Source organism: Equus asinus, chromosome 21, assembly GCF_041296235.1.
Source record: "Equus asinus isolate D_3611 breed Donkey chromosome 21, EquAss-T2T_v2, whole genome shotgun sequence".
NCBI lineage: Eukaryota > Metazoa > Chordata > Mammalia > Perissodactyla > Equidae > Equus > Equus asinus.
In genome coordinates this window covers 62,849,710-62,993,888 of record NC_091810.1, presented here as the reverse complement: position 1 = coordinate 62,993,888, position 144,179 = coordinate 62,849,710, and the positions used below count along the sequence as shown (strand labels likewise).

Here is a 144,179-nt window from a genome sequence, read left to right as displayed (position 1 = left end):
TCTTGGAACTGCTAACAGTATGTATGTGTCTCATAAAGTAAAATGAGCCCAGTTAAAAATGGTATGAAGGAGCAGGACTTTTATGATCAAGACATACTGTTGCACCATGGATACATTTTATCACATGAGCTTATTATTACATCAGGTCATTGTGTAGGTTGTGAGTGTTGCTCATGTAATGTTTTTGCGCCTAAAAGTGTATGTATACAGGCACACATGCACACTCACACACATTCTTGTTTGATAACATCTTCACAGTATCATTTTCTGTTGTTTTAGTACATAAAGTTTAAATATTTTTGGAAAAGAGTAAAAGTCAGTTTTTTCTACATGACATTTTTAAGTACCATTGATAATGATGAAAATTGTTTTTTGATTATAAATACATTTTATTGGGGCTTGCCTGGTGGCTTAGTGGTTGGGTTTGGTGCCTGCCTCTTTGGCGGCTTGTATTCATGAGCAATGCTGTGGCAGCAACCCATGTACAAAACAGAGAAAGACTGGCATAGATGTTAATTCAGGACGAATCTTCCTCATCAAAAAAACCCACCAAAAACTGTTTTCTTTTATATTAGGTATCACTTCTTATCTTGACATGTTCTCAAATATCATGGCACAGGAGAACCAGGGTGGCAATGTGGATATAAGGTAAATGCTCAGTCCTTCCTATTTCATCTCCCTCTCCACATTGACTTCTGGTACTTAGGGAGGCCATTTTGTTGTTGTTGTTGAAAGCCCTAGGTATTGCAGTTCAAGGCCCCATTATTTGGCTCATCATGGCACCATTGTTTTCTGACTGGTTTTTCTCCTCTTTTTACTCTAGATCAAAAAAAGATGGCAGCAACAGAGCATGGTGCACCTCTGCAGGCTGTCTTCCAGTCTTCACAGCCACATCCTGCTTCCCGCAGGTCCCACCCAAAGATTCTCAGAGCTGCAGGAATAAGATTTTTTTCCAACTTCCTTCCTCATGGTGACTCCTCATGTCACTATCTTGAGGGCTGTGGTAACTATTTCTCTGTGGTAAAAGTGCCTGTGATACTCTTTTCCCTAGTGCCTCTCTCACATATAAGATGGCAGTATTAAAATAGCTTGTACTGAGTCTACTGTCATATTTCCAAAACTACGTACATGGTAAAATAAAAATATGCAAATATGTATTGTATATTTTGTGTCTCCAATTGTGTTTAACAGGGAAGAGATAGGACCTTGGGTTACGGAGGGAGGAAGAACCTCAGTCAGGGCTGACTTAAAGGTAGAAAGAATTGGAAGGAATTAGGTACTCCAGAGACAGGATTTGGTGGATTGTATGTGTGTTGGGTGGTAGTTACTGGGGAGGAAGAGGGCAGTGTGCAGGGTACATGCTCTGAAGAACCATAACCTTTGGGTGATAAACATGTTGGTATCTAGCAGTATGGAAGGGGCTATTCGTCTTTGGACTCTAGGCACCATTCCATGGAGACTCTGCTGCCCATCAACAGTCTCCCATTGTTTTTGTTTTTGTTTTTTACTGGTTCCCAAGGTCGAACAACTGCAATTTCACCAATGGGGCTATAGTCTGGGGAGTAGGACAATATTTTCGGGGCTTCCTAATAATGTAAGTCTATCTCTAGAACAAAGTCATTGAAATTGGCCTCCTTAATTGAAGATTGATTCTATAAATAAACTCATAAATCGAACGGTTACATATATGTTTCTATTGATTGAGTACAGCAAAGATTAAAAGGCAGGAGTGTTTCCCAGTCCTGCTCTAGTCTTTGGCATCCTTTATGGCGGGAATTTGAGGAAACGGATGGGTGATGTTCTTAGATCAACCACATACCCTCATCTAGACTCTCCCAAGCAAAAGCAAGGGCAGCGGGACGAGGAGCTCTACTGCTGAAGCGGCCACTGGGAACAGCGGTGGGCATTTTGCATCTTCTCCTGGTCGCAGCGTGGAACCGGTAAGGAGGCAGGCAGCCGTGATTGGCTGCGTTGCCCGCTCCGCCAGTCGACCCGGAGACACGCCCTCATGGGGCTCTCTTGGCTCTGATAGGCTGCGAGGCTCGGGGGGGGGGGGGGGGGCCCTCCACGTGCCATTCACACACGCCCCTCGTGAGCCGAGACTGGAGCGGAGCCTCTCAGCCCTCATCTGCTGGCCACCACATTTTCTCTTACTTTCTCCTTGCTGGGTTTTGTGCAGGGGTGAGAGTGGTGGAAGCTGGGGTTCGGAGGCTGAGGGGACCGTGGGAGGGCCGGCCGGACCCCACTCGCCTCAGAGCACCAGGGTGCGTGCTGGGAATGGGCTGTGGGGTGCCCAAGCCTTACACCCCAAAATATCCACCTCAGGGGATAGAAATCTCCTGTGGCCGACAACCCTGGGCAGTGTCTTGCCCTGAGTCTCTTACAGCAACATGAGGACAGACTGGGTGGGTATGAGGCCATCGGGGTCTGGGTCCTTGCTGGCGTCAGATGGTCATGCACGGGAAGACTGTGATGTTTTATCAACCATCAATCCCTTTGAGGTGATTGGATTTGCTCTTTGATGAACACTGGCCTCCTTGTGACTTCATACTGATACATTTGTTCCTAATAAGAAAATAATGCATATTTTATTCTTCAGAGTTTGAAAAAAAAGGTACCTGTGTTATATATAGTTCCTTGGATGCAAAGAGGAAATTAGCGTGTGTCTCCTAGCCTCACCTGATTGGAAGAAAGAGTTGTCAGGGTTAAATCCAAAGAAGGGGTGCTGCCCACGGGCTAAGCTGGCCCACGTGTGCTTGGAGGAAACGGGAGACCGGCCTTTGGGGCAGAAGAAAACCACCAGGAGCTCAAAAGAAGACAAGGACATGGAAATTGACTGTCCCGTGGGGTATTCCTAAGGGCCACCTACTAGATGAAGCCTTAGACACATCTGCATTACTGTGTGCATGGGTGGAGCTAACATTGAATTTGAAGGAAGAGGATTGATGAGGTTACGGTTTTTCTTATTTCAAAGAGTGCTGATGCCGGTGATGACTTCAGCCCTGATTTCAATTACTGTTAGCCCCTAACCCTGATCTACTACAGTGTACCTTACCATCTGTAGTACCGTCTGCAAACAGATTGCCTGCCCTTTCTCTGTTCCTTACCTCTGACCCCACTGTTTCCTTTGCCTGGCCAGTTAGTCCTTACCTCAGGCCTTCTTCATCTGGCAAATATGGTTGGCAACTATCAACTCTTCTCAGGAGCCTTTCTTTATTACAACAAACAGGGCCAGGTGTGATTTCTGTTCTGTTATAGAATTGTGCTCAAATCTCATTCAGTATTACGCTTTGTAAAATTGTCTCTTTATTTTACTACATAAGTCTGTTCAAATCTTATTTTACATGTTACACTCTGTTGTAACTATCTCCTCACATCTTTGTCTTCTCCGCTAGACAGTGAACTGGGGCCGTGAAACACAGACACTTCATCTTGAGATCTCCATTGTCCAGTGTGTAGGAGATGTGCAAGAAATCTTGTTGAATCATTGAATGATTTTTTCACATAGGAGAATTGGTCATAGCTTAAATTCCCAGGAAAAAAATCTCTTGATCAAAGGATATGAACAGTTTAAATTTGAAACATTTCAAATTGTCAAATTGTCCTGCTAAAAGATTGTTCCAATTTATATTCCAAAATAGAATATAAATTGGCTTCCATGGCTAGATAATGTTGAACAAGCTGCTTTAGCTGAATCTACACTGTCGTGGCCATCAAGTTAGGTCATGCTTTGTTACATTTGATATGTAACTGTTTTCATTTATCACTAGTAGTCTTCATAAACAATTTTCATGCCTATGTAAATGTTTCATGCAGTGTTTGTTCCTCAATTTATTTAGCTGTTCCCACATTGTCAGTTGCATTTGTTATCATTCTTTCAGTATTACCCACTAACCAATGATCACCTTTACACATAAAGGTTTTTGTGTGGTTTTCTTAGGAAAAACAAACTAAATGTGGAATTGCTAGATCATATTACAACTCTTGATACATATCATCAGTGTGATTTTTTTTTATCACCTCTTGAAATATTTGTGACTATGATGGGGTAAAATGGTATCTCAGATTAATTTGTACATTTTTTTTTGGTTACTAGGAATATTGAGCATTAAACCATTATCATTTATTATTAATTGCATTTTCTATTTGGTGAACTGTAATTTTTTTATCTTTTAACCATTACTGAAGTCTTAAATGTCTTTGTTAATTCATATAAAGTAATTTGTATAAGATTATCGTTCAGCAAATAATTTTGAGCATTTCCCGTGTGTGTGACATTGGTTTAGGTGCTAGAGATGTAATAGTTAACAAAGAAACAAAAATCCTTGCACTTATGGAATTTAAATTCTGTGTGAGAGAAAAGAAATAAAACAGAATATTCAGTCTTTTAGTAGTGATAACTACTTTTGAATTGAAACACTTTTATTCTTTATGTGATTTTTTCTTCTATTTAAAAAATTATATTCTACCCTTTTAGAGTTTTCCCTTAAATTTTAAACTACAAAATTAACTAATAAAGTCTTAATATAAGACTTTAATGTGGAACACATTAGTTCTGATCATTCTGCTGTTTGTTTTATATTTTATTATTGAACGATATTTTAATTCTATCTCGTATTTATTTACTTCCAAATTATTCAATTTACTCTTGTTTTACTTGGTTAATTTTAGTTCAGAAATACATGTTTACTAATTTTGCTCCATTGTTGCATATCATATCTTCTAGGATCATTCATGATCTTCATGAAACCTTAATGTTTTATAAAGAAAATTCAAATCCCTTTCTCTGTGAAGTAGGGAAAAAATGCATTAACTGAGAAGCCTTAATACAACATACGGATGCTAAGGTCCAATAGATGTGAATTTTCTCTTTGTGAGCTCTTCCTTAGTGCTCTGATAGATTTAATAAAGAAAAAGGGAAAAGAAAGATTGGCTTTTAGCCTTTGAAAGAAAAATATGAGCTTCATGAAACTCTAGAAGTGATTCTTTACCTGAACTCTTCATTTTATAGTAATTCCAGTTGGTAGAACATTTAAATGTTATTTGGTTTAATAAAATGACAGAATTACTATTACCAAAGCTACTTACTGTTCTTAATACTTTGGGTGACAAAATGAGAAGTAGGCCTAGATCACTCTGCACATTAGAATATGATGGTTGTCTCAAGAACGATTCTTGTATAATTGTTTGAGTTGCGAACTTAAGTAGCACTTGTTTCATAGAATTCTATTGTAAATTTTAAAATATTTTCTGCAAAGAAATGTTATCTTTGAGCTTTAAAGGCAAAAATTTAAATTTATCATGAAATAACCATTTCCTATCTCATGGCCAAAGTAAGTTAGAAAATGTTTCTGTACCTGCTGCCACCTGCTGGCAGGTTTCATTTCCTAAAATAGCAATTTTCAGAGGGTCGTCCTTGGACTCCTGGCAGTGAGAGAGAAAGTCCCTGTGACTCTTTCGAGGGGATCCATGGTGTTAAAACTACATTCATAATAATACTGTAACTTTATCTTTTTTACTCTGATGATATTTGCACTGATGGTATAGAAACAATGGTGAATGAAACCACTGGGACAAAGGACAAACCAAGGCAGCACCAGGAAACTGTACCAAAAGACACTTCGCTGCCGTGCGCTCTCAGGGCCTGTTTTATTTAAGCAGTCTTTGGTGAAGCAGGAAAAACTGATTTTATTATATGTAGCCTTGAATTCACATGGAATTCCATTTTACTTGAAAGAGTGACTTACAATTTATTTTGTAGACACTTTGTTGAAAATTAATGAAAGGAGCCTGTCATTTCCAGTAAAACACTTGACGGTATTTGTTACCAATGATAAAACTTGAGCTTTCAAGTGAAAATTATAATCTTAGAAAACTTTGATCTGTTACTATGAGTGTGACAGCTTCTCAATACTCAGAGTTTTCTGATGAGATCAGTGGTGATATTACTGAATGTGATGTGGTAGACAGAATAATGGCCCCTGAAGATGTTTATGTCCTAATCCCGAGGACCTATGAATGTGTTACCCCAGAAAAAGGAATTTTGTACATTTGATTTGAGATAGGGAGATTATGCTGGATTATCTGGGTGGGCTCAATGTAATCACAAGGGTCATTATAAAAGGGTCAGAGAGGAGAGAAGATGCTACACTGCTGGCTTTGGAGATGGAAGAAGAGACCATGAGATGAGCCAGCAAATGTAGGTGGCCTCTAGATGCTGGAAAAAGCAAGGAAACAGGTTCTTCTCTAGAAGGAACTAGCCCTGCTAATACCCAGTGGACATGATTTCTAATTTCTGACTGCCAGAATTGTAAGATAGTAAATTCATGTTGTTTAAGCCACTTAGTTTGTGGTAATTTGTTATAGCAGCAACAGAAAACTAAGACAGTGATATTTTGATATTGTGCAATGAAATGTGGACAATTTCACAGATTCTTTTTTTCTTTTTTTAAGATTTTATTTTTTCCTTTTTCTCCCCAAAGCCCACCTGTAATAGTTGTGTACTTTTTAGTTGTGGGTCTTTCCAGTTTTGGCATGTGGGATGCCGCCTCAGCATGGCTTGATGAGCAGTGCCATGTCCACATCCAGGATTTGAACTGGCGAAACCCTGGGCCGCCAAAGCAGAGCGTGTCAACTTAACCACTCAGCCACAGGGCCAGCCCCAACCCTCACATATTCTTAATTTTCATAATTCAGTTAGACTGAGCCTGGACCAAATTGGTCCCGCTTCTCAATTATGTGCAGGAGTGGTCATTCACCAGCATCCCGTAAGTAATAATATCTCTCCTTATTTTCCCCATTTAGTAAGCCAAGAGACTCAAAGAAATTCATCTTGGAATTGTTAACAGTGCGTGCATGACTCATGAAGGGAAAAGAGCCTGATTCCTAAAAAGATAGGGGGTGAGGGGTTTTATGCTTGGGCATACTGTTGTACCATGGATACATTTTATTACTTGAGCTTATTGCATCAGCTTATTGTGTAGGTGTAAATATTCCTCACATAAGTAATTTTTGCACTCAAAAGTATGTTTACGTATAGGTGCACATACAAATGCACACACATACAAACACTTGTTTGATAAAATGTTCTTGCTATCATTTTGTGATATTTTATTGTATAAAGTTTCATTCTAAATTACCGTTTTTTCAGTATCATTAATATTACATGAAAAAGGTTTTGTGACTAAAATAAATTTAATTTTACATTAGGTATCATTTATCTTGGAAAGCTCCCAAATGTCATGGAGTATTTCTCTGTTTTACTCTCTTTCACTTATGATACCCTCATATATAAAATGGCACGTTCAAGTGGTTTATACTTTTAAAGTAGACAACCCTGTATTTATATATTTTGTGTCTCCAATAGCATTAAACAGGGAAGGGATAGAGCCTTGGGTTCAGGAGGAAGAACGTCAGCCAGGGCTGGCTGAAAGGTAGACAGAGGGCGTTGGTTATTCCAGAGACAGGATTTGGTGGTTTGTGTGTGTGTTGGGTGGGTGGGTGTGGGAGGTGGCGCAGAGATTAAGCCCTGAAGAATTGCAGCCTTGGGTGATGGAACGTCTCAGTATTCAGGGGTGTGCAGGTGCTAGCTCTCCTCTGGGTTTCAACCCATTAGCAGTCTCCCTAGTTATATTTTTATGTTAGGTTCGGGAGGCGGGGGGCTGATGTCACACATGGGGCTTCAGTCTGGGGAGAAGGACATTATTTAGGGATTTTTAAAAATAATAAGAAACGTATTCAGTCTGTCTCTGGAACAGTCACTGACGTTCACTTTTAGATACTTTATTCTGTTCCTATTTTTCTCTCCCTGCACCTGTACCACCAATAGCCAATCAGATTGTGTTGTTGTTGAGTTGTGGGAGTTCTTTATATATTTTGGATATTAACTTCTTATCAGATGTGTGATTTGCAAACATTTTCTCCCATTCTGAGATTGCCTTTTTACCCTGTTAGTTGTGTCTTTTGGTGCACAGAAGTTTTAAATTTTCATGTAGTCCAATTAATCTATTTTTACTTTTGTTGCCTGTGCTTTTGGCGTCATATTCAAAAACCACTGCTAAACCCATTGTCATGAAGCCTTTCCACTGTGTTTTCTTATGAGTTTTATATTTTTAGCTCTTATATTTAGGTCTATGATCCATTTTGTCTTAATTATTGTATATGCTGTAAGCTAGGGGTCCACATTCTTTTGCATGTGGATATCCAGTTTTCCCAGCACCATTTGTTGAAAAGACTGTCCTTTTCCTATTGAATGGTCTTGGCATCCTTTTTGAAAATAATTTGACCGTATATGTGAGGGTTCATTTCTGGGCTGTCTATTATATTCCGTTGGTCTATATGTCTGTCTTTCTGCCAGTACCACACTGTTTTGATTACAGTAGCTTTGTAATAAGTTTTATTTTTATTTATTATTTAAAAAATTTTTTTTTTCCTTTTTTTTCTCCCGGAAGCCCCCTGGTACATAGTTTCTTCGTTGTGGGTCCTTCTAGTTGTGGCATGTGGGATGCTGCCTCAGCGTGGTTTGATGAGCAGTGCCATGTCCGCGCCCAGGATTCGAACCAGCAGAGCGTGCGAACTTAGCCACTTGGCCACGGGGCCAGCCCCATCTTCTCTAATTTCATTTAGCAATGTTTTGTAGTTTTCAGTGTGCAAGTCTTTCGCCTCCTTGATTAAGTTTATTCCTAACTATTTTATTCTTTTTTTATTCTATTGTAAATGGAATTGTTTTCTTAATTTTTTTCAAATTGTTCATTGTTAGTATATAGAAATGCAACTGGTTTTGTATCTTGCAACTTTGCTGGATTCATTATATCTTTTATTTTAAATTCTTGTCTTTTTCTACCAGTTCTAGTAGAACTGGTGCTGGTGGGCATTTTAGTCCTAATTTTAAAAGGAATGACTTTTGCTATTTACAGTTAAAGAGTATGTTTGTTGGAGATTTCTCTGTAGATAGCTTTATCAATTTAAAGAAATTCCTTTCTGTTCTCAATGTCCTAAGGTGGTTGTTGTTTTTTTCAAATCAAGTATATTATTTTTCTCATTCAGTGCTCTTTCTGTGTCAGATGGATTTTTCTCTTTTATTCTGTTAAATGTGGTGATTTGCATTTATAGATTCTCTAATATTAAACCAACTTTGCATTTCTGAAATGAACTAACTTGGCCATTATGTATTTTTTTGACTTTAGTGAATTTGGTTTGTTACTTTTTTATTCATTTATTTTTTTGGTGAGGAAGATTGGTTCTGAGCTAACATCTGTTGCCAATCTTCCTCTTTTTGCTTGAGGAAGATTGTCCTTGAGCTAACATCTGCGCCAGTCTTCCTCTATTTTGTATGTGGGATGCTGCCAACAGCATGGCTTGATGGGCAATGTGTAGGTCTGTACCTGGGATGCAAACCTGTGAACCCTGGGCCACTGAAGTGGAATGCACAAACTTAACCACTATGCACTGGGCTGGCCCTGGGTTTGTTAATATTTTATATAGGATATTTGCATCAATATAGTCATGAGTGACATTGAGTAATTTTATTTTTTCATACTGTCTGTCTGGTTTATTATCAAGGTTATACTAACTTCATAAAATGAATTCAGAAGTATTCATTTTTTTGCTGAGGAGGATTTGCTCTGAGCTAACATCCGTGCCAATCTTCCTCTATTTTTCAGTATGTGGGCCACCAGCACAGCGTGGCTGCTAACAGAGCGGTGTAGCTCCACACCCGTGAACGAGCCTGGGTCTGCTGAAGCAGGGAGTGCTGAACTTAACCACTAGGCCACCAGGGCTGGCCCCCAGGAATATTCATTTTTTATGTGATTCTAGGGGAATAAAAGATGCATGAATTAGAATTACCTTGAATGTTTGGTAGAATTTGCCTGTAAAACCATCTGTTCTGAGGTTTGTTTTTACTTTGTTTTTGTGCAAAGCATTTAAACAACTGATTCCGTTTTTTAAAAGAGTATAAGTCAGGTTTTATACTCTTTTTGAGACAATTTTGGTAAGATATATTTTCTAGGAATTTATTCATTTCATCTAAGTTTTTTAATTCATTGTGAAATCATTTTTAATATTTAGCTTTTAAATCTCTGCTCCATATTTATATCTCCCTTTGCATTCCCAAGATTGTTTCCTTTTATTTCTTTACCTATGTTCCTAGAGATTTGTCAGCTTTGTTAGTGTTTTCAAATACTTTAATGGGCCTATTTTACTTTCAATTTCTGTTTAATTTCTGCTCTGATATTTATTATTTTCTTCTTTGTATTCTTTTTGAGTTTATTCTACTATTCCTTTTTCTACTGTTTCTTTTTCTGGTTAAACACTTCTCATTAATTTTGAGCCTTTTTCTTTTCTGGCATAAACATTTAAGGTGTAGATTATCCTCTCAGGACCACTTTAGCTGCCTACTACAATTCTGAATAAGTGATATTTGATTATCATTCAGTTATAAGTGTTTTATATTTTCCATTATGATATTTTCTTTGACATTCAGGCTACGTGAAAATGTGTTTTCTCATTTTCAAAAGAGCAGAGATTTTTAGATGTAGTCTACACAGAATTCGAAATATATTATGATGTACATCCGAAAATAAATAAATAAATAAAATAAAAAAACAAAAACAAACAAAGGGCAGAGATTTTTAATTATTTTTGATTGATTGATTGATGAGGAAGATTGGCCCTGAGCTAACATCTGTTGCCAATCTTCCTCTTTTTGCTTGAGGAAGACTGTTGCTGAGCTAACATCCGTGCCAGTCTTCCTCTATTTTGTATGTGGGATGTTGCCACAGTGTGGCTTGATGAGAGGTGTATAGGTCTGCACCCAGGATCCAAACCTGTGACTCCCGGGTCGCCAAAGCACAGTGCATGAACTTCACCACCACGCCATCGGGCCGGCCCCTTTCATTGCTTAAAAAAAAATCAATTTGCAATTTAACTGTTTGCATTCTTTTATTTCCTTACCAAAGTTTTGTCTGTTTATTCAGACCTCCCCTGTAATATCGTTCGTTTGCTTAAATGCTGTCTTGACTGAGTTTTGAGGCCCTGGCTAGAGGCCAGTCACTTCCCCTTCCTAAGCAGTTAGGTCCACACTCCAATCATTCCCTTGTCAGCCTCTCATACTCTGGGGCCACCATACACCAGGTCACCCTGGAACAGGTACCAGATAACTAGGGACAGCTCCTGGGCCCCAAGCCCACAAAACTATTTAAATCCTGTCTGCCTTGCCCCGACCCCCACTTGCCATACATAAGCTGTCCCCTGTAGCTCCAGTTTGCTGTTACTCTGTCCCTGGGTACAGCCCCATGTGCGGCTTTGTCTGGCAGCCTTCTCTCATTTTAAGGGGTAAGTAACAGGTCTGACACTAAATCTTGGATGCTTTACCACCACTGCTTTGCAGCTCAGGCCCATGGACCTCCTCCAGAAGGCCTTGAGAGTTTATGGCTCCCAATGTCAGATATGCTGGTCCCTGTGGGTTGGTATGGTATATGCTGCCTGGGGAATGTACTTTGTCTTTGGTGTTGAAATAAGGCTTAGTACACCAGGGGGCGTTGTACTCTCATGTGATTGCTTTCCTTCTCGGAAGCCTGTGGGGTGTCTCATACTACTTTATTTTGGGGGAGGGTTTGTCCCTGGACATTTTTTGTTGGTCTGCTCTTCCCCCCGGCAGCTTTCAGAAACTCACTCAATGGAAGATGGTGTCCACAAAAATGTCAGGAGTGTAGATGTTAACCCTGACTGTGTTTCTGGCTATGTTGCCTTGAGTGCTCCACCTCCCCTCTCTGGGTTCTTATTTCTCCATCTATGAAATCCACATTACTAAAAATTTTGATCCTTTCTTTTAGGTGGGGGTATTGTTTAGTTCTGAAACCTTATGTGAGGGAAAACCTATTTAGTGTTTCTCCAGGATAGTAATGTTATTACTTTGCAAACGTGACAACTGACTTTCTCCAGTAATCTTTGCAACTTGGAAACCTGAAACCTGCTTTTAACCTGAACACTGACTCAGAAATTGAATGTGGCCCACTGAATCTAAATCCAAATATTTCCAGGATGCCTGGTTATAGGTAAGAGCAACATGCCAGGCTCAGTTGTTTTAAGAGAGGAAGCTATTCCTGTGCATGTTATCCTACTAATTTTCACTGCTACTGCCACTGTTGAGCATCTGTCTGTACCAGGCACCATGCCAAGTGCTTTACAAACATTAGCTCATTAATCCTTCCACAATCCACCCCTTTTTACAGATGAGAAAATCGAGGTTCACTTAGCTAGTAGGCGGTGGTACTGAGATCCAAACCCAGACTGAGCAGGCCTCAAAGCAAGAGCTCTCAACCAACACGGACCCTGGGGCTGCTGCGTTCCTTCACTCAGGGACTGGGAGGCCTATCGTGAGGCCAGGTTCAGGCGAGGGAGCACCAACTGGCTTGCAAGGGATCATCTCCAGGCCCAATGGCCGCTTACGATGATTTAGACCTCTAGATATCACATGTTCTAGAACCTTAACACTCCTCCCCCCAGGCCAGGGTCCAGGGAGACTCAGGCAACGTGCTCAGAAGGGCTTGCCCAGAGCCCTGCTGGGGTGTGTGCTTTCACACCTTTCACACTGTACCCCTCAGCCCTCTAACTCAAGGTCTACAATTCCATAGTAGAATCTTCCTCAGGCTCTGCATTTCTAAAAATACGTTCACTTTGTAAATAACTTTGTGTAATGGGCATAGGTTCACTGGTCAAAATGTTTGGGACTTTTTATTCTGCATCTGGTTCCAGAGTTCACACGATATTATCATTGGAAAGCCCCCCAGAAGCACTACAATAGGAACTCTGTTTAACCTGAACCCAAGCCCAGCTTTCACCAAACTTGTTGGACCATAGATCTCCATTTGTTTTCGCAGGCTATCTATGAATCTGGTGCCACAGTTTAGGCACTGGGGAACATGAGCTCCAGGTTTCTCAATCTCAGCCCTATTGACATTCTGGGCTGGATAACTTTTTATGGTGGAAGGCTGTCCTGTGCCTTGTAGTATTTTAGCAACATTCCTGGCCGCTTCCCATTAAAAGCCAGAAGCAACTCCCCCCACCTCAAAAGAAAATATCTCCAGATATTGCTGCACGTGCCCTGGGGGGTCAAAGAACCCAGCTGAGAACCACTAATCTAACTCACGCATTCTCACCAGAGGCAATATAGCCCCAAAGAAGCAACATTTATTCTTAAGGGTGAAAAAATCTTACTTTTTAATGTAAAAGCACAGACTACATCTACTATAAATAGTTCTACAGTTTATCTGTGGTATTAAAATTTCATGGGGAGGTATTTAGGAAAACAAAATCTGGAAAGACTCCTCAGGAGGGGTGATAATAAAAAAAAAGGTTGGTCAACACTGCTCTAGCTCAATTTCTTAGTTCGTATTCATTCAAATTGCTTAGGAAAAATGACATGTGTGGCTCTTTGAAGCTGAACCAAAGAGCTAAGCAACTGTAGACACACAGGAAGAACATTGGGAAGCTGGCAGAAGCTGAGGATATGATATTCAAAAGATTTAGGACTAATGTCAGCCCTTTGGCTATGACTGCTACGCAGCCCCAACGAAGCTCTCAGCCAAGATGACTCTCACTGGAAGCTCCTCAGTTTCTAAGTAGAAGGGGCCGGGGAAGGGGTCTTCCTGCTGCACAAGGGCCTTAAGCTACGTTGTCACTTTACACAAGATTGAGGACACGTCAGTTATTGAATGCGGTTGACTAAAGCCCTCCAAGTCGCTCCCAGACACACATTTAGATACATTTTTCTCTTCTCTACTCTGAACGTCCTTTTTCTTCAGTCCATCTGGCCTCTTCCTCTGACCTCCCCAGATCCCACTTGTTTGGAGGACATCAAACATCTCGATTGCTTGCCACTACACATCCACGAGACGGAAATAACCCACAGTCCACCGATCCGGAATATGAAGAGGATTTCTGCTGCAGATAGCCAGCTAAAAGGACATTTTTTTAAATTAAAAATTCAACAAGTAAATTTTAAAGAATTAAAAGTTTCCCTTTTTAAAACTTAGTTCATTTTCCTCCTTAATCTAGCAGAGAGCAGACCTTCCTAGCTTTCAGTTTTGGGAAATGAGTGACTGAGTCACTCATTTTCTGCTTCTTACTTCTATCAAAAAAACCCACATGAACTCAGCATAGATGGGTGAAGGATAGACTTTCTTCTCACAGGAAGCCGCGCGCTCTTCAAAGGCACTTGTCTTTCTTAGCGCTGCACTTCTTGAGCAAGCTTGGCACTGCCTCACGGACCTTCTTCAGAGCCATTTTCAGAAACCCAAGGTAAGTGGGGATGGGGCCATTCTCAGAGCCTCGGGCCGTGCGCTGCTTTCTTGCCATGTGTGTGGACTTTGGAAGTGCTGAAAGTTGGCCAGCCACTCACCAGTCTCCACGCTCAGCCCTCTTGGGCACTCTCGTGCTCACGGTTGGCTCCTACCTTGGAGACCACACATGGCCTACCTGTACCCACACTCCCTGAGCCCTCATCTGACCGGCATTCATCTCTGAGCGCTCTCCCTGCACACATCTGGCCTAAGTCCACGTGCTCAGAATACACAGATAATTTTCATTAAACATATAAACTTTTCTGCTTCTTGTCTCTCTCAAGACTCCCAGGTCAAGAAAGACCACACAAATCAGGCCTACAGAATAATTCCAAACATTTACCAGCTGTGTTTACTTTTGTTTGTTCTCCTGATAATTTCCTAACTCTTCAGCCTCTTTTATTCCTTTAATTTTCACTGCTAAGATGGTGGAGAAAGACTAGAATTGTTATTCATTTAACTAGAATTGACACTCACTTAACAAATTCTTTTGGAGACCCTGAGATTCACCAGGTCTTCAGCATCTGTTTGCAGGAGTAAACCAAAATCTCTCTCTTGAAAAACAACCTGGTTTCGGTGTGTGGTGGTGAGGGTGGGAAGTAGGGAGTAGATGTGAATTACCAAACAACGTGAAAAGGGTTTTAATAAGGAATATCCAGGTGCTATTAAGAAGGAAGCAAGAAGCCTTGAGTCAGAAAGCCAGAAAGCTCTCATCCCTGAATTTCTCTGATTCACATGTGAATACATGTGTGACTTTAAGAAGGTTTTAACCTCAGCTACCAATTTAGATGTGAAATGAGGTTGGGGAGGTGGAGATGTTAGTTCTGCCTGTGATGTATCTTTTATAGATCTGTATACTAATTCTCACTCTGATAGGATTCAGTGCATAGGGTTAATTTTTGTATGTGGTTTTGATGAAAAGACCAAAAATTTCCCTCAGTTTACTCAACTGAGTACTGCAACCTTCCAAACGGCCTTGAGAACACATTCGCTGCATTAATGTACAATTGGCAGCCAGCCACCCAGGTCTGGAAGGCCAGGCGTCTTCCCCTCTAAGATGGTGCTCTAGAGCAACCGTGGGACTCGGCAGTGGAGTGCGGGAGCCCCGTGCATCAACTCTCAAGAGCCAATTGTTACATATTCAAGGATGTTGTGAGGCAGTTGGTAGCTTGACCTCAGTCTTGGTGGAAGTATTTCTACCACGGAAACCAGCAAAAGCCATAAATCAGAGCCTCCTCACCCCACCCACCAACCCAGATCTGGTTTACCAGCACATCTCTGGGATTTGGGGCCTAGAGAGCAAGTTCTATACATAGCCGTGTGGTCTTCAGAAGTCATTTAAGCTCTCTGAATCTTTCATGAGCCATCTACACCATGGCTCAGTATGCTTGCTTGGCTTAGAGTACCAGATTTTCATTGGAGGGCAGGGCTGGGGACAGGAGCACAGGCGTGGGATTAAATGCACAATACCCATACCTGTGCTTTGAAATCTATAAAGTGCAAAGCATGCAGGAGGAATCAGAATTTCTATATAAAGGCAAGTGACCAACCTGGTTTCCTTCTAGCCTGATGAAAGCAATTACCAAATTTTTGAAGTTACAATCTGAAGGGGAAAGATGCATGGATTTTTCATCTTTTTTTTTTTTTTTTTTTTGGCTTTCATGTCAGAAAGGGCCTGGGTGCAGTACTGTTGGGGATATCAACTTGGCTTGTCATTCCTGCAAGTGATTTCAGTAACCCTAGACTATCTTTTAGAAATACGTTCTTGAAAAACACCTCCTTGAAAAGGAGGTTTTACTATCCCCACTTACAAATGAAAGAAGTGAAGCTCCCCGCAGAGGGGTAAGAAAAGTGGCAGAGCTGGAGTTTTGTCTGACTCCAAAGGGCAGAATATTTCATTTGGCTGCCCTGCCCTGTGAGGAACTGAGCCCTTCAACTTGGGAAGGTTGGGAAGAGGTGTATAATGATCCGGGGCAAAATAGTAAGCAGCTGTGCTCTGCGCTCAGCACCATTTCGATCTGTTACTGTTCTCACTGAAATTTCGCTCGTTCTTTCCCTCACTAGCTTCTTCTGATTGGGTTCAGATCTGCCTTGAGGAGCCTGTAGATTTGAAAATGAACCCCACGGATATAGTAGACACCACCGTGGATGAAAGCATCTATAACAATTACTATCTCTATGAAAATATCCCCAAACCTTGCACCAAAGAAGGCATCAAGGCATTCGGGGAGCTCTTCCTGCCCCCACTGTACTCCTTGGTCTTTCTGTTTGGTCTGCTTGGGAATTCCGTGGTGGTTCTGGTCCTGTGTAAGTACAAGCGGCTCAAGTCCATGACTGACGTGTACCTGCTCAACCTTGCCATCTCGGACCTGCTCTTCGTGTTCTCCCTCCCTTTCTGGGGCTACTATGCTGCAGACCAGTGGGTTTTTGGACTCGGTCTCTGCAAGATTATTTCCTGGATGTACTTGGTGGGTTTTTACAGTGGCATATTCTTCATCATGCTCATGAGCATCGATAGATACCTGGCGATTGTACATGCGGTGTTTTCCTTGAGAGCGAGGACCTTGACTTATGGGGTTATCACCAGCTTGGCCACATGGTCGTTGGCTGTATTCGCCTCCCTTCCAGGCCTTTTATTCAGCACTTGTTACACTGAGCACAACCATACCTACTGCAAAACCAAGTACTCTTCCAACTCCACGAGGTGGAGGGTTTTGAGCTCCCTGGAGATCAACGTTCTAGGACTGGTGATCCCCTTGGGGATCATGCTGTTTTGCTACTCCATGATCATCAAGACCTTGCAGCACTGTAAAAACGAGAAGAAGAACAAGGCAGTGAAGATGATCTTTGCGGTCGTGGTCCTCTTCCTGGGGTTCTGGACACCCTACAATGTGGTGCTCTTCCTGGAGACCCTGGTGGAGCTAGAGGTCCTTCAGGACTGCACCTTTGAAAGACACTTGGACTATGCCATTCAGGCCACAGAGACCCTGGCTTTTGTTCACTGCTGCCTTAATCCAGTCATCTACTTTTTCCTGGGAGAAAAATTTCGCAAGTACATCGTAAAGCTCTTCAAAACCTGCAGGGGCCCTTTTGTGCTCTGCCAATACTGTAGTTTCCTCCAAATTTACTCCTCTGACACCCCCAGCTCGTCTTACACGCAGTCCACAGTGGATCATGATCGCCATGATGCTCTGTAAAAAATGAAAATGCAAAAAGCAGAGTTAATAGTCTTCCCAAATTAAGAGCTTACTTAGAATTGTATTATAATAAGAGTTCCCTGAGTAAGAGTCAGGAAGAAGACTTACATCCATCGCGGACAGTGGGCTTCTCACCCTGCAGTCAGCTTTCCTCTAGCCACATACAGGTTCAGTGCGGCAAGAGTTCAGCGGACGGAGGCGTCCTTCCTCACGCCAGGCTTTCCTGCAGGGATAAGTGACCTTGAGAAGACTTCTGAGCAGCATTTCAGTGAGGTTATAGATAATATTGGAGGGGAAGACCACTCCCTTCTAATTTGAACTAGTGGGGTTCTCCAGAGGGAATCGCAGAGAATTGACCGGTGGAGTAAATCGTTACTTCCTGCTGTGAAAAATGTGCCCTTTAATGAATTTCTCACTTTTGTGGAACCATATAGAAAACTTTGACATGCTGTCCTAGTGTTTTTCTAATAATATATCTGAAGCATGGTATATTTCATGAAGACAGGTGTATGCAGATGAGAATAGTGAAGCAATGAACTTAGATCTTGGTTCTTTTATTGTAAAGGATTATTTGTTAATGGAAGCCAAACTTTTTATGCTGATTACAAGTATAAGGCTATGAAGGCATTAGCATGGTCTGATTTCCAAACATGTAACACAAGGCATTAAAAAAATCCAAACATACTTGTGGAAATTCAAACGCAGTTTCATAAGGTTGTGAACATGTTTTAATTATAACAGATGAATATTCAAAATTTAAAAATAATATATAGGCCCAGATACTTTTATTTGGGGTCTTTTACTTGTTTACCAACAGTGCCTTCAGAAGTAAAAAGAACGAGGACTAATTAAGTGTGACTTCCTTAATCATTTTGAAGTGCCTGCCCTGCTGATGTGGCATAAAAATGACAGTCAAAAACTTATGAAATTGTGAAAAGTATCATCCTCTCTTTTAAAGTTTTGGTCCTGGTTTTTAGCTTTTGGATGACTCCATAGTTCAGTCAGTCATTTCTTACAAGTCATTTTAATCATGTAATTAATCATTTTATATCATTAAGATAAATCTCTGTTCTCACCCACAGCCTTAATTAATCAGAATTAAGTAAAGAATTTAACAAAGTCTGAGGAGACCTGTAATCCCTCCAAAATAAGAAACCCATCTTGCATACTATTAACTGAATTAACCAGTTTAAAATGCTTTCATATGGTACTGTCCCAGTGGCGCAGTGTTTAGGTTCCTGCACTCTGCTTCAGCAGCCCGGGGTTCGCAGGTTCGGATCTGGGGCACGGACCTGGGCACTGCTTATCGAGCCTTGCTGTGGCAGGGGTCCCACATATAAAAATAGAGGAAGATGGGCATGGATGTTAGCTCAGGGCCAATCATCCTCAGGAAAAAGAGGAGGACTGGCAACGGATGTTAGCTCAGGGCTAATCTTCCTCACTGGAAAAAAACAATGCTTCTGTAAGTTTACACATTATTGCATGCTCTACATTTATAAAGAATGCATTTCCAGAAAATTTATTTTCAGGAAAGTGATTTTAGAAGGGTAAGTTGATGTTGCCTTTATAGAAAAAAAATAGAATAAACTTGTATATAGTCCCACTGAGCCTTTTTCCCTCATCATGTTTGTGTTTGATCTCCTGATGGGGATGAGAATCTGAGCTGCCTCATTTAATCATCTTCGCTACAACATCTATATGTTGCAGATATGGATGCGCCCAAGGAGAGGATTTAAAGCTCTCCACTCGGGGTGAGGAAAGGAATCGCCATCGTGTTGCAGTGTACTTGGAGATTAGAGTGGATAAGCAGTGAGGGGCAGGCCGGGCTCCTAGGCAGTGTTTCCTTAGAAAACCTCTGCATGGTGCGTTCGGGTCTGACAAATCCTAGCTCTGCATTCCCTGTGAGCCTGGGTAGGTTACTTTCCTCTCTTAGTCTCACTTTCCTCTCATCTATAAAGCAGAATATATTTCAGAATGATTGAAAGAAAGAAATAAGATGATTAATGCAAAGCACCTGTGTTCCTGGGTCATCGATAAAGGGCAGTTTTGGATCTGCCCAGCCAGTGGCTGCCTCCACTTTCCTGATAGAGCTTGTAATTTTATTCATTTAATCACAATGAGACAGAAATTTTAGGACACCCAAAGACAAAGACTGGCCAAAGGAATTTTACTGACCCTTCATTCCCCATTACATATAACGCTAGGCAAGGGTGAGGTGGAGGCCACGCAGCTTCCAACCTTCCACCGGAGCGTGGGGTCACCCATCGCCGCAAGGTACTCACGGCTTCCCGTGTTCCAGAGTTGGGGGCTATTTCCTCAGGATGGGAGTTCAGAAGCTCTAGTGACACTCAAACATGACCCTCTCATTACACGGAAAAGAAAGCTTCTTTCCATTCAGTAACAGAAACATAGAAAGCAAGCCAGCATGATTTCTACAAAAAGATGGGTTTAACTATAAACTTTCAGACACGGGACCCATCCACCCCTTGTTGCAACATGCATATTTGCTGGGGAACAGAGACTAGGTGCAATTTGTCTACAAACAATAGAAACGGGTTTGCTTTTGGGGCGATGTAAATGGTTTGGAGCTAGATAAAGAAGATGGGTGGACAACAACGGGAATGGACTAAATGCCACTGAATTGTACATTTTTAAATGATTAGTTTTGCATTATATGAATTTTACCTCAACAACAACAGCAAAAAGAATAAGAGGAAATAGTCCTGTCAGTATGTCCCACAGTAGGTGCTCAAATTCTATTGAACAAATAAATTTCAGCTGCTTTCCACGAGTAGGAAAAATACAAGGTGATACCAAAAGGTCTTCAGACCTTTAGGGAAATTTTTCCTAAGAAACTCTCATAACAGTTTGGAACATTTGATGCAACTAATTCCTATTTGTTGAATGTCTGCCTGTGCCAAGCAGAATGCTAGGTCATGGAGGGAATAATAGGATAAAGGAGTAAGTTCTGCGCTCATGGAATTTAAAATCTGACAAGAGAAAACACAGACACGATCAGTTATAATGCAAGCAGGACAGATGTGATAACAGTTACAAATGAAATGCTTTGGGACCTCAGAGGAAGAAGAAACTGATTCAATTTCACATTTTCATAGTACAATCAGCTTTTGAAGTAAAAGGAGCGTGATCTTGATGAACGGAAGGGAGAAAGGACATTCTAGGTGGATGACATAGCACATGAAAAGGCACGGTGGTGTTAAGAGCCTACTGTGTGTTCCCAGAGTGGTGAGTCGGTTTTTGTAGTTAACGAGAATATGTGGTGAGTAGGGAAGAGGAGCAATGTAGGGAAAGATAAGACCAAAGAGAACTTACAGACCCATGAGTCACCAGTTTTGAGCTACCGAGTCATCCTGCGTTGGGCTTGAAAAGACCGATAATGGATGCTGCGGTGTGCTGTCCATACATCCCCTGTTCAGGACTGAAGCACACATTCCACCAGCTTCCAGGGAGCAATAACAGCTGACAGGTCTCAGCTAGTCTCCCTTCAGAGTTCTCCTCCTTCGGGGCGGCTCATAGCCAGTGACTCGAGATGAGGGGAAATACTTACCTTCTTGCCTTAATTTGGGCCAACTCTGAAGCGCCGTTCCAACTCCAGAGCTCCCCATAAGATTAGCTGAGGCCTCTGTTACAATTACAGGGCAGTTCAACTTTTCCTACTGCCTAGTCCTGCTTCCTTCCTGCCCTCACAGGTGTTTTTCCCAAGAGGACTCCCCATTAAATCTCTTGTATGCTAATCTCAGAGTCTCAGAGTGCATCTCCAGGAACCCCAATCTGAAACAGGGACTTTTGGATCACACAGGGGACAAGTGAGCACCTAAGATAAATGAAAATTGACCCCAGGTGTAGGACAATGAGGAGGCATAATCTGTGCACCAGGGATGTTCTTTCTTCATTGCTCTCTGCCCATCCACCCCACTTGACTCTTGGTTCCTATGCTTCCATTAGTCAGCCTCCCTGTTGCTCCCATACTTTGTCTGCCTCAAGCCTGAAGCATCTTCCCTTATGCCACTCTCTTTCTGTAATGGGTCCTAGTCCATCTCTACCCTTGGTCATGCCACAGCGACCTGACATCCTCTATCCTGTACCTGTCAGTGACTTTCTCAGCTCAAATGAGCCAGACACACCTCCACTCATTTTTGGGGTCACAATACTTTACTCCTAAAATGTTTACAGTGGCTGAAAATTCCCCTTTCATAAAATCAGAAATCCACCAAGTGCTTTCATATATTGAAACTCATTTCAGCCTCTTAAAGTTGATAAGGTTGGTTTTAGTACCCCAAGAAATTGAAGTTCAGGGGAAACAATACTCTAATCATGATTTAGACTAACTCCACCAACAATAACCACTGCCTAGCAAAATGCCTAGCACAAAGCAGTTGTTCAATTATTTTCTACTAAATGAGTGAATTTCCTTATCTCTTAATTAATTACTCTACACTGACAATTCAAGTTTCAATCTCACTACACAAAGTTCACCAGTCCTCTCTCCAAAATCCCCATTATGATTCTAATAAAACTTTATATGACAGAGTTCAAAGATTGATTGAATTGCCCTCTAGTTCCAGAAATTAGTGGGCGGTCTTCGGGTCAAAATTACTTCATTAAGACTTTTGGTATGAACATCGCTGCAGAAGTCTGCATTTTCACCTTCTCTGGGAGATTGTAAAATGACAGCCAGAAGAATGAATTTTACAGCCCACAAACTCCATTTTTAATCAAACTTGGAGAGAGAGATAATTTTCAGGCTGTAAAATATATGTAAGGTCTACTGAAAGCAGCCGATATCAGGCAAAAACTGTATGGGAAAAGGTAAAGAGAAGGGTGGTGGGAGGCTGCAGCATTGAGAGACCTCAGACAGCACCGCACAAACGCACTTCCTGAAGCAGGGAGATGCCATGAGGTGCAGGAGTGGGATGAACGGGACTTGTCTGAGAAGCCCCGACCCCAGTCCCACTTTGGTTCGGAGAAGCAGGAGGCAGATTTGCCAAATGTTAAATTTGCAGTCGGCAGTCTTCCCGGGGGCAGTAGAAAAGAAGAGAGCCGTTCGGTTGTGAAAACAACTAGCCTGGAAAACTCCTGGATCCTTTTCTCCACCACACACACACACACACACACACACACACACACAAATACAAACTTAAGCATACTTAACATTTCAAAGATAGACACTAAGAAAAAATAACGTTGACTATAATCAAGATAAGAATAGAGAAGTATAGGAATATAATATTTTATTACTATGATCAAATATGTCTATCTCAGCTCAAAACACTTAATGGAGCACTCCAGAGGCATCCTAGCTAAAGACAAAGAGCGCCTTCCATCACCACTTCTATACGACATCGCACTGGAGCGACCAGCTTCATGCTGTAAGAGGAATAAGTTAGAGGTGTAAATATTGTCATAGAGGGACCTTCTACAAAATCCCTGGCCAGTATCCATCAACACCGTGAACACCATCAAAAACAAGGGCAGTTTGGGAAATAGTCACAGCCAAGAGGAGCCTCAGGAGACACGACAACTAAACGTAATTAGTTCTGGAAGAGAAGAAAGATATTAGCTAAAAACTAAGGAAATCTGAATAAAGAATGGATGTTGGTCAACAATAATGTATCAATATTGGTTCATTAAGTATAACAAATGCACCATACTGATATAAGACGTTAGTAATAAAGGAAATTGAATGTGGGGCGTGTGGGAACTCTCTGTACTTTAATCACAATTTTCTGTAAAACTAAAACTATTACAAAATATAAAATTTGTTTAAAAAATTGAAAAGGAAAACATAAAGTCTCTCCAGTTGCAATGATAGTATTGAATAACTGGAAAACTCAAGAGAATCACCTGAAAAAACTATCTAAACAATAATACAATTAAACAAGGTAATAGGGGAAAATATTAATACATCAAATTCAGTTACATTTACATACACAAATAACATTCTGTTAGAAGATGTGACAGAGGGGCCGGCCCGGTGGCGCAGCAGTTAAGTTTGCACGTTCTACTTCTCGGCGGCCCAGGGTTCGCCAGTTCGGATCCTGGGTGCGGAAAAGGCACCACTTGGCAAAAGCCGTGCTGTGGTAGGCGTCCCACGTATAAAGTAGAGGAATATGGGCATAGATGTTAGCTTGGGCCAGTCTTCCTCAGCAAAAAGAGGAGGATTGGCAGCGGTTAGCTCAGGACTAATCTTCCTAAAAAAAAAAAAAAAAAGAAGATATGATGGAAAAACAGATCCATATTTTGAAAGAGAATGTAAAAAAAATCCTAATTAAAATACATATTATAGGGGCTGGCCCCGTGGCCAAGTGGTTAAGTTCGTGCGCTCTGCTGCAGGCGGCCCAGTGTTTCACTGGTTCGAATCCTGGGCGCGGACATGGCACTGCTCATCAAACCACGCTGAGGCAGCGTCCCACATGCCACAACTAAAAGGATCCACAACGAAGAATATACAACTATGTACCGGGAGGCTTTGGGGAGAAAAAGGGAAAAATAAAATCCTTAAAAAAAATACATATTATATATCTGAAATAGATATGAAATAGATATAAAATGTATGAAAGAAAAGCCACTTTAAATTTCTATTGCTGGACAACAAAACGATCTAGAAGAAAAGGCCTAAATATTCTCATACAGGAAGACTCAACTTTATAAAAACATCAGTTCTTCTTAAGTTAAATTATTAAATTCAGTGTTATTCTTCAAGACACACCAGTGGTTCTTTTTTTTGTTTTTGAGGAAGATTAGCCCTGAACTAACATCTGCTGACAATCTTCTTTTTGCTGAGGAAGATTGGCCCTGAGCTAACATCCGTGCTCATCTGCCTTTACTTTATATGTGGGACACCTGCCTCAGTATGGTGTGATAAGCAGTGCATAGGTCCCTGGCCCGGATCTGGAACTGCGAACCCTGGGCCGCTGAAGGAGAGTGCATGAACTTAACCACTATACCACGAGGCCGGCCCCCATCAATGGTTCTTTTTAAACTATATACACTGATTTAAAAGTTCATGTAAAAATGAACAAAAATAGAACAGCTAGGACCACCCTGAAAAGAAGAGCAATGAAGATATATGCATTATAAATTAATATGTATATTAAATTAATCAGTTAATTAAAATAGTATGGCAATGGACCAGAAAGTTGAGTGGAACAGAATGGGAAATCTAGTACGAGATTAAAATATACATGGAAATTTAGCATATATTAAAGATGGCATCTTAAATCAAAGGCAGGATATAACAAATTATTTATTTAAGGAGTGGGCCAAATGGACTGTCATCTGGGAAGAAAAATTAAGCTTGATTCATACAGCATACCATACGTGGTTAAATTGCAAATAGATAAAATATCCAAATGTAAAAATTGGCACAAGGAAAGTTCTAATAGGAAAGATGGGAGAATTTCTTCATAATTTTGGCATGGGCAAGGCCTTTCTCAAAATTCAGAAGTCATAAAAGAAAAGATTAATAGGGGCTGGCCCGGTGGCGCACACGTTCTGCTTCGGCGGCCTGGGTCCACCGGTTCAGATCCCAGGTGCGGACATGGCACCACTCATCAAGCCATGCTGTGGGAGGCATCCCACATATTAAAAAAAAAAAAAAGTAGAAGAAGATGGGCACGGATGTTAGCTCAGAGCCAGTCTTCCTCAGCAAAAAGAGGAGGACTGGCAGCAGATGTTAGCTCAGGGCCAATCTTCCGCAAAAAAGAAAAGAAAAGATTAATAAATTCAACTAGGGGAATATAAAAATACATATGACAGAAACATCACCAAAAGAAAAGACAAATGACAAACTGGGGAAAATATTTATATGCAATTGAATTTTTTTTTCTAATAATTAAGTGGCACATGGATGCTTGTTACATTATTCTCAGGACTTTTCTATATGTTTGAAATAATTAATAATAAAAAATTAATGTCTATCCATAGTATGGAATATGATGCCATTAGAAAGAATGACTTCCAGCTATATACCTACTACCATGCAGAAATATCCATGATATATTAAGTGCATTTAAAAAGCCTGGAAGGATAAACCTCAAACTGAAACCATAAAACCCTGTTCGACATTTAAAAAATTTTTTTCTCCAGCTTCATTGAGATATTATTGATGTTATCCATTTTATAAGGGAAGAATTACGCTTTATACTTTCTAGGCTTCTTTTTCTCTTTGAACAAACATGGATTACTTTCATAATCTGCCAAAACAATAGAGATATTTTCCTTTTAGGGAAAAAAAGTTGGGGACCTTCGGATTATGGAGAGCTGACTGATGAATCACAGAGAGATATTCTAAAAAGTAGGACTCACAGGTGAGGTAAGCAGCTAGATGCTCATCCTGATATGATACCTGTCTGCAGCAATGTGTGCTGCTTTGAAGAAGATGCTGACGTCAATCCTGGAGATGGCTACAAGATAGCATGTAGGAACCTGCAGAATGTTCGCATTCTTTCAAAACCACATTAGATAAACCGAGACCATAACCGGAGCCCAGCTATGCAGGAAAAGGTTCTGCAGCAAGACTGGACTACATAACTACCTCTCCATGGTTGCCTGGGGTAGAGGCATTCCTTCTAGTTTTAATGACATTACCTAATTTTAATGACACTCCTAATTACCTAATTTCAATGACAGTCGCGTGGCACATTTTGTGGTCTAGTTGGGCTCCTCTTGAGAAATGACTGAGGAGGAGTTTGAGAGGGTTTGAGCAGTGGACAAAGAGTGAGCTTATGAGGGAATGGATTTAAGTTGTAAATAAAAGAATCAACCCTTAAAAACTTTTTTAATAATTTTTTTTTTTTTTTTAAAGATTTTATTTTTTCCTTTTTCTCCCCAAAGCCCCCCGGTACATAGTTGTGTGTTCTTCGTTGTGGGTTCTTCTAGTTGTGGCATGTGGGACGCTGCCTCAGCGTGGTCTGATGAGCAGTGCCATGTCCGCGCCCAGGATTCGAACTAATGAAACACTGGGCCGCCTGCAGCGGAGTGCGCGAACTTAACCACTCGGCCACGGGGCCAGCCCCAATAATTTTTTTTTTTGAGGAAGACTAGCCTGAGGTAACTGCTGCCAATCCTCCTCTTTTTGCTGAGGAAGATTGGCCCTGAGCTAACATCCATGCCCATGTTCCTCTACTTTATACGTGGGACACCTACCACAGCATGACATGCCAAGCGGTGCCACGTCTGCACCTGGGATCCAATCCGGCGAATCCCAGGCCACCAAGAAGTGGAACGTTCGAACCTAACCGCTGTGCCACCAGGCTGGTCCCCTTGAAAACTTCTTGAGGGAGGCTGGCCCCATGTCACAGTAGTTAAGTTTGGTGCACTCCACTTCAGTGGCCTGGATTCATGGGTTTGCATCCCGGGCGTGGACCTACACCTCTCATCAGCCATGCTGTGTCAGTGACCCACATATAAAGTGGAGGAAGATTGGCACAGATATTAGCTCAGGGCTAATCTTCCTCAAAAAAAAAATTAATAAATAGATAAAGGAAAACTTCTTGAGGGTGACAGACTCATTGAGTGTACCACTAGGAAGCCTGCCAGTTAAGATGCAGCAAGAAGTTCACAGTTAGGGGTCTTCCTGTTTTCCAAAACTCATTGAGATGATGGATAACATGTAACAAGAGAAATGTAAAAGATGGTTGGGTACAAAAGCCGCTTTGGAAAACAGTTTGATAATTTTTTGTAAAGTTGAACATATACCTACTCTGTGACCCAGGAGTTCTGCACTGAGGTGTTTACTCAAGAGAAATGAAGACCTCAGTCCGTAGAAGGACGTGTTCAAGAATGTTCACAACATCATACTTACTGGCGAAAGGCTGAATGCTTTCCCCTTTAGATCAGGAACAAGACAAGGATGTCTGGTCTTGCCACTTCTATTCATATTGTACTGGAGGTTCTTGTCAGGAAAAAAAAGGCAAGAAAAAGAACACACATCCAGATTGGAAAGGAAGAAGTAAAACTGTGTCTATTTGCAGATGACATGATCTTTTACACAGAAAATCTTAAGGAATCCATTAAAAAACTATTAGAGCTAAAAAATGAGATCAGCAGCTTTCAGGATACAAGATCAATATACAAAAATCAATTACATTTCTATATTCCAGCAATGAATAATCCAAACATTAAGAGAATAATTCCATTTATAATAACATCAAAAAATAAAATACTTAGGAATAAATTTGACAAAAGCAGTCCGAGACATGTATACTGAAAGCTAGAAAACATCATGAAAATAAATTAAACGAGACCTAAATAAATGGAAGGACATTCTGGATTCATTGACTGGGAGAGTTGAGTTTTGTTTTTTTGTTTTTGCTGAGGAAGATCAGCCCTGAGCTAACATCCACGCCAATCCTCCTCTATTTTTTAGTATGTGGGCCACCAGCACAGCATGGCTGCTAACAGTGGTGTCTGGGAACTGAACCCAGGGTGTGGACACCGAGCACACTGAACTCGACTATAGTGGCCACCAGGGCTGCCCAAGGTCTGAGATTTTAAAGACATTTTAAAGACGGCAACAGTCTCCAAACTGATCTCTAAATTCAATAAAATCTCTATCACAATCCCAGCTGGCTTAAAAAAACGTTCTTGCAGGCAGGCTCCTGGGCCGCCCCCGCCGCTCGCTGGCCTTTTCTCCAGCTCTTGGGCGGCTGCTGGCTGTGAGCCTGCGGAGGAGGAGGCGCGGGGCTGCCGCCGCCACCGCCTCCGGGAAAAACCCTGTTGGAGACCATGTTTCCATGAATCAAAGGAGCGGGGACAGTGGTGAGAATGGCAGCCCTCAACCGGAAGCCCTTTGTGTACGGAGGGCTGGCCTCCATCCCGGCAGAATGCGGTACATTCCCAATTGATTTAACCAAGATGTGGCTCCAGATTCAATGGCAGACGAACGACGCCAACTTGAAAGAAATCCGGTACAGAGGCGTGTTGCATGCTTTCGTGACGATAGGCCGAGAGGAAGGGCTGAAAGCGCTGTAGGTCGGGATTGCCCCGGCGATTCCTATGGCACCGTCAAGATAGGCACTTAGCAGAGCTTGAAGCGATTATTTGTCGAACGCCCAGAAGGTGAGACTCTACTGATAAATGTGGTCTGTGGAATTCTCTCTGGAGTCCTATCCTCAGCCATTGCTAATCCAACTGATGTTTTGAAAATACGGATGCAAGCACAAAGCAGCAGCATTCAGGGAGGAATGATAGGCAGCTTCATTAACAATTACCAGCAAGAGGGACCGAGAGGACTGTGGAAGGGCATGTCCCTTACCGCTCAGAGGGCTCCTATTGTTGTTGGCTTGGAGCTGCGGGTCTGCGACCTCGCCAAGAAGCATCTGATCCTCTGGGGCCTGATGGGAGACCCTGTGTATACCCACTTCCTCTCAGGCTTCACCTGTGGTCTGGCCGGGGCCCTGGCCTCAAACCCTGTCGAAGTTGTGAGAACACCTGTGATGAATCAGAGAGTCCTTCGAGATGGCACATGCTGTGGCTACACGGGTACCCTGGATTGCTTGTTACAGACATGGAAGAATGAAGGGCTTTTTGCTCTATATAAAGGGTTTTGGCCAAATTGGTTGAGACTTGGACCTTGGAACATCATTTTCTTTGTGACATGTGAGTGGCTGAAGAAACTGGATTTGTGACAAGTCCAGGCTCCATGAGACAGCACTCTGAAAATGCTCACTTCGGAAACAGTAAAGCTTCCTGTGTTTCACACTGCTTCTCACCGCTTGGCACGTCAGATCCTGAGGTGTGAGCAACAGATGAAGACTGAGTTAGTTCAGATTGCTGTGTGTTGGCGTCAGATGCTCTGCATCAGACATTTAATGGCATCAACTGTAACACCCAAACCCTAGACTTTACCATTAAAGTGCCCTTCAATAGCAAAGATAACATATGAAATGCATGTTTCTTGCTAAAGAAAACTTGCAAGATCAGGAACCGTGTACTGTTTTCTTCAGGGGAGAGGAGCGCCTGATGCCTGGCAGCTCCGAGCCGGGAAGACCGGGCTGCTTTGAACAAGCTCGTCGGAAGCAGAGAATAGAGCCTCCAAGAGGGGGTTACTGTCCCTGAACTCCTGGGGGCTTTTGCGTCTTGTCGGCTGAAGAACTTTCACACATGGAGACCTGGACTTTTCAACCCCAGGTGTAAACAGTGCAGGAACTAGATCCCTGGAACATTGCACTGCTTTGTAATTTCCTATTTTGGCAGGATCTTTCACTTATAATAAGTGATTTTAAGCCTTTGAAGACTTGGAATTGTTACAAAATATTGACATCTAAACCCACCATGGTGTGATGTGTTGGTTTTGAGGGTGACAGGGTCTGTGTTAATGGGAGGTGTTTCAAGCAGTTCAGGTTCTCTCTTAGGTAATGTTAGTAGTTTGCTCTTTGATTTTTAGCGAAGTTTTGTTTCCCAATCTGTAAAATGGGAATAATAACATCTATTGATGTTAAGGGTCAAATGAAGAAACCAGTAGCTGCTACTACGTGACTTGTAGAGTGAGTGTGTTTACATCATGCTGTCATGCAGCTGTCATCCCGGAATAAACAGCCTGTGTGTATAGAAGAGTCAATTTCTCAGGGGCTGCTCATTGTAATCCCGGGTGAAGCCCTTTGTCACAGGCCTTGTGAAAGAAAGAGCACTGTATAAGCTAAGGTTTTATTCTCTTTTCTCTAGCAAAATGTTACAAGTGAATCGAAGAGTTGATTTTTCCAGATTTCCCAGTTTTTGCTTTAGTTCAGGTCATGTTTGTTAAAATATTTCCTGTCTTGGACTTCTGAATTACTTTGGATGGAAAATACTTGTTTGAAATTCTAAAAACTATTTCTTCAGTGCTGCACCAATTTATCTAGTTTCTGATAAGAGGTGTATAATAGCTCCCTTTCTTCTTTTCTTCTAAAGACAAGATAAATCATTCTCCCTCTTCTCTCTCATCTTCATCTTTGCTTTTCGAAATAAAAAGTGACTCTGAGAGCCCCAGGAACTTTGCACTTCTAGAAGACAGCCCAGGAGAGGGAACATATTTGCTTGGGTACCTTCCGTTCTCCTCTTGGAGGACAACATTCAATACGTACTAACTGGGGCTCCAGGGCATAAACATATGCATATATGCCGGGCACCTCCCGGCTCCTCTAGCCCCTGGGCTGCTTCCTCCCTTGAAGCAGAATAGAAAGATGGGATGCAGGTTTTCCTTGGCAGATTGGACAATTTTCCTCCCAGTCACTTTCAGCTTGCCTTCTTTATTAATGTTGACTTTGACAAAGGTTTTGTGAAGCACAATTTTATTTTCAAAAGAAAGAGCCGAGGGGCTGGCCCCGTGGCCGAGTGGTTAAGTTCGCGCGCTCCGCTGCAGGCGGCCCAGTGTTTCGTTGGTTCGAATCCTGGGCGCGGACATGGCACTGCTCATCAAACCACGCTGAGGCAGCGTCCCATATGCCACAACTAGAAGGACCCACAACGAAGAATATACAACTATGTACCGGGGGGCTTTGGGGAGAAAAAAGAAAAAAATAAAATCTTTAAAAAAAATTAAAAAATAAAAAAAAAAAAAGAAAGAGCCGAGACAAAGTCATTAGAGAAAGGAAGAAAGAAGGGGAAGTGGAGTGGTGTGGAGGTGTTAGTTGCTTAAAGACTGAGGTGAAAGTTCAGATCTCCCTGGCCAGCTCTAGACGTGACTCTGGGATGCTAGGCTCCTTCAGGCTTCTCTCCTGGTACCAAACCATGTCTTTAGGGAGAGGAGAGTTCTTTCCTCTTACCAAAACATTCCATTAACATGGTAAGGGCTTTCTATAGAAAGGCGTTCACTTTTGAGTTCCTTGAGTTTAAAGGATTACTTTGTATCAACCACTTTTTTTAATGTAGAAAATTTGTTTTTTAAGTGTACATATAATTTCTAAAACAGTAGAAGCAAGTTCATTTTGAAGACCATGCAATATTCATTATATCAATTTATTAAAATTAGGTACATGTTCATACCAGGATGAAAAGAAATTCAAACCTTGCTGTGAAACTTAAGCACATTTTTGAGACAAAAATTTAGTATTTCCTCAGTGTAGATTTATGAAACACCTTGTAGAACAGGATCTTACCCTGCTTTGGTTTTTCTGCTTCCTGAAGGGTTAATGCCATTGTTGAAGCTTCTGACCAAGAAAGAAGTTAAAGGCTTGGGAGACTTGATCCCCTTGTTTTCCGCGGTGTGGCTACAAGTTCCCCTGCCCCATTGGATATTGCTTAAATGTAGCAAAAGGATTTTTAGCTTTTATAACCAAAAAGAAGAAAATGGAATTTTTCGTTTGCTTGTCGAATTCTGTAATTATTGATAGTAAATGTTGCTGATCTATGATATAACAAATGGCTTCTGTTCTTCATATTTATTTATGTGCTCGAAATAGTATATATTATGCAAAGACTATAAATTTTTCATAGGGGCCGGCCCGGTGGTGCAGCAGTTAGGTTCGCACGTTCCGCTTCTCGGTGGCCTGGGGTTCACCGGTTCAGATCCCGGGTGTGGACATGGCACCGCTTGGCAAAAGCTATGCTGTGGTAGATGTCTCACGTATAAAGTAGAGGAAGATGGGCATAGATGTTAGCTCAGGGCCAGTCTTCCTCAGCAAAAAGAGGAGGATTAGCAGTAGTTAGCTCAGGGCTAATCTTCCTCAAAAATACATAAATTTTTCATATGCCTTTATATTTTGAGCTCTTTATTTAAACATCATTGCAATATGTGGCATAAACCTTGTCTCATTATTTAATAAACTGAAGTACTATATAATTAAAAAAATTTTTTGCAGAAGTTGACAAGCTGATCCTATATGGAAACAAAAGGTACCTAGAAGAGCTAAGACAATCTTGAAAGAGCAGAACAAAGTTGGAGGACTCACACTTCCAAATTCAAAAACTTACTACGAAGCTACTGGAATCAAGACAATGTGGTATGGCATGAGGATAGACATATAGATCAAGGGAGTATAACGGAGAGTCCAGAAATAAACCCTCATGTTCATGGTCAATTGATTTTTGACAACAGTGGCAAGATAATTCAATGGGGGAGAAGAATGGTTTTTTCAACAACTGGTGTTGGAACAACTGGATATCCACATGCAAAAGAATGAAGTTGGACCCTACGTCAGAATTACTGAGGACTACTATAAAAAATTAAAGTGGCTCACACAGATCTAAATGTAAGAACTAAAACTGTAAAGTTCTTAGAAGAAAACAAAGTTATAAATCTTCATGACCTTGGATTAGGCAAATTTATTGAGACAAAAAGTAGATTAGTGGTTGCCTAGGGCTGTGAGAAAAGGGAGATGGGGAGTGACTGCTGATGGGTGTGGGGTTTCTTTTTGGGGTGATGAAAAGTTTCTAAACTTAGATTGTGGTGATGATAGCACAATTCTGTGAATATACTTAAAATCATTGAATCGTGCATTTTCAGTGAGTAAATTTCATGTTATGTGAATTATATCTCAATAAAAATGTTTGATAAAAGAATGTTTATAACAGTTTTATTCATAATAGCCCCAAACTGGAAACAATTCAATTGTCCATTAGCAGGAGAATGGATAAACAAACTTGGAGTATGCACACGATGTCAGCAATGTAAATGAAGGAATCGTCCATGTATGCAACAACATTGATACACCTCAGAAACATTATGTTGAGCCAAAGAAGCCAGACACAAAAGGGCACTTATGGTATGGTTCTATTTATACAAAGTTCTAGAATAGGCAAAAACTAATCTATGGAGAAAAAATTATAACAGTGTTTGCCTCTGGTGTGTGGTAGAGTGTCAATTGCAAAGGAGTACAGAGGAATAATTTGGGTGTTGGAAATTTCCTATATCTTATTGAATGTGGGTGACTCAGCTAGATATATTTGTCAAAATTTATTGTACTATACACATAAAAGCCTACATGTTTTATGGCATGCAAATTATATGTAAATAAAAAAATATTGCAGAAAAATGCTAGGATTAAGCATCTGTTAATCCAGAGGACCAGATCTGCGAAATGAAACAAAAGTGGTGAGCAAAGCTGAGACCTCAAGTCTGTTGGGTTCTGGGACCTGAAGCTGGCAGTAGATGCCCAAAATTCAGATCCTGTGGGGTAACTCTGCTCGATACACTATGGGGGGCTTGAAGCCAGAGGCTATGGCAGGACAAGGCTACCCCACCTCTGAAATAAGGCAAAAGAATGGCTGGTTGGCAGCTGTAGGCCTCGTTAGGTTGGAGGATAAACACAAAGTCATAACGAAGATTTGAACTAAGCCCCAAGTGCATGGCTCAGTGATCAGATCTGTGATACCTCTCAGCCACTCCAGGACTTGAGATCCAAACCACCAACAGCAGACCTGGTTCTAGACTGTGACTCTAAGCTGCTAAGTGGAAGGAGTTTCGCTTGGGTTCCCTAGAAGCAGAACCCAAGACAGGGATTCTAGTGCAAATAATTTATTGCGGGCTGCTCCCTGGAAGCAGTTCTTCCAGAAGGCAGGAGCTAATCTCAGTCACTTGAGCGTTTCACCCACTCTCCCTTCCCCCCTTAGCATTTGGTGTTACAATTTTGGGAAAGGGACTCTGGTCTTTGGCGTCTGTTGATGTCAGCACCTGCTGAGATGCACCTCCTTCTGTCTGGGCCTTAACCATCAATCCATGAAGTGACCTGCTGAGTTGCTCTGCTCTCACGTACAGGACTTCCACAAACTACTTCTCAGATATTTTGGCACTCCTCTTGGGACACAGGAAATGCTATGTTTTCTCCCAATCTACTCTGCGGCCTCAGAGGCTTAGTGGGGCTGTCTTGAGCCTTTGCTACTTCATGCTGCTCTAGCTGACATGGGAAACGCTACGGCTCTCCACTCCATGTCTGGCTCATGGGAACCTTTGAAGGCTGCCTTGGTCCACGTGCAGACAACCATGCTGTGTTGCCTCCGCCCTTGCACCGTGACGCGGAACTCAGGGATCTTGCTTCCTTTTCAGGCTCGGTCTTGAGAAAGGTGGCTCAAAACCCTAATTGCTCAGAGCTCAAAACCTTGTTGAGGATTCTATTGTGCTTCCCAACCCCAAGGGCTTGGCCATGAGGCAATGCCAGGACTTCTCTCAGGGTCACTCAGTAGCATCTGAACTTTTGCTTTTCTTCTGACTCCAGTCTCCCTCCCCCTTAGCCCATGGAAGCCTCATGCATCTCACGCCCCTTCCTAAGAAGTTGGACCTGGAGGAGAAAGGCAAGCATGTGTCATTTCAGGAATACAGGCGGGACATGTTTAATTTTAAAATTGTTAGAAACTCAGAGGTGAGAGTGGACAAAGAAGAGGAGAAAAGTGAAGATAAAAGGATGTCCAAGTCACATGGATGATAGTAGAATGTCTTGTACAAACTAGAATATTTATTATTTAATACCACTGAGCTCATGTTGCTGCAATGTAGACTGGCCCTTGTCCCCAGTCTCTTCAAAGTGTCTGTAAAATTCTAAAGATACAAAGGCCCAATGTGGGTAGGTTTTTGTGAAACTCAAGGGACTCAGTTCCACATTTGAGTCAAGATACTGCAAAAGAATGTGTGGGATGGTGAGGTGGTTCATGAACTCAACTAATTCAGTGGAAGCAGAGGCAGAATGTCTAGCCGGAGGAAACTACGAGAAAGTAAGCGTTCCAGAGGTTCACAGAAATCTTGGGAAGGTCTTAAAGAGAAATCTCATCTAGATTTTTAAAGAGAAGGACACCTCAGCTGACATTTGTGTTAGACATGTTGGAAACACGTGGACCCACTCTCAGTCTGTGAGTGTAGTCACAGAAGCATTCTTTCATCCAGGAAGCATTGAGTGAGGACCTACTACAGGCTAGATGTGCTGTACTGGGTGCCAAGGATACAAGAATGAAAATCATATGGTACTTGTCACAAATGCTCTGTCATTCAGTGGTAAATAAATAACTACAATATTACGAGCTAAGTGCCATAGAGAGGAATGTAACCTGAGAAGGAATCCATAGCCCCTGGCCTAATAAGCTTCAGGAGAGCCTAGCTCTTAGAGGATGTGAGAGTTTACTGTCTGTCCTATTGATTTCCTCTTCTGCCCCCAAGGCTCACAGAATATTTTGCCAACATAGTCCTAATCCGCAGGTCTGAATTTCTGACACAGTGCCCTGGAGGTTTATTTATGTGTCCTTTGCCTAATTAAAAGATGGAAGTTTCTCTTCTTTTTCGATTATTGTTGTCATTAACTGTTGCTTCGTGAGCACAGGACTACGCTGCAGAAGCCCCATGATGATCAATTACGATACAGCAGTTAAACTGACAGGAGCATAAAGGTAAAGTATTAAGAACAAGTTTTGCCAAAACAGGAAATTGCCCATTATCTCAAGAACTTCAGGTGAAATAACTGCCTTAATGTCCATAGTTAGCACGAAAAACAGCAGGCTCTTTTTGGAGGGGAGCATTTGTCCCAAAGAGACTGATCGTGAGGTTCTTAGCACATTTAGCATGAAGATGGAAGGATTTTACGAGACATGTTGTTTTCTTTAAGTGGGAGTTGAAAAGAACAATTCTCACCCACCATTTTCCATAATAACAGCAATCAAAAAAAAAAAGAAAGAAAAAAATTTTCTAAGTTTCGAGAGTTGAGAAGGGAAATAAGCTCTTGTATTGCAGACTCCTGCAACAGACGAATGCACGGGACTCTGACGCCATGGGAATTCTGTAACAGTCTTGCGTAAAGTCCAAACCTTCTTTCTTCTCTTTCTTTTAATGGATGAACAAACCCAAAGCAAAATATTCTTTGGGACAGCTCGGCAGGGAGAGGCAGCTCTGCCAGACGGAGGCCTTGCCTGGCCAGCTGAAGTAACCTTACATGTGATGAATCTAAGACAGTCATGAGAGGGAAGGGAGTAGGGGAGAGGTAGGCCCGAACCCTCATTTTCTCTGTGCTACTGACGGGCTGTGTGACTTTGAGTCTGTTACTTATTTCTTGTTGTAATTCTATACGTTTTTGCTTCATGTATTTTGAGACCACGTTGTTATATATATAAAATATGAAATATTTTTATCTTTCTGGTGAATTAAAAATTATCATTATGGGGGGCTGGCCCCGTGGCCGAGTGGTTGAGTTCGCATGCTCCGCTTTGGCGGCCTGGGGTTTCTCCAGTTTGGCTCCTGGGCATGGACATGGCACCACTCTTCGGGCCATGCTGGGGCAGCATCCCACATAGCAGAACCAGAAGGCCCTACAACTAGAATATACAACTATGTATTGGGGGGCTCTGGGGAGAAGAAGAAGAAGAAGGAGCAGGAGGAGAAGGGCAGGGAGGGGGAGACGGGGAGGGTGGAGGAGGGGAAGGAGGAGGAGGAGGACAGGGAGGGGGAGACGGGGAGGGTGGAGGAGGGGAAGGAGGAGGAGGAGGACAGGGAGGGGGAGACGGAGAGGGTGGTGGAGGAGGAGGAGGAGGAGGAGGACAGGGAGGGGGAGACCGAGAGGGTGGAGGAGGAGGAGGAGGAGGAGGAGGAGGAGGAGGAGGACAGGGAGGGGGAGACAGAGAGGGTGGAGGAGGGGGAGGAGGAGGAGGAGGACAGGGAGGGGGAGACCGAGAGGGTGGAGGAGGGGGAGGAGGAGGAGGAGGACAGGGAGGGGGAGACGGAGAGGGTGGAGGAGGGGGAGGAGGAGGAGAAAGATTGGCAAGAGATGTTGGCTCAGGTGCCAATCTTAAAAAAAATTATCATTATGAAGAGAGCTTCTGTATCTCTTTTTATCTTGAAAGATACTAATAGTACATCTGTTTATTTGTTTTTTGATTTGCATTTTCCACCTTTCAACTTTCAACCTTTTGGTATCCTTATGTTTCAATTTGGTTTCTTGCAGACAACAGATAGGTTATAAAAGACCCATTCTGGCAATCTTGGTCCTCTGTTGTATTTAGCCCATTTATATTAATGTGATTACTGATATATTTGTGTATAAATCTTACTTCATGGATTCTATTTGTACTACCTATTACAGGTTTCTTTTTCTCTCATTTCTTGCCTTTTTTTTGAGAGAGTATATTTACATTTTCAAAGTTCAAAAGAAATCATTTACCTTTGCCCTTATTACAGATATTACCAAAATAAGCCTCCAGACTAAAAAATAACAACAAAAAACTAAAAGACTTTAACCTATGTCTATTGTCCCTGTCTCATAGTTCTCGTTTTCGTGTATTATGATTCAGCATTGTGAGGTCCCCCAGCCATTATTGCTACTGTGTCATGAATGTAATATTTGTTTACATTTATGCATGGATTTACCACTGTTTTTGCTCTTTGATATTTTTCACATCCTAGACTCTCCTTCTAGAGTCACTTTCTTTCTTCCTGAGTTACGTGCTTTAGTACATCCTTCAATGAGACTCTGTTTATGCTTCTCAAAAAATGTCTTAATTTTGCCAATATTCTTGAGAGATAATTTCATTGGGTAAAGAATTCTAGGTTGGCAGTTGTTTCCCTTCAGTACATTGAAGATATCATTCTATTGTCTTTGGTCTTTTATTTTTGCTTTTGAGAAGTCTCCTTTTAGTCTACCATCACCTACTTAAAGGTAATCTTTATTCTCTGACTACTTTTAAGATGCTTCTATTTATTGCCGGTGTTCTTCAGTTTTACTATAGTTAAGAAGTTTTACTTCTTCAATATATGGACTGACATCGTACATTGATTCTAGAAAATTCTCATCTATTATTTCTTCAAATACTACCTCTGCTGAATTCTATCTTCTCCTTCCAGAATTCAGATTAAACATATGTTAGATCATCTCACTCTATCCCCCATGTCTCTACATCTTCTCTTCCATGTTTTTCTTTTTATTTGTTTGTTTTCTATGCTATATTCTATATTTCTTCTGATCTATATTCCAATGCACTAATTCTCTTTTCTGTCATGTCTAACCAGCTCCCAAAACCATACATTGGGTTTTAAAATTTGGCTCTTTTATTTTTCAGTTCCAAAAGTTCTATTTAGTTCTTTTACAAATCTGTGATGTCTCATCATAGAGTTTCACATCCCCTGCAGATATTTTCAATGTTATTTGTCTTTAAATATTAAAGAATATTTATTTTAAAATATGTTTCATAATTTCAATATACAAAGCCTGTTTGTGTTTGTTTCTGCTAGTTCCTGTTTATATTGCTTTGTTTTCTTGTGTATTTGGTTATATTTGACTGTGACTACTCTCTGACCTTGAAAATTATTTGGGGGGATTTCCCAAGATGTAGAATGAAAGTGCCCTTGTTCCAAAGATGATTTTGAGTTTGCTTCTGTCAGACATGAAGAGGCATTATTGGTTCTGTGAAACACTTTAATTCATTGCCTGAAGTTTATTGGACTATACAGTGATGCAAATTGAGACTATAAATCCTCACTAGGGCTGGCCTGTACTCACAGCCTATCAGGGATGGGTTGGCAGTTATTCCTGCCTCGCTCAGCATCAAGGCACCTGTCCATACATTCCCTGGGAATTCAGAGAAGGGAGGGTGGTTACCATTTGTTCCACTCCTACCCTGAGGATTGCAGCCACCCAGATTAATGTGGGTCAGTATCCTATTAGACTTCCCAACTTTGATGAGTGCTAGGCATTGACTTCTGTGCGCCTGGCCTCATGAACTCATCCAAAAACAGTTTTCAGGTTTACTGTCAGTTTACTTTGGATCCTCAGATGCAAAAATGTCTCTGAATGATTTGTTCATCTTTCTTTCTTACTAGCCTATCAGCTTCTCAATGCTCTATGATAGAGGATTGTTAATTTCTCCCTGTAGTTCTATCATTTTTTTCTTTATGTATTTTATCTTATGCATACATGTTTAGAATTGATATATCTTCTAGATGAATAGTAATTTCCTTATTGTTGTGGTGACTCTCTATTCCTAACGATGCTTTTAAATTAGTCTTTTTTTTTTTTGGTATCACTTCCAGGTGGAAGCTTTAAGAGTCAGTGTGTGATTTTCCACCTTCCTTTTTGCCTGCTTTGTGGAAGGAATGCTTTAGGTGGTGACTGCTCTGTCAGCCCGGATCCTAGTGTGAAAACAAATAGGGAACTAAGACCTCTAACTAGTTGGCAAAGGACATGTAACAAGAATGAGAAATGAATCTTGTTGTTTTAAGCCACTAAGTCTTGGGTGTTGTTTGTATATAACATAACTGAGCCTATACTGACTGATACAGAAATATTGGTCTAAATCACCAAAAATATTATCCTCATTATACAATCATACAAGACACTTCACATCTAGCTCCTTGATCTCACTGTGGCCTGGTGTATTCTCAGATCTCTCCAGCCCTGTCATATATATTTCTGTGAATGGTCTTGCCTTCTCTTAGCTCTGGCTATCTGCATATGCTGTTAAATTTACCTCAGATGCTTTTCCCCCACCCTTCTCATGGCTAACTTTTACTCATCCTTCAGGTTTCAATTTAGATATCTATAGCAGATGCTGATGGCCTACCCAAAACTCCTTTAGGGACTGGTGTACATGGTCCCCAGCTTCGGTGAGCATTGCCTGCTAATAGTTCACAGATGCCCTCCTCTCTTTTTGTTTGGCCACCTCCCCACCATCTTCCCATAGCATAACTAGTTTCTCCTCCCCCTCAGTGGCAGCCTGCAGCCAACGGCTGGCTGACATGGGGGGAGTATAAGAGACTGGCCCCCTTGACTCAAGGTGAGACCAATTTTGTGGTGCAATTAATATGTGTGCGTTTCTCTGGAATTAGCCAGCCCAAGCTGACCTACTGCCTGACCTCAGACACAGGAGTGAGCCAAATCAACATCAGCAGAGCCTGGTCCAGAACAGAATTGCCTAGCAGAATTGTGAACTAAATAAACAGTTGTCTTAAGTTGAAGGTAGTGTCCTTGCTTATCTTTATTCCCCTGCCCCATGTTCTTCCCTCATTCCCTTTCTCCTTAGAGCAGCCCCTCTATAAACCACATGCACCCGAATCCTTGTCTTATGCTCTGCTGTAAGAGAGAGTCCCTGACTGCCTGGGCCTGGACTGTGAACCCCTCCTGTGCTGCTCCGTCACTTGTGCTGTCCTGTCCTGGGTACCCATGAGACTGCATCGAAACTGTTTACTTACCTCTCCTACTGACTATAAACCTCTTGAAGGCATGGGCCCTGTTTTTATTATTATTGCTATTGGTAGTAGCTCTATACTCTTTAAAAAAGAGATTGAGAGAGGGGGTTGTAAACTGTTTACCATTTTATCCCCAATTCCTAGTATGTATTAGGTACTCCCTAATAGTTGAATGAATGAATGAACGATTGAAGGTTGTCCTAGATTTAACAGAGATACAGCCTACAAGTACTTTTGTAGAGCATATTGGAGATTAATAATATTTCCATGAAGAACAGATCTTGGAGACTTTTCAGGTGCAAAGACCAAGGACTTAAGTGATAGGATCTCTGAAATGAAGAAGAGATAATTCCAGTGTATAAAAACATGGGAGCAGAAAAAGGCAGAATTTTGGTACCAACAGAAAGAGGAGCAGTTGAGACCAAGATGATGTTGAAGGGTCCTGCTCAGTGAGCAGGCGCTGAAAGTTTGGTTCACTCTCGCTGTATGGTATTCACATTCTACATGTTACTACATAGGTAACATGGGTACTGTATTTTTATATGAGAGTGAAGAGTTGGTTATTCTCAAAAGCATTGTTCTATTTGAATACGAGATGGGTGGCTCCTCCCTATCTATTAAGAGGTAAAACTCTGGTGTTGGGAGTGGAAAAAATCAGATGATTATCCTAGTCTCCTTTCTTCCTATCTTCCAGCTCTATCCTCCTGAACAAGCAGAATCCCATCTTTAACCAGGTTGGCTTCAGTAGAGTTTGTAATGAGACTGACATGAATCTGTAATGACCTCAGGACAGGGTCTGGAAGATGTATCCAATAAATACTTACCTATTATCAGCTTATCAGGCAATCACAGAATTTTTTAATAGAAAGATAGGCAAAACCAGTCCTCTACCCAACCATCTTCCATCTAGCTGTTCTTTCTTGTAGATATTTATTTAGTACTGCAAAAATCCCGTCTAATGGACAGACTTGGCATTTAGATTCTAGGCAATCTCAATTTTGGAGTGCAAACCATGAAAAACTCTTCAAGGTCACTGGGGGCTCTGGGAACGGCTCAAGAACCTCTGATCCACTACAAATTAACTCTTCAGTGTGGTTTCTCAAGTACTTTATCGTATTCGTTCTTTGCAAATGCGTATTGGTGTGTACCAAGCAGGGCAGAGAGCGGGCCCGGTCACCCACAAGGAAAGTTGTGAGTTCTTATCATCCCAAGAGCTTGAGTTGATGTCAATCTGCAGTGCCTCTCCGCCCACTCCCAGTCTCTTCAGCCCGTCTCATCTTGAGGAAGAGCTCCCTCCAGAGAAAAACTGTGAGTTGCCATTTGACTGCTCAACTGCAATTCCATGTAATGCCTCTCTGCTCGCTTCTTTCGAAGAAATTCGCTGCTCACGCAACTTTTCAGCGAAATTCCTGGGGAATTCGCTGAGTGTCAAAGAACAAGTCAAAGCAGAAGAGAGGCTGGGCTCCGCGATGGTTGGTTTTGTCAAGGCCAAGGCCCGGCCTTGGGAGAAAGCCATCTTCCAGTGTGGAGGATTCCTTGCTTCCTGACCTGTGTCCACCAGGGTCCCACATGTACTAGCCATTCTGCTCACCACACACACACACAAGACTCATGGGTCATTCACCAAAACCTGGGGCCACAGCTCTCACACATGACCTGACAGCAAGCCAGGCAGCATGGCTGAAAATTTATTCTTCTGTGTTTTGAGTTTTCTCAAATGGATACAAAACTTTCTCCTTGCAGCCCAATCAATCAAGGCAACCTGCCTATGGGAAAAGAGTGTATGATTTGGAGGCAAGAGACTTGAGTCTCAGCTTGGCCCTCCCAATTTTGGGTAAATCATAATCCTTCCTACCTCTCAATTTTCCTAAACTGCAAATTGGGCTGCATGTCACTTGTACTATTTCTTCAAAACAGATATTATGTGCAAAATAAAACATCAAAAGTACTTTATAAATATTGTTATTAACTACCATCAAAATTTAAGTCATAAACTAAGAAACTTCAGAAGATGTGTGAAAATAATAGATTTTTCAGGATACTATAACCTGGTTGGAGAGAGCTCCAATCCCCATCTTTCTCCAGTCTCATCTCTCTCCACTCCAAACTCCAGTCAGATTGAGCTACATGTCATCAGTTTCTGGAATTCTCTATTGGATTTCTACACCCTGAATCTTTGCAGATGCTGCTTCCCTCTCTGAAGTGTCTTCTGCCCTCTTCACTTCTACCTTTTCTCCTTCTCTTATTCTCTATCTCGCTCAACTCCAGGAAGCTTACCTTGGCCAATCTCCACTCCACATCAAGTCCAAGATTAGATCCAGCATGCTCACAGCGCTCTGGTCTTGTCCCTGGCATTATCTTCCTTACACAATATCACATTGTGCATTTACACATCTCTGTGCCGTGGCCCTGAGGGGCCAGAAATGTGCCCTACTCAGTAGTACGGGGCTCAGAGTAAGTACTGAATGAAAATTTATTGAGTAAATGAAAAAAATCTACACTAATTGTTAAAAGGTGAGGAGCACACTTATCATCTTAAAAAGTGATAAGACCTGAAACCCTGGGGATTCCTCACTGGCACTTCTTGGGACACTTCATGATTTCAAAGGCCATGGAAAAGAGGACAGGTGAACCACAACAGCTAAGGCACCCTGGGAAAAAGATCCCATTTCTCAGTAAAAGTTAAAGCAAAGTTGAAATTGGACAGACTGCACGCCTTGCTCAGGAATCTAAATCGAAAGACTTCACCAAAGATCATAAAGAAGGAAACGAGACTGAGTGTTAAGTGCAGCACCCATCACCTCACACTGCCATATACTCTGGCTGGTGGGTGGTTTACATAGTGGATCTCTAGTCTAGGTTCAGAGTCCTCTTTAGTTAATACCTGGCTGGGTTACCAGGGACTAGGTAATCTACAAAAGAGGCAAAGGATCCGATTCATTCAACACAGGCTAAATGTACCTGTTGTGGACCAGGCACAGTGATTCGTCAATGGGGTCTTGGACCAAGGATGAATAGGACTCCATTCACACTCACCAGGTTTTCAGACTTTTAGGGGAATGGACAGTAACCGACTGTGCTACAACACAGTACTATGTGTACCTATGAGGGTTTTTGAACATGGCCGCAAATTCTTTGTCATTCCTCCCATCAAGGGCTGAGGTCTATATTCCCTCCCCTTGAATCTGGGTGTGCTGTGACTGCCTTGACCAATAGAGTACAGTGGAAGTGACACTATGTGACTTCTGCATCTAGGTCTTAAAGGACCACACAGCTTCTGCCTGGTTCTGTTGCAATGCTTACTCTCCAGAAGTCCCTCCTGGAACACGCCCTCTCAGAACCTGGCTATCACATGGAAGAAGCCAGAAACACATGGAATGGCCATGTGTAGATGCTTTGGTTAACAGTCCCAGCTGAGCTCGGACCTCAAATCATCTCAGTCCACATGCAAGACATTTGAGAGAAGGAAGCTCTAGATGATTTCTGGTACCTAGCAAAGGCCCCAGATGTCACAGAGCAAAGACAGGCCATCCTGTTGCGCTGTCTGAATTCCTGACCCACAGAATCAGGTGCATTACAAAATAGCCGTTTCATGCCACTTAAGGAAACTTATTGAAGTGGTTTGATAGACACCAACAGACAACCACCAAAAGCACACAATGATGAGAAACGCCCTTTGGGCTAGGAATTCAATGTTAGCCCTGGAAAGTTGCTTAATTTCTTTTTTTCTGTAACAGTTTCAATACGCACACAGCGGGCAGGGAGTTCAGGCCTTCTTCACAGCCTTGGCAGCTTTCCTCATGGCAGCTAGGATGTTGCTTAGCTTCTCTTGCTTCCTCTTGGCATGGAGTTGTGTCCCCACACTTTTTGTGATGAACTTGAGGGCCTGCTTGTCCATGGACACCTCGAGCAGCTCTGTGGCACATCGCTCACACCGGGCAGAGTCACACACCTCTGGGATCAAGTCTCACATGAATTTGGTGTGCTTAGTGAGGTGCCAGCCAGGCGGCTGTGCCTTGGCTTGCTCATGTTCTTGGTCACCCTGTGGCCCTTGTTAAGACCCACAATCATGGGGTAGCACAAAGCCATGGCTGCTGTTTTTCAGTGGCTGCTGTGGCAGAAGGGCCCTACTTAAGTTTTGAGAGCCCCCTGTAGTGTCAGGTTAATGCTGGAGGGTCTTGACGGAAACGCACCTTCACCCTTTCTGTGGAACGTGCCCCCCGCCCCCAGGTCTGCATCCATATTTTATACTAGACTGTCTCCTTTACCTTTGCAAGCTTTAGCCAAGCACGGCGGCTGATCGGGGGAATGAAGTTGTTGAACTGAACACAAAGGGATCTGGGGAAAGGATGGTGTGTCCTGGGTGGCATTTCTTCCCCCCTTGTCCCTCAGATTTCCAGATGATCATTTATTGGCTTCTGTGGAGGAACGTCATAGGAAAGAATCAAACCAGCAAGTGCCATGTGAGGTGCTTTTATGATTACTGCATTTGATTTTAAAATCCCATGAGGTGGGGACCACACTTCGGAGATGAGGAAATTGAGGCTTCTAAGTCAATCACTTGCTTGAGATCATGCCAATGGGAAGTGATGGAGGGGAGCACGAATGCGTTTCTGTCCCAGGGCTTGTCTTGTTTCACCCAGGGAGACAGTGCTGCTGGCTTGGGAGTTCAGAGGCTGAAGCTCATGGGAGGTTTCCTCACATGTTGGGAAAGCCCCTTGTGGTGCAAACAGAGCAATTGTCTGGTGGATAATCAGTTCAGAATCTTCACTGGGCATTTACAGATAACCAGATAGCTGCTAGGTGTCCAGTTAAACCTCAGGGCCAGCGGCCAGAGGGCAAGGGACAACCCAGAAAGTAACACCCAGTCAGACCAAGAGCAGGGGCCGAGTTTCAACCCAGAACCACCTCACTCCAATTTTCTGGACATTGACTGGACTTTCCTCACAGCCCACGGATACTGGTCCACATTAGCTGTCTATTCTACCACAGACCAGACAGAATCCCTCACACTGACTAAAAACGTGATTTCAGAAAATGACTTTTCTCAAAAAGCAAGAAACAAACACCACACAAGATGATTTCCTATTTGTGTCATCTGACAGAAGACACATTGCTTGTTGGGGAAACAACGAAAAAAACCCAAACTCAGATGAGCACTAAACAATTTCATTCTGAATAAACTCAATGTGCTGAGAAACGGAGACAGAGAGACACTGAAAGGGGCAGAGCAGGGAACAGACAGAGAGGACGCAGGGGGCGCTAACTCCGGAACAGAGAGGGCTCTGCCCAGTGCGTCTCCGCCTCTTCTTCGTTCCTTGCCAGCCTCAAGAAAGATGTTCTGGAATTGTTTGGCAGTTTCTTAAAAAGTTAAACATACATTTACCACATCACTAAATAATCCACTCCTAGGCACTTACCCAAAGGAAATGAAGACATATGGCCACACGAAGAATCGTGCCTGGATGTTCTGATCAGCATTATTCATAATAGCCCAAAACTGGAAACAGTTTGAATGTTCATCAAAGGTTTACATGGCAGGCAATAAAGGTTTTGCCCTTATTATTTTCAGAGATAGCATCCATACACAGAGTTAAGAATTCAGGAGTCACCAAGGCACATCGTGTTTTAAGAGTGACATTGCAGAAGGTAAAATGTACGCCCCTCACAGGCGCTATGGAGAGTCGGACAGGTTGTGAGTAGAGTCCAGGGTGGTACTATTTATGGATTAAGATCCCGTTTTCCAGGACATGACATTTTGGACAAGTGATGTCATGGTGCTGAAGAAGGAGAACCCCAAATGATTCCCTCAAACTGACAAGACACAACACTCTGCCTTTGGATGGAGAGAGCCCAGATTGGAACCCAGCTCCACCTCTCCCTGAAGCTTTAAATGTTTTCATCTGTAAAATGGGCTTAGCGCTGCCTGCCTTAGAGGGTGGTTCTGAAGATCCTATGAGAGAATCGAAGGGAAGTGTACACTGTGACGAGGCGATCCCACTTCACTGCCTGAGCCTTCTGGAGACTCCATGCTGGTCTCTGATATAGGGGTGGTGCCGTTTACCAATGTACATAATGCTTTAAAAAGAATCACCTCACATGTCTTTCCAAAGCTTATCACTGGCCCAGTTCTTGAGTAGTATTTTAAAAGTTTTCAGTAACTTAGTAGTAGAACGAAGAGTCATGAAACAAGGTCGTGGGTCCATGTAGCATCTCCTTCACCCTATGGTATGCCCAAACGTCAAACGAGGCAGAACATCTAGAAAAAGATGTATGGAAAACAGTCCTAAATAAACTTCTAGTCTCAGTTTGTGTCAACTCACATATGCCTCTTGCAGTTGGCTCAACCAGAGTTGAAAACTCCCTGTTGAATCCCAGATATTCATTACCGATGTCAAGGAGACAAGGAAAAATACACTCCCACGAAAACATGTTGTAGATTAGCACCAAAAATCTTTCCTTTCTTCCTCCTTTAAAAAAACTTGCATCTTCTCTGTAAAGAATTTAAAGCACAGATAAACAAAAAAGAGAAGGTAACTCTCAAACACTTTCCACCCAGATAGGATCATGTTAACATTTCTTGTTTCTGTTGTCCCAGTCTTTTCCTAGGCGAATAGAAGCACATGTTGATATACTATGTATGTGATGTGTCACTGGACGTTAGAGCCAGACTACGTGGGTTCAAACTCTGTCTCTACCACCTATGGCTGTGTGACCAGGAAAATCGGAAAAGATGATAGAACATTCCTCAGGGTTCTTGTGAGGGGTGAGTGAATTAAATATATAATATGCTTAGAACTGGGTATGGTATAGACCAAGGGCTCAACAAATGAGAGCTGCTGCTCTGGACAGGACATGCATACTACGCAATGCCATGTCCCCGTATATCCATGTACGTGCACAGAACGTGCACTCACGTGTATGTGTCTACTGACGTGTGTGCAGGCCTGTGTTGAGTGTGTGGACGTGTGCAGTTTTTATGGCTAAACACAAAATGGGATCAAACTTAAGGTAATCTGCTTTTTCCACACAACACACCATGAAAGTGTTTTCATATAAATAAATACAGATCTACATTACCATTTCAGTGGCTACAGAGTACAGATGAACCACACCATGTACACCCTCCAACTGTTGATCATTTAGATCGTTTGCATAATCGTTTTGAGTTGCACTTATGGGCTACCTAGTAAATACAGAAATTCAAAAGGAAGTCAAATAAGAATCAGAAAAGCAGTAGTCCACTAGATCAAACCAAGGCTCTTTTCCATTCCTTTGAACCTCAAGTTAGTGAAGTGGCTTACTCAGCCCACTCAAGTCTAGTTATGATTTAAATCAGAACATATAATTTAATACCGGCTTCACATTAAAAACAGTAACATCATTTGAGTACAAATTTTATTGACTAAAGAGACAAGATTCTTGCAAAGTAAAAATCAGAAACACCTTGAAAGCTTCCACCCAGCTCTGCAGACACGTCAGTGCATTCCTGGGCTACCTCCCATCACACATCCATGGTGGCCCCTGATGGTGGCGGGTCAGGCACTGCAAGGCTGCAGGGGAACTCAGGCGAAAACACACATACTGAATTTATTTTCCCATCAGACTCTTCAGTGAATGTTGGCATTACCAGGGGGATATATGAGGTATGTGCAAGGCTAGAACCCCAAAGGGTTCAGCCTTTAGTCATCTTGTACCATCTAGTCATAAGCCCTGAATAGACAGGTGTGGAGGGAGACGACTTTGGGTTTGAGACGCACCGATATCCGGCCTGTCCACGAACTCCACAGCGCACAGTTCTAGGTTATTGTCACTGCAGGGTGCGTGCTCCAGTTCCAGTACGATGACTGAGTTTGGGGCCGATGTCATCAGGATGTGCTGTGGCACAAACAAGGTCATCTGGGGACCCCGTGCTGGCCAATAGCGTCCAAGGTTAAAGCCATTAATCCACACCTGCCCCTGGAGAGAAAGAGAACGAGAAAACCATCAACCCCAGCTGCACTGACAACCCCGACGAGCGAGACAGCCTTGATGCACACAGGTCAGCACTGGTGGAGGCGGGACATGCCCCCATCAAGGTGCTCTCCCACCACACACAAGACCTGAGAAGCAGGCCCACACCAGTCTTGGTTCCAGCATCCTGTTGAGATGACTGGCCAAGTTGGGCAAGGGCTGGGTGGGAGAAATAACAAAAAGTTGCCCTGGATACCCACTCCTGATTCAGGAAAATACATGTTTAGTCCCTCTGACGGGCTTTAGCAGGCACACATGTCAGTACTGGACAGCACTGTGGCAGTTTCACCAAGTTTCTGAATTTCGTCCTGGGCCCCAGGGGACTGCTTGTCTCCATATACCAGCTTCTCCCTGACTCCTCTGGACACAGAGGAGAATTGCCGAGCTGCCTCCTCAGGAAGATGAGCTTTCCTTCTTTGCTGTCCCCTCCTAGAGGGTCTTGACCACGCTGTCTGCGTGCACAGGACGAACACAGGCCTGCAGCCCGCGTGCACACAGGTCCCAGGAGCCATCCCCAAACAATCTCTCAAGTAGCATGTGGGGGTTAGGGGAGGGAGAGACGGGCCCACTCAGTTGGGTGTCTGTTACTGCTGTGTTTTAACGGTTTTCACAGCAGCATCAGAGTGAGGATGGGGACTCCACACTTGCCTCAAGGAGCAGAGCTGGCCCTACAAGCTGCAAAGACACTTTCTGAGAGTAGGACAAGTTTCTTCCCTACAAAACTGAGAGTGGAGGAGAAGCCCCTAGAGAACAGGGCCCATGTCTGGGTGTGTCTGCACAGCCTTCCTGCATGTCCTAGGATTTGCTCATGGGGTAAGACTTAACAGTTGGCTGAACAGATGGAACATTCCATTACTAAGAAAGAAAGAGGGTGAAGGAGGGAAATCATACACACACACGAGAGAGAAAGAGAAAATGTAGGAGAGGATAGAAGGAAGGAATCAAGCAAGAAGGAAGGGAGGGAGGAAGAAGGAAAGAAACTGCTACTCACAGTGGCTGAAACATAACTGGGGGAACCTGGTGGAGGCCCAGGATGGCCACCACCTGGCCAGCCCTGAGTGCCAGCACGCTCCATGACACAGCTGCAGTCGCTTATCCTAGAGCTACTTAGTTGCCTACCTCTGGGTATTTCCCAGCCTCCACGTGTCCGCTTTATTCCAGCTCCCTCTGAATTCCCTCCCTGAGTTCAAATCTTCGTCCTGCCACTTACTGGCTGCCTGATCTTGGGCAGGTCCCAATTCCCACCGGTAACAGGGGACAGTGACGACAGAAGGAAGCAGTGCATGCAGATCTCGTGGTCAGCATAGTGCCTGGCCATGGGGAGGTGCTCTGTGAGTGGTAGCACTCCTCACACTCCTAAAATAAAAAGATCGTGGCATTCTCATGCCCACAAAAGGAGGCCAGTGATTAAACGACACCTGCCTGTTGGATTAAGTCATTTAGAAAAAGGTTGACAGTTTCACAGTTCTCAGAACGATTTTACTCTTGTTTTTACCACGGGATATGCTATCTCGATCCATCCTAAAGGTATATACAATGACAGCTTTACCAGGTTTTTATCAGTTTAAGATCTGCCAGTGCCTTGTTTTCACAGTAATAGAGAACGGCAGCGCTTGACTTCCTGCAGTCAAGGGGGAAGATGGTGCAAAGGTGGGTGAGGAATAGGGTTCTGTGAGCAGCACATGAGAACGCCTGTGCGACACGGGCTGCACACTGGGTCCCAACCAAGGTCAAGCCAACTCCTGACCAAATGGCGAGGTGAGTGACATAGAGGTTTGGTCCCTTCTCACCCCTAAAATTCCATTTCCTAAGTATCCAAGGGACGGTCCCTCACATGCATTGTGAGGAATCAAGCATGTCCACCTGGAACTGTTTCCCTGAATCCCCTTTGCCAGAGGGTTTTGGGTTAGAGTTGGCCAAAAGAGGACCTTGCTTGAGATTAGTAAGGTGGAAGGGAAGCAGCAGCCATTGCCCTTGGGGGGTTATCTTGGTTAAACGCGGGACTGATATAACCAGGGGCGCCTGTGAGTTCAGCTCGCCCTTGGTGTCCTCTATTCCATGTCTAGTTGGTCTTCCTAAACGCTGCCTGCTGAGCAACAGTGCCGTAGCCTCACAAGTCCCAAAGACCTCCCTGTCAGCTCCCCAGAGCACGACGTGGGCGGCTGGACTTGCTGAGATTCCTGACTTGACCAGCTTGGGAGGGCCGAGTAGTGTTCCTGCCTTTGATCTCTGACCCCTCTTCCAACTTCCACTTTCCCAGCTCCTCCCACATTTGTGCAAGGTCTAACTCTCACCAATGAATACTCACAATGGCTCCACTTCCCAGTCTGCACTGTGACTGATGGAGACAACCCCCAACTGTCGCTCCTAGTTGCTGATCAAAGTTGGTATTATTTTTCTCCTAGTCACTTCTTTAATTCTGGACACTGCATGATCTGTTCTAGTTATTCTTTCCTCCCCCAAATTATCACCTGTGGCCCATTTTGAGCCTTCAGCTCCCATATGAACTCTGCCTCCTGGCTCACCCAAATGACTCTCCAGTTTGTGGGTAGCATGCCTTGCACATTCTAACTTTCCCCAAACTCAGGGTTAATGTCTTCTTTGGCTTTGGTTAATTCTCCAAAGCTACGAATTTCTTCAGGACAAAATTTCCCTCCACTCACAGCTCCTAACAGAATGGGCATTAAATGAAGTTTACGGTGGATGGGTTGTCCTTCCAAGAGAGAGGAGTGAAGAATTTGGAAAGAACAGGTCATACAGGCACATAGCTCTGAGGCAATGCTGTCCAACAGAACTTTCTGCAATGACAGAATGTTCTGCACTGCACAATAGAATAGCCACTAGCCACATATGGCTATTGAACACTTGAAAAGTGGCTAGTGTGAAGGAGGAATTGAATTTTCACTTTTTTTTTTTTTTTTTTTTGCTGAGGAAGATTCGCCCTAAGCTAACACCCATCACCAAGCTTCCTCTTTTTTGCTTGAGGAAGATTTGCCCTGAGCTAACACCTGTGCCAGTCTTCCTCTATTTTGCATGTGGGTTGCTGCCACAGTGTGGCCACTGATGACTGATGTAGGTCTGTGCCTGTAAACCGAACCCAGACCACCGAAGCGGAATGTGCCAAACTTAACCACTAGGCCATGGGGCCAGTCCCTGAATTTTTACTTTCAATTAATTTAAATTAAGTGTAAATAGCCACATGTGGCTAGTGGCTGTCATACTGGACAACATAGTTGAGGCTGGTGAAATGTAATTTCATCATCAGAGCACAATCTCTCTGCTTCTCTCCACTGTCACAGCCAGTCTTCTTTTTTTTAGGATTGACCCCAAGCTAACATCTGTTGCCAATCTTTTTTTTTCTTTTTTCTTCTCCCAAAGCCCCCCAGTACATAGTTGTATATTATAGCTGTAGGTCCTTCTAGTTGTGGCATGTAGGATGCTGCCTCAGCATGGCTTGATGAGCAGTGCTAGGTCCATGCCCAGGATCCAAACTGACAAAACCCTGGGCCGCCAAACTACAGCACATGAACTCAACCACTCGGCCACAGGCCCAGACCCCAGTCTTCTAAATTAAGTCATAATCAGTGCTGTCTTAGACCACTGCGGCCTCCTCGCAGGTCTCCTGACTTCCTCTGTTAACTCCAGGACCCAGGCTCCAGCAGCAGCAAAACGAAAATCAGATGATTTTTACGCCTCCTGCTTCTAACCGCCTTCCCCGGGCCACAGATCCAGGCCTTCTTCCTCTCTGCCCTGCCTCCGCCCCTCTCCCCCTTGCTCACTGAGCTCCCCACTGAACTTTTTCGCATTACTTTAACACACCAAGCTTGTCTCCCCTGCACATTAACCATTCCCCAGGCCTGAAAGATTGCTCCCCCAGGCCTAAAGCTTTCTGATCACTGGGGTCTCAACTCCATCATCACCTCCTCAGAGAGAAGGGGCAAGGTCACCTTCTAACACTGGGCCTTCCATTCCAAGTCACTTACTGTCCCTTTCATCTCTTCTTTTTCTTCTAGTTATTATCATTGTTTGAACTTCATATCATTTGTTTGGTTACTGGTTTATAGCTATTCCCAGCATAGACTCTATGGAGGGAAAGGCTTTGTCCATCTTGTTCAAGGCGACATTCTCAGCATTCAGCAGAGTGATATTCAGTATATACCTAGCAGCCCTCATTAGATAATACTGGTTGATAATTCTGCCTGAGAAAAAATTCACTGAAGAGGTGACTCGAAGCCCTCTGAAAGAATACTTCATGCTCCTCTGCCCCTGGCTTAAGAGTTTTAGAGAATACTGTTCACAGGAAGAAAAATGAAATGTTTGCATTCCCTTCTTCAATCAAAAATAAAGTAATAAGAAAGAGATTTTTGAAAATGCTATAAAAATTACTTTAAAAGAGTTGAACTTTAAAAAATTCCATTTTTAAAAAGTATATACACTCTGATTTTTGTTTCTCTTTAGAAGGTTACGCTGCAATGATTAGTGGAAGCTGGGGTATGCACATGTTGTGAATGTGATCTAAAAGCAGACATACTCTTCATTAATGCACTGAGCCCAGCGGGGCCAAGAATTTGTAGAGTGAGCCCAGGACGTTCTGGGGCTTCCCAGCACTGTCCCAGCTGAAACGGTTCCATAACAAAATCTGACTTTCTCTGACCCTGGCTTGACCCCTGGTAGACTCCTTGCTCTGCCGTTATCACCAAAGTGCTAACAGTTCCAATAAATGTTAGGTTCCTGGAAATGCCTGACCCACTTCTTCATTACTGAGACAGACGTCTGTCTGTCTGTTTTAGATTCTCCAGATAATGAAATCTTCTCATAAGAAGTTAAAGCGAAAGTTTCGATGCTGTACTAAGTCATACTTTGAAACTTTTAAAATTTGGTTGGAAGTTCCTTTGAAAACAATAAACCCAGGTGGAATATTGCCTTTGTTACACTCTGAAAGAAGATATTTAGACACCTGCAGGACTTAAAATGGAAAAGACACAGGTCCATTTCTCCAGGTTAAATGGCTCTCACCACACGCGATTCATGAGTATTTGTAACGTTAACTTGGGAGAAAGAAAAGAAAAAGAGGATAATAATAAGAATAATAAAGGTAAAATAGTAAGGGGCTTGCTTAGAAATAAGATGTTAAATAGACGTCACTAAAGTGCACAGGAGAACATGAATTCTCCCCTTCCTGCAGAGCCAAAGGGGTCTGCAGCTGCTGCCAATCATACCCCTTTGCCTCCTCCTTGGTCTTAGAGTAATAAAGGTAAACAACTTTACGGTTCCTCTGTATTTTAGGAGAGGACAAACAGAATTGAGGCCATCAAAGCACAAAATATTAACATAAAAGATCAATCACTTCCTCCTCTCGTTTCATTACTCCTGTTGACACACAATTTTCCAAAGTGATAAATAAACGAAAAGCAACAGGATATATTGGAGCATACAAGGAAGCCATGTGGTTTAAAACTCATTTGTCCTGACCTTGTTTTTCCAAAAGGGCCTGTCATGGCCTGTTGAGCATGCACTGTACATCTGCTTTAAACATTTATGATGTCCCAAAGACAAGAATGATACCCTTAAAGATAAGGTTGTATCTTCCACCCATATCAGCATTCCTTTAAGGATAAGCATCTCTTCCTAAAAACTAAGGATTAATTATCGACCTGCTGCGCTCACCTTGTGACCACTCACCTGCGGACCACCGACCTGCTGTGCCAGCTAAGCATCTCATGACAGCAGTAAAAGAGATATTCCTGTCATATGTGATGTATGCTCTTTGTTTCAAAACGGTATAAAGCACTCTGTACACCCCACTTCTTTGGTGCCCTTCCTTCCTTGAGGAAGGAAGGCCCTGGGCTATAGTCCTCAAACCTGGCTCATAATAAACTTGCCCCAATTTTGATTTATAGATTGATTATGGATTATTTTCATAGACACAAGTTTTATTACTAAATTAATATACATTTTTACAAAGAAAGAAGTCTGATTATCTAGTTTCCAAGTTCACAGGACTGGTGACTAGAAATAATGAACTAGATGGAAACAGCAGATTTTGTAGGGGGTAAGAACAACTACAAATCAGGCAAAAAAATTTAAAAAGCACATCAAATTCAGAATGAGCCAAAGCAATCCTGAGGAAAAAGAACAAAGCTGGAGGCATGACACTCCCTGATTTCAAAGTATATCACAAAGCTACAGTAATCAAAACAGCATGGTACTGGCAGAAAAACAGTCACACACAGAAATGGAACAGAATTGAGAGCCCAGAAATAAACCCACACATTTATGGACAGCTAATTTTTTTGACAAAGGAGCCAAGAACATACAATAAATAAAGGAAAGTCTTTTCAATAAATAGTGTTAGGAAAACTGGACAGCCAAATACAAAAGAATGAAAGTAGACCACTATCTTATACCATATGCAAAAATTAACTCAAAATGGATTAAAGACTTGAATGTAAGGCCTGAAACCATAAAAGTCCTAAAAGAAAAGAACAGGAGTACATTCTTTGACATTAATCTTATCAGTATCTTTTAAAAAGTTTTTTAAATTAAAAAAATATATATTTTTCTTCTTCTCCCCGAAGCCCCCCAGTACATAGTTGTGTATTCTAGTTGTGAGTGCCTCTGGTTGTGCTACGTGGGACACCACCTCAGCATGGCCTGATGAGCAGTGCCATGTCCGTGCCCAGGATTTGAACTGGTGAAACCCTGGGTCGCCAAAGCAGAGCGTGCAAACTTAATCACTCGGCCATGGGGCCAGCCCCATTACCAGTATCTTTTTGAATATCATGTCTCCTCAGGCAAGGGAAACAAAGGGAAAAATAAATGGGACTATCTAAAACTAAAAAGCTTCTCCATGGCAAAAGAAACTATCAACAAAACAAAAGACAACCTACCAACTGGGAGAGGATATTTGCAAATCGTATATCCGATACGGGGTTATTATCCAAAATATATAAAAAACCCATACAACTCAACAACAACAAAACAAAACAAACAACCTGATCAAAAAACGGGCAGAGGATCTGAATAGACATTTTTCTAAAGAAGATATACAGATGGCCAACAGGCACATGAAAAGATGTTCAACATCACTAATTATCAGGGAAATGCAAATCAAAACCACAATGAGATATCACCTCATGCCTGTCAGAATGGCTATTATTAAAAAAGCAACAAATAACGAATGTTGGAGAAGATGTGGAGAAAAGGGAACTCGCATACACTGCTGCTGGGAATGTAAACTGGTGCAGTCACTATGGAAAACAGTATGGAGATTTCTCACAAAATTAAAAATAAAACTACCATATGATCCAGCTATTCCACTTCTGGGTATTTATCCAAAGAACATGAAAACATGAAGGCAAAAAAATATCTGCACCCCTATGTTCATTGCAGTGTTATTCACAATAGCCAAGACTTGGAAGCAACCTAGGTGCCCATCAAGGGATGAATGGATAAAGGAGATGTGGTGTATATACACAATGGAATATTAGCCGTAAAAAAGATGAAAATCTTGCCATTTGTGACAACATGAATGAACCTTGAGGGTATTATGCTAAGCAAAATAAGTTGGATGGAGAAAGCCAAATACCATATGATTTCACTCATATGCAGAAGATAAAAACAACAACAACCACCAAACACATAGACACAGAGAACAGATTAGTGGCTACTGGAGGTGGTGGGGGTGGGGAGGGAGATAGCGAAATGGGTAAAGAGGCACATTCGTAGAGTGACAGATGGCAATTAGACTTTTGGTGGTGAACATGACATAGTCTATATAGAAGTTGATATATCATGAAACTTATATAAAGTTATAAACCAATGTTACTTCAATAAGAAAAATAAATTAAAAAAATTTCAGAATGAAAGTAGAGTCAGAGCTAAGACCTGTGGCAGACTGCAGAAATGGCCTCAATTATTTGCAGCTTCCCCTATCAAGAGGCAGAATCTGTTTCTTTATCCCTTGAATCTGACTGGTCTAGTGACTTGTTTTGGCCAAAGAACGTGGAAGAAGTGACATGTGAATTCTGTCTTGGGCCTGAAGAAGCCTCACACATTTGCATTCTTTCTTTGAATCCTGCCAGTCGTCAGGGTAACAGGCCTGGGCTAGCTTGCTGGAGGATGAAAGAGACATGGCCCAGTCTCTTTTGTCGCCTCCGCAGAAAAGTCAGCCAACACCCAGAGCAGAAGGGCATGCCCAGCTGAGACCAGCAGAAGAACCACCCAGTCTGCCAACACTCAGAACGACAAGCTGAATAACGGTGGTTGTTTTAAACCACTAAGTTTTGGATGGTTTATTACACAGCAAAAGCTAACTAATACGCATCAAGGTGCATTAGCACACTACTTTTTAGTAAAGTAAATGATGTTTATAAACCCAATTTAAAAATAGTAGAGTCCTACTCTACTAGTCGGTTCTTCTTTCACTAATCAGTCACTAAATCCTGTCAGGGCTCCCTCAGTTGTGTTTGTGCCTCTCTTAGGGTTGTGGCAAATGACTAAGTGAGAGGACACAGGAGCACTCAGCCAAGTGATGGCCATGCAATAAGCTCTCAATAAATGTGGCTGCTAGTATCAGTATTTCCCACAGTGGGACCCTCTCCTCCATCCCCACTGCTACACTAAAGTCCCAGCTTCATTCTTTCTCCCTGGACCGCTTCTCCAGCAGATGAGCAGATTTCAGGGGTCATGAGGAGGAAGAGTTCTGTTTTACAAGTATCAGGTCAAAGGTACCTACAAAATCCCCAATGGCGGGCCCACAGGGGCATTTGGATGTGGTGCTCTGGATCCTCAAAAATGCTGAGTTGGAGCTGGAAATTTACGTGTTACCAGAACACCTGTGAGGATGACAGCCCCTGAAAGTGTAAGAGGAGGGTCCAGAAATGAGTCCTGAGGATGGCAACACAGAAGCTGAGAGAGAAGCCTGAGAAAGAACAAAGAAGGGGAAGGAAAACCAGGAGAAATTTGGTCACAGAAGTCAGGAGAAGGGTTTCAAAGGGAGTGGTTACTGTGTCAGATGTTACTTGCCTAGAGGTCAAGTAAGACAAGGCCTAAGAAATGTCTGGGGGACACATCACCATGTAGGTGCTGGTGGCCTTGGCCAGAACAGCTTCAGAGGAGTGTGGGAGCAGAAGAGCAGTTCCTACTCATCGCCCTCCACTCTTGTGTTGGTTCTACTGGTTGGGTCCTTTGCCTAACAGCTCCAAACCTGGGACAGGAACCTCACCTCTGCATTCCCTTAACAAGCACTGAATACATACCTTTAATTTACATTGTATTGTAACCCACCTCCCGATTTGTACAGACTTACATGGACAGATTCAAGACTGACAGGCCTTCTACAGGATGGCCATAAAATCTAAAACATACCAAAAAAATAAAGCTGCATTCAATACAATGAAATAATGTCATCTCTATGTTTCCAGACCTTATGGCCACCTCTTTGATGGCCAAGAGCAGATGGCCAAGACTTGGAGGATTAGTAAGTACTTGAGACTGAACACATCCAAAATAGAGCTTCTGCCCCCAACCTGCGCTCCTCCAGTCTTCCCCACCTTAGAAACTGACAACTCCATCCCTCCAGTTGTGGAGGCGCCAGACTCTGGAGGCCTCCTTGACTCTTTTCTTTTTTTTTTTTTTGTTTACATTTTTATTGAGGTACAAATAACAATATTATATTAGTTTCAGGTGTACAACATAATGATTCCATATTTGTATGCATTGACTCTTTTTCTTAAACATCACACCCAATCTTTCAGCAAATCTTGCACTTCTAGACAAATTTTGCACTTCTCTCTATCCACCTAAGTCCACAATTTCTTACAAGATTTCTATAACAGCCTCTTATCAGGAGTCCCTGATTCTCGTCTCACCTGCTATATAATCCATTCCCCACTGAGAAGTGATCTTTTAAATGTAAATCAGTCATTTTACTCTCTGCTTAACACCCTCCACTGGAGCAAAGAGAAGCCAAATTCCTCACTGTCACCATCTGACTTGACCCTCCCCCACTTGCCAGCTCCTCATCTCCCACACTCTTCCCCTTGCTCACGGGATCTTTCTTGCTTCAGGCCTTTGCACTCACTGTTCTCTAGTTCTGGAATGTTCTTCCTCTGGCTTTTTACATGGATGACTCAGTCTCACTCAATGGTAACCTCCTCCTAGAAGCATCCTTGACTATTCTGTATTTGATGGTTTTAAAATACGGCCATAAATTCTCCAACATTTTTTGCTTCAATGGGTAGAAACTAATTCCCATCCCAAGAACAGGGACTGGACTCAATGACTCTCTTTTAACAAAGAGAATGTGGCAAAAGTGATGCTATGTGACTTCCAAGGCTAGGTTATAACAAAGGATAGTTTTTGCCTGGCTCTTTCTTTCCTGGCTTGCTCACTCTAGGGAAAGCCAGTCATCACGTCATGAGGATGCTCAACTGTGTGGGGAAGAACTGAGGCCAGCACCAATGTGCCAACCATGTGAGTAAGCCACCACTGAAGTGGATGCTCCAGCCCCAGCCAAGCCTTCAGATGATGCAGCCTCAGCTGACAGCTTGACCATAAGCTCATGGGAGACCCTGACCAGAATTGCCCAGCCACGCCAGTCCCAAATTCCTGACGCAGAGAAATTGTGAGGATAATAAATAAATGTTTATTGCTGTTTTAAGCCACTAAATTTTACAGTAATTTGTTACATAGTAATAGATAACTAATACACCATTAAAATAGCAACATCTTCACCCCCACATCTTACTTTACGTTGCATCATTACCTTTATTTTCTTCCTAATTGTTATCACTATCTGAAATGATAGTGTTTAATTGTGATGTTTCCCCACTAGCAGTGTCCTTGTCTATCATGTTCATGTGCTCAAAAGTCAGTCACCAAGTACTTCCCCTCTCTGGTACATGCTACACACTATTGCCATATCTGCTCATATCACTTTGAAGCTTAAAACCGCCCCTAGTTCTACAAAGTTATCAAGGTAATATCCAAACTCCTTGGTACATGAAGCCATGAAACCACCTTTCCAACTGCATTTTCTACCACTTCCCTCCTCATTCTTTCTGAGATATCTTCTTTGACACTGACCAATTCCCCAATTCTCTGGACACCAACTGGGTGTCTAACAATCTAATTAGATTCTGACACCATCTACCCAGAGTTAGTGTCAGATCCCACAAGTTAAACGGCTCAGTCCTACAAGATTGCCCCCACTTCAGACACCAGTTGCAAGTCCTGGGCCACCTGTATTTCTGACTGACCCCCTCTTCAGGTTCAATAGTTTGCTAGAATGGCTCAGAGAACTCAGGAAAACCTTGTACCTACATTTATGGGTTTATTATAAAGGATGCAACTCAGGAATGGCCAGATGGAAGCGATGCATAGGGCAAGGTATGGAAAGTGGGATGTGAGCTTCCAGCCCTCTCCAGATGCACCTCCTAGCGCATGGATGTGGTCACCAACTCAGAAATCCTCTGATCTGATTGTTCAAGAGTTTTTGTAGAGCTCAATCTCTAGCCCCCCCGGCCCCCCCCGCCCCCGACTCCAGAGGTTGCTGGGTGGGGGCCTCAAGACAGGACTGGTCACCAGAAAGATCAAATGATTACAAGGTTGGAAATGTCAAAAGCAAAATGCAAAAATAATTTTAAAATAAAGGAATTTTTGTCAGCCCTTTGTTATAAATTCTTTTATTTCATGATTTTTCTTTTACCTCTTGAAAGAATGTTTGCCTTTAAAAAATAAAATTGCCTTTAGTCAGTATTCTAATTTGATTCTCAGCTTCTCAAAGCATAATTTTTGTTGAGGAAAAGTAGGCCATTATCCCATCCCTCTCACCACCATGCTCGTTATGCACCCAAACCTACCACAAGAGACTAAAAAAACGCAGGAAGGCTGCAGGGGAGGTTCATGAGCCTTATCCACACCCATCTGAAGGACAGATAAACAGCACAACCGTCACTGCACTGTCAGAACACGACATCTTAGGATGGCACATACGACACAGCCGAAGCAGTGAACAACACTGCCTGTCTGGGGGAGTTTGCAGTCAGACAAGAGTTCTGTGCACACAGAACCCTGGCCTGTGTCTCTTAGACAGAGCAAAACATGCCTGATCGCTTCCCACTGAAATCCCAGTTGACTTTCTGGCGTTTAACCAGAAAGCCACATCCGACTCAAGTCCAGACTAACGAGAAGTGATTTTTTTAAATCTTGTGAATCACCCTTATCAGTGACTTCATTCACTAAATCAAGGTAGTTTCTTTACAGCAAGTCAATAAAAGAAGCCAAGAGGCTGGGGACAGTGGCCTCGACAGGCCCTCCCTGATGGAGGAGGATGAAGGAGGCAGAGTCTTAGAAATGACTGGGGCTTCAGGTACCATTTGGTCCATCTGCCAGAGTGCTCATTCTCCCAAAGTCATAATTCAGCACGCTGTGAGGGAGGGGGATCTGTCTGTTCTGAGTCTACTGATCGTTCAGAACCTCAGGAGCCGGGCCAGGACTATCCTCAACAACAGGGGACACCACGTGCCAGAAAATAATGGAAACCATGCATGCTGTTTTATGTATGATGCATGTCCTCTGACCTTTAGACTTATGCAACCCAGGTCCACAAATCCCATGGATGGGCCCGTGTGTGTGTGTAAAGGTTTATTGAGATATAATTCCCATACCACACAATTCACTCATTTAAAGTGTACACTTCAGTGGTTTTTAGCACACTACAGAGCTGTGCAGCCATCACCACAGTCAACTTTAGAACATTTTCATCCCCCCACAAAGGACCGCTGAACGATTGAGCATTCACTCCCCATTCCCCTGCAACCCCCGCTTTCCCTGCTCTAGACAACCACTAATCTTCCTGTCTCTACAGAGATCCCGATTCTGGGCATGTCACATAAAGGGAATCATATAGTATGTATGGCTTCTGACTGGCTTCTTTCATTTAGCATGTTTTCAAGGTTCACCCATGTTGTAACGTGCATCAGGACTTCCTTTCTTTTTATTGCCCAACAGTATTCTGTTACGTGGATGTACCACATTCTGTTTATTCATTCATCCATTGATGGACACTGGGTTTTTCCACCTTTCAGCAATTTGGGATAATGCTGCTATGAACATTTGTGTACTAGTTTTTGAGCGGACATATGGATTAGATGGGCTTTTAGGGGTCGAACCCTCTGACACAGTCACAGATATTGTGTTTATAGACTTTTCAAGCATGAAGGTGCAGAATATTCATCAGACTGGTGGAATAAGCAAAGGGCCCCTGCTTAGATAATTAGCACAAGCTCCTCCTTCATCTTTGAGGCCGTTTCACCTGGGCCTTCAAGTCAGACAGACCTGGGGCTCAGGGAGTTGTTCCATTACCTACTTCTGTACTCATACAAGTTACTTAGTTCTCTGATCCTCTATCTGCTCATCAGCAAACTGGAGATAATGACACAACATCCTACCACATATGTATCTTTTCATGATTATAGTGATAGCGTCTTTCTGTGTTGAGCAGAATTCCTGGGTCAGCTCTTGGGTATGACACCTTTATGACGTGGCCTGGGTGAACCCCCTCTGACCTCCAAAAGTGTGCCATGCTTTTCCATTTCTGCACCTTTGTTTCTATTATTCTCCCATCTGAAACTCCCTCCCTGGCAAAACTTCCTCTGAGTCTGATGAAGGGCCATCCGTCCTCCAGGTTTGTTTCAAGCTCCATCTGAGCCAGCTCTTCTCACAGTTCCTGTAGCAGATCTGTTCTCTTTCTGCTTTGCATCTCCTGCAAGTTCTTTCTCTTAAAACACTAAACTGACACCTCTTGGTGAGCAATGATTAGCGTCTGGGTCTTCTCATCTGCCCTGGCCCTGTATCCACAGAACTCAGCAAAGCTGCTTCTCACCAGCAGGACTGCCTGAGGGCCCACACTCCTCTCGTTGGCTTTCTTCTCAGGGGCTCAGCAACACAGGCATTTGTGCACCTGTTCACTTGAAAGCATTTACAGAGCAACCAGGCCCAGGAGGAGGGCAGGACAGTGAATAAGCTGGGCACTTTTTAAAAATGCCTCTCAGGGCCGGCTGGGTGGTGCAGCAGTTAAGTGTGCATGTTCCGTTTTGGCAGCCCAGGGTTCACTGGTTCGGATCCCAGATGAGGACATGGCACTGTTTGGCAAGCCATGTTGTGGTAGGCATCCCACGTATAAAGTAGAGGATGATGGGCATGGATGTTAGCTCAGAGCCAGCCTTCCTCAGCAAAAAAAAAAAAAAAGAGGATTGGCAGCAGATGTTAGCTCAGGGCTAATCTTCCTCAAAAAAAAAAAAAAAAGCCTCTCATGGAGGCTGGCCCCACGTCTGAGTGATTAAGTTTGCACACTCTGCTTCGGCGGCCCAGGGTTTTGCTGGTTCGGATCCTGGGCACAGACATGACACTGCTCATCAGGCCATGTTGGGGTGGTGTCCCCATGCTACAACTACAAGGACCCACAACTATGTACTGGTGGGATTTGGAGAGAAAAAGCAAAAAAAAAAAAAAAAAAAAGCCTCTCATGAAGCTTCTGACCCAGTGGGTGAAACCGAGGTGCCAACCTAAGTGTGATGAAGCATTGTGATACTGAGTCCAGGTGGGCAGAGAGGGGCCTCGAAAGAGAACGGGGCCAGTTGTTTCCTGGACTAAGGGTCTGGGAAGGTTTCATAGGAGAGTTAATGCCAGTCTTGACAGATGAATATGTGATAACCAGGTGGGCAGGTGAGGGAAAGAAAGATCAAGAACAAAGGCAATATATGACACAGCAGGACACCAAAGGGAGAAGGGGAAAGGGAGGAGGGGAGGAAAAGAAGGAGCAAGGGAACCGAGCAAGCTTGCTAGCTAAAGTGGGAAGGTCCAGGGAGGGCTTCACTTCGTTTTTAGGTTCTAGGGCCCCTAGATATCACTTGGTTACAAAATGGGAGTTGGCAGAGAAGATGGAAATGCTGACAAAAAGCAGGAGGAGAAAGTACGAGAACAGGATCTCGGCTTGGAGGAAGAAGGTGGGGAGGGGATTCATAACTTAGACTTCCTCCTAGAGGCCACTGGGCAGGAAGCGAGGGTGGAGGTAGAGAGATAAGTCTGACAGGAAGCTGAGGAACAAAGGAGTTACACTGATAGCAGTCAAGGAGGGTGAGTCCTCAGCGGAAGGTGTGGGGGGAGAGTAAGGTGGCTTAAGGAGAGTGATCAAAGTTAGAAAGGCCAGCTGGGGAAGGGGGAAGAGAGAGACCAAGGACTGCTGGGCAAGTTGGGGGACCCTGGAGGCTGGAGGCTGTGAGGGGATCATGGCCTGATGAATGTGCTAGAGAGGCCCCCTCCACCTGTGCTCAGTTACTGGTGAACCAGCAAACGCCAATGGTGGACCCACTCAAAATGAAGGATGAAAGCGACAGAGTGGAAGAGCAAGATGGCTCTTCAAAAAGGAGAGTGGTGATGTCTAGGCTGGACAGGGAAGAACTGAGTCCTTAATGGTGGAGAGTTCCAGGTCATCAATAAGATCCAAGAGCATGCTTGTGAGGCATGAGAATTCAGGGGACAGAGACATGTGGACAGAGAGAAGATAGTAGAGCTTAAAATTCCGGATTATATTCACCAAGAAATACCATATGCTGGGTCATAAAACAAATCTCAATAAATTTAAGATTATGTAACCATCACCACAATTTAATTCTGGAATATTTCCATCACATCCAAAAGAAACTCCAAACGGTTGCAGTCATTCTCCATTCCTGCCCTCAGTCCTAGGCAATTATTAGTCCACTTTCTGTCTCCATAGATTTGCCTTTTCTGAACATTTCATAAAAATGGGATCATAAAATATGACTGGCTTCTACTGAGCATAACGTTTTTCAGATTCATCCACATAATCGCATGTATCAGTAGTCTGTTTCTTTTTACTGTAGAACATTATTCCATTGTATGGATATAGCATATTTTATTTATCCATTCATCCATTGACAGACATTTTCAATTATTTCCAGTTTTTGGCTATTAGGAATAATGCTGATTGAATATTTGCATATAAGTCTTTGTGTGAACACGTTTTCATTTCACTTGTGTATATACCTAGGAGTAGAATTGATGAGTCTTATGGTAATTCTGTGTTTAACCCTTGAAGAAACTGCCAAACTGTGTTCCAAAGTGTTTGTACCATTTTACATTCGCATTGGCAACACAGGAGAGTTCCCATTTCTCCACATCCTTGCTAACATTTGTTATTGTCCATCTTTTATTATTATAGCCATTCTAGTGGGTATGAAGTAGTATTTCATTGTGGTTTTGATTTGCACTTCCTTAATGATTAATGATGTTTGGCATTAAGCATCTTTTTAGGTATTTATCAGCCATTTGTATATTTCTTTGGTGAAATGCCTATGCTAACCCTTTGCCCATTTTTTGATTGTGTCTGTTTTTCTACAATTGAGTTGCAAGAATTCTTTACATATTCTAGATACAATATTAGATTAGATATGATTTGAAAATATTTTGTCCCAGTCTGTGTCTTGTCCTTTTCTTAATAATGTCTTTTGAAGAGAAAACATTTTTAATTTTGATGAAGTCCAAGTTATCAATTTTTTTCCTTTAAGGATCATGCTTTAGGTGTCAAATCTAAGAAAGTCTTTGCCTAACCCAAGGTCATGAAGATTTTTCTCCGTCTTCTAGACGTTTTATAGAAGAATTAAATTAGAAATCAATAAAACTAAGATATGCTCAAAAAAATAACCCACAAATATACAGGAATTAACACATTTCTAAATAATCTATGGGTCAAAGAAGAGATAATAATGGAAATTAGAAAATACTTCAAACAGGATGATAATGAAAATATATTTGCAGAAACATTTAAAAAGCAAAAAATAAAAGGGGATTTATTAAACACACGTCATGTGCATCTTTTGCCCTCTTCTCTTACAGTTATTAACATGTTTTTCCTCTTCTCCTTCAGAGTCAAACTTCTCAAAAAGAATGTTTATATTCAAGTATCCATATTTACGTTCACATGTTCATTTCCTTACCCTACGCTCCTCAGTAGGATGCACTTGGCTTGCATATGCTTCACTCCACTGGCATAGCACTTACGAGGGTCCCAGTGACCTCCTTGTTGCTAAATCTGGTAGAAGTGCTTCTGCCTTCATCTTGCCTTCTTGGAGGCATAAATGCCGGTTTTCCTTCTGCTTTCTTGGTCTCTCCTCCTCACTCTCTGTCATGTTCGTGTCTCTCAAAGATCAGCCTTCGGTCCTCTTTTCTTCCTTCTGCATCCTCTCTCGTTAGACAACCCCATCCATCCCATGTTTTCAATGACTATCCATATAGAAATTATTTTATATGTATATTCCCAGCCCAGATCCCTCCTCTGAATTCCCCACCACAGATCCAACAGCCCTCCTCCAGTGTCTTCTCTCAGATGTTCTCAAAGGCCTCTCAAACTCTATTTGTCCAAATTCAAACTCATGATCTTGTTCTTCCAGCACAAGTCTTCTGTTGAAATTTCTTCTTTCAGTAAGTGGTACCACCTGCCCAGTCGCAAGCCCAGAATCTAAGAGTCATCCGGGCTAAGTCCTTCTTTTTAAAATCCCATATCCAATCCATCATTATGTCTTATGGATTTAACTTCAAACATCTCTCAAATAGTTATCGTCATCTCCATCTTGGCTACCACCATCCGAGTCTCTCCACAAGACTATGGTAGAGTCTCCTAGATAGTTCCCCTGAATCCACATGTACCGTCATCACTCAACTCATTCTGCATACTGGGCTCAGAGTCTTGTCACATCACGATCTATCATGTCACTCTCCTACTTCAACGGCTCTCAACATAAAGAAAACTTTAATGTGGTCTATAAGGCCTATCCCAATCTGGTCTCTACCCACTTTCTAGCCTCTTCTCTAAGCCACATTCCCTTTCTTCTGTGATCCGTACATTTGGGTCCTTTATTAGTGGCTCACACTGGCCATTTTCCCTTAACCACACGGCCTTCACACATTCTATCTCCTCTGCCTGGAACGTGTTCCCCTCCCCTTTTTGCTGTTTCTTCCTACTCATCCTCCATATCTCTGTCAAGCATCACTTCCACAGGGAAGGCGTCTGTGAGCTCCCTCACAAGGTCAAACGCCCCAATTATTATCAACCCTCCTATCTCTTCTTAGCACCCACTGCAGCTGCAGCTTTATCATTTAGTTTGGGTGATTCTATGATTTAGGTCTGCCTCCCCAACTAGACTTTTTAAGTTCTCTGAAGGCAAGGACTATATCTAGTTTTATTCACTATTATATCCTTAGTGCCTGGCACCAAGCTTAGGAACATAGTAGCCACTGAAAAATATTTGTTGAATGAATAACTGAGTCATGGTAAGGTCCTCTAGGATGAAAATACGACTTGAAGTGGAGAAGATAACAGCGAAGGAAGACATGCTAATATCTTCCAAGAATAAAGGGGAGTGACTAAGGAAGAGCTGAGGATGATATAGACAATGGTGGATGCCCCCAGGGAACAGGGCTGTGTGAAGGTGGCGGTGTTATGGGAGTACAGAGTTAGGCATGGAAAAAGAAAAACAGGCTCTCCCAGGGATTCACCCCTTTGCCTTGACCAGATATTCTTCAGGGAAAGGGGAAATGCCCCTCATAATCAGTATTCAAAGGGGCTACGATTTTCCTTAGAGGAAGCAGGAAAGCCATCATTCACTACAGGAAGTTTTCAGTCAATGAAAATGGGGCAGATGGAACACCTTCAACCTGGTCATTGAATCCCCAAAGATCTGCCATGGTCCCCATTCCTGAGGAATGGGTAAACTAACACAGAAAACCCTCCACTCCCAAACTGTCACACAGCATCTTATTAACAACTCTTTTTGATTCTTTACCAGACACTGAAAACCAAATGTTTGAGACATGAATTCAAACACTTTCCATGAAGTCATGTACCTTGGTCCATCCAGGAAAACGGATAAAGGTGTCCTGGGGCAAGTCTGAGATCCCACTGGGAATGGAGAAGTTCCCTACATAAAAGGCTGGGAGTGTGTAGTTAGATGAGCTGCAGGCACAGGCTTCATCACGGGAGCCACTGTCATGGCCATCCCAGCCCCCCAAGTGGCTGCTCACTGCATCCTCTGTGTCCAGTGGGAAGATCATCCAGTCCGTGAGGATTTTGGAACCAAGGGTCAGGTTAGAAATAAGACCCTGTAAAGGAGAAACAAACAATGAGCTCGGGTTGGGGACAAGGGAGGAAAGGCTTCAAATGTCCTTGTAGTCTAGCCCTGACTTCCTGGGAAGAGCAAATTGGGATAAGAAACGCCAACAGTAAATGAGATGCAAACTATGTGTATGTCAAAGAGCTTGAGGCCAGAGCTCTTGACCCCAAATCCCCAATCTTCAGTGTTCGGTTCAAAGACATTACTAGAATGGAAGGAATGATGGAATCTGAGGCATGGGAGAATTAATGGTGTGGGGGATGCAAAAGAACATTCAGCCCACTGTAGATGGGAGGGAGGGACCCTCACATATAGCAAGGAGCAAGTCCTGACCTTGAACTCCTCAGCAGCACTCACGGGGATGATCACACCTGAGTCCAGTCACCTTTGTGGGACTAAATGAGATACCAGAAGCAAGAATACTTTGATATCTGTAAAAGGATAGAAAGTGCCATGATGATGATGGCTTGTATTCTGAAGTTGCTCTATCTGTCCACTGGGGTCAGGGGGCTGGCGCGTCCATGGCACTGGCTACTGCATCGAAGTCTATGCTTATGACTCATCTAGCTTCCTTTTCCCAGCCTTCCATATAAGAACTTCTCTATTCCCAGTGGGATCCCAAATTTGCCCCAGGACACCTCTCAATACCAAGCCTCAACTGCCCATTTAGTAATTGAATGAACATTAACGGGGCAGCTGTGTGCCAGGCACTCTCCTGGGTACTGGGGACCCAGAGACTACACAAGAGTCTCTGTCAATCCACAGGTCAGCGTGGCCTGTGTTGGCCAAGCAGGAAGGCCACTATAGCGTGAGCACAAGGACTGTAACAGGGACATCTCTAGTGGAGGCAAATGTGGCTCTTGCAAGGCCATTCCCTGAGAGTGTAATTGTCTTGCTTCTGAGCTGCAACCAAGAGTCAGGAAATAGCCTGACACCTGTCCGGTCCTAGACCAGGTGGTGCCATAATTCCTTCAGTGCAGGCCTTTTCTCCTCCAGCAGATGGTGAGCTACTCGTTGGGGAGCCTATATCTGAACATCTCTGCATCCCCAAAGTACCTCGTGGAGCATCTCACATAGAGTATGAGCTTAACAAATGTTTGCTGAATAATGTTCTACAAATACGTGTCAGAAAAACACATTTGGACTAGACACCTGGGCACTGAGCAACCAATAGAGGCAGGAGGCAGTGCACCAAGGGAACAGGCTTTCTACAATTCAAGAGTTTGTCACAGATCATCCACACACAGAAACAGAACAGACCAAAGGCTAGGCTGGCTTTGTTGGCAAGAGAGTGTCTTTCGTGAGCTAGGTGGGCTTTTTAAGCAAAAGAAAAGCCCAGTGGTGAGGCTTCCGCCTTCTGTTTCTTTCTATAGGATGACTGAACTCAACACAAGGGAAGTGTTCTGTTTGCAAAGTGCAACTTTCTCATCACCTGCAGAGGAAAGCAAGTCTTCAAAATAACCCATCTTCTAGGCTGCAAAACAAATCAGGCAGGTTCACTCATCAAATGTGGCAAAGTGTGTGCTTTTAAGCATTGCCTCTATCTTAACAGGGCTGAAGGGAAAGAATGTATACATGAGTTTTTAAATGGATTTAAAAGACTTCCTTGGACGGCTTAGGCACAGTCCTGTCAACCTTTGAACCTCACTCCTGACAGTGTGGCCGGTCCTACCTTAGAATCATTGATATATGTGCCATAGTTTATGCGCCCCATGTTCTCCACCAGCAGGTCCAGAGTGGCTCCAGCTTTTCCTGTTATGTTCAGAGTGGTCACAGTATTTCGCTCAAGGATTCCCTGGGGGACCTGTGGGTTCAATGCCAAATGAAAATTCACTCAGGTGAGAAGACAGCAGAGAGGTTGCTCATTAGTTAATTCAGCACTCGGTTTCCCACTGTGAAGTGTCACCAGACTCGGGAGGCAATGCTTCGATGGCTTCTTTGCTCAAGTCACTGGCCAGGCGGCCACGTTCCTCCAATCAATGCTTTCTAAACAGGAAAATCGCCAGACACAGCTCAGAGCAAGAAAAGGTCTAGGCTGGTTTCCTTTGCTCTGGAATGTTCTGCTGTGCATCTATTTTTACTAGAAAAGGAATGGAGGCAAAAAATTCCAGGGGAGATTCCTATTACAGGAACTGCATTGTCTTCTGCCAGCACAGAAGGCAGTCATAAAAAGTAGCTCTAAAACAAGATGGAGAGACGAGACATCAGATAAAGGAGATAAAATCAGAGAGTTAGGTGGAGTAGTCTCACCTCAAAATACCTGATGTGCTGCATTAACCACGAATATTATGTAACAGAATAAGGGAAAACAACAGGTATTTTAGCAGCAACATATTCCTATTTTTTTAAAGGTGACACTTTAAAAAAAATTGATGTTATACTGACCACAATTCACTAAGACAACCCCTAAATTGGAATGCAAGAAACAACTGCCATCAGTAGATACAGAATGTCTTAGAAACTTGCTCCACTCAGTTAAAGCTGCTGATGACAATGGAATGGAAATTTTTAAATTTTAAATTTTAAATTTTGTTCTGAACACATATTCTTGGTCAGGAAAATCTCTTCACCTGTTCTTTCACATGATTGTTTCAGTGAGAGGAATGGAAATCCTAAAATGTATCTTTCCTTGTTATGAAACAAAGTTGTTTGTCTATTTTAGCTATAATTATCACAAGCAATCCTTCAGAATATAATTTCTCATGAAGGATGAAGGCACAAAGTTAAATGAATCACCATTCTAGTATGTACAAAATGGACCCCGTCCCCAAGGAGCAAAGAAGACAGAGGTGACACGCTATAGTCAGTTAGAGAGGATGGCCTTGGACTGGGGACACCAGGAAGGTTTCCGAGAAGGTGGGGCCTTGAGCACAGCCCTCCAGGTTGACATGGTGGAGGGGGTGTATTCCAGGCAGATGGAGCATGGATGAGGCCACATCAGGAAGCCAGGGGGCACAGCTACAAGCTATCAAGAGGAGGGGCGGAGGCTGAAGTTGGAAAAGGGGGCAGAGGCCTCGAATGCCACGTTACCAAGTGCAGACCACGCATGTCCATGTTGGGGCAAGCTTGCACAGTTCACAGACAATTCTTACCCCATCCACAGCAACATAGGCCCGATCGTGGACTCCGTTGAGGGGTGAGGAGAGGGGCGTTGGTTTGCTGCAGTTTTGACGAAGCGTTGTTCGGTACAGCACAAACCCAAAATACTGATTAGAAAAGAATGTCAGAAAAACACATCACTCTTGCTGTTCATTTGAAGAGAACTTGGTCACCCTTGATTTACTTGAAGTGCTGTCTCTAAAACCATAAGGAATGAAAAGCTTCCCCAGCCTCTAGCAAAAATTTGGTCTGAAAAACGGGAACTGGCTTAAGTTTTTAGATCATAGAATAACCGTCACAGCAGGAAACCCTGAAGGGCATGTTGGCCACACGAGGAAACTAGACCCTGGAATGTGTTAAGTGATTTGCCCAAAATCACTCAGGGGGACCCTATCATATATATCCAAAGGTGGTTTATGTTACCTCAAAAAAAAAAAAAAACCCAACAAAAAAAGAACCTAACAAAAAAAGTCAAACAACCAACAACAAAGCCAAGAATGTTCGGCAAAACATTCTCCAGGTTCTTGGGCTAAATCTGCTCTCACATACAAAACAAGAGTCAATCAGAAAGTGTTTAAAGTGGAGGAGCAGGGGTGAAACAGAGAGAGTGAGAGATGGGGGAGTAACCGGTTGCTAAGTCAGAAAATACTTTTAGATGCTAGTAGCCCTGGTCTGAAAGGAAGGCCCCAAACAGTCAGCCTTGGCAGCACCAGCACCCACAGCCTCAGTAAGTGACTTTCCTGCTGTAGACATTGGCGACAGTGAGCGGGACCTAATCCTGAGTCACAGAAGAGAATCCAAATAGAAATCCAGCGTGGAGCAGAGAAGAAGCTCCCCACTTCAGGGCCTGGAAAGCAAGGACGCGTACCTCTGGCAAGTGGGACGGTGATCTGGAGGAGCTGACAAAACATTAACCCACGTTCCTGTGTTACAGGAAAGGGCTGAACTCAAGAAATGCCACTCGTACTGCCACTCAAATCTTCAAGCACAAGGATGCCTCCCTCCTAGACACCAAGTCTCCATCTCTCTCTTGTTTTTTCCTTTTGAAAGTAACCAAAGTGGTAAGTTCTAACTCAGAGGCTGAAGAAAACCTAGCGAAGGGCCTCCAGGAGGGGAGCGGAAGCTGTGTTGCTCCCTGCAAAGGTGTGGGTGAGGCCTCGGAGGTCGGGGGACCACGGGGGGGCCAGCTTCAGAGGTACCAAGGCTGCACCCCACTCCCTGCAGCTGTGCCCTCCATGGGTTCACTGGAAATAATCATTCCGTGGACTTGCCCTGGACCCAAAACAGCCAGGGCCCAGGGAGCCCCACTCGCTATGAGAGCACTGCCTTGGCCACAGATTGGAAAGCAGAAGGGGTCTGAGAAAGAGCGGTGACTGCAAGGGTCTATCCATTAACCTGAACTCCACTTCCCAAGTTCCAACTGCTCGAGTGGCCGTGTCTTGTCTGATGTGCTCAATGGCCCTGACAGATGAAGACAGGTTCCATTTCATAGAAGAAGACACAGACGTACAGCCAGTGTGTGCTAGAACTTAAGAACTCTACCCAATGTTAATGAAGAAGCAGGGAGGGGAGCTTAATTACTCATTTAATTTATCACAAATCGGAGTTGTTGGAATAAATCACAAGCGTAAAAATAGTAACTGGAGGCAAAAAATACACTAAACTAAGATTAGATATGTTATTATTATGTCACCTTATCATTCAGACACCTGCCAGAGGTGAGCTGCACAGAAAGTCAGAAAGGAGGACCCAGGTAACTTTCCATTTCAAAAAATGGGGCTGAGATCCTAAGTGATCAAACTTAACATCACCACAAAGGGACAAACTGACCTCATGGGCATCCTGATATGGTGCCCTGAGAAGGACACATCACCTTTGTCACATTTGTACCAAAAATGTTTTACTGAACCTAATTAGTGAGGGGCAGTGCACAAAACAATAGCCTGAACACTTCAGAAACGTCCGTGTCATGAGAGAGAGAGAAAAAAAAAAACTGAGCAACAGTTTCAGAAGAAAGAAGCCTAAAGAGACATTATAACTAAATGCAATGCATGATCTTGGAATGCCAAGGGATACTTGACTACAGAATGTATATTAGATAATAGGATTGTATCAATGTGAAATTTCTTAAGTGTGATCATGGTCATACAGGATAATGTCCTTCTTAGAAGATACATGCTGCAATATTTGGGGTGAAGTGTCATGATTTTGACAAATAACTCAAATGGTAATAAAAAAAAAGCCGTTGATACATACACACACCTACAGAGAAAGATAAAGTAAGGGAAGAGACTGTTCACACTTGGTTAGGCTAGTGTTAACTATGTGAAAGCCATATAGGGGTTTCTTTAGGCTTCTTTCTTCTGAAACTGTTGCTCAGTTTTTTTTTTCTCTCTCTCTCATGACACGGACGTTTCTGAAGTGTTCAGGCTATTGTTTTGTGCAGATTTGAAATTTTCCAAACAAAAAGAAATATAATGATCTACACCTGAAATTTATATAATGTTATAAACTAATGTTGCCTCAATTAAAAAAAACAAGTTCGGGAAAAGCTTTTAAAATAAAGATGGGGTCGTGCCTAGAGATTAAACACACACACACACACACACATACATGATATGCTCTGTTCTCTTCAAAAGCAGGGAAAAAAAATCTCTAAGAACTGACTCTATTAAGAACATTGTCCTTACACCTTTGAACTAACTAGGGACAAATAATTAATTTGTCTTTTTTGAGTATTAGTGTTTTTTCTCTGGTACCGAGTAATACAGATTAATCAGATCAGAAATGTACTCGATTTATAGCTTTTGCAGAAGCAGGCTGAAGCAGGTTGAGTCACTATCTACTTGAGTGATAATAAGAAATGGGGGAAAAACATAGGAAAGATCAGCCCAGCTAAAGAGAACCTTTACTTCAGGTCTGATGTATCTGCTTACCGTTTTGGTTCCTGTGCTCAGAACAGGCACTACCAGGCAGTGCAGAAAGCACACTTTGCAAGTAGAAAAAAAGATGAAGCATTACCTTTGAAGACCTACCTGTTTCACCTGGATAAACGTCAAGGGATAAAGGCTTTTTATGGGCCCAGCAGGACACAGAATGTCCAAAGCTCCCTCCACTGTCTTTAACTGAAAAGAAACAAAAGCAGCATTCACTCACTGTCACCCCTTGCTGGTAATCAGAATGGAGGATCACATCATTTGCAAATTATCAAAGACATTAGTGGATTGGACCAAGCTCCTAAATAAACCTAAATGGTTCAAATTCCACTCAACATCGCCCCCAGTCACCTTCAATCATCTCCATCTGTTCCCTAACTCTTGACGAAAAATAACTAATGGCAATCTTAAAGAGTTTCAAACATACTTATTTGCAAATGCAACCTCCTGTAATTAAAGGTCCTTAAAAACCAAGGCTCAGGGGCTGCCTCCTCTGAAAAGCCTTCCCCTACATGCCCAAGTGAAGTCACTATGACTGCGCCCTCCTCTGAACTTGTCCGTGGCATATTTTCCATGCGTGTATCGTTGATCAGTTGATTACCTTTACCGTCCTTGCCAGACAGTCAGCTCCTTAAGGACAGGGTCTGTACTGTGCTCACCCCCAATGCCCAGCACATAGTAGACACTCAGTAAATACCTATTCAATCCAAATGACTGTGTATTCTTGCAACCCAGGATGCTTATTCTGATGCAACAACAACAATGATAACAGCTACCAATCACTCGGTCCCTAACACACTCCAGGTGAGATGGCACACCTCAGTGAATCCTCATGTTAGGGATGAGGAAACAGGTACTCAGATAGGTCACTTGATCAGTGGCAGAGCCAGAATTTGCAGTTAGGTTTGGCTCCAAACCCAGGACTTCCCAGGAAAAAAAATCATTACAATTCCATCAATTCAGCTACTCACATGGATGTTTTTCCACTTGGACAATTAAAGGAATTCAATTCACAGTAAAAGGTTTTATGCTATATAATTATGTTCTATATAAATTTAATTCAGTTATATGCTGAGTTGCTATCACAAATTGTATATATTTAGTTGACAATGAAAAACCACTTCAGCCCACACAATTTTCCTTCATGGTAAACAGAATGTGCTTTTGAAGGGATAAAGAAGATGTGGTGTATATATATATACGATGGAATACGACTCAGCTATAAGAAAAGACAAAATTGTCCCATTTGCAACAACATGGATGGACCTGGAGGGTGTGATGTTAAGTGAAATAAGCCAGACAGAGAAAGACAAATACTGCATGATTTCACTCATGTGTGGAAGATAACAAATACATGGATAAAGAGAACAGATTAGTGGTTACCAGAGGGGAAGGGGGTTGGGGAGTGGGCGAAAGGAACAAAGGGGCACATATATATATATATATATATATATGGTGATGGAGAAAAATTAGATTACTAGGGGTGAGCATGATGAAGCGTATTCAGGAATAGAGAAATAATCATGTACACCCGAAATTACACAATGTTATAAACCATTATAATCCCAATAAAATTACTTAAAAAAAAAGAATGTGCTTTTGGTACTAAGCTGGCTTTGTTTTAGCAATTTTGTTGCATTAAATACTTGCAGTTACTTTCTGTTGCATAAAAATAAATTTTTCACAGCTCTAAAACAGACCAACCAACCTTTTCCTTAAGTAGCGGTAGCAATGAACAAGTCGCAGGTGCTCCCTTCACAAATGTGATTAAAGTTTGATTAACCTAAAGCAAGATTCTTATCAGGCAGATAGACCACAGTCTTTGCAGAATGTAACACACGTATCTGACACTAGGTGGAAAATGTTACCAGAGAGCAACCAACAGTAATATCAAAGGGCTTCGTGAATGGAAAAATTATACAATCATGTTTGGCATTTTGCATAAAGATAAAAACTTATGATGCTATTTTAGAACATCAAGATTCTTAAGAAATATGTAACTGTTTGTGTTTTTTTTTTCTTGTGAGTTAAGACATGTAGGAGTTAGGGATTATAAAAGGGGAAAACCTGAAGACACAGAAGGTCAAAACAAATTGACTTTGGCTTACGTCACTCCAGACTATTAAATTAAATCTTTCTTCTTTTTCTCTTTTCCTAGAATAAACTGTCTTTAACTTCTATATATGATTAATTTCTAGCGCTTCCCCCTGACGTCTCATTTACCATATAAACCACAGACCACAAAAATTAAGACATGATTTTAACACAGAAGGGAGTGTATAATTAAGGGCAAATACCTATCAAAATGCCTGTGGCTTTTGAGAACTCCCTTAAAAAAAGGTGAATTATGGAAAAGAACCTCACCAGCCATAACAACAGGGCAGCACGTTATTCCCATAAAGGCTCCTGGCACTGCTTTTGACAACTGACAACTGAACCAAAATGACCTGAACGATCTAAGACTGCCTACCTACTCCTGGCTCATTTGCTCACCCTGTCAGTGTACATATCCTCTTGCCTCCCATGTCCCATTTTCCAAGAAACATCATCTACCCCATCAGTCTCACAGAAAACAAATTCACAGAAAAATAACGAACCAATTCCCCAGCATAACACTTTCACTCACGACTGCAAAATTCCACTTCCTCACTCGCAACGTTTCTGTTATTTTTTTCCTACCTTTTTCATAGCAACTTTTCCATATGCAAACTTCGGTGTGGACGGAGGGATAAAACCTTCTGGTACTTTTTCAAACTATAAACCACAGGGGAAAAAGAAAAGGAAAAAAACCTGTTAAACCTTCAGAAACATCTGTACAATTAATTTCTCAAAAGGAGGGTCAAAGACTCAAAGAACAGTGCCAGTGATTTTTGGAAAAACAAAGGAATGAAAGACTTTCTCCAAAACAGGATCTGATTAAGTTTTTACTTCTAAGCATGTGTATGTCTGTGTTTTAAGCTCCACGAATCATTCAAATAATTATAGATAAAAGACTTCAAAACAGAGAGCATAAACAAGTAGAGAGAATGAAGTGACAGCAGAAGACTGGAGTGGGGGGAGAAAAGGAAAAAAATACACGGCAAAACAGAATCTAAAGGGAAGTAGCTTATAGGAGCGAAAAACGTTATTTGTAGGTTAAATATTATTGGTAGCTTAAAGTTTTGTTTCAATGTTAGCTTTGCTGTGGTTATGTAAAAACATGTTCCTACCTATTCTTATGCAACATACACTGAAGTGTTTAGGGGTAAAGGGTCACGACGCATGCAACCCTCCAATGGTTTAGAAAACAAGGGGGCAGCGAGGGGCAAATGATGAAGCGGACAGAGCGAGTGTTGACATGGGTGAACCTCGGCGTGGAACATACAAGTTTTCTTTGTACTATTGTTATTCTTGAAACTTTTCTGTAAGTTTGAAATTATATTTAAATAAAAAGTCAAAAAATAAAATAAAACCTTATTAAATATGTGTATACACACACACACACATATATTTATATCAGCACTAGAAGATATGGATGTAAGTTCCAGGCCTTAGAAAAGTCTGTGTCCATCTAGCATCTCCAAGTATGTTGCATTATAGTCTCTCAGGATCCTTACATTTCTTTCCGTATTTCTTTTTTTGATTTCCCTTTTTAAAAGTAATACAAAAAGAAGAGGAGGATAAAAGTTTGCTATCATGAAAAGCAATAGTCTCCTGACTCACTATTCTCTTAGTTCTGTTCTTCAGAGGAAACCATTTTAAAATCATTTAACTGTTCCTATTTTTACTTCTTTTGACCTCTAAATAATATACTTATCAGCCATTTCTTATTTGATCCATTTAAAACAGTATCATTGATTTCTTTAATACATGAGAATTTAGCTCAGTTGTACTATTCTGGATATCGCCCGTTCTTGCCAACATGGTTATATCACCATTGTCAGTTTCTCTACTGGTTAACTTTGTAGCTTTAAATAATATCCTATACCTTTATTTCTTAGTTCCATCAATTAAGACATTATCCTCTGTGTCCACACAGCTTTTTTTTCAAATTTTTTTTATTGAGGTTATGATAGTTTAAAACCTTGTGAAATTTCAGTTGTACATTATTATTGGCCAGTCATATTTTAGGTGCACCACTTCACCCTTTGTGCGCCCCCCCCCATGCCCACACTTTTTAAGATAATGCTATTTGCCTCCTTCTCTGAGTTCTCTTCCCTACTCCCACCTTCAAACCCTCAGTTATACTGTCACACTGTCAAGGTTAAAGCAATCTGTCCTGTAGTCATAAGTACTCCCTTCATCTGTATATTGACTGTAAATTCAAAATCAAGCAATAGTGCTCACATTATCATAACTATGTAAGTATTGCTCTCTGCTCTGCTAAGTGGTGTCTACTATGATGGCATGTTCCGTCTTGTTCAGCTTTTTCTGTTCTTTTCCCTCCCCTGGGATTTCTTTTTTGAGGAAGACTAGCCCTGAGCTAACATCTGCTGCCAATCCTCCTCTTTTTGCTGAGGAAGACTGGCCCTGAGCTAACATCCGTGCCCATCTTCCTCTACTTTACATGTGGGACGCCTACAACAGCATGGCTTGCCTTTCGGTGCCATGTCCGCACCAGGGATCTGAACCAGCGAACCCCAGGCGCCGAAGCGGAACATGCGCACTTAACCGCTGCGCCACTGGGCTGGCCCCTCCCCCTGGGGTTTCTAATCGCCTTTTTTTATTCCTGCCTCCTTCTAGGTGAACACTTCTTTAGGTTGTTCCAAATTTCTAAAGATGGTATCAAGTCTCTCCAAACACCCCTTTGACCCCTAGAAAACTCCCTACTGGAACCCTGAGTCCTCTTGCTCCAAGGGACTGACGACTCTCCTCTAGGCTTAATATTCTGGGACTTATTCTTGTCCTGGCTTTTAGCTCTTGTTTCTGGGATCTCATGACTACCTCATTTCACTGGAGCAATCTCAAATAACTTCCTAAGAACTGGTTGGCGGAAGGTAAATTCCTGAATCTTTGACTGTCTGAAAATGTCACATTTAGTTGATAACTTGGATGGGTAGAGAATTCTATGTTGAAAATCATCTTCCCTCAGAATGCCACAGGTACTGTTCTCTGTCCTCTGTCATCCAGTGAGGCTTAGGCCGGGCTCAATCTTGTTCTTTTAAAAGTGACCAGCTTTTTGTCTCTAGAAACTTATAGGCACTTTATTTTCTATGTTCTAAAATTTTCCAAGGATGTGTTTAGATGTGTATTTTTTTTCTATTCATTATGCCAGGCCACTCAGAAATCCTTTTCTGTTTTGGAAAAAATTCTGTATTGTTTCTTTGATATTTTCTTTATCTCCATATTTTTTTCTTCTTATAAGTAAGTTAGATATCCTAGATTGTTCCTCTCTCTCTCATCTTTTCTCTGTATTTCCATCTCAGTCTTCTGGTTCTAATTTCTAGCAGATTTTTTTTTTTTTTTTAAAGATTGGCACCTGAACTAACATCTGTTGCCAAACTTCTTTTTTTTCTCCTTCTTCTCCCCAAAGCCCTCCAGTACATAGCTGTATATTCTAGTTGTGAGTGCCTCTGGCTGTGTTATGTGGGACACCGCCTCAGCATGGCCTGATGAGCGGTGCCACGTCCGTGCCCAGGATCCGAACCGACGAACCCTGGGCTGCCAAAGCAGAGCACGTGAACTTAACCACTCAGCCACGGGGCAGGCCCCCTAGGAGATTATTTTTAATTTCCAAGAACTCTTTCTTGTTCTTGAACGGCTCCTTTTTCAAAGTATTTCATTCTTATTTTATGAATACAATATCTTCTCAAATCTCTGGGAAGGATGTACATTTGAGAGGATTTGCTCTGTTTTGCTTATATCTCTCCTGTCCTCTGAATTTTCTATAGCGTTAGGGTTATTTTTCTGTTTATTTCATCTTGGTCTTTCTCTTTCCTGTTGCAGGTTTTACGGATGTCCTCAATCATCCAGTCATCCTTGGTTGTCCATTCATATTTAATGGTAATGCAAATGAATACACCAGCATTTGCATAATCATCTTCTCTGTGCCAGTTCTGCTCTGTGTACAGGAACAAGGCTTGTCCAGTGGGGAGCTTTGTTTTAATGTGATTCGGCAAGGAGGATGTAATATGTACGGTCTTTGCTCTGGGGCTATGCACTTTTTTTTTTTTAAGAAAAAAAAAAAATTCTGATTTTCTGACTGGTAGAAAGATGCTTCCCTGATGGATAGTCTATTTGAATGTGGGGTGAAAGAGCGGAGGACCTCACAGGAAATACATAGAGTTAAATTTGCCTTCTCATTTTCAGCTCTGTTTCATTTCCATCCACTGTCACACCTTCATTTCCACAACCCTGCCTCTCCAGGGTTCTTTAGGGCCAATCTACTCCCTCCTCCCTGTTTCTATAAGCCCCCTCTGCACGCATTGGGGTCCTAGATTTCCTATCTTACTTCTTCAGTCACCACTCCTCCATCTATTTTTGTTTCTTAGAAATCTTTTGCAATCTCTCATGCATGGACAGCTCCCCTCTTGTTGGCTTCATTTTTTTAAAAAAAATTCCTTTTTTATTGTTTGGTAACATTTTGGAAGGAAAAAGAGACAAATATGTGGTCGTTTAGCCATCTTGAACTGGAAGTTCTTTGTATTTCTAAAATTCTGTGAAATTTTAAGAAGATCATGTTAAAATGATCTTCGTGATTCATATTAAAATGAATGTGAGGCCAAAGAGTTACTGTTGATCTTAGAGCAAGATGTAATACCTCTCTTCCCAGCTTTCCCTGAAGTCTAGACCACATCCTTCTCCTTTGGCAGTTTACCCACCTCAGCCTCTTCCACCCCACATTCTGGCCAAGAAAAGCAGAAAAAACAAATCCACAGAAGAGCCTTGAAAGCAGTATGATTCGTTTTCTGAGGCCCCTATTTCCCTGTACAAGTAGTAACCACGTCACATCTAACTCCTAAAGTCAAAGCAGATTCCAATGTAACTAGGACTGCAATCTCTTCTACCATATTGGAAGAAAAAGTCATTGCACAGCCATCTTTATTCAAACTACATTCAGCTAACTTTGAGGGAGTGCTAGTTTTGTCATCTCATTTACTACTCACAAGGGCCTGCACTGCTGGTTATTACATTTCCTTTTTAGAGATGAGACTGAGGAACTTGCTCGAGATCATGAAGAGAACAAGGGAGGGAGCTGAGATTCTGACTCCAAGTCTAGTGCTGTTCCTACTGCTCCATCTTGCCTCTTTTATTGTTGAAACAATAGAATAGAAAGTGTCTTTAACCATAATTCCTCCTAGACCCTCCCCTTAAGCACACATATAATAGGAACATAAGAGATAATTTTGTAATTTGTTGCTGCCACTTATCAAAAGCACTTTTGGCATGACCAAATATTGACAATAATTTACTTATTGCATATTATATTCAAATAGATATGACAGAATTTACATAACCATCCCTTCAATATTAGGAGTTAATTTCAATTTTTGATATTATATAATGTTGCAATGAACAACTTCAGGTTTATAGCATTACTCTTGTTTAAAAAAATTTTTTTTTCCTGAGGAAGATTCGCCCTGAGCCAACATTTGCTGCCAATCTTCCTCTTTTTGTATGTGAGCTGCTGCCACAGCATGGCCACTGACAGATGAGTGGTGTAGGTCAGTGCCCAGGAATCAAACCCAGACCACAGAAGACTGCACTGAACTTAACCATTAGGCTACTGGGGCTGGCTCTAAAAAAATTTTTTTTAATAAAGCCTCAAGTGAGTGGTTACTAGGTCAAATGACATGAGGATTTTATATGGTTATTAATATAGTGTCTACTCAAGTTTTCACCAAATGTCTACACAGTATGTCTTTTGCCAATTATCTATTTGGATCTTGATATTTTAATCAGTGGCATGAGCTCATTATAATATTGATATTAAGCTTGCATCTGTCTATCCCATTTGCCACAATATTCTCTTTTCATTTTAATAATTTTAGTGATTTTTTTCATTGATTATCATATAGCAAAATCCTATTCCCCTAGCCAACTAATTAATGTTTCAGAAAAGAAATAGATGAATATATCAAACACCATACTTCCTTTTTTTTCTTTTTTTTTTAAGATTTTATTTTTTTCCTTTTTCTCCCCAAAGCCCCCTGGTACATAGTTGTATATTCTTCCTTGTAGCTCCTTCTAGTTGTGGCATGTGGGACGCTGCCTCAGCGTGGTTTGATGAGCAGTGCCATGTCCGTGCCCAGGATTCGAACCAATGAAACACTGGGCCGCCTGCAGTGGAGCGCGTGAACTTAACCACTTGGCCATGGGCCCAGCCCCCCAAACACTATACTTCTAAACTTTCATTTCTTCATAATAAATTGTACTTCAATCAGTTTTCAGACCAATCATAAATATTGCTTCTTATCCTACTTATCTAGCTGGATAAATTCAATGTAAGAAGCTGCTCTTTTCCCCATGGAATCCAATAGATTGAATGGTGACCAACTTTTCTTTCCCCAAGATCTCCAATGTGTTTGTTCATTCTTCTAACAAACTCTTAGAAGAAAGTATTGTGTCAGGTCCTATGCTTGGTACCAGGGACATAAACAGCTCCTAGGCCAGAGAGTGAGAAATGTGTGAAAACAAGTTATATCAACACATTATGAGAAGTAGTGTATTCAAGATTTCCACACTATAAGGTGGTGGCAGAAAATGAAGAGTGACTAACTGCAGAGAGATGGATCACAGATGACTCCCTAGAGAAGGTAAGTGAGGTATGTCCTTACGTTCCTGATGGATAAAGGCAGAGGGAAGAGTTCGTGCAGAGGAGGTATAAATACCACTGTCTCATTCATGGAATTTTATGTGCCTCATTTTAAGGCCTGAGAGTCACATACAAGAAGAGGAGAGCTGAACGATGGCACTTGAGAAAAACAGGGGGCCAGATCATGGAAGGCACCCTGATCAGATCAGCATTTTAGAGAAACACTGGAAGATATCTCTGGAAGATAGATTAGAAAGGCCAAGTCTGCAGGAAATGGAAAGACTAGCGCCACAAGAGTGCAGGCGGTGCTTTAAAAGACTATCTAACATCTGTTAACTAATATTCACTTTGTCATCTTTAATTAGCAGACATAAAAACACTGTGTTTCCACCAGCACTATGGATCAGCAAGAGAGAGCTTATGTCCACTCTCTGAGCTAATGTCATTCCAGCCATCAACCGAGAAGGACAATCAATCAGCCAGTGTAGACTGGTCCTGGGTCAAGTTTCAAATTTCATTAAGCTTTTGAAGTACTGAAAAACACTGTGGCCATTCTCACATTCCCAGGATCCTGCCCAGCCTCAACGACCACCTCAGGTGATCCCAAGATCCACTCCAATTACCAATGTCCTCGACTACAACTTGAATTTCTGCAGAATGACCCATCTCTAAAATGCCAGATGGCCTCTTACCTTTGATAGAATCCCTATGAAGAACTGGAACAAAGCTCTTAAAAAATGGGTCTGAAATCCATTCAAAAGCATACAAAAATAAACTTTACCACTGCCCCTCTCAGGAATCAGTAGGGAGGAAGATGGCACTGACAGTATTACGGTTCATCCTCGAGGTGAAAGTGTTAACCATGTCTGGTTGAGTTTTACCCACACCAAAGAGAATACTTTAGCAAATGCAAATATCATGAGCCTTGTCATGCCTTGAAAAGTCATATCAAAGGTCTGCCTGGAGCCTTCACCATTGAGCACAGGCTTGTGCACCCTGATGGGAAATTATCCCTGGGAGTCCACGTCAGTGAAAGATATTGTCTAGCACTACCCAATTTACTCTTGAAATGGATTAGAGAAGAGACCCATTCCACTTTTTAAGTCTTTTGTGAAGGAAAGATGCAGGAAGAACTATATATGGGGGTATTTACAATCCCATCTCTTTTCCTCAATGCAAGCAAATATTTTGAATATCATTTAAGCAACTAGCTAACTGAATGTCTACAAAGTCTCATAAGAAAGAGTCCACTTTTAAAGTAGTTTATTTCTCTCTTCAAAACCTAAAATATCAAAAAAATGAAGGGGGGAAAGACGACCACGTGTTAAACAGGAAGCTATCATAAGCTACTGAATTACATTAATTTCTGAAGACTCTGTCTCCTTCATTCTCATTCTCTGTCCTTACTGTGCCTACTGGTTAAACGCTTGGGATCCCCTGGGTTTGTCTTTTGCTTGGCCCCCTGCCCTTCTTGCAGTCTCAACCTCCCCTGGACTTCAGCCTCCACTTCCACTGACGACCCCAGAATCTGTGTGTCTGTCCTAATGACTTCTTCCTGGAGCTTCTCACTCTTAAGTGAGGTGCTTGCTGGACAGACACCTCCACCTGGATGTTCCCAGAGGCATCTTGAGCTGAAAAAGCCCAGAACTGAACCTGTTTCCCCCTCCTCGTTTCCAGGCTGTGCGTTCTCTGCAATCCTCTGTCTTAGTTGCTGACCCCCATAGCTATCCAGTTATCCAACCAAGGTTATAACCTGGACAAACCAACGACTCTTCGTTCTTTGTCACTCCTGCATTCAGTCAATCACCAAATCCTCCCAATTTTATCTCCTAAATAATCTTCAGATCTATTGTTTCCTCCCCACTTTCTGCTGCCCCTGCCATCATCTCATTCCTAGGTTACTGCAGCAGCCTCCAAAGTCATGTCCCAAAGGATGGTCCTAGCGGCGTGTTCACAAGGTCATAGGTTACTGTAAAATGTGCCAAGGTAATATAATTTCACCACAACAGGCTAAGACTCTGGTCTCTCTCTGCTCCAGCCTCTCTGAGTCACACATCCTCTTATGTCAGGAGGCTTCAGAGGGATACAGGCATCTGTGGGATTCAACCAAAGGAGGGTTGAGGTGGAGATTTACTTAATTTGAGTGTAGAATCTGTTTACATGCCTCACTGTCACTTCACGAGTATGTAAATTATTGCTAACAGATTATTCCTAACATCCGATATGCTGACTCACTTGCAATAGGATCACACCCTAAGGCATCCAGCCCCAGAAGTATGTAGGTGGTGGAGGAGAAACAAGGTTTGAAATGCATGGGGCCAGAACCTGTCTGTAGAAATTTCTTCCAAATATTATAGCTCATATATGAAAGAACTTGTGAGAGAGTTCCCCAATTTTGATAACAATCCTAAATATTTATACAACATTATCAGGAACAAAATGTGAAGCTTTTATATTTTTCTAAACTACTCATACTAAAAAACAAATTTCAATCAGCCACGCTAAAGAGAAAGATTTCCATTCTCTCCAGAGAAAAAGACTACCAACGTTTTTGTCACCTGAAGAGACAATAATACAGCAAGCAGTCAAAAGAATGTAAGGAAAGGATAGCAGAGGTATTTCAAACGGTTGATAAATGCAAAATATATTTTTAAGTTTTGTGATGTTCGCTACTATTTAAGTCTTTTAAATTTTTGTAATTTGTAATTTTTTAACTCATTTAAATACACATTCATTTTTGTTGTCTCACCCAATACCTTTTCTGAAACACATATCTATCTCTATCACTTTCTGTAAGCTCCATAACATGGCATATTCATAGCATTAATGTTCTCAGTGAAGTAGGAGGCAACATGACCTGTACGTTAGGGAGAAAGTAGAGCGGTGATGGTTTACACTAGACAGTGAGGAGAGAGCAACGTGCAAGAAGAGAAATGGAGATAGTTCAAGGTCCAACTGAGATTGGAAGTACAAATCCCTGTTCAGCCAGTCCACACTGCAGTCTACAGTTCCCCTGCCTGGTTCCAGCGCCGGAGTGTGACAGTCAGAATGGCCTGGGCTAGGTGGTGCGGAGAGCAGGGCCCCTTGAACAACAGCATAGAAGGGAATGGGGGGTGATGGTGAAAGACTCTGAAAGTCATCAATCACAAGAGCCAGGGAAGGTCAAGAGAAGTGTGAAGGTTTGCAGGGGTGAGGGAGGGGGCAGAAAGAAGCAACTAAAAATATAGGAGAATAAAAATGTGAGGTTAGGATGAGGCCAAATATAAGGTGATGTTATTTGCAAAAAAGTACAAGTAAATATCTGTTTTAAAATCTGATTTGGAGTTTTTTATATATATAAGGCATAGGAAAGCTCACTATTTCAGAAAAAAAACTGTCCTAAAAATAAACCTGCCAGCAACACCACTACTAGGTATATACGAGGGACTTGAACAGATACCTGTGCCCCAGTTTCAATGCAGCATTATTCAAAACAGCCAAAGATGGAAACAACTTAAGTGTCCATCAAGAGAGGAAGAGATAAACAAAATGTGGTATATACACACAATGGAATATTATTCCTCTATAAAAAGAAATGAAATTCTGATACATGTTATAACATGGATGAACCTTGAACACATTATGCCAAATGAAATAAGTCAGACACGAAAGGACACTACTGCACAGTTCCACGTATGTGAAAGAGCTAGAATAGGTAAATTCACAGAGACAGAAAATAACCTAGAGGTTACCAGCGCCGGAGAGGAGGAAGGAATGGGGAGTTATTGCTTAATAGTTACAGAGTTTCTGTCTGAGGTTCTGAAAAGATTTTGGAAATAGATAGTGGTGATGGTTACAGAACATTATGAATGTAATTAATGCCAGTGAATTGCACGCTTAAAAATGGTTAAAATGGCAAATTTTATGTTATATATATTTTATCACAATTTAAAAAACTTAATAATGTAATATACCAAAACCCACTGAATTGTGTACTTTAAATGGGTGAATTGTATGGCATGTGAATTATATCTAAATAAATCTGTTTAAGTGGTTTGTGCAATGAAGCAACAGACTATAAAAGAAATAAGTCCACAGGCAATATAATCAAATCAAACAAATCAGTCAGTAACTTGAAAAGGATAATTACAATGTAAATTCATGTACAATTTCTAAGAGACAAAAATAATTAAATATATTGTATGTGGATGCATGCATTTGTAGTAAAAGCAGAAAAATGTGTGTGAATGACAAATTCCATACCAGGAGATTAATTAAATCCGAGGAAGGAGGGAAAGAAACAGGGAATGAAGCTCTAGTTTTATCTGTAACGTATTATTTTCTTAAAAAATCAGAAAAAAAGATTTTTTTTTTTTAGGAAGATTAGCCTTGACCTAACTGCTGCCTATCCTCCTCTTTTTGCTGAGGAAGACTGGCCCTGAGCTAACATCCATGCCCATCTTCCTCTACTTTATATATGGGACGCCTACCACAGCATGGCTTTTGCCAAGTGGTGCCATGTCCGCACCTGGGATCCGAACCAGTGAACCCCTGGCCGCCAAGAAGCAGAGCGTGCAAACTTAACCGCTGTGCCACCGGGTGGCCCCAGAAAAAAAGATTTTTATAATAACTTGTGTGAAATCTAGGTACTGGGTGTCTGCAATATTATTTGACATATTTAAAACTTTTAAATATTTCATATTTTGAAGACAAATAAATCTCCTAAAAATATAAAGAAATAAAAGATTCTTTTTATAAAGATATTTAAAAACATAGACTATTTGGGAATAAACATATTAAGAAATGGACAGGGGCCGGCCCAGTGGCGCAGCAGTTAAGTGCACGTGTTTCACTTTAGTGGCCTGGGGTTTGCCGGTTCGGATCCTGAGTGCAGACATGGCACCGCCTGGCAAGCCATGCTGTGGCAGGCGTCCCACATATAAAGTAGAGGAAGATGGGCATGGATGTTAGCTCAGGGCCAGGCTTCCTCAGCAAAAAAAAAGAGGAGGATTGGCGGCAGATGATAGCTCAGGGCTAGTCTTCCTCAAAAGAAAAAAAAGAAAGAAAAAAGAAATGGACAGGGGGCATTTTTAAAAAACTTTAAAACAAAGGGACATCAGAGAAGACTTGAATAGATGGGAAAGCATTTTCTTGGCTAAAAGTCAATATTGTAAATATCACTCCTTATTTGATGTATAAATTTATTACAAAACTAATCAAAACATCATCAGGTGTCTTGGGTTTTTGTTTTGTTTTGAAGTTGACAAAATAATACCAAAGTTTACGTGGAAAAGCAAACTTGCAGGAAAAGCCAGGGAAATTCTGAAAGACTAAAGATGGAAGACTGGTCCTACTAGATAATAAAACATAATAAAGGTAACAAAACAGTTTGGTATTGGTAAAGGAGAAAAAAATAACATAAAAGAAAGAGTTAAAAAATAGACCCAAATACTTATGGAAATTAAGTAGGTGATAAAATGGGCACATCAAATCAGTGATAAAATAATGGCTCAGTCAATGAAAGGTGCTGGCATAACTGGCTAGTCATGTAAGACATGAATCCCTACCTCACTCTTAACCCCACCACCAGCAAAAATTTCATGTACTTCAACATTTAAATGTAAAACATGAAATCATAAAAATTTTAAGCACATAAGGGAATTTATTTATACTACTAGAGTGGAGAAGCAGCCATAAAGGAGAGAAGTAATACATTTGACTACATAAAAATTCAAGATTTTTTTTTTACAGAAAAAAGAATAAAGAACCCCCAAAGCTAAAAAAATACCACAATAATAGAACATTTTCAAATTATAAAAAAGACAAATAGCCCAACAGAAAAACTGTGAAAAACCTGAACAAGTAGTTCATGGAAAACAAAACATAAATGGACAATTCGTTCATGAAAGGTTGTACAACTCTAGTACTTAATACTAAAGAAATGCAGTACTTTCTCTAAAAACCATCCTTCTTACATATCAAATGGTAAGGTCAAAAGGTCTGATAATTCACAGTATTGGTAAAAGTGTGGGGAAACGAGACTCAACTGATGTAGTTTCGTGGAAGGGCTGTTTGGTAATATCCATCAAAACATTAGGTTTAAACAACCTTGTCCCACCAATTCCATTTCAAGAAAATTTCCTGTAGCTATCCTTGAACTGGTACATGAGATGTCATTTAAATGTTGAAAATAACCTAAATGCCCATCAATTAGAAACTGATTAAGTAGGGGGCTGGCCCCTTGGCCGAGTGGTTAAGTTCGCGCGCTCCGCTGCAGGCGGCCCAGTGTTTCGTTGGTTCAAATCCTGGGCGCGGACATGGCACTGCTCATCAAACCACGCTGACGGAGCGTCCCACATACCACAACTAGAAGGACCCACAATGAAGAATATAATACAACTATGTACCGGGGGGGGGGGGGCTTTGGGGAGAAAGAGGAAAAAAATAAAATCTTAAAAAAAAAAAAAACTGATTAAGTAAACAGCAGTAAATCTACATATTATAATAGCAGGTAGCCATTAAAGAGAATGAGGTCATCTAGGTTAAGATGGCACACACTAAACATACACATCGAATTTCATTCTTTCCCAAAATGCCAAGAAAATCCCAGTATACAGATATTTTTTAAAGATATAAGTACACACAACAGAAGAACAGGGAGGAGAAAACAGCAACAAAACTTTGGAAACTGGTCAAATGAATAGCAAATCAGTAGTAAGAAAGCCAAATCCTAACCTAGAATGGGAGAAAACTAAGAACCAATTCAGTTTGGCTGCAGAATTACCAAAAGGCTCAAAATTGGCAGCACCAGATACTTGTAGAACTAGGAAGTGCAGATGCTAAAATAAGGAGGACTGGGTGAAAGCTATTTGTGAAGCAGTCTGATCCTCAGATTTCTTCTCCTACTCCAAGCCAAGGGTCCTCCAACTCTAGTGCACATCAGAATCACGCAGGGGTCTGTAAAACCTCAGATTGCTGGCCCTACCCACAGAATTTCTGATTTAGTAGAATTTGCATTTCCATCAAGTTCCTAGGTGATTCTGATGCTCTGGTGTTTGAGAAACACTACTCTATGTAATGCCCCTTCCTACCTGGGCAGAAGATTAGAGATTTATTCTCTGGAAAGGGGAAAACAGATAGTTTTGGGTTCAACGTTAACCTGCAGAGTTGAGGACAAGTATACCATATCAAAAAGGAAGAATGTGATCATGTAGATAGTAAACGGTAACTACCACCAGTACCCACTCTGCCCCAGGGCCCAGAATGCTGGCAGCCAGCCTCTTACTCCAGGCAGGAAACTGGAAGACCTCTCTCTCTTGGAAATCTTAAAGGCCATAGAGAAAAAATCTAAAGATACTGATACCTTGTAATTTTATATAATTAAACAAAATTAAATCAAAAGTAATCTATAAAAATCAAAAACCAAAAAAGGAAAGAAATGAACCTACTTGTTTATTTGGTTAGTGGCATAACCAAACCCTACCTCAATTAACATTGCCTGTCACAAATTTGGCCCGGAGTGTAGGGGGATGTGGTGGTTTTAACAATATGCTTGCAAATTCTCTGAAACTCTTCCCCTTGATAAGTGGAACTTAATTCCCCTGAGAATGGCCTGGACTTAGTAACTTGCTTTCAATGAAAAGAATATAGCAAAAGTGATGGGGTGTCATTTCCGAGCTTAGGTAATAAAAGGATAGCAGCTTCCATCTTGGAGGTGCGCTCATGGATCCTTTACTTTGCGGGTATCCATGTTGTAAGCAGTCTTACGGAGGGGCCTACATGTCAAGGAACGGAAGCAACCTGCCAACAGCCTTGTGAGGGCTTTTAGAAATGAATCCTTCAGCCCCAGTCAAGTCTTCAGAGTCCGCAGCTTGGCCGACCACTTGACTGCAACCTTGGGAAACTTCATGAGCTAGAATATCCAGCTAAGACACCTCTAGATTTTTTTACCCTCAGAAACTGTTTGAGATAATAAACATTTGTTGTTTTAAGCTACTAAGTTTGCAGGTAATTTGTTATACAGCAAGAGAGAAGAAAACAAATCTCCCTTGAAAATTCATATCCATGACTAGCCCCCACATATATGCACCACCAGAATTCATACTACTTTATAGTACAAAAACCCCTCAATCTAACAATTTAATTTAGGGGCTGGCCCTGTTGCCTAGTGGTTAAGTTTAGTGTGCACCACTTCAGCAGCCCAGGTTTGGTTCCCAGGCATGGACCTGCCCCACTTGTTGGCAGCCATGCTATGGCAGGGACCCACACACAAAATAGAGGAAGATCGGCAGGAGATGTTAGCTCAAGGTGAATCTTTCTCAGCCGGAAAAAAAAAAAAAAATTTAATTTAAATTGTAGTAGTACTTTTCCTCTAGTACTTTCCAGAAACAAATGTTAACTCTCTCTGGAACAACCCACCTTTGACCCTAAACCTCAAAGAATCCCTAAGGCAAAAGATCCAAGAATTGAGCTCACAGTCAAAAATCACAACACATACAAAGAAACAAGGCATTGTGAGCAAGAGCTCACAGAAATAACAAAGAGTAGAATCAGACAAAGTCTTTGGTGCTGGAATTATCACATATAGACATAGAATAGAAATATCTTTAATGTGTTTAAAGAAATAAAAGAAGAGAGTATATATATAAGGAGAGAGCCAAGAGATTTTTAAAATGACCAAGTAGCATTAGAAGTGCCATTGGGGACTTCTGGAATAAAAAATATAATTTAATAATTCAGTGGACAGGTTTAACCTCAGAATTTATAGCTGCTAAAGAGAAAACAGAATTGAAGAACAATAGATCTGAAGGTATTCAAAATGACACAGAGAAAAAGAGATTAAGAGATAAGAAGGCTAGAATCAGAAGCTCTAACAAACATGTAATTGGAGTTCCAGAAAAGAGAGACAGTAGGGTAGAAGTAAATATTTGAAGAGAAAATAACTTAAACTTTTCAAGACTAGTGAAAAAGATACCAAGACACAAATTTTAAGATTTTCCAAAAATAACCAAGCAGGATAAATAAAAAGAAATTCACACTTAGAGACGTCACAGAGAAACTGCAGAACATCAAATAGAAAGGGAAAATCTTAGAAGCAGCCAGAGAGGAAAGACAGGGTACCTTCAAAGAAGCAACAGAGTGAGAATCATCTGACTTCTCAACGGCAACAATGGAAGCCATAAGACAGTATGCTGAAGGAAAATAACTGTTGGTCTAGAAAAACTACACTTTGGAAATGAGGGTGAAAAAAAAGACACTTTCAGACAAATAAGAATTAAAATAGTTTGCTCACTAAACGAAATTCTACAGAATATACTTCAAGCAGAAGGAAAGCGATCTCAGACGGAAAGATTGAGAAGATGCAAGAAGGAATAAAGAATAAAGTACGTACGTAACTAGGACAAAGTTACAGTCATGCATTGCATAACAATGTTCCAGTCAATGACTAACAGCGTATACAACAGTAGTCCCATTAGATTAGTACCACATAGCTTGGGTAGGTAGCAGGCTACACCATCTAGGTTTGTGTAAATACACTCTATGACGTTTGCATGATGAAATCATCTAACAGCGCGTTTCTCAGATAGTACGCTCGTCGTTACTCTGTATTCATATATCTGTCTACGTTGCATCTCCACTAGGACGTATATTAGACAAGTCAAACTCAGCATATCCAAATTGAATTCCTGATCTTCCCCCCAGAACTCCACCCTTCAAGTTGCTCGGGTCAAATACTTTCTTTCATACTCCACATCAGGAAGTTCTATGAGCTCTACTTGCTTAGGTAGTCTGAATACAACCAGTGCCCAGTATCTTCACAAGCCACAGTTCCCTCTCAGCTAAATAGCTGCAAAAGCCTTTGAATCGGTTTTCCTGTACTACCCTGCCCCTCCTCCCAGAGTCTACAAGTACAACTGCCTCCCTGAGTAACCCTTTAGCTGCTCTGCTCAACTCTACAACGAATCTCCATTTCCTTCAGAGGAAGCCAAAGTCTTACAATGGCCTATAAGGCCCTATGGGGTCAGTTCCCCATTTTCTCTCCGAACTCATCTCCTACTACTCTCCCCTTCCCTTCCTGAGCTCCAGCCACTCTGGCCTCCTCGCTAGTCCTTAAAAACGCCATGTGCTTTCCCACCTTTTCACTGGCTGCATTCTGCGGGGAATGCTCCTGCCCTGGATATCCCACACGGCTCTCTCTCCACCTTAAAGTCTTTATTCCAGTTTTACTTTCTCAAGGAGGCCTATGTATACCAAGCAGCTAAAACCGCACCTGGCCTATAGAGGGAACTTACAAATATTTGTGGAATTATTTGTGAATAAATGAACAATGTGGGCAAAGTCAAACACTGTCTGAAACAATTATAAAAATGCCTTATAGGGTTTATTTTTTAAAGAGAGAACTAGAATACATGAAATCTAAACCCAAGAGACCTAACATACATGACATTAATGGCATACAAGTCAAGAGGCATGTAATTGGAGCTAACATGAGATAAAGTTCTGGCTGTGTGGAGAAGGTAAAGATATCGATTAATTTTAAATTATTATAAGTTAAAACTGAATGCTAAAGTTTTTTGAGAGCCAGACATAAAGGAGTGCACACTGTATGAATCCATCTACATAAAATAAAGAAACAAGCAAAACTAACCTAGAGTGACAGAGGTCAGGACAGCGGCTAACTCTGGGGATCGGAGGTTCATGACTAGAAAAGAGCATGAGGGGGGCTTCTGGGGTGCTGTGTGTGGGTTACAGGGCTGTGTTCACTTCACATAAATTCACTGAGCTGTACACTTACGCGTTGTGCTTTCTGGAAGGCATATATTTTAATAGGTAATCACTAAAAGAGTGAAAACATAGTGAATAACTTCCAAACTAGCAGGAGGGTGGAGGATGAAATAAGGAAAAAAAACCTCAAACAATTCAAAAGAAAGTAATAAAGGGAAGACAAAACAGAAAAAGTGGACAAATAGATTATTATAAAATAAAATAGTTGACAGGAAACAACAAGTGTTGGAGAGGATGTGGGGAGAAGGGAACCCTCGTACACTGCTGGTGGGAGTGCAAACTGGCGCAGCCACTATGGAAAGCAGTACGGAGATTTCTCAGAAAATTAAGAATAGATCTACCATATGATCCAGCTATCCCACTGCTGGATATTTATCCAAAGAACTTGAAAACACAAATGCATAAAGATACATGCACCCCTATGTTCATGGCAGCATTCTTCACAATAGCCAAGACTTGGAAGCAACCTAGGTGCCCATCAAGGGATGAATGGATAAAGAAGATGTGGTATTTATACACAATGGAATACTACTCAGCCATAAGAAATGATGAAATCCGGCCATTTGTGACAACATGGATGGACCTGGAGGGTATTATGCTGAGTGAAATGAGTCAGAGGGAGAAAGTCAAATACCATATGATCTCACGCATAAGTAGAAGATAAAAACAACGACAAAACAAACACATAGCAACAGAGATTGGACTGGTGGTTACCAGAGGGGAAGGGGGAGGGAGAAGGGTGAAAGGGGTGATTAGGCTCATGTGTGGTGATAGATTATAATTAGTCTTTGGGTGGTAAACATGACATAATCTACACAGAATTCGAAACATATTATGATGTACATCTGAAAGTTATATAATGTTATAATCCAATGTTACTGCTATAAAAACAAAAATTAAAATTAAAAAGTAAATAAAATGGAAAAAAATTAAAAAATAATAAAATAGTTTAATCAATGTCTATCAAGAATCATAACAAATGAAAATGAAAAAAAGCACCAATTAAAAGACAAAAAAGTTTAAACTAGATATTTAAAAAATCCAGAGGGGCTGGCCTGGTGGCGAGGTGGTTAAATGCACACATTCTGCTTTGGTGGCTCGGGGTTCGCTGGTTCAGATCCCAGGTGCGGACACGGCACCGCATGACAAGCCATGCTGTGGCAGGCGTCCCACATATAAAGTAGAGGAAGATGGGCATGGATGTTAGCTCAGGGCCAGCTTTCCTCAGCAAAAAGAGGAGGATTGGCGGCAGATGTTATCTCATGGATAATCCTCCTCCTCAAAAAAAAAATCCAGCTGTATCCTGTTTATAAGTGACACATTAAAAAAAAAGGATATAAAAAGGTTGAAAGATATAACAGGTAAATACTAAGCAAAAGAAGGCAGGTAAGCTATATTAGTATCAGACAAAGACTTTAAGGCAAAAAGCATTATTCGAAACGGAGGGTTACCACATAATGATACTAAAGTATTTAATTCTCAACTTGCATACCTAATGACATGGCCTCAAAAACTGACACAAGTACAAGGAAAAGTACATAAACACAACTCTCAGTAAATAATAGAATAAACTGACAAAAAAATTAGAAAGGATATCAAAGATATCAACAACACCATTACTAAGCTTAATCTAATGAACACATATAGGTTATATTCAACAATTATAAAACATACAGTCTTTTCAAGAATACATGGAATATTCGTTCATATTGGTATATGCCGGGCTCTAAGACTAGGTTCAACACATTTCAAGAGATTGGTATCATACAGACTACATTCTCTAACCAGAGGCAAACATGTTAGAAACCAAAAAACTGCAAAAATACTTATGTTTAATAATTGAAAAACCCACTTTTGAACATTTCAAGGGTCAAAGAGAAACCAAAATAGGCATGTTTAGAAGCAAATATAATAAATATATTACATATCAAAACTTACGAGATGGGGTGACAGCAGTACTTGAAGGAAATGTATGACCTTGAATATTTATATTAGAAAAGAAGAAAGGCTGGATTAAAAAGCTAAGCTTCAAATAAAGGAAAAAAATAATAAAGAGAGGAACAAAAAGCTTTGAAACAGAACAAATGTACAAGAGAGAGCTTGCGAGTCCTCACCATAAATTCTGCAGACATTAAACCCATAATAAAAAAAACCATGAGCAACATTTTAACCGTACACCTGAAAATTTAGATGAAATAGACAAATTCTAAGAGTAGTTAAGTATAGATCGTATTTTTCAATATGTTGAAAATGTTTCAAAACATAAACTTTAACAGTTAGGCTTAATTTTAACACTTAGGCTTAAATTGAGACTTCGGCATACTTAAAACAAAAAATGTCCATACCATTTATAGGCAGAAAACCTTTGTTTTTTAACTTCAAAACTCAGGTGACTGAGCAGAAAAATTGTGGGTTTTTTTTTAAAACCCACAGCAGAGACAGGAAACCCCACCTGGGTGCTTTAGATGCCTCACAAGGTCACAACGTTAGCAGGACTAAGCAGTTCAGGTGTCAGGACAGGAGGAAACGGCAATCACTCGCCCCAAATAGAAAAATGAGCATTGCTGACAGCTCACATTTGCACAGTGGTGCTTCACAGGCCCATGGATTTTCTCTCCTACAAACTTCAGCTATTTATGTGGGGACACATTTTCTTACTTTTAGTATGAATAATAGTAGTGGCTACCTCCTATTGGACAACATACGTATCAGGACTGTACTGGATGCTGTACACACATTCTTTTTAATCCTTACAGCACAACCAGGTGCTGTCCTCTCTGTTTTACAAATGAATAGACCAGTGGAGTGTCTTGCTACAGGCTCATTCTTAAACAGGTAGGCTCAAGGCCAAGTCTATCTCATGCCTCCCTTCATCAGTCCTTTTAACCCCAAAGGCTCCAGGAAGTCATCTATAGAGCACAATGAACCCAAGGCAGGCTCTGTTCAAGACCAGCCCACCATAGCCCAGACAAAGCACCCACCTTCTTAATAACGTCTCGCAGAGCAAAATACTTCTCAGTAAGGTCCCCTGCCTCGCTCAGCGGGGCGTCATAGTCATAGCTGGTGGGCTGTGGTTGGTAGGGCAAGTTCGCCCCTAGAAGACAAAAAATATGCCACTAGTTACTCCTGAAGGCCCTCCTGTGGGACAAGTTCTTTGGGATTCACGGCTTGGCATTGCAGAGGGAGAAAATAAAGGACACATTAGAACCAGTTGTTAAGCGACACAGAGCTGGCCCTCAGGACGCAAGGTTTAGAGAAGTGAGTTTCTTCCTACAGGTGGCCCTGGCCAAAGCACCTTTCAGTCTACAAAGCACCTTCCCCATCCACTCTCTCAGTGGAAGCTCACAGCTGCGACCCTGCTGGACAAGCAGGGGATCTGAAGCTCCCCACAAAATCTGCTCAAAATCTCACAACCAGTAATGGCAGGACTTATGGCATGACCCACATCTCCAGGGTTGCAGATCAACCCTGCAGTCTGCGGTCTTTTTTCATGACCTCGACCTGTGTGGTTGAGAAAAGGTCAGTAGTGGAGACACAGGTAAGTGGGCCAAGGAGCAGCAGAAAACAAGTGAGGGGTTGTCACACCAGACCAAGTGGGAGATGACTGCAGACACATATTCGCCCACAGAGATTCAAATGTAACCCTAAGGCCTCTGTAATGTCTGCAAAGAGTTGGCGGGTGCTGTGGTGTGCCTCTTACATCCCCCTTCAGGACCAAGGCCCTCGCTCATCCCTCCGGCTGCCAGGAGTGATGGCTGCTGACGGCTCTCAGATGTGTCCTTCTGGTCACTGACCTCTGCCGGAATGTCTTGCCCAAGGTTATGACCCTCTTGGGATAGCCCAGATCAAACGATTGACCAACATGGGGATAAAAAAACCTGGTGCTCTTGCCTCAAAGGGTCATGAATCCCAGCTCCAAACTCCTCTAGGATCAGCTGAGCCACTTTTGAAACTGCATCACAGGCCAACTTCTCCCTCTGCCTAATCCTGCCACCCACACTCTCTCACAAGTGTAGCTCCTGGGAGCACACCCCAATACACTTCCTGTTGAGTAATCTCAGAGTCTGTTTCCATGGGAACATGACCTACAACAGAAACCAATAAATAATACCAATACTGTGTATACAAAAAAACTAGGAAAGCAAATGGCCTTTCAGTTATTGTCCAAAGGACATAGTTAGACCAGAGGTCCCCCAACCTTGCCACAGATGATATTCACAGGTAGGAGACTGTGTGCAATACTGGGCGGTGACCCTATGCCAGTACCTAGCAAACTTCCTCATGCATGAGAGCCAAATGGAGAACTTGTCAAAACAGATTCCTAAGCCCCAGCCGAGATTCTGATTCAGCAGGTCTGGGGTGCAACCTGAGACTGTGCGTTTCTAACAACCTCCCAGGTGATGCTGATGCTGCTGTCTGCGGACCAGCAAGGCTCTGTGCCACCCCTTTCTCTTGTACTCCAGAGAGCATTTTGCAATGCAAGTGTGTGAAAATAAGTTATTTTAGGATAATCTTATATCCAACCTAATTTCTAAGTAAATGAGGCACAAAATCTGATAGTTCACCTATGATTTAGTAACAAATTCCTTCAATTGATCCCACAGCTCACAAACGATGGAGCCACCATGGGTGATCCTACTGGTAGTGGAGTTGACAGATGAGTGAGGCTGAGAATCAGGTCATCCCCCAAAGGCTCTGCTTCATTATTTTCCTGTAGAAAATCTACAATTTGAAAGACCTGGACCACTCAACCAAGTGAACTGATCCAGTGATACTTCCATTCCTCCATTTCTTATTAATCAGAGACAGCAGCCTGCCAACAGGTCCATCTGCCTCTGTGGATACATACGTTAAAACACATCCTTTGCTGTGAGATGCACAGAAAAATAAAACCACATCCCTTGCTCCAAGGAGCTCAGCTTCTCCTTTGTGGTCCCTCCCCTAGCTCTGATGTGGCAGTGACTTTGCTGCTGTGTTTCTCATTTACGTCTTGCTCCACACTAGATTGCGTGCACCCTAGAGTAGGCGTGGCTTCATTTACCCAAGCGCCCTGCCCCCTCCAGAGCCAGGTATGAAGGGGGAGCTCAATAAGTGGTTGCTGAGTTGAGTTGAACAGGTGTGACTTGTAGAAACAAACTTTACAGGCCAAGGGAACCCAGGTTGGGAAGCTGACCAGTGGGTGGAAGGACAGCCTGGAAAACTAAGTCTTTGCTCTAGTTGTGGCAGAGAATCTTTCTCTGGATGTTTTCAGACCACCGTAGGGCTGTGTCACAGAGCAACAGTGCTAACTCAAGCGTCCTCTTAGGAGGAAGTTAGGAGTTAGGGAGTGTGAGGCAGCAAGGCAAAAGAAATGGCAAGACCTACCACGCCTCAACTCTCCACATTGTGTGAGAAGTATCGGGCAGTCTGGATCCCATAGGAGGCCCTCACGCAGATGGGGACACACACAAGGCTCAGAGTGTGGTACGCATACCTGCACAGCTTTTTCTCTCACTGCTCTTCTCTGGGAAGCTGGTCTGAAGAACAGCTGCTAAGAAGCACAGACTGGCCCTCCCTCACTTTTCCAAAGAGACCAGACAAGAGGGCAGGTTGGAGAGGCCTGCAAACACAAGAGGGGCTGGCGCAGGGTCTTCAGATGGCCAGGGGTTATCCAAAGGGCAGTGACCGGCTTTCCAAGGACTGAGTTTGAGTCCAGGCTCCCCTCCCTGCCAGCCGCCAGTTTTTTGACAAGAATGTATTGTTTTAAGTAAAATAATACAATATGAAAAAAATGTATCATGAACTGTAAGTTCCAAAAAATATCAGTCTTTATTCCTGGCTTGGATGATTAGTCTCAATTCCCTGAGTGGCATTCTTATCCACTGAATGAAAATGCATCACAAAGTCTTAATTGTTTCTAATGAGAAGAGAGACACACAGAGATGATCTAAAACTTCAATTACCAACCTTGGCAAACTATGATCTTTTAAGAAGCGACGTGTGAGTTTTGCAATATTGCCATTTCTTGGCTCTAATAATAGTAATAAGAAAAATAATACTTGTAAACTAAGTCTTCTCCAACCCATCCCACGCTGCACAAAAGAGAGCAGTTCAAAGGAGAAACTTTACTAAGAGTTGATGGTATCCAATTACAGATCCTAGGGGATAGAAACCCAAAGGAAGCCTTCAAAATGCAACAGTAGGACATCGTCAGTGATTCAGAGAGAAAAGTGCAGATGTGGAAAGAGGTGGGGAAGGAGGCTTAGAGAACAGTTAATGAAGGAATGTAAAATGGTGCAGCCGCTTTGGAAAACACTACGGCAGTTCCTCAAACTCTAAACACAAGATTTAGTTACCCTATGACCCAGCAATTCCACTCCTAGGTATATACCCAAAAGAACTGAAACAGGGATTCAAACAAATACTTATATATCAATGTTCATAGTGACATTATTCATAACGGCCCAAAAGTGGAAACAACCCAAATGTCCATCAATTGATGAATGAATAAACAAAATGTTGTATATCTATATGATAGAATATTATTCAGCAATAAAAACAAATGAAGTACTGATACACACTAGAATAGGGATGAACCTTGAAAAGATTCTGCCAAATGAAAGAAGTCAAATACAAAAGACCATACACTGTATCGTTCTATTTATATGAAATGTCCAGAACAGGCAAATCCATAAAGATGGCGAGTAGACTAGTGGTTGCCAATGGGTGGGAGGAGGGACAGTGGGGACTTTCTTGGGTATGGGGTTTCTTTTTGGAATAACGAAAATGTTCTGGAATTAGAGGGTGTTAACAGCTGCACAATTTTGTATTATACTAAATACTATACTGAATTGTACATTCTAAAATTATTAATTTTATGATATGTAAATTATATCTCAACAAAACAAAATGTTAGAAAAGAAAAAAAAAGACCACAGCAGAATATATGAACAAGTAATCTATAGCCAGATACTATGAGTGAGACTCGCCCAGCTGGCTTATTTCAAAACAATAAGGTTTCCAAATGCACAAGTTATATCCCTTAAAAATGACTTTTTAAATTATGCAAAAATTTTCCTAAAAATTTCTAAAAAAATGTTCTAATTTTTCGGGAAATTTAGGAGAGGACCAACAAAAATGGAAATAAAAATTGTAAGCACACCCTCTCAAAATCAAGCACCAGAAACAATCTAGCATAAGCTTCTACAAACAGATGTTAAATTGTTCTTACCATTCCAATAGGCAAAATTGGTCCCACCTATAAACATGTACCTACAAGGAAACAAGAGAACAGACAGTACTTGACTGTGAGCCCACAGTTGTGGAGGGCGCCCTCCCCTCCAGAAATTAACACTCACATGTTCACATTCGCCCCACTAGCAAGTATATCATAGAGGGTAGAAGCCACCACATCAGTCTTGGCTTTTGAGTGTCGTTGGCCCCAATGGTCTAACCAGCCAGTATAGAATTCAGAATTGATCTAAAAAGAGAAGAGGACATGGAGCTTAGGGTAGATCTACGACCTTCCAACGCTGTGCCTTCCCTGTAACGATGGCCCTAGTACTCTGCCAGGGGATGGCTGGAAAGGGGAGTTGAGATGCAGTGCTTAATCCTGAGCTGGGAGGGCCAGCGAGGAGTTCCAATAATAACACTGCTGAAACTCAGTTTTCAGGCACCAATAACACAGGTATTCCTAAAAAGTTGTACCTGCACCAAAATTTTGTTAACCAATCCCCCTTTTAAGCACAATAGGGAAGTTTGTTGGGCAAAAGAATCAGAGGGCAAAATACTTTTATAAAATAATCAGCTCCAAATTCACTCTTTGTATGAATCCAGGTTTTCAGATCTCAGGTTGACTTAAAGTGAGTATACTGTTGGTCCGATTATGCTGCAAAGCAGGCCCCGTGCACTTCATGCTTCTGTTGGGCACTTCCCTGCTAAGCCCTTGGTCTCGAGAAGGAAAAAGAAATCTGGACATGTCGTGGGGCCTTCACGTCTCAGGTTCCAGGAAATAGCTCCACCCAAAGTCTGTGAATGCAGGTTCTGCACTGCTCACTAAGCAGAGACCAGATTCAGAAAAGGCTGTTTTGTACAAAGGTTCATACACAGGCGGGGCAGGTTGACCTCTACAGAGAAGACACAGGACATAACCCCTTAAACAACAACAACTACCACTGCGGAGAAGGGAAGAGTGGAGAACGATGGATCAATGGACTGTATACTCCCACCCGGACCTGCCACCATCTCCGCCTCCTAGCCACCTACACAGCATGCCATAAAGCCCTGCAACTCAAAGTGTGCTCAGCAAACCTACATCCCCAGTGTAACCTGGTTGCTTGTCAGAAATGCAGAATCTGTCCCCATCACAGACCACACAGATCAAAGTTTGCATTTTAACAAGATTCCCATGTGACTTGTAAGCACATTAAAGGTGGAGAGGCTGTCACAAAGAGATCTCGAGAGACACAGGCATGAACTCAGATGCCGGCCCTGCCTCTCACCAGCTGTACAACCCTGCGCAAGTGACATACGTTCTCCGAGCCTCACTGAAAATGGAGATGGTAACACTGCTTAGCAGAGTTGCCGTGAGGACCAAATGAGATGGAGTGTGCAAGAGCACAGAGCCTGACGCAGGGCAGGACATTCACATTAGTCCCCATTCTGTTCCACTCCAGTGCAGGGCCTCAGTTTCAAACGGAGCACTGCTTCTGCTGACACCCATGTGTCCAGAGGGCCAGGCCCTATGGTCCCATCAGTTGCCAACCCCACAGACAGAAAAACCAAGGTTCTCCTCCCACCCTTCTGCAGCAGGTAATCTCTCTCTCCCAACAGCTGTAATGATAGTACAAACACAAAGTCTCTCCACACCACATCCCCAGTTCTTACCAAGGGTCCTCTGGGCTCGCTCTTCCTCTGGATTTGGAAAGCAGCTGTGACATTGATACCTAAAAATTATGAGAGACAGAAAAAAGGTTAGTCATGGGAATGACAAGAAGTTATATAAAAAGAGTCCTTTGTAGGACTTGAGCCTGAGGCCCCTGACCTCCCCCACACCCCATGGGCCTTTCCACCTCCAAACCAACTTTAGGCTGATTCAGACCATCAATTTGACAGATGTGTGTGGACCACAAAACACTGCTTCCTCTCTAAACAGGTCCCCTCGGCCTTTCCGGACTGCATTGCTTTGGGAATTCACTTCACAGGCTTGTTGTCTTCATCTGTGTTTCCCCACGGCCTGGACACATGTCGCGTGTTCTCTCTTTACATGGACATCTGGGCGACCTGGATGCTCCCCTCAGGATGGGTCTGCTTTCAAGATACATCCTTGTAGCCTCCACAGCGCCACACACACAATAGTGCCATAAATATTTGCCAATTAATTAACAAATCAAAGGGGTGAATGAGTCTAACTGTGTTTTCCCTTGAATAATGGAGTATCCTCTGAATTTTAATTTGTACAACATCAGCCATTCCAGTCCACTTGCTCTCAATTTTTCCTTCTGAATTATTCCACAGGGATGTCTGTGTCTTGTCTTGCTTCCCATGTCTTCTATTCTTCCTTCCTCCTCTAAAAAGAGAAAAAATTTCTCCACAGAGGGGTAATGGGCTGTCTTACATCAGTGAAAGAGTGAGCATGAATAGTGTTTCTCCAACCAAAGCAGATACCCTGATCCCAAACGTCACGATCTAGTTCCCACAGCAGGTATCTCAGAGGGGAAACAATGCCAGCCCAGACCTCCACAGAACCCGCTGCTCTTGGATTAGCCTCTGGCTTCTCTGGAAGGTCAGCTTTCAGGAAAGAATGGGGTGATCAAGAAAGAGTGGAATCTCAAGGACATTATGGCTGTAATTTTCTCATTATTAAGCGTCAGGTGGCATTCAGATCTTGAAACACTGTTCTCATGAGCCTCTCCTATGATCTGACCCGAGGCAATGCACCTCTGCCACACAAATGAATGAGGCTGCCACAAGCCCCACCTGGCCCAGGTGCACTGGCCTTGCAGTGGTCTGTCCTTCAACCCACAGCAGTAGCAACTGTGCTGTCAACCCCCATGGCCAGACAAATCATGTTCACAATAAACACATAATAATCTTCCATTTGTTCCTCCCAACAGAAAAATACTGTGCTTTTTCATCATCGTGATAGGAAGGGTGCCAAAGCAGGAGGAAACCAGCATACCACTTCCTGTGCAGCCCTTTGTAGGTGAGTTATTTCATCACCAAATCCTCTGAGCAACGTCCCATGTTTCTAGAAACACTCAATTCACTTAAAGCCAATTCTTTTATTTTTTGGTAACGTAGAAGAATGTCTTTAAAAATACAACTTCCGTCTTGTACACCCTTCTCAAGAGAAAGCAACTGTTGGACGTGCAATGTGCACGGAGTGTCTTATACTCTAGATGGGGGAAGAGCGGGCTCTTTATGCTACGTCAAGAGTTGGTCTTTTTTGTGGGGAGGGATGAATTTTTATTTTGAAATAATTTCAAACTTATAGAAAAGTTGTGAGAATAGTACAAAAAACCCATATTCCTTTCACTCGGATTTCCCAACTGTTAACATTTTATCAGTTACTTTATCAGTTTGTCTCTACATAAATACACGTGTTTCTTCCTGAGTCATTTGAGAAAAAGTTGCAGACATGATGGCCCTTTACCCCTGAATACTTCAGTGTGCATTCCCCAAGAGAAAGGGCATTCTTTAAAAAACCACAATACAATTATTAAAAATCAGGAAATTGGGGCTAGCCCTGTGGCCTAGTGGTTAAGTTCGGCATGCTTCACTTCAGTGGCCCAAGTTCAGTTCCTGGGCGTGGATCTACACCACTCATCGGTGGCCATGCTGTGGTGGCAACCCACATACAAAATAGAGGAAGACTGACACAGATGTTACTCAGGGTGAATCTTCCTCAGCAAAAACCCCCCAAAAAACTCAGGAAATTAACATGAATACAATACTATTACCTAATCTACAGATTTTATTCAAAGATTTCAATTGTCCCAGTAATGTCCTTCATAGCAAAAAAAAGAGAAAAAGTTCAGACCAGGATCCTTTTCAGGATCACATGCCACATTTAGCTGTCATGTCCTTTATGAAAGCTGCTCTCAACCTGAATGTAGACTCTCTTCTAATGTTTATATAGCCAGAAGCATCCTAGCATGCTGCTTGCCCACCCGGAATTTTCATTTGCGGAACCTCTGCAGCTTACACAGCACTAACAAGTTGGGCAAGACAGGATTTTTGTTTGTTTGTTTTTTTGGTAAGGAAGACTGTCGCTGAGCTAACATCTATTCCAATCTTCCTCTATTTTATGTGGGATGCCACTAAATTGTGGATTGACGAGTGGTGCTAGTTCACACCCAGGATCCAAACCCATGAACCCCGGGCTGCCGAAGGAGAGCACAAGTACTTAACCACTACGTCACTGGGCCAGCCCACAGGCAAGATGACTTTTGCAGCATCTACCAAACCACCTCTGGCCCATCACAGTTCATAGTGTTGGGTTACGCAAAAAGATGGAAGTGTAAGGTCCCTGCACTCCAGAGCTGACAGGCCAACACCACCTAGCCAGTGGCTGACTTCAGAGTTCACTACAGCCACAACATAGTCCCGAGCATCCAGCCACGATATGGGGGACAGGGAGAGCAGAGAAGCACAGCATCCTAGACAGAGCCTGGAAGGCAAGTGCTCAGGGTAGAGCTTCTCACGGCTGGAACTGCTCCTGTGAGGGCCAGCCCCTAAGAGAAAACCACTCCAGATTCCAGGCTAGCTCCGCAGTGCTGAAAATGGAGTGCTTGTCCTAAAGGCCAAAGCAGCCTAAATAAAACAATCTCTGCAATGAAGCGGTGCTTTATCAACTACTCTATCTGACCTTTACTTGATAAGGCAAAACTTGAGAAATCTCATTCAATATGCCCATGCCACTTACAGCAACAGCTGCCCAGAGCAATCGACAGAGTGAAAACCCCAGCCCGCATGGCCTTAGCTGGGCTTTCTGCTACTACACACACCAACCTGACCCAAAGTCCACTGTGGCATAGAGCCCCTGCAGTGCCCCACACTTCAGGAACTTCTGAAAGATGCCGTCGGTAGTGAACAGAAGCACATCATCCCCCAGGTGTTGGTGGAAGAGCTTCTGCAGGAAACGCAGGTAGTCATAATCACAGGTAAAGTAGCTGCCATACTCATTTTCAACCTGCAAATCAAAAAGAGGAGGGGAAAAAAAAACTAAGGAGATCCCAGCGCAGTCATTCTGACACAAGCTCTTGTCTGGAGAAAATACCTGAGCATCTGCTGAGATGACAAGGCTTACTGATCACCAAAAATATCTCCTACACTCAGTTCTCAAAACTCATTGTCCAAGAAGCAACTCAGCATAAAAACTTACCTTCTACTACACTCCAAGAAATAAGAAAACGACAAAAACCACCATGTTAGTTTTCGAAGTGTAGTGATATTCTCCCCCATAAGAGATAATAGATACCTTAAACGTTACATAAATAACACCCATGATAGAAATACTAGACAATGCATAAAAATGAAAAGAAAATGGAAAAAGCATCTGTTAATTCTATAATTCAGAGATAGCCATTGTAAGCATTTTGGCAGTCTTCCAGATTTACATACACACACACACTCTAAATATACCCAATAATATAAGGTAATTGTTTCCTGTCCTCAAAACTGGTATCATATTATATGCACCAGTCATAACATCACTTTTCCTCCTTAATACACTACGCAAAATGTCCACCGCAGTAACAAGGGCAGATGTGGGATACGGATGCACCATCATTTACTTGAGCTCCTACTGTCAAACATTCAGGGTGTTTCTTGTTTTGTACTCAATAACCAATGCTCAGTTTGTGCTAGGTATCATCAGAGGTTTTCAACCAGGAGCTATTTTTACCCCCCAGGAGACATCTGGCAATGTCTAGAGATATTTTGGGTTGTCATAACTGGAGGGAGTGGTGTGCTACTGGCATCTAGTGGGTAGAGGCCAAGCATGCCGCTAAACATCCTACATCCTACATCAACAGCCTCCACAACACAGAATTATCAGGTGCGAACTGGCAATAGGGCCGAGGTGGGAAGAAACCCTGCTCTGAGGCATGCATTCTCAGTGGGGGTGGAGAGCATCCCCAAGGAGGTGAAATTGATTCTTATAGGATAAAAAAAAAATCTTATTCTTTTTATATATAAAGCACAGATATACATACAGGCATACAGTATCTCTCAGGTATTGAAATTTCATGGGGAGGCAATTAGGAAAAAATCTCTAAAGAGGCTTTTTAGGGGGCAACAGTGAAAAAAAGGTTTATTGCTTTATTGCTCTAAAGCAATGAAATGAATGATCTTCAGCTCCTCTCCTAACACCCAAGAAGCTTAGAGACCTAACACTGAGAGAAAGAAGCAGGACACCGAAAAATAGACAGTATAGAAAATCCAAAAGAGTCAACACCAAACTATGAAGTCCGGGTACACATATAGGTGGTAAAATTTTATTTATACTTTTACCAAGAAACGATGGCCATGAAAGTCAGCACAGTGGGAAGAAGTGGGGTGTGATCAAGAAGGACTCCTGGCAAGCTTCTAGGGTCCTGGCCAAGCGCTATTTTCCATCTTGGGTGGTGATTATGTGGGGGTTCTCACCATAATGCTTCATTATACTGCACGTTTTGTATGTGTGTTATAGTTCACCATTTTACAAAAATTGAAAAAATACCCAACCATAAAATTTCAACCCTCACATAATGCAAAACAAATTTTTGTGGTGCTGGGGATACATGGTCTTTAAACATAAGCACAAGAAACTGTGAGCCCCCAGGAGAGAGGCATCCAGCCTGACGGTGGCTGGGAGAGATGGTTAAGGAGGCTTCTCCGAGGGGCTGCCCGAAGTACTATCCAGCGAAGAGGGCCGAGTGCAGAGTACTTCAGAAATTACCTGAAGCTCCGTGTGGCCTGGGCACACACTGGCGGAGTATGAAAGGAATGGTGAATGATGTGGAGGAAATAAATACCACCAGTCTTATCTGCATATCCCTGCCTGCTCAATGGTTTAATGAATGATTGTTTTCTCAGAGAGGATCCCTCTGACAATACTTTCATGCTATGGGTTCAAGAAGCAAAACAGACTGTCGTGAGCATGCCCAGGACCAAGGATTTGTGGTCCAGGAAGCCATCCTGAAAAAGGAGGGATGTGCCACTCCCGCAGAGTGAGTGACTGATCCTGGTACTTTGATCAGCCCCACAGAAGTCCCTTTGGAAATAACGGAGATAAACACTAAGAAAAGCTTTGCAAATACTCGCAAGCTACTTTCCTCCTCCTTTTCTTTTTTCTCCTCATTTAATAAGAGCTATTTGTATGGCTGTGTCTTCCTTCATGGTTTGGCTGTCAAGAAGATCAGAGCTAAACCTAAGAGTCAGCTCTAACGACTAAGTGGCCCCAGAGCCTTTGCACCTCGTGTTGTTTTCTGCCCATCCTCACACCCCAACCCAACCTCATTCATTTTCTCTTACTTTTTCAAGTCTTATTTTTCCATTAACATCACTGTGTGATGTACCTTAAAATAAACAGGCTTGCAACAAATGCACACACATAATTTGGTTAGGTTTTGAGAGAGAGAGAAAAGTTCAACATTTGCAAGGTGGCTTAGAGCTATGGTCACGGGCACAGGCATCACAGGCCCAGGTGTTCACATGCAAATCTCAGCTCTGCCACTTCTTATCCTTAGGACCCCACCTGTAAAATGCTTTCTCATCTGTAAGAGACAAAAATACCAAGCTTGCTGGGTGTTATGAGGATTGACTGAGTCAACACGTGAACAGGGCTTCGCACAATACCTCGCGCCCAGTAAGTGCTCAGAAAGCCAGCAACCAGGACACTACTCAGTCTGTATCATTGCCAACCAGTGAAAAAAAGAGGGGCATGTGTGGGCTGCAGAGGTGAGAGGAGAAACACACCCAGAAAAGGGCTTGAAAGACTCACAGAAAAAGTCACAGTGAGATTCAGAGGAACAGAGACTTTTCTAGAGCAGGGGTCAGCAAACTTTTTCCCTAAAGGGCAAAAGAGTAAATATTTTAGCCTTTTTGGCCATATGTCTTTGTCTCAACTACTCAGTTCTGCTATTGTACTGCAAAAGCCACAGGTAATATGAAAACAAGTGGGCACGGCTGTGTTCCAATGTACCCTTATTTACAAAAACAGACCGGGGGCCAGACTTGGCCCACAGGCCAGTTTGCAGGTGCTTGTTCTAGAGCAACTGTCTCATGCTGCAAGCTCCTTAATGAAGCCACAAAGCACTGCAGACTTTTAAGGCTGTTCATCTTCCACAACAACAGGCATCAACAGGGCGTACACCCCACACGTTGCATGAGGCAAAGCTGTGGGTGGAAGGGCCTCACTCCTAATTATTTTCATCTTGATATCATTAACAGGTGTTTATGGCTTTACTGATTTTAGGCGTGGTCTTGGTACCAACTGAGATAAACATCCACAAACCAGCTTAGGCGGCACTGGTTTAACTAATCCCCCCCAAGAGAATACTGCCACATCCGGCTGAATCATAAGGATGAACAAAGGTCCAGGCTGGCCTTGCCCAGCTGTAAGACAATAGTGTTGAGAGCCCTAAACACCCTCAGGCCGGGATTTGACCCTTCTGGTCTGAATCATCTTTACCTGCAGACAGATGGGTCCTCTGTGGCCTCTTCAACTCTGCACTCCCAGAGAGAGCGCCAACATTGTGAGCTGAGGAAAGCCAGCATGCTCCTGGCCTGAATTAAGATCGAGATAGAAAGCAGCTTTCAGAGAAACCTTTACACGCTGAAACACTGTCTATCAATGCCAGCTTCTTTCTTATCTAACCTACCGCTCTCTATTCTATTCTAGAACCACTTGTTAGGTGTGTGATGGGCACGCATGTGTGATGTGACCGCACGGCTGCCACGCAGGCATGTAGGGTGCAGAAGAGACTAGAGGTCAGGGATGAAAGTAGAAAAACCGCCATAAGTGCTTCACAAACAGAGGCACTAACCAAGGGTTCCGAGAGCTAAGCCGACACCAATTAAGTCACTCGGGAAGGCTTCCGGACAGAGGGAGCAGCTGTGAACTGCGCCTCAAATGACAAGAAGGCAACCATGAATTTGGTGAACAAAGAATTTTTAATGATACAAAAAAAATTCTTATGACATAAGAATAACATAAAAAAACTCAGATAGGAAACTGGTCACACAGTATGAACTAAGTCTCTAAAGAGAAATTTTTTAAGGCTTGGAAAAACATTCAAGGAAATCTCCCCAAAACTGAAAGAGCTTTGCTTCTGGCTCCTGTTTAAGTGACAGTTACGGTTTCTCTGCTTTCTTATATTTTTCTGTACTTCCCAGTATTTACTTGTTTATTTAGTAGTCAAGGGGCAAAAAGGATTAGGTGGGATTCAAGCAGGTGGAGATGTGATGGGCAAGATGGAGGAGGAGGCCGAGGGCCCGGGCAGGATCCACGGTCAAGTTAAGGTCGTCTAAGGTTGCCAGGGATGGACACAAGAAGAAACGTCCCCCCAACATTCAACTTTGCTCTCCTCTGCAGAGTTCCTATCTGATCACATTCTCTGTGGCATTTCAATCAAAAAGTACCGAAAAGTTGTGAGCAAAAATTGGAAGTGAGTTAGGGAGAAGCAGAGACTGAAAAATGAGGGAAACTAAAGAAAACCTAAGACTAAGAGAAAGGAGGAAGATCCAGCTGGGCAAAGACACACTCAAGTTTCAGCCTTGAAATCTTCACACAGGAAAATAGGCTCCCATAAGCTTAACCAGTACAGACTCAAGACGGGTGAAGGGCCATTGAGCGCTACTAGTACACCCCTCTGGGAGCAGCAGCCTACCCTCTCTCCACTGTGGTGTTGGAATGGACACCCTGGCCAGTCCAGCCTCTCACTGCCTCACCTGACTTATATCCGCAGGGCAAGGGAGTGGCCCTGCTCCCTCCCCACAATGACCCGTCCCTACAAACTGTCTACAGTGCTGTTCCTAAGAAGGAAATCTGGCCCACCACACTGCATCCCCCTGATGTTCCAGGATGCAGCCAATTTGATGTAACTTTATTCTTTTCAATAAGAGCATCTTTGGTAAATGTCCAATGAACATGGTTTTATGTTTTACCTATGTAATTTTACAAACATCAAAAATCACTGCTAGTCAAGTGTCCCAATTTTTCACATGTCGAGTACTTGCCACAAGTCATACCCTACAATACACCAGTCTTTGCAGACAGAAAAACACATGGAAGGAGAATGGGAGTAGGAAGCAGGAGAGAAAACATCCAGCCACAATTCACTGCGCCTCTTTCCAGGCCAGTGTGAACTGACCACCTAAAGAGTGCAGACATCAAAGCAGTTCAGTCCACGCCACAGCCCTGCAGCCAGAAGGCAACGAGGCACGAGAGAAAGAGACGGGCCACAGGACCAGCAGACGTAGGGTGCAATCCTGATTCTGTGACCTGCCAGCCGGGTGACCTTGGCCAAGTCACTTAACCTCTTTGAAGTTCTTCATTTAAAAGAGCTTGTGGTTGGAAGAACTGAGTAGCATTTATAGGGCATCCGGCACAGAGTCTGTACACGACAGGCATTCAAAAATGATAATGCCTCCCCAAAATGCAATTTAAATCAAAACATCATCTGTGGCATTGCCTCTCAAAGAAATAGACTTATGAGGCTCATGTCTACATCACTCCTATATATAACGTGGATGGATGGAAACCTTCCCCCACCACCTGCCCAGCCTCATCTCCATGGTTACCTGCACTGTTATAATTGGCCCTCCATTCTGATAGAGTAGGGGCTTCATCTTGGGCAGAAGGACTCCCAACCACTTGTCCACAGCTGCAAGGTAATCTGGAAAACAAGACAGGTTTAACACCATCAGGCACCTTTTAGTACAAACCAGACACAATGCAGCCTTGTCACCCTGGGGCTGGCAGCAGAGACTGGGGTACACTGGATTCAATAACTACCTTCTGAAATGGGGTAGCTACATGCACTAAAAGTCTGATAGAAGTTGTCCTGCAAGGAGTTGTCTCTTCAGCTGAGCTCTCAGTGGACAAGGACCAGTATGCCTGGTATCTGTCCCTGCCACTAGGACACAAACCCTGGAGCATAGGAGGCAGCCAGCCAACGTTTGTGGAATGAAGAAAAGAGTGACTGAATGGTGTGTCCTTCTCTCTGTCACAGTAGAGGTTTTTTAAATTAAAATTAAGTTCTAAATTATATATTTACATTGTCAAACGGGGATTATAGAGTGCATATTTCATAAAGTTGCTGTAAGGATTAAACGATATGCATGAAAACACTAATAATATACTAAGGGTGTAAAATGTGAGGGTTATACCTAAGAAGGAAATGTGTACAGAGTGTAACACAGTAATGTTTTAGATGTTAAACAATCAGTGTTAGTGCTCTTATGACTACCCTCATCACCAAGAAAAACTGGTCTTCAGAAGACAGAAATGCAGCTGGATGGGACCTTCTGACTGACAAGGGTTTACAGCTAGAATAATCTCTATCTAAATAATAAGCTATCATTTACATACCACTCTAAAAGTAGACAAAGAAATAGGAGGCACTGCAGCTACGGAGCAGTCCAGTGACACTATTCCAGAAGTCACTTCTGCCATTTGGATTAGAGAGATGCTATCGCCGGTCACGCAACGCAAAGCATTAAAGTCAGTCAGTCAAACGCAATGTCAAATCAAAGATTTATCAGTTTATCAGCAAGATGTGGGTGAGTAGTTCAAGAAAGTCTATTTCCTACACATTCAATGTCTGGTGTCATGCAGTGGACGATGACTATATTCTGACTTTCAGAAGTGTTTGCATAGAAGAACCCCAGCCTTCAAAATACCCGACCCTTTTGATATAAATTGCCTAAGCTTTCGTAAATCCTTAAGACATCTGTAACAATTTACCTGGATCAGAAGAACGGAGGACAATAGATTGTTTCTCTAATAGCCATGCAGGTAATCCTCCCTAGGATGGGGAAAAGAAAAAAAATGGAAACCATTATAGCGTCCATTTCATGAAACGTGCTCAGGGGAGAGAGAAATTACTGTTGGGAATGAGGGAAAAGGAGAAAAGTTTCATGAGGAGGGTATTTGAGCTAGGCTTCCTAGTTTGTAACTTTCAGGGAAATTAGAAATTGTAACGTAGTAAAAATAAGATCGCTCTGTGTGAATGTGATGTTTTGAGGATCAAAGCCTTTTATGTAGGTTAATTCTAAATTCACAACTACTTGGTGAGGTAGAGCCCACAGCATGAACTGCTTTTTTACAAAAGAGGAAATGAACTTATGTGAGTGACCACCAAGAGGAGGACCAGCGCCACTGCCCCTCACCTGTTCTTCTCTGCCTAGGCACCTCTTAAGGTAATGGATACCTGTGCTGGCTACAGTCACAGGCCCCGGGTTATCTGCAATTAGATACTTATTTAAACTGCTGTAATGCACTTTCCCCCAGGTCCCTGCCTGCCAGCCCACCCCTGTCACACACACCAGGCAGGCAGAGCCCAGTCTGGCCACACTCACCATATCCCACTCTGCACAGATGTAGGGTCCCGGCCTCAGGATAACCAGCAGGCCCAGTTCGTGAGCCAGCTGAATAAAATATTCCACATCATGATCCTCAGAAAACTGGTACTGTCCTGGCTGGGGCTCATGAAAGTTCCAGGGCACGTACCTGCCAAGACACACAGAGTCCCTTCCTGGAAACAGCTCAACAGTCCAGATGTCCTACAGGAATTTCGGAACTGTGTGCATAACTGTAAACCCACAGGACGCACAGACCTTTCCCTTTGGCAGCCTCTCGGGAAAGAGGCTTCGTTTGGAGTTTTCACAGGAGCTACCCAAGCACAACAAACGTGGAGGGGACACTTTTATGACCCACAAAGAATGCCCATTCCTATTTAACACGTGACTTTAAAAAAGATACAGATTTACATGAACATGAATCACTATACGATGTATAAATTATATATGGCTGTGTAAGGCTTAGGAAAAACGAAAAGACCTATTCCACAGTAAAAAGAGGGAAACATTTTTGGAAAAACACTTTTTAATAAAAATGGAAAAATCTCAAACCCCTATGTCCTCCTGACAAAAGTTTTGTCATGAATAACACTCAGGAGGTAAAATGACAAAAGCTCCTACCAGAGCCCCTGGCTGCCTACAGCATTGGACACAAATTTAAATATGAAGCCACCCCCAGGAGCACAGAGGTCTCCCTGATGACCTCTGGCTGGTGTCGTTTTTCCACGATCCCATGGGTTCAGGGTTCTCTGGAACAGATATCCTGGGTCCCCCAGAACCTCCTGTTGAAACTACAGACAGGTCTCAGGGGCCTTAGAACCAGAAAAACAAGTGGGATTCTCCCTATCTTCCCAGGAATCTGCCTCTGGGTTTTCTCACCCTTTATCTTTGACAAGTCATCAGCAAGCCACAGCAGCACTGCAAAAACCAGAGTTGCCAGCCACCCCAACTTTCTTCCCAATTAGTCACTTTGCAACAGTAGAAGAGAAGAGATGAAGAGAGACAGTTATTGGGGTAATTTTTTAACTCCAGGCTGTAGAATTACCCCAGCAGAACCACGCAGACAAACTGCGTTTCAGAAATCGACCTAACGAGGCCTATTCCCCTAAGAGCTGAGAGAAGCTATGGCTGCCTACAAACACCCTTATCTTCCAATCCTAGCTGGACCTCTGGCCAAAACTATGTGCTTGGGCAAATTTCAGTTTCACCAGCTGTAAATGGGAATGGTAATAGGTACCTTGGAGAAATGGAATCATTCTTGTAAAGTGCCCTCTGCACACAGTAAACGCTCAATCACTGTGACTTCCCTTTGCCTTTTTAAGCTGATATTCATTTTATGATTCCCGGTGACAAAGTTCAAGATTGGTTATCAGAAGAAGGGCAAGGCCAGCTCATGACAAGCCCCTCCCAGAATGCCAGACTACGCTCTTTCCCATTCTGAGCAATGAAACAGCCGCACTGAGAAATGCAGCTGTACTCTCTTTCCAGGGGTGAGTGGCCAGGCCCAGGTGAGAGCCAGGTGCCCTCCCACTTACGTCTGGATGGCATTTAGCCCAGCCATTTTCATCTTCAGCAGCCGGTCCTTCCAGTAGAAGCGGGGTATGCGGAAGTAGTGGATGCTTCCTGAGATGTATCGGAACGGCTGGCCATCCTTGAGGAAGCGGTTGTGGCTATAGTCGATCTTGAACGTCCTCTGGGAGGCATTCTACAGAGCAAGGATGGACCACATGAGAACTTCCACCCTTGCATTTCAGAAGCAGAAACTTTGACAGTGGCAAGTGTTTCCCCATCTATTTCACTTGCCTAATGTGCTGATGGAGTTAATGCTTGGTTTCTGGGCTATAGAACAAACCACTGGTCCACCGGATGCACTCGGGTAAGAAAAATCATCAAGGAGGACCCACCTGCAGGAATCCACAAGGCCCACCTTCTAGAGGCCAGCACCAATCTGACAATCAGTAGCTGAGATACAGAAATTATATTCCCCAAGGGAAAACCCTGCTGGAAGCAACTGTAGCAAAGCCCAGTGTGCTAGGAATAGAAAACACACACACACACACACACCCTTCCTGTGGCTGTGACCTGCCTTGGCACTGACTGTACCTCAACAGTAATGTCACTGGGACAACCAAGATCCATTAAAAAGAAAGAAAGAAAGAAAGAAAATTCTAAGTGTAACATACAGGGCTGAAAGCAACAGATTAGAAGTCTAAAGCCCTGAAGCCTCATCCTAGGTACTGCTCTAAGTTTCACAGTGACCTGGGCGAGTCCCTTCTCTAACCCTGCATCTCTTCATAAATATGCAGGATGTTGGACTAAAAGAACTCTAAAGCAATATTTCTCAAATTGTGGGCTCCTACCCAGTGTGTGAGTCATGTACTCAATTTGAGTGATAATCAACTTTTTTTTTTCTTTTTTGGTGAGGAAGATTGGCCCTGAGCTAACACCTGCTGCCAATCTTCCTCTTTTTCCTTGAGGAAGATTGTCCCTGCAATAACATCTACGTCAATCTTCCTCTCCTTTGTATATGGGATGCTGCCACAGCATGGCTTGATGAGTGGTGTGTAGATCTGTGCCCAGATCCAAACCTGTGAACCTCAGGCCAACGAAGTGGAGCGCACAAACTTAACCACTATACCACCAGGCCAGCCCCAGCACCTTTTTTTAACGAAAGAGAACAGAAAATATCAGAGTGCATTGCACAAAGCAAAGACAAGTATTATTTTATGAAACTTTTGTTGCATATATAGAGTTGCATATATATGTCTCTATGGAGTTGCAATGTAAGATGTATTTCTAGTAGTCATAGCAAATTTTGAGAAACGCTGTTTTGGGGTCACATCAGGAGCTAAAATGCTAGGATTTGAAAGGGATGGCCTCAAAGGGGAGGCCAATTCATAGGCAAAACAGAACACTGCCCTCTGGTGGATGGAAAAAGGCAGCAACAGGCCACAGGTGCCAACAGGACCAGGGCTACAAGAAACCATTTAATTAGTGTCCTCCATTGTTAGTAAGATTCCTTGTGCCTCTTTACACTTTTTTCTTAAAGCTTTGTTCATAGGAGCATCACAATCCATGAAAACTTTGGGGGTTGCCCTTGAAATCATATCTGGAAACAACTGTGAGAGCATGAGTCCTAGATCACACTTGGCCTGAAATCCAACTAGGGAGTTGAAACACTGTGACTGAAAGTTAACCAACTGAGAGTGGATTGCTCATGGGCAAACGGAAAGCTTTATTGTATGTGAGTTACACCTCAAAAAAGCTAACCAAAAATAAACAAATAAATAAGAATCATTAAAAAAAGGTGAGTGTCAATTTAGTATCACTTTACTCTTCTGGTAAAAAAAGGCTTTAATTGCCATTAAAAGGCAAGAAACTCCACGGGGCTGGCCCCGTGGCCGAGTGGTTAAGTTCGCGCGCTCCGCTGCAGGCGGCCCAGTGCTTCGTTGGTTCGAATCCTGGGCGTGGACATGGCACTGCTCATCAGACCACGCTGAGGCAGCGTCCCACATGCCACAACTAGAAGAACCCACAACGAAGAATACACAACTATGTACCGGGGGGGCTTTGGGGAGAAAAAGGAAAAAATAAAATATTAAAAAAAAAAAAAAAAAAGGCAAGAAACTCCTAAAGAAACTCACAAAAATAGCAAAATTATTTCTTACACCAGGTGCCCCAGTGGATGATTTTGAAAACATTTTCACAGCTTGTATATGACTGAGTGTCAAATAAGAGCTTCCCACAAGTTTGGTGAGTTCAGAGGTGGCTGATGAGTTGGGCAAATTCTTTGGGCAGGTAGAAAGGTAGTAAGCAACTTTGGGCAGAACTGGGGAAGGAAATAGCTGTCTGAAGTCCCCTGGTCTAGGGGAAGGGATTCGGAGGAGCAGATCAGGTTGGCGAGAAATGACCTTGGTGGACAATGGAACCTGGCCTTCATCCCACACAGCAGAGCACCATCCCTGCACTCAAACAATCTCCAAGTCCAGCCCAAAGACCTCCCTACCATCCATTTACAAATATCACCAAGCACCTACTACGTGCTGAGTAATCCCTGAGGGGAACCACACAGATGCAGCCGCAGCCCACGTGAAGCTTCCATCTAGCATGGAACAAGCCAAGAGACAGCACAGTGAGGCCTGGATGGTAAAGTAAGTGTCAGATCACCACGCTGTACACCTTAAACTTGCACAGTGTTATCTGTCAGTGAAATCTCAATAAAGCTGGAGGAAAAAGGATTAAAGTGCAGCACGGCAGCAGCAATAAACGGCAGATAACTCAGGCGTAGGGCACAAGGACAAGTTTCACCCCAAACCGTGATTCTCAATCTTGGCCACACATCAGAGCCACCTGCGCAAGCTTCTAAAAATAGCAAAGTCAGGCCTCACTCCCCGGACATTTAGTTACAGTTGGTCTTGGGTGGAGCCCAGGCATTGGTATTTCTCAAAACTGCCTGGATGATGGAAGGTACAGCCAGGGTGGAGAACCATTGGCCTAAGGGAAGCCCTAGGATGAGGAAGAATTAGCCAAGGGGAAAGGTGACATAGCAGAGGAAACTGTGTATGAGAACTGGTGGAGAGAGGTCAGGACATGGGGAAGGGGCCGGAGACTCCAATATAGATAAAGCGTGACAGCCGCTGAAACAGAGGAGACAGGCAGGGTCAGATCAAATGCGCCCGGAAGTCCACACTTAAGGGCCTGGACCTCATGCCAAGAGCGGCTTCAACAGAAGAATGATAGGATCAGACACGTGTTTTCAAACGTTTGCCACTCTGGCTTTTTCCTGAACCGGCAACAAAGGAAGCAGAGTCATGGACCACAGCGGTGGCAGTGAGGTGCGCAGCAGACAGGAGGCAGAACCCAGAGGGCCAAGCGGCTGATGAGATGTAGGACACAGGGGCTAAACAGAAGAGGCTCCCGCCGGCCTCAGATGGAAAAATTTGAGCATTTAAAAAAAGTAAGAGAGAGACTTAAGAGATATCAACCAGGAGGAAAAAAAAGACTTCATGGATTTTAACAACTATGAGTTCACAAAGATCCACAGAGGGGAAAAAATTCACTGGTCACCTTTGGAGATTGCTTGAGTACCGATGTATTACTTGGAAAAATGATAAAAGGGAAAGAACCAAGCAGTTTACTTCTCTTTCACATAAAAACTGTATTTCAGGGTATCCTGACAAAGGAAAGTTCCTCACAGTATTCCAGCTAATAAATGCAGATGGAATAACAGAATCTGGAAAACACCCTTTTCTAACGCTTAGGGAAATAACGGATTTAAGCTATAATCATTAAAGGCCGCTGAAACCGTCAGCAAGTGGTGGAACTTTACAAAGAAGGGATCAGGCAGATTCTCTGTGCGCCCCCTGCTCGATCTCAGCCTCAGTCACAATGGAGCAAGCAGACGTGTCTCATGCTGGGATTCAACAGGAAGGACACAGCCCCATTCCTGAACTTCAGCCTCTGCTGGACCTGAATCAAAGATTCCACGGGAGGCAATAAGTCAATCTCAAACAAAAGAGTCTAACGATAGGCTTGCTCTGACAATTTGGTGGTATTAAAATAAAATAAAACAGGGGCTGGCCCCGTGGCCGAGTGGTTAAGTTTGCGCACTTAGCTGCAGGCGGCCCAGTGTTTCGTCAGTTTGAATCCTGGGTGCGGACATGGCACTGCTCATCAAACCACGCTGAGGCAGCGTCCCACATGCCACAACTAGAAGGACCCACAACAAAGAATATACAACTATGTACTGGGGGGCTTTGGGGAGAAAAAGGAAAAAAATTTTTTAAAAATCTTTAAAATAAAATAAAACAAAATAGAGTATTGTCAAAAAATAAAAGAGACCTTAAGAGGTGTGACAACCTAATGCAGTGTGGGAACCTCGTTTGGAGCCTGATTCTAACAAACTGAAGAAAAAAACAATGTTAAGGTAGGAAAAATCTGAACACAGATCGGGCATTAGATAGAATTCAAAGAATTACCTTGATTCTTTTGGGTACAATAATGGCATGGTGATTATACAAAAGGAAAAAAAGGTTTTATCAGATAGAGGTGCACACAGAAGTATTTTGAGGTGGTGACTACAGACCAAAAAGAAAAAGAACCAAAAAAGTAGAGGGTAGATAGAGCAAAATTGGCCATTGTTGAAGCTGGGTAAAGGATACATGGGTATTCTCTGCCGGTATTTTAAACATTTTTTATAATAAAAAGCTTTCAAACCTGCATTTACCCTTTTCACAGAATTCTCTCTATGGATGTACTTACAAATGTGTGTGTGTGTTTTTTTTTTAACTGCAACACTGTTTAAACCAAATTGCAGGGCCAGCCCCATGGCCGAGTGGCTAAGTTCACGTGCTCTGCTTCTGTGGCCCAGGGTCTTGCCGGTTCGGTTCCTGGGCACGGACATGGCACCATTCGTTGAGCCATGCTGGGGTGGCGTCCCACATAGCACAACCAGAGGCACTCACAACTAGAATATACAACTATGTACTGGGGGGCTTTCGGAAGAAGAAGAAAAATAATAATAATAATAATAATAAACCAAATTGCCCTTCAAAATAGTGGGTTTTCTTGGTTATGAGAGAAAGAAAAACATACATTCATGCAAAGACTTGTGAAAAATGTTCATAGAAGCTTTATTAATAATAGTCCAAAATTGAAAACAACCAAATGTCTATCAACAGGAGAATGGATAAACAAATGGTGGTATATTCATGAGATGGAATACTACTCAGCAATAAAAAAAGAACTACTGATACTTGCAATAATATGGATAAATCTCAAAAATGTTATGCTGAGTGAAAGAAGCTTTACACAAAAGGATTTAGACCATATGGAACCCATTTATGTGAAGTTCTAGAATAAGCAAATCTATTACGGAAAAAAAAATCAAAATAGTTGTTGCTTTTGGGAGAGTGGGGGCAGGTATTGCTTGGGAAGGAACATGAGGGAACTTTCCAGGGTAATGGTAATATTCTATAGCTGGGTAAGGGTTTTGGATTATGCAGGTGTATGCATAATGTCATAATGTATGTCAAAACTTCTCAAATGGTACACTTAAGATTTGTGCATTTCGTTTTATGTAAAGTTTATCATAAAAGGAAAAACACAGCAATAAACAAATATTGACGTCTAATTAATGATACACATGCTGAAGTATTTGGGGGGAGGTGCACTGATGTCTGCAACTTACTTAGAAATACATCCAAAAGATAAGACAGATTGACAGATAGATGGAGGGATGGATAGTAATATGTTTATGGTAGAATCTGGATGGTGGCTATAAAATTTTTTCAACTCTCTGTATGTCTGAACATTTTTCCTAGCAAAATGTTGACATAAATAAAAAAGTGGACTGATGAAATAAAATTGTGGTTTCTCGGGTATGTGTATTGTAGATGCATGTACATACACACACATACATGATGAAACATTACGTAGCCGCTGGAATAATGAGGTATTCTGCTCTTGCCATTGTGGAAAGATCTCTGATACATACCAAGTAAAAAGAGAAAACAGAGAAGTATCTTTTAAAACACACTTATGTCAGCTGCTCTTGTGGATAGTCCCGTGTGACTCAGCACGCTTTCTGTTGACAGTGTCTCAATTCAAACTCACACCTCAAGTCTTTGTGCCCTCCTGCCCCAACACCAGGAGTCCAGGGGTCCTGGGGAGTCCATGCCCCCGGGGGCAACCCTCAACCAATGGTGTGAATAACTGTATTCTCCTCTTTTAGGCAGACAGCTCTGGAGACATTCTGTATGCTTTCCAGATCTTGGTAGAATCCCTGCCCTGTTGCCCAGAGCAAGAACCACGATACACATCCTTATTTAGGCTCTTGCTTCCTTCCACCTGTCCCTCGTTCTTGTGCTCTTGGATCACTTGTTAGACCAACTGCACCCATGCCCTTGTTTCATGCTCTGCTTCCAGAGGAACCCAAATTAAGACAACTGGTACCAGGACAGGCCTAAACAGCAGATCCACAGGATGTGGGTCTGTCCCCGGATTTCTCATGTATGTCAAATTTTGCAACAAGAACCCCATAGTTGGTGCTATGTGAGTGGTGACACACCATGGTATGTAAATACGAATAGTAAGACTGCCTGACTGGGAGGAGTCCAGGTAGGAGAGGAGTTGGCATCTGCATTAGCTCTACCCCTGGAATAAGGCCTGGGGAAGGGGTTGTTACAGGTATTGTAAGGATTGTGAGGTTGGCTGGCTTTTGTTAACAGATTTACAAGCTCTGAAGAAACAGATTGGTTGGCAGGCTCAGCCCAGCCATCCACTCAGGCCATTCTGTGAACACGAGAGGCTTCCACGGCAATATTTAAAGAAATCTAAATCTCCTACTAATAAAGTAAGGCTCAGGACTTAACTGTGGGGGAACACTGTGGGCGGATCTTGAGGGGCCAGAACATAAGGCTGGAGAGAGGGAAGCTTACTGACATGGTGCGCTCTCTCAAGACTTGCGGGTTAGCCTCTTGGTAAAGGCATCTTAACCCAGTCTCTATGCTGTCACGATGGCTTCCTGGAACCTGGACATGATACTGGTCTACAGGAAATGAGGTAGAGATGACAGGACTGCCTTGGCATCCTGACGAAGGTGTGAGATGGCTCAAAGGTTGGAATGTAAAAATGGACACCCTTATCAGTAAGGAATGCACTAGTAAGGAGGGCCCTGGCATCACTGAGAAGTCCTGGAGGCTGTCCTCTGTAGGCAAAAGATGACAAAAGATGCTGCTGTGGCCCTGGGCTCCCTAACATCATTGGGGATGATGAGATTCTGGCATAACCAAAGACGGACTGCTTAATATCAGAAGCAGGTGGATATAATTACCACGATGAATAGCAAGGCCAGAGTGGCAACCAGCGGGTGCTGACCATAGCAATCTCAGGCAATGGCTCACAAACCACAGCATTCCTAGAGGGTGAAATGGTTAGGCGACCAGCGAGGGTGCTGCGTGAAATGCCTAACAAGAAAAAAAAACCCAAGATCTCATGAGCAAAAGGCAGACGTGAGCCACTGCAGTGGAAAGCTGTTTCCTTTATCCAGTTCCAGCTCTGAGGCAGTTCTTTGACAAACAGGCAATTGATTAAAGAGAATGCTGGACGGATCCCCTGTGATGCCACCCCAAGTACACACAATAAATCCCCAATCCTTCCCCAGTGGGACTTAGAACATCTGTGTCCCAGGAAAAGTGGCACTCCCAGATCTTCTGAGGATCGTTGGTTACAGTCTGAGCTGACAGCAATACCACGTTACCTGAAATGCCGTTACCGCTCTTAGGGAGGCCAGGGGGCAAAGGGAGCCCTGGCCCAAGTCTTTCTCACAGTGGGTCCAATAAGTCAGAGGACCCAGATTATGATTACTTCACTGGTCTTGAGTGCAAACTGGGATGGTTTTACTTAACAGACTCCTCACCGTGAGTAAGAACCATGATGGAAGGAAGGGCCAAGTGGGAGTCCTGGAGCTGCCCACTCCCCACCGCCACCCAAGAGAAATCCGAAGCAAGACCACAACGCCTCCTGGAAATGCAGATATTAGTTCCTCCTCCAGAAAGACTCACAGGACGTTCCCATCATATCCCATTCAAATGACGTGTGAGCCCTAGCAGAGAGATCATGGTGCATGACAGTGGTCCACTGATTTGAACAAGTAGTACCCCAGTGGCAGCTATTGCGTGGGTACTGTATCACTACTGGAACAGATCAACACAGCCTTTGGCGTTTCGTTTGTGGCTAATGTTCTTATCTTTTCAAAACTATCAATAAAAATAATCAGCAGCAGTTTGTTTGTAAGCAAGCAGGACAGCAGTACACACTCTCTCGCCCCAGGGCTCTGTTAACTGCCCTACTTTCTCCCGTGAGAGACCTTGACCGCCAGGACATTCCATGGGCTGGTCTCATATATAAACACTAGGTTATTTGGACCTGGGGAGCAGTGACAAGTCTCTGAAACTCAAATTTAGAAAAGCAGCACTGAGAAGATCAATGTGGACAGCTGCAGAAGTCGCATCCCCTAAAAGACAGCTTCTAACTGGTGACTGTCATGGCCAAGGTACAAGGGAAAATCCACTGCATGGCTCCAAAGTGACCCCTCTCGACATTTAAGGACCAGAGAGGATCCAGCCTAAAATAGCCAGCTTCCTTAACATCTCTGCACTGTGGCACCACCAACAGAAGTAAGGCGATCAAGAAATGCGGGGGAGGAGGAAAAGCTGTCTTCAGAGTTATTCCCCTAAAATGCAGATAATGCAAAATTTGCCCTGTGTGCAAATTCCACCCCTTCTAAATTAACTGGCACTGGAACAGAAAGCTGAAGAGCCGTAGTTTTATTTCACACTTGCGGGGGTGTGGCAGCATCAGTATTTACATCACAGGACATCACAGAAAATTTAGAAAATAAAAAGCAATTCCAATCAAGGCAAAGCCCACACTTTCCCAAGTCCCCCCATGTGTATAATACATTTATTACTGGAGGAAAACAAGAGCAAAATAAACAAAATACCCTCAGACCAAATACACATCAGGGACCTGACACTGTCCAATATAACATTTTTAAAGTTATTTATTCAGTTTAGATTATTTCAGCGGTAAATAAGCATTTCTTAACAAAAGAAATACATTAAACATAACACTGATATTAATACCACTAGGTAATGTGAACATTCCCCAAGTTTCCTAGTCCTCAGGAATAAAAATAATTACATTCACATTACTTGTGCACATTCCTCAACTAGAATAAAGAAATAAAAAGAGCTCAGTGACATCACAGGTTAGGGGCCCTGCTGATTATGTGAATATGTCTTCAGCTCCCTCAGCGTAACTCTTAATAAGCACCTATTCAATGGATCTCCATCCCCAGCAGCCCACATACCCTTTCAACTCACCCTAGAGACCCAAGAGCCTGGAGAATTCCTGAGGTGAGCTGCTCAGCTCCAAGGTGGCAGAGACCCAAACCCCCCAGGCTGCTAGTATCCCAGGGTTGAGGGAAGAGGGATTGAGGGAAGATAGGGGTAGAAGCGTATGTACTAATCCTGGGCTTCCCAGACCCCTCAGTTGACAGAACAATGAGAAAGAGAGGGAATATTTCAGATGACCAGAAAACAAATTTTATTTATGCCAGATCTAAGAGCTTTCAAACATTAAATGTCATAGAAGCCCCATGACATCAGCGGTCTGGAGAAGCAAAATCAATATGGATCTGGGGAACTGTGGATGAACTGCTAGAGCCTATGCAGCCTACTTTTATTAATTCTGTTCACTTATTTATGCCTGTCTGGTTCCAAAAAGATTCTTGCTAAGCATCCCAAAAGTCTGTGGATAAAGAACATAAATTACAACGTAAGAGAAGAAAAATGGCAGAATGGAGGAGGAACGAGCAGAGTTTAGGACCTGTTCCCAATCCTCCAGGACAAACAGACATTTCCAGATTCAACTCTGCCCTGTCATCTCAGAGAAAAGATACATGCACAGTTTGTAAAACAAAAATAAATTCTAAAAATATAAAATAATTCTTAAAAGTTAAAAACACACCTAACTTTCCACACAGGAAAGAATCACTTCAAGTGAGTCTGAAATAGTATTTTGACTATATTTAGCCTAAGGATAAAAATACATCTTAAACTACATTCAGGTCAAACAAACCAACAAACCAAACTGTATCCAACAGATTTCATCTTAGTAATAATCTTTTATTACTATTTTGAATCTATAATATATGTAGTAGGATAAAGTAAATAAGTAATTACATCGGGTTGTTAGGAACCAAAAATTTCAATGTAAAAGAGAAACAAACATAAAATAAAAGAAAGATGAGTAAAAATCCTGTAATCAGGGGTATGTGAGAAATCTCTGTACCTTCCACTCGATTTTTCTGTGAACCTAAAACTGCTCTAAAAAATAAAGTCTATTTTAAAATAAAGCCCCTCAGGGCTGGCCCCATGGCCAAGTGGTTAAGTTCATGAGCTCCACTTCGGCAGCCCAGGGCTTCGCCTGTTTGGATCCTGGGCGTGAACCTAGCACTACTCAAGCTATGCTGAGGCAGCATCCCACATAGCACAACCAGAAGGACCTACAACTAGAATATACAACTATGTACTGGCGGACTTTGGGAAGAAGAAGGAAAAAAAACAAAGAAGAGTGGCAACAAAGGCTTGCTCAGGTGCCAATCTTTGAAAAAAATAAAAAATAAATAAATAAATAGAAATTAAAATAAAGCCCGTAATCTTTCATTTGAATTGGAAATAGTACTATAAACTTAAGCTTTTTTCTCTTTCTAAAAAAAATTTATTTCCTAGCAATATCTACTGAAACAGCATAGAAATGACACTAGCCAGTAGCAATTAGCTCCTCTAGCACTTAAATTATGGTCTCTTAAATACTTCCCACTAAAAAGAACCAGGCTCCTTCAAGAAATTACTTAATTCAAGTGTGGGGCAGAATATGTACAAAATAAGCCTAAAATTATCAAAAACTATTAGGGTCAAAACAAAATGACGTTAAAGTCAATTTGAAGGGCCTCCAACTGGCCAAAGAAGGGATATTTTGAGAATCAAAAGATTTATTGCTTCAATGGATTGAAATACATCAGACATACAAAAATAACCAAATTCCTAATACTCCCTCTCAACCCAAAGAAGCCTATTGGACATTGCTGGAGCATCAACTCATTATTCTGAAAACTGATGAATAAAGGGGAAGAATCTAGCATCTGTCTTGCCTTTGCTATGGACTTTTTTAGAGTAACCAAACAATCGATGATGACAGTTCTTTGCAGAAGAACCACAGTTACTAAACGCAGAAGAAATGATGAAATTAAAAATCACCATTTTCTGGGCTGATGGCAGGATTATATTTCTGAGTACCACAAAAACTCCTTCAGAATGCAGAACTGAGGTAAAAGAAGTTTTCATTGTCTCTTGAATATATAAAAGACAAGTAATTATTCCCAGAAAACCTATTCAGTACTTTGGCCCACTAAATTCTGAATTAAATGTATCACACTATTAAAAATATCATCATTTTGCAATCCCTAGTGGAATAATGACTTTAGGCAACAACCATCAATGATTGCTGAAATATTAGACAAAAAAAAAATGAGGAACTTTCTAGTAGAAGGATCCAGCTGACAACACCTGGACCCATGGGTCAATCTTAGCATCACAGAAAGCAATGAAGTCTTCCTATCAACAAAGGGAAAAAATTGAACCTGAATCTATCCAGCCTCTACCTCTAACTTTTATAGATCTCTAGCTCCACTAGACTATAGAAAACATGACAGATAGTACAACATGTTAAACACCACCACAATCCAAATGTAGGAAATTCTAAGATATAATATCCAGATAACTTGATCAAACAAATCACACAAAATAAGAGCGGAGGGTGTTTTATAGACTTAGAGAGACTTAAGAAATATATTATGTACGATATATGGACCTTGTTTTTAGATCCTGATTCAAACAAAAAAACTGTAAAGAGATACAATTCCTCAAAAAACCAAAGAAACTAAACTCAAAGCTCACAGAAGGAAGGAAATATGAAAAAGATTATAAGAGAGTACTACAAACAATTGTATGCCAACAAATTGGGTAACCTAGAAGAAATAGATAAATTCCTAGAAACACATCACTACCAAGAGTGAATCACAAACAGAAAATCTGAACATACAAATAACTAGGAAAAAGATTGAATCAGTAATTGAAAATCTCAAAGAAAATCTGATGGCTTTGCTGAAGAATTCTACCAAACATTTAAAGAATTAAGAACAATTCTCCTGAAACTCTTCCCAAAAACTGAAGAGAAAAGAACACTTCTAAGTTCATTCTAGGAGGCCAACACTACCCTAATACCAAAGCCAGACGAGACACAACAAGCAAGAAAACTACAGCCCAATATTCCTGATGAACATCGATGCAAAAATTCTCAACAAAATACCAGCAAACTGAATTCAATAATACATTAAAAGGATTATACATCATGACCAAATGAGACATTACTGGAATGCAAGGATGTTTCAACATTTGAAAATCAATCAATGTAACACATCATTATTAACAAAATAAAGGACAAAAACCACATGATCATCTCACTCGAGGCAGAAATAGATTTGACAAGATTCAGCCCCTTTTCATGATAAAACACTCAACGAACTAAGAATAGAAGGAAATTACCTCAGCCTAATAAAAAAAGCCCATATAATTTGAAAGCCTACAGCTAATATCATTCTCAATGATGAAAGAATGCAAACTTTTCTTCTATGATCAGGAACAAGGCAAAGATGCCCACTCTCACCACCTCTATTCAACATAGTATTGGAAGTCCTAGCCAGAGCAATTAGGCAAGAAAAGGAAATAAAATGCATTCAACTGGAAAAGAAAAAGTAACATTATCTCTTTTCACAGATGACATGATCCTATATGTAGAAAACCCTAAACAGTCCACACATCAAAAAAACCAATTGTTAGAACAAATGAACAAATCCAGCAAACTTTCAGGATACAAAATCAACATACAAGAATGAGTTGCATTTCTATATAACAACAATGAATAATCCCAAAAGGAAATTAAGAAAACAATTCCATTTACAATAGCACCAAAAAGAATAAAATACTTAGGAATAAATCTAACTGAGGAGGTGAAAGATTTGTACACTGAAAACTATAAAACGTTGCTAAAAGAAATTAAAGAAGAAACAAATAATTAGTAAGACATTCTGTGTGCATGGATTGGAAGACACCGTATTGTCAAGACGTCCATACTACCCAATGTGACCTACAGATTCAATGTGATCTCTATCAAAACCCCAACGGTATTTTTTGCAGAAATAGAAAAATTCATCCTAAAATTCATATGGAATTTCAAGGAACTCCAAATAACCAAAACAATTTTGAAAAAGAGCAAAGTTGGAAGACACACTTACTGATTTCAAAATATATTACAAAGCTACAGTAATCAAAACACTATAGTATTGGCATAAAGACTGACAAATACACCAATAGAATAGAAGAGAGGCCAGAAATAAATCCTCAGGTATATGCTCAAATGGTCTTTGACAAAGGTGCCAAGACAACCCAATGGGGAAAGGACAGTCTTTTCAACATATGGTATCAGGAAAACTAGATATGCACATTCAGAAGAATGAAGTTGAACCCTTACCTTACACTATATACAAAAGTTAACTCAAAATGGATCAAAGATCTAAACATAAGATCCAAAACTATAAAACTCCTAGAAGACAACATAGGGGAAATCTTCATGTTATTGGACTTGGCAATGATTTCTTGCATAGGACACCAAAAGCACAGGCAACAAGAGCAAAAATAGACAAGTGGGACATCCTTAAAAACTTTTGTGCATCAAGGGACACAATTAGTAGAGGGAAAAGCCAATCTATGGAATGAGAAAAAATATTTGCAAATCCTGTGTCTGATAAGGGGTTAAAATCCAGAATACATAAAGAATTCCTACAATTTAACAACAACAAAAATCAAAATGCCTGATTTAAAAATGAGCAAAAGACCTAACAGACATTTTCCCAGAGATGATATACAATGGATAACAAGCATATGAAAAGATGCTCAACATTACTGATCATCAGAGAAATGCAAATATGCTCGCTTTGGCAGCACATACACTAAAAAGAGAAATGCAAATGAAAACAACAATAAGTTATCACCTCATACCACTATCAAAAAAATAGAACATAACAAGTTCTGGTGAGGATGCAGAGAAAGTGGAACACTTGTGCACTGTTGGTGGGAGTGTAAAATGGTGTGGTGCAACTGCTATGGAAAACAGTATGGAGGTCCCTCAAAAAATCAAAAATAGAACTACTATATGATCCAGCAATCCCACTCTGGGTATATATCCAAAAGAATAGAAAGCAGAATCTCAAAGAGATATTGGCACACCATGTGCATAGCAGCACCATTCACAATAGATAAAAGGTGTAAGCAACCCAAATGTGCACTGATGGACAAATGGATAAACAAAATGTGGTATACACATACAATGAAATATTATTCAGCTTTAAAAAGGAAAGAAGTCTCGTCACACACTACAACACAGATGAACACTGAGGACATTATGTTAAGTGAAATAAGCCAGTCACAAAAAAACAAATAATGTATGATTCCACTTATAGGAAGTACTCAGAGTCATTAAATTCTTAGAAACAGAAAGTAAAAATGGTGGCTACTAAGGGGTGGGGAGGGGGTCGGGGCAGGGAAGAGGAGTTATTGTTTAACAGGTATAGAGTTTCTGATTTGCAAGGTGAAAAAGCCCTGGAGATCTGTTTCACAACAATGCAAATCTATTTCACACTGCTGAACTGCCACTTAAAACTCATTAAGATGATAAATTTTATGCTACGTACTTTTTACTACAAAAAAATAGGCAATTGACATAATCAGGAAAAAGTGAACACAAACTCTTTACACAGTTAACTGCATTTGAATCCTGTGCTACTTCACCCTCATAGAGCAGCAAGAATGGTTTTATTGAGAGGTGGAAGACCTGGCTTCTAGCTCCAAATCTCCTAACTAGGTGTTAGATGGTATTCAAGAATAATTGTTAATTTCTTTGGATATGATAATGGCATTATAGATATGCTTTTTTAAAAGTGAATTCATACTTAAGTATTTTGGGGTGAAATCATGTTTCCTAAGATTTGCCTTAATATACTCCAACCAAAAAGAAAAAAGGAGTGTAGGGTAGGGGTAGATGAGAAAGAACAGCAGAAGAGTCATAGTTGTTGACATCAGGTAATGAATACATAGAAATTCAGTACGCTATTCTCTCTACTTTGTGAATTTTGTGTGTGTGTGTGTGAGGAAGATTCGCTGTGAGCTAACATTTGTTGCCAATCTTTCTTTTTTTTTCTCCTTTTGCTTGAGGAAGATTAGCCCTGAGCTAACATCTGTGCCAATCTTTCTCTATTTTGTATGTGGGTTGCCGCCACAGCATGGCTTAACAAGTGGTGTGGGGCCACTCCCAGGATCCAAACCTGTGAACCCAGGCTGCCAAAGTGGAGTGCATCAGACTAAGCTCTATGCCATAGGGCTGGCCCCTTTTGTGAATATTTTTAAATTTTCACGGTAAGAAATTTAAAACAAAATAAGGGAGGAAAAGGATGGATGGATGTTTGAAATGGATGGCAGTAGGATTAATTTATTGAGTTTTATAACAATAGTATAGTACACATGCTAATGTTAATTTTTTTATAAGTACTACATTTCATTTTAACTTGCATTTAACAGATTAAAAAAAAGAAACTAAAACGAAATTGAAAGAATTTTCAAGCTTCAGGTAAATGTTTCTCCCTACCTCCTCCAGCCATAAGAAAACAAAACAAAGAAGGTAAATGAATGGAAAACAGGAACAGAGATACAAAGAGTACTGTGGAGAGCGGCCACCAGGGTCATATCTGGACCATAATGGAGAAATTTCTGCTGGGAAAACTTCCACTGCATCATGGAATACAAACCAAGCATGAGAAAGTGTCATTGACTACTGCTTGGACATACAAGACGGACCTGTTTTGTTTCTGTTAATAAACAGGAACTGGTCAAGCAAGGACTTCAGAGCAAGGATGAAGGGTATACCAGACTGTAAAATGAGGGCACTCGAGAGAAAGAAAAGAGACAAACAGGCAAGATAGGGGCCGGCCCCGTGGCCAAATGGTTAAGTTCACGCACTCCGCTTCAGCGGCCCAGGGTTTCGCTGGTTCGGATCCTGGGCATGGACATGGCACCGCTCATCAGGCCATGCTGAGGCGGCGTCCCACATGCCACAACTAGAAGGACCCACAACTAAAAACATGCAACTATGTATGGGAGGGGGTGCTTTGGGAAGAAAAAGAAAAAATAAAAATCTTAAAAAAAAAGAGGCAAGATAAAAAATAGGACTGATGGAAGCTAATTTCAAAGGGCTCAGAGAACTGATGAGAAAGAGCCAAAATCAAGAACCCAGTGAAATGACTGGTATGGCACCCGAATCAAACACTACCAGCTGCACCGAAGGGTGGAAGACAAACAGCATCAACGGGTGTCGTCTGGGGAAGTCCAAACCAAAGAGAAGTGAAAGCCCATAACAGTGATCCAAAACGTGGCGTCAGGTCACAAGAAAGTGAGAGCGTTTCCTGAGGCTGAGCGGGGTGGCGAGCTTGCAGTGGTGCCGTGAAGGGAGTCATGGAGCTGGGGGCTGGGCCGCTGCCCTGGACGAGACACTTCACCTCTTGTATCACCCCACCATCTGCAAAACAGGTTAAAAGGCTCTCCAGGGTCCCAAGCTCTGTTTTGAGTAAGTTTTTCTCCAGACTTATTCCTGACTATAAGGACTAAACATGAAGGGGAAAAAATAAGGAAACCGCTGAAAGGGAAAATAAGAAAACACTAAAATGTGTCTTGACTGAAAGACATATTTTCAACTTGACTGGAAGGTCTGCTGTCAATATCTTGGCTGCCCGGAAGCAAGAAAGGTGGCCTCCAGGATCCCCCAGGATTCCATTACATACCGGGAGGAAAATGAAGAAACTCGCTCTGGCCAGGTAGAGCGTGCGCAAGGAGACAGAAACACAGCAGCGGAGAGCCAACCCCCAGCAGCTGCTGCCCTGACAAATCTCTGGGCCCCAGCAGGTGGCAGGTTGCCCATCACATACCCCAGCACTGGCTGCTCCACAAATCGTCTGGGCACCTGTCCCCAACAGAGTTCCTTAGCAAGCCCTAATGTGAGAGTTAAAAATTAGCAATGCGGAGTGCTTCTTGTGCGACTGTGCCACATGCAATTCATGCACCATGTCTCAGTCCCCTCCCCATGAAACAATCTTGAGGTAGATACAACAATTATCCTCATTTTAGGGCGAGGGTAACTGAGCTCAGTGAGGTCAAGTCATTCGCCTGAGGCTGCCTGGCCAGTGAGCAGCAGGGTGAGCCTCTCCAGTCAGAGTGGTGTCTTTGTTCCCTGTTGGAGAGACTCTCAATCACAAACAAAGTCAAGGGCGAGCCCAGGTCCTCAGGCTTCTCAGTGCGGCCTTTTCTAACAGGAGTGCTTATTGCTGCCCCAGGATGAAAGATCTCTTGTCTCTGGCACAGGGCCATGCCAACAGGGTTGGGGTCACTCCGGACACAGTAACCCCTCCCTGTTTTGCTATGGATCTAGTGGCCAGCTGGGATGGCCCCATAAGTTCTGTGGCCAGAGCCCTGGGACAGCTCTGATGGGGTCAGGCCGGTGTAGGGGGTTGGGGGGAGCTGCCCAGCAGGAAGGACAGTCCCAGCATTCCACAGCCAGGGCCCAGTGGGAGGGAAAGCTCAAGGCCCCCAGAGCACAGAGCCCTGCCACTCCCTGCCCAAGCCTCAACTTCCACACTGGGAGAGAGTGAACCTCAGTTTCTCACAAAAAAGCAGACCCAAACCTGGGGTGGGGGATGCGGGTGTCCAGCTTCCTGATGCTTCCTCCAACGTAAAAGACATCCTACACTGAAACAAGCCGACCTCCTTCTGGGTCCTGGCCCCATGTAGTTACGGGTGAATTGATATCAGCCTCAAGCAAACCACTTTGAAAGAACCCTTGTTGGTTCTCTTTACATCAACTCTGTTGGAATCCTGTACTCACTTGTAACAGATACGGCTACCTACCCAGCAGACGGTGGAAAGGACACTGTCACTGGGAAGTAGAAGACCTGGCTTCTAGCGCGGAATCTCCTCCATACCTTGTCATGTTGCCAATGCCCTACGTCTCTTTGCCTCAGTTTCCTCATCTCTAAATAGGAAAAAGTAGCCGTCCCTAATTACCTCACCCAAGTGCTGTATAAAATGAGACACGGGAGGCAAATACCCTCTGAATTCCTAAGCAGCAGTAGCATCACCACCCCCTACCACAGTGCTCACGTTTCTTTCCTCCCCACCCCCAATCCCAAAGGCCAGGAGCACAGGCAGTTAAACAGCATCACTCGAGGCCTCCAACAGGAGGAGCCCTGCATCCAGCGGCTTTTGCTGATGCCCCCAATAAAGCCGATTCTGTCAGAACCAAGAGGAAAATGAAAACATTCCTCTCTAGCAGCCAGAGGGGTCTCCATCTCTCCTGTTCTCCCAGATTATCTAGCAACACTGCCCCTTCCCCAGAAAGCTCTAGATCAATGATTCTGGAAACAGTCTGAGTCCTAAAGAGGGTTTAAAACCACCAAGAGTTCCTTCCCAAGTTGCTTTCTAGATGGAACCCTTCTGAGCAACCCCATGTTTCAGTTCATCCAGGTGAGCTCTACAGAGGAGGGCTCACTCCACATTGGGAAAAAGGATGCCTGTTCTTTCATGTGTGACTTCAGTGACTTTCAGTGACTTCAGTGGCCTCACAAATGCATTTAAAAAAGCAACTGGCCATCTACAGAGTTAACCTGCCAGGCAGCCCCACCACAAATCACTGTTCCAGCCAGGCTTGTGACAAGCGTGTGTTGGCAGGGCTGGGCAGGAGAGGCTGGAACAGGTGAAGCAGGCAACCCGCTCTGAAGGACGGAGAGTGAAGGTCAAGGTTCAATCAAGAGGTGTACAAGGCAGGGCCGGGTTCAGGGAGCTCGCTGCAAGATGAGCTCCGTAATCTCCGCCCTGCTACCCAATCTCATGGGTATCCCATAGTAGGCCGTGCCTGGGCTGACATATACAAACGTAGTCTGGGCCACTTGGTAGAGACCAGCAAAGAAGGGGTTCAGGAGATAGGCTGCCACGTTCAAGGGGAAGATTTGCCCAGCATGCGTGTGCCCAGAAAGGATCAAGTTAATATCTGGCCGAGCTTGAAGGGCTCTCTTGGCAGCCAGGGGCTGGTGAGCTAGCAAGATGGTGGTGTGGTCTGGGCTACAGCCCCCCAGGGCCTTGTCGAGATCCATGCCGTGGCCAGAGTAGTGCAAGACATCTGCTTCAATATCGTCCACCCCAGCCAAGCAGATCCAGTCGCCATCCTCACCACCACCATGTTGGGCCCGGATGGCAGAAATCTTCACATTCTCATTGTGAAGGGGCTTGACATTCAGGGATTCCAGCAGCGCAAACCAGTTGCTGACATCTGATGTGTAGTACTCGTGATTGCCTGTGACGAAGTAGGTGCCGAGGCGTGAATGAAGCTGGCCCAAAGGAGCGACAGCGGTCCGGAGGGTTGAGGCTTCTGAATCACAGAGGTCACCCACGATCACCGTGACATCTGGTTCCAGCATGTTCACCATCCTCACGAACATCTCCATCTTGGTCCTGCCCACGGTGGGACCCAAGTGAATGTCTGAGAGGAGCACTATCTTGAGGTTGTCCATAGAGGGGGGCAGCTGATGGATGGGCACCTCCACTGTTTTCACAGCTGGGGGCTGGGCAGCATTCAGAAGCCCGACCACACTGAGCACAACGGTCACCACCACGGCCAGGGCTGGCCTGAGTGCCAGCTTCCTTGTCTTGTCAAGGCTGCTCACGACTCGACCACTGCGCCAGGCCAGGAGCTGACAGGCCTGCTCCATGCCACTGAGGGTACAGAGGAAGAAGACCATGATGATGTACGCCCCGAGGCAGGAGTAGGCTGCCAAGGAAAAGAGATAGGGCTCCTCGGCCACTAAAAAGAGCATGGTGAAGAAACTGGAATGGGCCAGGGCCAGAAATGTCACAACAGCCATCTTCCAAAGCTGAAAACAGGCCGACTCTGCAGCTGAGGAATGGCTGAGGTTGCTGACTGCACTACACCAGATGTAGTGGGAGCCTATAAGCATGAGTGAGTTGGCAAACAGGGCCAGCTGCAAGCGCAACAGCCAACGCCAGGCCCTGAGCTCAAGGCTCCCCGCCAAATAAGAGCGGGAGACAATCATGGACACGAAGACAGTGCCAGCAGCCAGAGCGGCCTTCATGCCCAAGGACAGCTGCCTGAAGATCGCCATTTTCTCTGCTCCTAAGAGGGTCCCCTGCCAGTTCTGTGCGGGTGGGCTCTGGAAGGTGAGTTCCTTAGAAAGGACAGTGGCCAAGGAGAGGTTTCCAGGTCAGCTCCGCCTGCAACCAGGAACCGGCATCAGCTTTGTGGGATATTAGAACTTCCTTGTCCCCATTCAAAACCTGAAGGCCACTTACATGTGCCCAACCCACTCTGAATCCAAGCCAGTCGAATACCAGTCAGTTGCTACACTTCATTAAAATACAAACACACTGGATTATAACATGACGGGCAGTTTTCCTTTTCTTACTGACAGTTTTCTGAAGGTTTAAATGTTTTCCACAATGCGTATGAACTTCTTTTATAATAAAAACATCATTCTAAATCAGCGGTTCTCAAAGTGTGGTCTGGGGAGACCTTTTCAGGGGGTCCTTTTAATCAAAACTATTTTCATCATAATAAGCCATAATAATCCTGTCTTTTCCATTCTCATTCTCTCATGAGTATACAGTGGAGTTTTCCAGAAGCTATGTGACATGTGACATGGCAAGACAGAATGCAGAAGTAGCTAGGAGAATCTGTCATCTATTAAGACAGACATGAAAGAGATTTGCAAAAATGTAACATAATGCCACTGTTTGTCATAAAATTTAGGGAGAAACATTGTTATTTTTCCAAAAAAATTAAGTTTATTGACATAACAGGTTTATTGTTTCTTAAATAAACTAATAAATATTTTAAATTTTTCTGTTTAATTTCTAGAACAGTTAAAGTTTGAGAACCGCTGTTCTGGATAAATGTAAACAAGGAAATCTTGGAAAGTGAGTCTGCTGGTTATCTTTCTTCAGCTCTAGGCTCAGAAGGGACACCTAGACCCCTGACATAGGAATTCTTGGAGCAGAGCCAGCCTCCCTGTGTGGGCCGTGGGCCTGGCAGTCACAGGGCACCCCTCTGCTGAATGATGCTGCACAACAACGAGGAGCAACCATCACCCAGGTTACCTGTCCATCAGCTCCTCATCCATAAGTCTTTCTCTCTCCCCTCCCTCAACCCTCCTAGACTTTGGTTAAGATCTGCCTTCTCCTCACCCATCTTTCTCTGCCACTGTTTCCTTGAACGATTCCTCAGTTCCACCCTCACCAGGAGTTCTCATAGATGGCTAGCTCTCACCGGGGGCTCCTCTAGGCCTCCCAGGAAAAACACTGGGGCAGGGGAACCCCAGACTGGGCAGCAGGGGTTAGCAAACACTCCATTTGAGGTGACCTTTTCCCAAGAAGAATCCAAAACGAAGATATTTTTACTCGCTGTTTTCCAAATACTTAAGATCTTCAATCTTGATTTTAGATAAATGTATGACTTTGCTCTAGGCACGTTATTGAAAGCCATCAAAGGGTGTAATTTACAAGTCAGGGGCCCAAATTCCACCATCTTCTACTTACAACATGCCTGAGACTCGACCCACCCAAACTCTGGAGGAAGCAGGGTTCGCTGAACGTGCCGAGGGGCAGCTGCCCGTTTCAATTCCCCACCCCCCCTCTCCACCCCGCGCCTTACGCAGCTGTGACGCCAACTTCTCCAGGCAGCGATTCAGAACCCCCTCCGGCCCCTCCCTCAGCTCGAACCCCTGGGCTGAGGCCGTCCTTCTCCGGCCATTGGCACGCCCCCATACCTCACCTACACGTCCCGCCAGAACTCCCTCCAGCAACGCTGGCTGCCACCTGCAGCCTGCCCCTTGCCCACCCACGGCCTGGACCGCCAAACCCTGAAGATTTGGAAAATCCAAGCCAAAAAAGTAGGCGGCGGGGAGTGACGAGAAGGGGACGAGAGGTTTAAAAAGAGAATACTTCGAAGGCAATTAATCCCATATTCCCATTACGGGGGGGCCTCCACTGACCCCATTTTTCTCCTTCCGGAGCACTCCGCAAAGCACAAACTGGGCCAGGGGGGGCGCCCCAACCCAGAGCCCGAGGCGCCCGCCAGTAACGCGCGCTACTTGGAATTCCCTTCCCGGAAGCCTGCGAAGCTGGAAAGGTTCGGGCGCACCTCATCTCACCCCCTCGTCGCACCGATGGGGAAGTGGGTCCAGGCGAAAGGAGCGACCGGGGCAGAACACAGAAGCTACAGAGCTATCGGGAAGGACGCGCGCGCCCCGCCCGGCCCGCCCCCGACGGGAGGGCCCCTACACTGCCTGAGCACTGCCGGCTGCCTGCCTGCGGGGCGCACTCCGGGGTCCCTGGCCCTCCGCCCTGCAGGACCCCGGTTGGCTGCAGCCCCAGCCGCGTCCCCCGCCAGCCTGTCCCTCATCAATGCATCCCCGCGCGGGGGTCCCGTGGACTTACGCGCAACCCGCGCGCAGAGCCCAGCAGCAGCGGCACCAGCAGCAGAGAGAGGAAGCGAACGACCCCCAGCATGTCCACCCTCCAGCCTCTCGGCTCCGCAGTCGGCGCCCAGGCCAGCCGCGCGGCGTCACTTCACTGAGGACCCGCGGCCTGGCACCGCCCCTCGCCGGCCTTGCCGCTAGCCCCGCCGCCAGCCCCGGCGCTTGCCCCGCCCCGCGCTCGGTCCGGCGTCAGTGGAGCCCGGGGCGGGGGAGGAGGGAGCTGCCGGGACTTGGAGGCCTCCGGCGGCCGCGTGACTCCAGGATAGTGTTATCAGGCTTTTGGTGGCCTTTGCCGCAGGGAGGGACCCTTTGGAAAGTCTATCAGGAGACCCGGCTGTCAGCAGCTTGATAAGGCGCCCGGGGGTTGGACTTTAACAAGGATCTCCTTGCTCCCTGGCTGCCTTGAGAGGACAGAAGGGGGAAATTGAGACCAGATAAACCTAAGTGGATGAGATAGGATGCTAGCCCTGCATACGGACTCTCCGGAAAGCTCTAAACCAGGGGTCCGCAAAGGGTGGTCCCTGGACTAAGCGTATACCTGGAACTTGTTAGAAATGCAAATTCCAGCGCCCCATCCCAGAAATTCTCAATCAGAAATTCTAGGGATGGAGTCCAGAAATCTGTATTTTTACAGACCCTTCAGGTTATTTCGGTGCATGCTAAAGTTTGAGGACCTTTGATCTAGGTTACTGATAAATTTAGAGATATGGTTCAACTGCGGCAAAATCATTCCCAGTGCCAGCCTTTAAAGCACCAGGGTCTGCAGAATTTTTTTTTCATTGTTGGGTTTTTAGAGAGAATAGCAACATCTCCCACTTTCCAGTTTTGCGCTTGAGCCTCTCCACATCCCGGGGATGCCTCAAATCTGTCAAGCGGCCTTAAAATAATATTGTCTCTTTTCACGCTTGGGAAAACGAAGGCTCTGCAGTGTGTGATAACTTGTCCAGGACCGCCAGTCACCACTAGATCCGGGTCTCAAGTTTGTGCCTGTCTTCCTGTCCTTGCCTGGCCTGCCTTGCCCAGTCTTAGCAAAGAATCCTGCTGAGTCAGTTTAGGGAGAATCTCCCCACCCTTGGGGACAAGTTCCTTATCCCCGACCTCTGACTTCTAAGTCCTTGACCTGCCCTTAGGAAGAATCCCTTGATATCTCCTCTTATACTTTTCCACCTACAATCCCTCGCTCTGCTGGTTGGCTATATAAATCCCCAGCTGTCTTTGCCCTTCCTAGATTTGAGACCCAGCTCTCTCCCCTATCGCAATAGAGTTGACCCCATCACAACAGTCTTGAAGGAAGTCTTCCTTACCATTTTAACAAGTCAGAATAATTTTTTCTTTAGCACTACTTTTTACAACTTGTGGATCTTTTAAAAACCTTAGTTTGGTTTTTAAACGCTGGGAGTGATGACTATGAAAGTCAAGAATGTTGGTTACTTACGGGAGTGAGGGGCTGAGACTGGGATGGGGCCCATGGAGGGGCTTCTGGGAGGGGGCAACAAAGTTTTGTTTCTTGAACTAGAGGGTAGTTACAAGGGTATTCATAATATAACTTATTAAATCATTTATGTGTTTTGTGTTGCTTTCTGAATCTGTTTTTAAAATAAGTCAAAAGGTATTTTTTACTTTTAAAAAGTAACCTTAGCCATGTTCCAAAAAAATCTTTTATGTTGTGTAAGGAAATACCTAAAATTCCATTTGCTTCTCCTTTTCTCCTTTCTTACTGGACCTTTCTCAGGTTCTTTTCATGCCTAGAATACCAACTCTCTCTCCTTGTGCTCCTGTGAAGGCCTTTTCAGACTCTGCCATCCGAGTCCAGAACTGAAGAGCAAGGGCTTTGCACACAGGCACCCTTGAGTTGGACTTCCAACCCTGCCCCTTAATGTCTCTGTGACTGTGGGCAAGTTACTTAACCTCTCTGAGCTTTAGTTCCTTCAACTGGTAAACAGACAATATGGAACTCACTGGGAAGTTGGGAGAGTTACCAGAGCTGACGATTATAAAACGTTTGGCACAACCAGGATGTTAGTGGGACAGTTGATGAAGTCAGAATTAGGCCTATAGGTTAATTTCCTGATTTTGATAAGGTTACTGGGTCTAAAGATTAAATAATAGTTTCATATTAATTTATTGGTTTTGATAATTGCACTGTGGCTACATGAGAGATTGTCCTTGTTTTTAGGAAACAAAAGGGCATTATCTTTGCAACTGACTCTCAAACAGTTCAGGAAAAAAAGTGTATACACACACAGAACCATAAAGCAAATGTGGTAAAATGTGGACTTCGGGGAATCAATCAAGGAATTCTTTGTACTGTTTTTTCAACTTTTTTCTAAGTTATTGCAAAATGAAGTTAAATTAAAAACAAAAAATCCTTAGCACCTGGCAGATTCAACTTTTCCCACCTTCTTTCCCAGCCTGTAGACCAGGTGATGATATGCAGCAGGCATTTTTAACTGAACTGAGGCAGAAAGGGTTTAACATAGGGCTTGACAAACCAGCCAGCAGCCTAAATCCGGCCTGCTGCCTGTTTTTGTATGGCCTACCAGTTAAGAATCACTTTTACATTTTAATTAAATTAAATTAATTAATTATTTGTGTGTGTGTGTGAGGAAGATTGGCCCTGAGCTAACATCTGTTGCCAATCTTCCTCTTTTTACTTGAGGAAGATGGTCCCTGACTTAACATCTGTATCAGTCTTCCTCTATTTTATATGTAGGATGCCACCACAGCATGGCTTGATGAGCGGTGCATAGGTCCATGCTCGGGGTCTGAACCTGCTAACCCTGGGCTACTGAAGCAGAGCATGTGAACTCAACCACTGCGCCACCACACCAGCCCCATTTTTATGTTTTTAAATGGTTGGGAAAAAGTCAAAAGAAGAATAATATTTTGTGACATTTAAAAAAGATATGAGAATCTTGGCAACCAGAATTCAGCAATTCATCAAAAGAATCATACATCAGGATCAGGTGGGATTCATACCAGGGACACAGGGATGGTTCAACATCCTCAAATCAATCAACGTGATACACCACATCAACAAACTGAGGAATAAAAACCACATGATCATCTCAATAGATGCAGAGAAGGCATTTGACAAGATCCAACAGCCATTTATGATAAAAACTCTGAACAAAATGGGCATAGAAGGAAACTACCTCAACATAATAAAGGCCATATATGACAAACCCATAGCCAACATCATACTCAATGGGCAAAAACTGAACCCCATCCCCCTGAAAACAGGAACGAGACAAGGATGCCCTCTATCACCACTCTTATTTAACATAGTACTGGAGGTCCTGGCCAGAGCAATCAGGCAAGAAAAAGGAATAAAAGGAATCCAAATAGGGAGCGAAGAAGTGAAACTGTCACTGTTTGCAGATGACATGATCTTATATATAGAAAACCCCAAAGAATCCATTGGAAAACTGTTAGAAGTAATCAACAACTACAGCAAAGTTGCAGGGTATAAAATCAATTTGCATAAATCAGTAGCATTTCTATACTCCAGTAATGAACCAACAGAAAAAGAATTCAAGAATACAATACCATTCACAATCGCAACAAAAAGAATAAAATACCTTGGGGTAAATTTAACTAGGGAAGTGAAGGACCTATATAATGAAAATTACAAGGCCTTTCTGAGAGAATTGGATGACGACATAAGGAGATGGAAAGACATTCCATGTACATGGATTGGAAGAATAAACATAGTTAAAATGTCCGTTCTACCTAAAGCAATCTACAGATTCAACGCCATCCCAATCAGAATCCCAATGACATTCTTTACAGAATTAGAACAAAGAATCCTAAAATTCATATGGGGCAACAAAAGATCCCGAATTGCTAAAGCAATCCTGAGAAAAATGAACAAAATGGGAGGCATCACAATCCCTGACTTCAAAACATACTACAAAGCTACAGTAATCAAAACAGCATGGTACTGGTACAAAAACAGGTGCACAGATCAATGAAACAGAATTGAAAGCCCAGAAATAAAACCTCACATCTATGGACAGCTTATCTTTGACAAAGGAGCTGAGAGCATACAATGGAGAAAAGAAAGTCTTTTCAACAAATGGTGCTGGGAAAACTGGAAAGCCACATGTAAAAGAATGAAAATTGACCATTCTTTTTCACCATTCACCAAAATAAACTCAAAATGGATTAAAGACCTAAAGGTGAGACCTGAAACCATAAGGCTTCTGGAAGAAAACGTAGGCAGTACACTCTTTGACATCAGTATTAAAAGGATCTTTTCAGACACCATGCCTTCTCAGAGAAGGGAAACAATAGAAAGAATAAACAAATGGGACTTCATCAGATTAAAGAGCTTTTTCAAGGCAAATGAAAACAGGATTGAAACAAAAAAACAACCCATTAACTGGGAAAAAATATTTGCAAGTCATATATCTGACAAAGGCTTAATATCCTTAATATATAAAGAACTCTCGCAACTCAATCACAAAACATCAAACAACCCAATCAAAAAATGGGCTGGAGACATGAACAGACATTTCTCCAAAGAAGATATACGGATGGCCAATAGGCACATGAAAAGATGCTCATCATCGCTGATCATCAGGGAAATGCAAATCAAAACTACACTAAGATATCACCTTACACCCGTTAGAATGACAAAAATATCTAAAACTAATAGCAACAAATGTTGGAGAGGTTGCGGAGAAAAAGGAACCCTCATACACTGCTGGTGGGAATGCAAACTGGTGCAGCCACTATGGAAAACAGTATGGAGATTCCTCAAAAAACTAAAAATAGAACTACCATACGATCCAGCCATCCCACTACTGGGTATTTATCCAAAGAGCCTGAAGTCAGCAGTCCCAAAAGTCCTGTGCACCCCAATGCTTATTGCAGCACTGTTTACAATAGCCAAGACGTGGAAGCAACCTAAGTGCCCATCAACCGACGAATGGATAAAGAAGATGTGGTACATATATACAATGGAATACTACTCAGCTGCAAAACAGAACAAAATCATTCCATTTGCAATAACATGGATGGACCTTGAGAGAATTATGTTAAGTGAAATAAGCCAGCAAGAGAAAGATAATCTGTGTATGACTCCACTCATATGAGGAATTTAAAACTATGGACCAAGAACAGTTTAGTGGATACCAGGGGAAAGGTGGGGTGGGGGGTGGGCACAAAGGGTGAAGTGGTGCACCTACAACATGACTGACAAACATTGATGTACAATTGAAATTTCACAAGATTGTAACCTATCAATAACTCAATAAAAAAAAAAGATATGAGAATCAAATGTCAGTGTCCATAAATAAAGTTGTATTAGAATACGGCCCCTCCTAATCCTCTACATATTGCGTACGGCTGCTTTTGCACTGCAATGGCAGCTGAGTAGTTGAAACACAAAACCTAAAATATTTTCTATCTGTCCCTTTGCAGTAAAAGCTTGCCCAGAGGGTGTAGATTGTAGTTTGTTTCTGAGATTTTTTTTTTTTTTTGAGGAACAGTAGCCCTGAGCTAACATCTGCTGGCAATCCTTCTCTTTTTGCTGAGGAAGACTGGCCCTGAGCTAACATCTGTGCTATCTTCCTCTACTTTATATGTGGGATGCCTGCCACCGCATGGCTTGCCAAGCAGTGCCATGTCCGCACCCAGCATCTGAACTGGCGAACCCTGGGCCGCCGAAGCAGAACATGCGAACTTAACCACTGTACCACTGGGCCGCCCACCCATTTCTGAGATTTTAGTACTTGACTTTGTATTGTAGTTGAACTAGCAATAATAGTAATGGACATTGTTGTGCTGAATGCTTTACTCTGCCTCTCAAGCCAAGTTGCATGTTGTTATCCACATTTCACAGATGAGAAAACTGAGGCACAGAGGAGTTAAGTGACTTGCCAGTAGTCACAGAGCTAGCAAGTGATGGAGTCTCTCAAGTCACATTGCCTAACTTTAGAGCCTGAGTTACTTTTACAATGCCATGCTTCTGCCCATACTTTATTTTTCAGTTCCTGTCCAAGGCTATATATAGTGTGCTGGGATGCAAACCAGGCTGCTCCAGGTTGTGGGGGATAAGAAATGAGCATAAGAAGGCTGTCCCCCTGTAGAGATTCATCTCCAGTGAAACAGATGTCCACATACACGACTAAATATGGTGCGTGCTCTAACATAGACCAGTGCTACTCAAAGTGTGGTCCAAGGACCAGTGGGCAAGAGATAAGTACAGAAATTCAGAGTAGGTATTTCGAAACTTGTAGCAATGTGAGAAAGTTTGTCTGTTGAATCTAATAATGAAAAAAGTGGATGTGAATTTTGTGTGTCTATTTTTATTTTGTCTTTCTAGTAATTTATTTTTATCGTATTTTTACAAGAGGATCGGTCCTTGATAGATGAGAAAGAGCACTGATAACCACAGAAACAAAACTGATTCTTCACCAAAGGTAGTTTGAGAAACCTAAGAACAATGAAGGAGAGAGAGATGTGCAGCTCAATAACACAGATGAAAACATTGTTTTTCTACCCTAACAGGGCCTTGCACAGAAAGTAAGCATGAATCTCAACCCACTTCATTGGTCTCTTTTCACTTATGGTCCTAATAGAGTTTCCTATTCAGCAAATTTCACGTCCCCGTGTGAGTTCTGACCTGTGTTTCAGTGTAAAAATTTAACTAACTTTACATTTCTAAATATTTTAAAAATTCCATTAAAATGATTGTAACTTGGAATAGGTTTTAGTGGTATTAAAAGATATATGTTAAAGGCAGGGGAAAAACTAGGCCTCCACTAAAAAAACATGACAACTAAATGCAATGCACGATCCCGGATTGGCTCTTAGACCAGGAAAAAAAAATACCACAAAATAAGACATTATTGGCACAATTAACGAAAGCTTAATATACAGTATGGATTAGAAAAAAAGATTGTATCAATATTAAATTTCCTAATTTTGGTAATTATACTATAGCTGTGTTCTTAGGAAATACACTCTGAAATATTTAGGGGT

The 144,179-nt window shown here is 42.6% G+C and overlaps 3 protein-coding genes and 2 pseudogenes across 5 annotated transcripts; 2 read left to right on the top strand and 3 right to left on the bottom strand.

The window, feature by feature from the left end:
• Positions 1-14,142: 14,142 nt before the first annotated feature.
• Positions 14,143-19,510, top strand: CCR4 (C-C motif chemokine receptor 4). The gene is made up of 2 exons (XM_014851841.3): positions 14,143-14,301; positions 16,407-19,510. The coding sequence occupies exon 2, from the start codon at positions 16,457-16,459 to the stop codon at positions 17,537-17,539; it is 1,083 nt and encodes a 360-aa protein (XP_014707327.1). The 5' UTR covers positions 14,143-14,301; positions 16,407-16,456; the 3' UTR covers positions 17,540-19,510.
• An 8,817-nt stretch (positions 19,511-28,327) lies between these two features.
• LOC106838017 (kidney mitochondrial carrier protein 1-like) lies at positions 28,328-29,231 on the top strand (annotated as a pseudogene).
• A 15,083-nt stretch (positions 29,232-44,314) lies between these two features.
• On the bottom strand, positions 44,315-44,867 carry LOC139041335 (large ribosomal subunit protein eL36 pseudogene; annotated as a pseudogene).
• A 3,145-nt stretch (positions 44,868-48,012) lies between these two features.
• GLB1 (galactosidase beta 1) lies at positions 48,013-137,289 on the bottom strand. 2 transcript variants are annotated; one of them, XM_014851836.3, is made up of 16 exons: positions 137,149-137,289; positions 114,454-114,623; positions 112,919-113,069; positions 112,305-112,365; positions 111,140-111,234; positions 105,365-105,545; positions 102,239-102,297; positions 100,711-100,832; positions 100,584-100,624; positions 96,355-96,467; positions 76,555-76,629; positions 73,975-74,064; positions 70,933-71,046; positions 69,513-69,644; positions 67,575-67,829; positions 48,013-48,590 (listed from the first exon to the last, which is right to left on the bottom strand). In XM_014851836.3, the coding sequence occupies exons 1-16, from the start codon at positions 137,218-137,220 to the stop codon at positions 48,336-48,338; spliced, it is 1,986 nt and encodes a 661-aa protein (XP_014707322.2). In that variant the 5' UTR covers positions 137,221-137,289; the 3' UTR covers positions 48,013-48,335. The 2 variants fall into 2 exon arrangements, with proteins under 2 accessions (XP_014707322.2, XP_014707323.2); XM_014851837.3 differs by lacking the exon at positions 137,149-137,289 and adding an exon at positions 136,853-136,979.
• Positions 130,075-137,288, bottom strand: TMPPE (transmembrane protein with metallophosphoesterase domain). Of its 2 annotated transcripts, none has more exons than XM_014851839.3 (2): positions 137,149-137,288; positions 130,075-134,928 (listed from the first exon to the last, which is right to left on the bottom strand). In XM_014851839.3, exon 2 carries the CDS (start codon positions 134,817-134,819, stop codon positions 133,476-133,478), a length of 1,344 nt encoding a protein of 447 aa, XP_014707325.1. In that variant the 5' UTR covers positions 134,820-134,928; positions 137,149-137,288; the 3' UTR covers positions 130,075-133,475. The 2 variants fall into 2 exon arrangements, with proteins under 2 accessions (XP_014707325.1, XP_014707326.1); XM_014851840.3 differs by lacking the exon at positions 137,149-137,288 and adding an exon at positions 136,853-136,985.
• Positions 137,290-144,179: the final 6,890 nt, after the last annotated feature.

Bases quoted from the DNA above. Each gene is read 5' to 3' on its own strand.
- TMPPE (XM_014851839.3), bottom strand. From the start codon at position 134,819: ATGGCGATCTTCAGGCAGCTGTCCTTGGGCATGAAGGCCGCTCTGGCT.
- GLB1 (XM_014851836.3), bottom strand. From the start codon at position 137,220: ATGCTGGGGGTCGTTCGCTTCCTCTCTCTGCTGCTGGTGCCGCTGCTG. The intron at 74,065-76,554 runs GTAGGAAAAAAA...GTTTCTTTTCAG, and splicing joins GAAAAGTTGCTATGAAAAAG to TTAAAGACAGTGGAGGGAGC. The intron at 67,830-69,512 runs GTAGGACCGGCC...TCTCCTTTACAG, and splicing joins CATATATCAATGATTCTAAG to GGTCTTATTTCTAACCTGAC.
- CCR4 (XM_014851841.3), top strand. From the start codon at position 16,457: ATGAACCCCACGGATATAGTAGACACCACCGTGGATGAAAGCATCTAT.